The sequence below is a fragment of the Coregonus clupeaformis genome, chromosome 28, assembly GCF_020615455.1.
Source record: "Coregonus clupeaformis isolate EN_2021a chromosome 28, ASM2061545v1, whole genome shotgun sequence".
Classification (NCBI taxonomy): Eukaryota; Metazoa; Chordata; class Actinopteri; order Salmoniformes; family Salmonidae; genus Coregonus; species Coregonus clupeaformis.
The window spans coordinates 29,294,159-29,438,337 of record NC_059219.1 but is presented as its reverse complement, the minus strand read 5'-3'; the positions used below and the strand labels follow the sequence as shown (position 1 = coordinate 29,438,337).

At 43.9% G+C, this 144,179-nt stretch overlaps 4 protein-coding genes and 1 pseudogene across 7 annotated transcripts; 3 read left to right on the top strand and 2 right to left on the bottom strand.

Annotated features, from left to right (window-relative positions):
• The first annotated feature begins 34,634 nt into the window (after positions 1-34,634).
• On the top strand, positions 34,635-48,853 carry LOC121543947 (CTP synthase 1-like). 3 transcript variants are annotated; one of them, XM_045208833.1, is made up of 18 exons: positions 34,636-34,819; positions 40,136-40,316; positions 40,423-40,593; positions 40,784-40,884; positions 41,148-41,264; positions 41,546-41,629; positions 41,737-41,817; positions 42,035-42,186; positions 45,260-45,392; positions 46,103-46,191; positions 46,509-46,603; positions 46,807-46,869; positions 46,970-47,013; positions 47,108-47,204; positions 47,290-47,345; positions 47,537-47,633; positions 47,874-48,018; positions 48,247-48,853. In XM_045208833.1, the coding sequence occupies exons 2-18, from the start codon at positions 40,151-40,153 to the stop codon at positions 48,323-48,325; spliced, it is 1,770 nt and encodes a 589-aa protein (XP_045064768.1). In that variant the 5' UTR covers positions 34,636-34,819; positions 40,136-40,150; the 3' UTR covers positions 48,326-48,853. The 3 variants fall into 3 exon arrangements, with proteins under 3 accessions (XP_045064770.1, XP_045064768.1, XP_045064769.1); XM_045208834.1 differs by lacking the exon at positions 34,636-34,819 and adding an exon at positions 35,222-35,319; XM_045208835.1 differs by lacking the exons at positions 41,148-41,264; positions 41,546-41,629 and having other exon boundaries at positions 34,635-34,819.
• A 694-nt stretch (positions 48,854-49,547) lies between these two features.
• Positions 49,548-68,658, top strand: LOC121543512 (ras-related protein Rab-39B-like). Its single transcript, XM_041853423.2, has 2 exons — positions 49,548-50,172; positions 67,844-68,658. The coding sequence occupies exons 1-2, from the start codon at positions 49,955-49,957 to the stop codon at positions 68,274-68,276; spliced, it is 651 nt and encodes a 216-aa protein (XP_041709357.1). The 5' UTR covers positions 49,548-49,954; the 3' UTR covers positions 68,277-68,658.
• Positions 68,659-68,699: 41 nt separating this feature from the next.
• On the bottom strand, positions 68,700-74,592 carry LOC121543513 (transcription initiation factor TFIID subunit 12). 2 transcript variants are annotated; one of them, XM_041853425.2, is made up of 6 exons: positions 74,477-74,592; positions 72,521-72,771; positions 72,004-72,081; positions 71,759-71,873; positions 71,207-71,295; positions 68,700-69,567 (listed from the first exon to the last, which is right to left on the bottom strand). In XM_041853425.2, exons 2-6 carry the CDS (start codon positions 72,689-72,691, stop codon positions 69,532-69,534), a joined length of 489 nt encoding a protein of 162 aa, XP_041709359.1. In that variant the 5' UTR covers positions 72,692-72,771; positions 74,477-74,592; the 3' UTR covers positions 68,700-69,531. The 2 variants fall into 2 exon arrangements, with proteins under 2 accessions (XP_041709359.1, XP_041709358.1); XM_041853424.2 differs by lacking the exon at positions 74,477-74,592 and adding an exon at positions 74,114-74,374.
• Positions 74,593-77,178: 2,586 nt separating this feature from the next.
• LOC121543946 lies at positions 77,179-109,039 on the bottom strand (annotated as a pseudogene).
• Positions 108,784-143,860, top strand: LOC121543945 (glucocorticoid modulatory element-binding protein 1-like). The gene is made up of 10 exons (XM_041854068.1): positions 108,784-108,876; positions 136,363-136,507; positions 136,886-136,944; positions 137,188-137,309; positions 137,587-137,690; positions 138,300-138,475; positions 138,980-139,123; positions 139,507-139,644; positions 141,722-141,844; positions 142,705-143,860. Exons 2-10 carry the CDS (start codon positions 136,380-136,382, stop codon positions 143,244-143,246), a joined length of 1,536 nt encoding a protein of 511 aa, XP_041710002.1. The 5' UTR covers positions 108,784-108,876; positions 136,363-136,379; the 3' UTR covers positions 143,247-143,860.
• The last annotated feature ends 319 nt before the right edge of the window (positions 143,861-144,179 follow it).

The window sequence follows — 144,179 nt, the reverse complement described above, 5'->3', positions numbered from 1 at the left end:
GCTAAATGACTAAAATGTAAAATGTAAAATATAAGAATAGTAAATTCCTACTTTGATGAGATGAGAGCTATGTTGCTGGTGCTGTCTGGCCATCCAGGCAAAGAGATCTGAATTCAGTTAAATTGTGGGCACAATAGTTATACCTCATCACCTCTCAGGCCATTTCAGTTGCTGAATAAAACAAAGGAGAAAACACCACAGCTCCAATGAACTGGTCTTGGGCACGGCTGTGTGCCAGATGTGTCCAAGGTCGTTAAAAGATCAACAGCAACCTCCCATGGCACAAACTATGCAGTCAACTCACCTACAATATTTCTACAACCCAGCGCACAGACAAGAATAACTCAGCATACAATAAACATTCCTCAATAATGCATGATAAGACACAAAGTCAACACAGTAAATCTAGCGCACATTTTGAGAGAGGAAAGCCAAGCCAATAGTATTTTTACTGCAACGCACAGCAATTGCAAAAGCACACTAGCACAGGAAGTGATATCCGTGATATCAATATACTGTAGCCTGAAGCTGAGAGAGCGAGAGGGATAATTGCTGACACCCCTAGCTGCCCGTGTTGGCTGCTGCTGTGAAGGGAACCCTCTGTTTGTGGTAGCTGTTTAAGACACAGCACACACAGTACACTAGGCATGTAAACACAGGATTTACCCATGCCCTCATTGTTCTCAGCTTATCTGGTGGACCTGGCTGACACCATGGCAATGACAGCACACAGCCTGCCCACAGTGGCCAGGGCAGCACAGGTTGCCCCAATTTTGCCTGTCTATTGTTTACAGGGTATATTTGTTTTGAACAGGGTGTTTATTCAGACTACTACCCTTTTGAACATTGTCGTCTCACCTGCTGTCTACAACAGCATCTATAAAAAATGCGGTGGGAGAAATCACTCACTGTGTTGATGCATGGGACACAGTGAATTATGAGAAACAACAAATAAACACACACTTATTATATTTGGACACTTTCCAATTGCTTATATGAACTCTGCTTCTTTTCACATTATTTTCATTAATTGGTGGATAATACTTGTTATTTTCTAAGGTCTGCAAAGACGCATAGTATTGTAATTGAATTGATTAATCTTTGCAGTGATGTGATTCAAACCTCCATGAATTTACCGTCTGATTACCATCACCTGGAATTACAGAAAGAAAATGGGGAGAGAACAGAGAGAGAACAGAAAGGCTCCACAGCAAATAATAACCTAATCTTCCATCTGTGGGCTGCTGCAGGGAGGAGACACCTTCAACCTGGCCATGGCAATCTGTCGTCCTGGTGACATCTGCTTCTGGGTGACTAAGAGATTAATGCACCACCAGCAGAATGGGCACCATACACTGACAACACGCAGGCCACAACACGAGCACAGATGGCCTAGTCCAGTCACATTATTAGTCAAGTGAAAATGCAAACTAACCTATCCCTAATTCCAGTTATAGTGGATACAATTTGATTTAATGATACCTTGATGATAATGGTTATGCTTATAGCAGATCTTCCGACTGAGGGAAAGTAATGTTTTATATTCTACTAACTGCGTGACTATGGTACGTCATTGTTTGTTTAATTGAATAGTGTCCACTACCCTGGTAACCCTAAGTACACAAACCTGAGCAGATGTGTTTACCTCTGTAAGTGTAGAAGCTGACAGACAGGTGGAGAATGTAAACATCACAACCCTGTGTCATGGTTTATTTCCCTAGAATGTAGTGTCATTGTCCTGCATATCACTTACTTACATAATTACTGAGGAAACAGGCATAAAGATTCCTGTTTTCAGTGTGCTGTCCAGTGAGTGGAGGGATGGAAGGCAGAAAGAGAAATTCAGGTCAGAAAACAGGACATGAACATGAGAGAAGAACCAAAAGGTTGAGGCTGTGGCAACCTTCAATGTTTACCTGAATGCTGCTGAGATGTTTTGGTTCTTAGAAACAAGGCTCTCCCCTCCCAAGGAATTGTATTGATGTAGAATAGATAGTCACTGTCCTGTGTCTGGGTTCCTTTAATCCTCAGATTTAACACAGCCTCCTAAAATTCCACGGACAACCCCCAAGCATGCAAACAGACACACACACATGCACACACTTGTGCACTGCACACACGCACACCCAAATAAATTCACCCACACACACACCCACCCAAGCACCCTAACACGCCTTGTATGTCTGTGAAATGTGGAATCAGCACAACTCTGAAATTCCTCTGACTAACACCTCCCACCTCATGCACACACACACACACACACTCGCTCTTGCCAACCCCCTGTAATTAATGTGAAATCACATCCATGAAATAAGTACTTTATTAATCCCCCAGCCACTACATATTTTACCAATAAATACACCATTAAAACACAACAAGGACACACATACACTAAAAACAGCACATCATCAATAAATATAAAAATCTAAGTGTTTGTGTTAAAAAGCCTCATAGCATATGGTAAAAAGGATCTGCGGAAACATCATACCCATTTCTCTTACGCACCTATCTCCATTACAAATAGCTGAGTGCATTCTCTCACTGTTGCCCTGTTATTGTTTTTACATGTCTTATGTGCAAACGCACTCTTATGTAAGAGCCAATTAACCAACAACTTAACTGCTATCCTCAGAGGAGAGTGATCACACAAGTGCATTCCAAGCTAGTCTTGCAGCAAAAATGAGAGTTAGAGAGAGTGAGGAAAGATGAGTTGGAGTCAACAGTCCAAGAGGTGGTGTCTGCTCAGATTATAGAAAGAATGCAAAGGAGCACACTTTATACCAGGGAAGGGCAACTTTGATGGGGTGGGGGCAGTGGCGACCCATCATTCAGGACAGGTGGTTAAGAGCTTTATTAACTCAATGATTTTATGTGTTTTTTACATTGTTTGCAAACTGATATGTGACATGTATTAATGCCAAAATGACATGCAAAACAGGCACACACACAAAAAGTATTTATATATTTTTGCATGTTATTTTGGCATTAATACGTGTCACATATCAGTTTGCATAAAATGAAAAAAATATATATATATCATTTAGTTAGTAAAGCCGCATACAAACATGGTCTCTTTTTTGCTTTCTTGAGTAAGGCAGCTCCAAAATGCAGGTGTTTCAGCCTAGCTCAGTACTTTCTGCGGTTGTGGGGCAGCCAGCGGAAAAAAAGGAAGTGTAGGGGTTGGTAATGTTCTCTAGTTGCACCGTGATTGGTTCAATGTTCTGTCACTCATGGGGACACTACATTGCTACAAAATCTACAGGGAGAGCGCAAATTCAAGCCCCTTGGGTGCTGCCATAGATTTCCATTAGAAGTGCCCATAGATTTACAGTGGGGAAACAAAGTATTTAGTCAGCCACCAATTGTGCAAGTTCTCCCACTTAAAAAGATGAGAGAGGCCTGTAATTTTCCTCATAGGTACACGTCAACTATGACAGACAAAATGAGAAAAAGAAATCCAGAAAATCACGTTGTAGGATTTTTAATGAATTTATTTGCAAATTATGGTGGAAAATAAGTATTTGGTCAATAACAAAAGTTTCTCAATACTTTGTTATATACCCTTTGTTGGCAATGACACAGGTCAAACGTTTTCTGTAAGTCTTCACAAGGTTTTCACACACTGTTGCTGGTATTTTGGTCCATTCCTCCATGCAGATCTCCTCTAGAGCAGTGATGTTTTGGGGCTGTCGCTGGGCAACACAGACTTTCAACTCCCTCCAAAGATTTTCTATGGGGTTGAGATCTGGAGACTGGCTAGGCCACTCCAGGAGCTTGAAATGCTTCTTACGAAGCCACTCCTTCGTTGCCCGGGCGGTGTGTTTGGGATCATTGTCATGCTGAAAGACCCAGCCACGTTTCATCTTCAATGCCCTTGCTGATGGAAGGAGTTTTCACTCAAAATCTCACGATACATGGCCCCATTCATTCTTTCCTTTACACGGATCAGTCGTCCTGGTCCCTTTGCAGAAAAACAGCCCCAAAGCATGATGTTTCCACCCCCATGCTTCACAGTAGGTATGGTGTTCTTTGGATGCAACTCAGCATTCTTTGTCCTCCAAACACGACGAGTTGAGTTTTTACCAAAAAGTTATATTTTGGTTTCATCTGACCATATGACATTCTCCCAATCCTCTTCTGGATCATCCAAATGCACTCTAGCAATCTTCAGACGGGCCTGGACATGTACTGGCTTAAGCAGGGGGACACGTCTGGCACTGCAGGATTTGAGTCCCTGGCTGCGTAGTGTGTTACTTATGGTAGGCTTTGTTACTTTGGTCCCAGCTCTCTGCAGGTCATTCACTAGGTCCCCCCGTGTGGTTCTGGGATTTTTGCTCACCGTTCTTGTGATCATTTTGACCCCACAGGGTGAGATCTTGCGTGGAGCCCCAGATCGAGGGAGATTATCAGTGGTCTTGTATGTCTTCCATTTCCTAATAATTGCTGCCACAGTTGATTTATTCAAACCAAGCTGCTTACCTATTGCAGATTCAGTCTTCCCGGCCTGGTGCAGGTCTACAATTTTGTTTCTGGTGTCCTTTGACAGCTCTTTGGTCTTGGCCATAGTGGAGTTTGGAGTGTGACTGTTTGAGGTTGTGGACAGGTGTCTTTTATACTGATAACAAGTTCAAACAGGTGCCATTAATACAGGTAACTAGTGGAGGACAGAGGAGCCTCTTAAAGAAGAAGTTACAGGTCTGTGAGAGCCAGAAATCTTGCTTGTTTGTAGGTGACCAAATACTTATTTTCCACCATAATTTGCAAATAAATTCATTAAAAATCCTACAATGTGATTTTCTGGATTTTTTCCCCTCAATTTGTCTGTCATAGTTGACGTGTACCTATGATGAAAATTACAGGCCTCTCTCATATTTTTAAGTGGGAGAACTTGCACAATTGGTGGCTGACTAAATACTTTTTTTCCCCACTGTACATTAGAAGTGCTTAAGGTCATTGGCCACAGATAAAATTGCATCAAATCACGTTATATCTACTGTAGCTTTGATTGGACTGATCATGTCAACATCATACTTTCAATCTTAGTAGCAGTCATCATCATGAATCAAGTCGACAATGTAATGGCAAATCCTTTTCAATCCTTGTTATATGAAGAGAAATTATAGATAAAATGTATTGGTGCTCATCGGCAATTGGACATAAACATTACACAACAAGTTGGAAATCGCAAATTAAACAATGAGTGGTTTAGAAGGACTCATTGGCTAACTGCAAGCATTGCAAAGCAGTCTGGGTATAAGGGTCTCTTTTCCCATCTTAAAAGGATAAACATTGACCATGCTGTCAATCCAGCATGACTTCTACCGCATTCAAAACAACTGGAAACTCGGAACTGGGAAATCTCAGACTTCAGTGAGTTCAATACAACTGGGAACTACAGTTGAAGTCGGACGTTTACATACACTTAGGTTGCAGTCATTAAAACTCGTTTTTCAACCACTCCACAAATTTCTTGTTAACAAACTATAGTTTTGGCAAGTCAGTTAGGAAATCTACTTTGTGCATGACACATGTAATTTTTCCAACAATTGCTTACAGACAGATTATTTCACTTATAATTCCCTGTATCACAATTCCAGTGGGTCAGAAGTTTACATACACTAAGATGTCTGTGCCTTTTTAAACAGCTTGGAAAATTCCATAAAATGATGTCATGGCTTTAGAAGCTTCTGATAGGCTGATTGCCATCATTTGAGTCACCTGTGGATGTATTTCAAGGCCTACCTTCAAACTCAGTGCCTCTTTGCTTGACATCATGGGAAAATCTAAAGAAATCAGCCAAGACCTCAGAAAACAAATTGTAGACCTCCACAAGTCTGGTTCATCCTTGGGAGCAATTTCCAAACGCCTGAAGGTACCACATTCATCTGTACAAACAATAGTACGCAAGTATAAACACCATGGGACCACGCAGCCATCATACCGCTCAGGAAGGAGACGCATTCTGTCTCCTAGAGATGAACGTACTTTGGTGCGAAAAGTGCAAATCAATCCCAGAACAACAGCAAAGGACCTTGTGAAGATGCTGGAGGAAACTGGTACAAAAGTATCTACACTACTCAAAAAAATTAAGGGAACACTTAAACAACACAATGTAACTTCAAGTCAATCACACTTCTGTGAAATCAAACTGTCCACTTAGGAAGCAACACTGATTGATAATAAATTTCACATGCTGTTGTGCAAATGGAATAGACAACAGGTGGAAATTATAGGCAATTAACAAGACACCCCCAATAAAGAAGTGGTTCTGCAGGTGGTGACCACAGACCAGTTCCTATGCTTCCTGGCTGATGTTTTGGTCACTTTTGAATGCTGGCGGTGCTTTCACTCTAGTGGTAGCATGAGACTGAGTCTACAACCCACACAAGTGGCTCAGGTAGTGCAGCTCATCCAGGATGGCACATCAATGCGAGCTGTGGCAAGAAGGTTTGCTGTGTCTGTCAGCGTAGTGTCCAGAGCATGGAGGCGCTATCAGGAGACAGGCCAGTACATCAGGAGACGTGGAGGAGGTCGTAGGAGGGCAACAACCCAGCAGCAGGACTGCTACCTCCGCCTTTGTGCAAGGAGGAGCAGGAGGAGCACTGCCAGAGCCCTGCAAAATGACCTCCAGCAGGCCACAAATGTGCATGTGTCTGCTCAAACGGTCAGAAACAGACTCCATGAGGGTGGTATGAGGGCCCGACGTCCACAGGTGGGGGTTGTGCTTACAGCCCAACACCATGCAGGACGTTTGGCATTTGCCAGAGAACACCAAGATTGGCAAATTCGCCACTGGCGCCCTGTGCTCTTCACAGATGAAAGCAGGTTCACACTGAGCACATGTGACAGTCTGGAGACGGCGTGGAGAACGTTCTGCTGCCTGCAACATCCTCCAGCATGACCGGTTTGGCGGTGGGTTAGTCATGGTGTGGGGTGGCATTTCTTTGGGGGGCCGCACAGCCCTCCATGTGCTCGCCAGAGGTAGCCTGACTGCCATTAGGTACCGAGATGAGATCCTCAGACCCCTTGTGAGACCATATGCTGGTGCGGTTGGCCCTGGGTTCCTCCAAATGCAAGACAATGCTAGACCTCATGTGGCTGGAGTGTGTCAGCAGTTCCTGCAAGAGGAAGGAATTGATGCTATGGACTGGCCCACCCGTTCCCCAGACCTGAATCCAATTGAGCACATCTGGGACATCATGTCTCGCTCCATCCACCAACGCCACGTTGCACCACAGACTGTCCAGGAGTTGGCAGATGCTTTAGTCCAGGTCTGGGATGAGATCCCTCAGGAGACCATCCGCCACCTCATCAGGAGCATGCCCAGGCGTTGTAGGGAGGTCATACAGGCACGTGGAGGCCACACACACTACTGAGCCTCATTTTGACTTGTTTTAAGGACATTACATCAAAGTTGGATCAGCCTGTAGTGTGGTTTTCCACTTTAATTTTGAGGGTGACTCCAAATCCAGACCACCTTGGGTTGATATGTGATTTCCATTGATAATTTTTGTGTGATTTTGTTGTCAGCACATTCAACTATGTAAAGAAAAAAGTATTTTAATAAGATTGAGCAGTGTATATCCACAGTAAAACGAGTCCTATATCGACATAACCTGAAAGGCCACTCAGCAAGGAAGAAGCCACTGCTCCAAAACCGCCATAATAAAGCCAGACTACGGTTTGCAACTGCACATGGGGACAAAGATCGTACTTTTTGGAGAAATGTCCTCTGGTCTGATTAAACAAAAATAGAACTGTTTGGCCATAATGACCATTGTTATGTTTGGAGGAAAAAGGGGGTTGCTTGCAAGCCGAAGAACACCATCCCAACCGTGAAGCACAGGGGTGGCAGCATCATGCTGTGGGGGTGCTTTGCTGCAGGAGGGACTGGTGCACTTCACAAAATAGATGGCATCATGAGGAAGGAAAACTATGTGGATATATTGAAGCAACATCTCAAGACATCAGTCAGGAAGTTCAAGCTTGGTCGCAAAAGTGTCTTCCAAATGGACAATGACCCCAAGCATACTTCCAAAGTTGTGGCAAAATGACTTAAGGACAACAAAGTCAAGGTATTGGAGTGGCCATCACAAAGCCCTGACCTCAATCCTGTAGAAAATGTGTTGGCAGAACTGAAAAAGCGTGTGCGAGCAAGGAGGCCTACAAACCTGACTCGGTTACACCAGCTCTGTCAGGAGGAATGGGCCAAAATTCACCCAACTTATTGTGGGAAGCTTGTGGAAGGCTACCCAAAACGTTTGACCTAAGTTCAACAATTTAAAGGCAACGCTACCAAATACTAATTGAGTGTATGTAAACTTCTGACCCACTGGGAATGTGATGAAATAAATAAAGTGGTGATCCTAACTGACCTAAGACAGGGGATTTTTACTAGGATTAAATGTCAGGAATTGTGAAAAACTGAGTTTAAATGTATTTGGCTAAGGTGTATGTAAACTTCCGACTTCAACTGTAGCTCCGAATGGGAAAATACATTTTGAACGGTCAACCAACTCTGAATTAGAAGTCGGGAACTCGGGCCTCTTTCTAGAGCTCCGACCTGAAGATCACTGACGTCATGATTTGACCTGGTTTTTTTCAGAGTTCCCAGTTGTCTTGAAAGCACCATAAATCCAGAGATTGTCAGACTTTGATGACAAAGTTCGCCCACGAAAGACCACCGCGCCACCTTCCTATTCAAGTGAGCACAGCACAACAAGGTGAGTCCAAAAATGTATTGTATGCTGCTGCATAAATGATGTAATATGCCAGGGAGATACGTGTACTGTAGCTAAGAAAGTAAAACGACATGTATGTTGTGTAGTAAGCTGTTAGTAGCCCATGTGCTTCACCCTAATAATTTGGTCCCTTTTTCCCTCATAACTTTGGCTACTGTTCTGACTTGGTGGTGCACATGTAGCCTATAGCCTGTTTTAGAGAAATGTCATCGAATGTTGTAAGAGCTTTCATTGTCTGCCCTTTTTTAAATCCTATGGTTCTGACTTGGTGTACAGGTTGAATACTGTAAGAAGGGCCCATGTTCTGGAGTCTGTCGCTGTACATTTCAAAAGTGCTGAACAAATAGTTATACTGACTACGTCCGTTCATTAATGTCTTAATCGAAATTACAGATTGCCTCTTATCCGATTGTTGTCCACTCATGCCATAGTTTGCACATCTCAATTGTCAGTAGAAACTACATTTGTTTTAAGCAAGTCAGCCATATCAGCTATGTTTTTAAAAAAGGCAGTAAATTATGCTGAATGAACTGTTTCGCTGCCAGACAAGGCTCCGTTGATACCGCTGATAGCCAGGTGTAGCAGTGGTAAGGTGATGGGACTGCTGTTGGGACTCTGCTGTTTGGACAGCTTTATGTAGGCCGTAACAGTTTGTGGGCACCGTTTGTCACGGTTATAGTGCAATTAATGTATTGTTTAGTGTTGTGTAGTGGCTTTGCTGGCATGCATCCCCAATTATAATTTTTTTGCCCCACCGGGATTTCCATGCTAAAATCGCCACTGGGTGGGGGCCACAAAAAAATTGGAACTCATCATTTGGGTGAGGAGCGGGTCTGCGTACTCACATCCATACCCCACACATTCAGAAACTGATTTGTGAAGTTAAGCATTGAAGGTCCCCAAGAACACAGTGGCCTCCATCATTCTTAAATGGAAGAAGTTTGGAACCACAAAGACTCTTCCTAGAGCTGCCCGCCCGGCCAAACTGAGCAATCGGGGGAGAAGGGCCTTGGTCAGGGAGGTGACCAAGAACCTGATGGTCACTCTGACAGAGCTCCAGAGTTCATTTGTAAAGATGGGAGAACCTTCCAGAAGGACAATCATCTCTGCAGCGCTCCACCAATCAGGCCTTTATGGTAGAGTGGCCAGATGGAAGCCACATGACAACCCGCTTGGAGTTTGCCAAAAGGCACCTAAAGGACTCAGACCATGAGAAACAAGATTCTCTGGTCTGATGAAACCAAGATTGAACTCTGGCGGAAACCTGGCACCATCCCTACAGCAGCATCATTCTGTGGGGATATTTTTCAGCGGCAGGGACTGGGAGACTAGTCAGGATTGAGGGAAAGATGAACGGAGCAAAGTACAGAGATCCTTGATGAAAACCTGTTCCAGAGCGCTCAGGACCTCAGACTCACCTTCCAACAGGACAACGACCCTAAGCACACAGCCAAGACAACGCAGGAGTGGCTTTGGGACAAGTCTCAATGTCCTTGAGTGGCCCAGCCAGAGCCCAGACTTGAACCCGATTGAACATCTCTGGAGAGACCTGGAAATAGCTGTGCAGCGACGCTCCCTATCCAACCTGACAGAGCTTGAGAGGATCTGCAGAAAATAATGGGAGAAACTCCCCAAATACAAGTGTGCCAAGCTTGTAGTGTCATACCCAAGAAGACTCGAGGCTGTAATTGCTGCCAAAGGTGCTTCAACAAAGTACTGAGTAAAGGGTCTGAATACTTATGTAAATGTGATATCAGTTTTTTATTTTTAATACATTTGCAAACATTTATAAAAACCTGTTTTTGCTTTGTCATTATGGGGTATTGTATGTAGATTGAATTCAATTTTAGAATAAGGCTGTAACGTAACAAAATGTGGAAAAAATCAAGGGGTCTGAATACTTTCCGAGTGCACTATTTAGCAGATGTTATTGCAGGTGTAGCGAAATGCTTCTGTTCCTAGCTCCAACAGTGCAGTAGTATCTAACAATTCACAACAATAAACACAAATCTAAAAGTAATAGAATGGAATTAAGAAATATATAAATATTAGGATGAGCAATGTCGGAATGGCATTGACTAAAATACAGTGTATCTACATATGAAATGAGTAAAGCAGTAATGTAAACATTGTTTAAGTGACCAGTGATTCCATGTCTATGTACATAGGGCAGCAGCCTCTAAGGTGCAGGCTAGTGATGGCTATTTAACAAATATAATATGATAATATGCCATTTAGCAGACGCTTTTATCCAAAGCGACTTACAGTCAAAGCGATGTAGTGTATTAGGATTATGCCTTTGTTAAATGTTTTTCATGAAGAAATGGAATGTTGTTTATGTTAGGTCAAAAGTAGCCAGTTGTGGGGTGACGCCCCAGGGGAGACTGGTGATTGGCCAGAAGAGGGAGCAACCCATCTGTTTGCATTGTTTATAAGTATATGCAGGACGAAGTAGAAGTCAGAGCAGCCATTAGAATTCGAGGACACTGCTCTCCAGACCCTGCAAGTCTGTAACTCATGCTGAAAGCTTGTGATATAAATAAAACTTATGATCCAGGTTCAGTATGAGCGGACTCCTTTGTTTGACAGCAATGAGCACCAGCATTCGACGCGACACGATAAATGGGGGCTCGTCCGGGATACTGATTGCATCGTTCTTGGTTCCCTTCCTGAGTCGCGAGTTGACTACTGCTCAAGCCGGCTTTAAAGGTGAGATTTCTCACACAATTTGGGCATTAGTTCTTTCGATGGCTCATTAAGGGGATGGGAAGGGTGTACCGTTAAAATTACTTGGGATTGTGCGGATGTGGTGCTCTTGCGGTCGACTAGGAGTCTGTAATAATTATTCTAAAATGTGGTTGCATTGGTAAACGGTAAATAATAGGAAGTCTAGAACAATGGATTGGCAGATGTACAATTAAGGCAGATATGCGTATACATTAGAGCACTGTACCGCGTAAGATCCCAGGGGGGCCATTTAGAATGGACCGACAAATCCGGTTGCGCGTTAGAATGTGCAGTCGGTGTGTTTTAAAGAAAACTCGGGTTGATGAAATTTATCTGATTGTGATTATTGCTCGACTTTCATCCGACGGGGGGTCCGCTTGGGTGTAATTTCTCGGTAGATTGTCATTAAATCCACGGTAGCACAAACGGTAGGAAAATAAGTCAAAAGAAAAGGGCAGTGCAGGATGCTTGTTGTGTGGGGTAGGCCACAGTTAGCTAAAGGCTAATGCTAATGCTAATGCTAAATGCTGGTTCAGGCCACATTGTACATAAAGGCTAATGCTAAATGCTAAGGCTAAATGCTAATTGTGTTGCGTGCTACATGCTAACGGGTGTCCTTAGAGGTCCCATTGTGATGGGATAACCCTCTTAAATGTGTTTGTGTGTGTGGAATTCAGAGTTCTATGCAAATGTGAGCTCTGTTAAGTGTTATTGTCTGACTATAAGTGTAAAATAGAGAATTGAGGTAGAATGCTGGCTATTGTTTGGCAATCGTATTGTTAAATGGATTTGCGCATGCGCTTGATTTTACGGCGCTAAAACTACAACACGAGGGGATTTGCTAAAACTACAACACGGGATTGTGGGTAAAGTGTCATATTTCTGTGGGGCTGCGCGCTGCAGGGGGAGACAGAGAAATAGCCACAGACCAGAGAGATTTGGACACGAATCTTCTAATCGTTAAAGTGACTGTTGTTCGAAAATGAAACTATTTGTTGAGATGTAGGGAATTTATAAATTAGATATATGTTGACGGATTATAATAAATTAAATTAAAAGACAATTAAAATAAATAAAAATTAAATAAAAATGTTTTTGAGCGATCTATTTAGTCCTGAGTTTAGTCTTAGAGCTAATGTGAACGAAGGAATATTGAATATGGTTGAAGTAACTCAGTATTGCATTAACTACTAAAATATTTTCCTGTGTCTCTGTTCTTTTGTCATATGAGAGGAACAATGGAGAGAGAAAGAGAGGGGGTGCTGACGTATACATCACGGTTTTGGTACTGGTCTGGTTACAAAATCTTCCCCTACAGGATATCTGATGTTATGACAATTTTACATAGGCTTGGCAAATACTGATTCATTAAAAATTGCATTTTGGAGGCTATGTTCATCACTTGGGTTGATTGGAGTTGTGTTGGGAATCAAGGACTGACATTATTCTGTAAAATTTAAATAATTAGGTGCTTATAGAGCAAGGGGGTTTATGGGAATTGTAGTGTTGTAAGGTTAGAAGGCTTTGTTTTTGGGATTGCTTTGAAGTTGACTAACTTACATTTACTTTCCTGATGGGTTGTGGTAAGATAGCCACCACTAATATTAGAACATATAAATTGGTAAGATAGGATATAGAAATAAAAATTGGTTTTAATTATTCATAATTTTTAATTGATTTTTTAATTGATTTTTTATTTTAATTAGAAATGGTTTTTGAATAAAAATGTTAATTGAATTTTTTCATATTCATATTTTGGTTGATTGATTTTTTTTTTTTTTGGGTTGTTTGGTTTATATTAATAAATAAAGGGGGGAAGCCATAGGCTATATAGTCTAAAATAAAATAATTCACGATAAAGGAATATAAAAGGGTTGTTACAATGGGGAAAAACGACATCAAGGCTATGAAAGTCATTACACCGGTTGATATAGTACAAAATAGTAATCCTTTAACTAAAGTAGTGTTAGGTTATCCGGCAAATGAAACAAAAGTTGCCCTTCATTCTCAAACAAAAACTGATAAAAGATTCCAGCGATAAGATAAACAGAGGTATAGAGAAAAGGCTAAAGGAAGAGAAGGCGACAGAAAAACTAATGGCAGAAGTTAGTACACCTTTCTCACATACGGATTCAGCAAAAAGACACCCACCTTACGAGAAGGAAGTAGAGCTTAGGGATGTTTATCCTCAGCTTCCAGTGATCATCCAGCAGGGTGATTGTTGCATCGGAGAGGAAGATGAACGAATAATAGATAGAGGACAAGCAGAAACGACAATGAAGATGAATCCAAAACTCCAGAAGGAAGAAAATGAGATGTCTGGAAGAGAAGAGTGAGGTTAAGGAAGATGGAACTTGAAGAAGATGATGAAGATGAAGATCAGAGTGATTGAGAAGAGATCATGGGTGGATATGACCCTGTGATCAGAAGGAAGTTAGCAAGAGAGGAAAGAAGCATACTAGAGATTCGAGTTCAGATGAAGACAGCGATAAAGAGGGGACTAAAGGTGCTGTGTATTCAAAAGGAGTTTATCCTACAAGGACTGGCACAGAAGAAATAAAAGGAGATATAGACCGATGCTTATCATGCCTGAATAAAGCGACTAGTTTAGAAGAAGTAACACAACTGGATGAACAACTCAAGAAGAGAAGACACAGAAGGAGAAAACCTGCTGAGAAAATAATCCCAAGAATTGGAGGAGAAGAATAATACATTGAGGTCAAGGAAAGGCCAATAGTAAGAAGATGATGGAAGATGATATTTCGAGGACAGAACTTAGAATATAAGCTTTTGAAGAAGCCTGATATGTCAACAGCAAGAAAGAACAGGATCAATAAACTCTCAGAAAACTCAATCATACAACTGGTGGAGAAGAGAAGCTTTGGTTAGGAAGAATCAGAGTGAACCAGATCAACAATCACTGTTACAGCTTCAACTGAACAATATCAAATGCAATTGTACCAGCCACCAAGGGCGGTACCAGGTGTTTCATATCCACAGCCAGTTTCTGGACAGACACAGAATTGGAGAGGAAGAGGACGAGAAGGCTTAGAAGGAGGAGGAAGATTTCAGCTACACTTCCAGCAACTTTCAGAAGACTGTTATAATTATGGACAGGTTGGTCACTTTACCTGTGAGTGCAATAAGTCAGGAGGAAACATCAAAGGGAATTTCAGAGGAAGATAAAGGAGCAAGTCAAAATCACCTGTTCTCCAGGTGAACCCCTACAGGGGTCCGGAGCAAGGATTCTAGAGGTGCCTAGAAGATACGAAGGGGGGTGTCAGCTGATAGCACCGATTAGAGAAGAAGAGAAAATATCTAACAATTGAAGTAAAAACAAAGGACTATGAGAAGTGATGGTGAATAGTGGAAAACTTGTATCTGTGTTCAGCCTAAAGAGGTTAAACATCTCACTATGTAAAATTAACTAATTAGGATAGGGATTTGAGGTAGTAAACCAGTTAATTACTCTTAAGGAACCAATTGAGCTCTGCTATAGAACTCAAAGAGAAATTAAAATAGACATACTAATATTAGAACATATACCTATTGCAGTGTTGGGAAGAGATGCATTGTTTAAATTGAATTGTACAATAAGATGTAGACTAGACGACTGTCTGGTAGAGGATTTTAAAAGAATAGGGTTTTTGGGAACCATATTTGCTTGAAAAGATAATATCATAGGAAGGATGATAATCTATTAGACTGCCTATTAGACAATCTGTCTGAAAAATAAAGTTAAAAGAGGTGACTGTTATTCTGGGTTACATTCTTACACCAAGAGATTTCAGGCTAGGCTAAAAGGTGTTTAGTCGTTTGCCAAGTCTGTGTGTAAAGAAGTCAGAAGCATGTGGGGACTTCCCAATCACACATTCTAAAAATTGGTGGTAAAGGATTTTGTGAATAAATCAGTGGAAAAGGTTTTTAAAGGTTAGGAGAAAAGATTAGATTAAAAAAGTTAGGAGAACTAGGGTTGAAGGAATTCTAAGACAGTAAGCTAAGTTTCAAAGTTAGTAGTAAGAGAGAGAACAGTGGTGAAGGACATTTTAGAGTAGGAAGATCAAGGTAATTGTAGGTGTATTTTTTATAATCAAAAGTTTGAAAGTGAGGGTTTAGAGTAGGAAGAGAGAGAGTGAATGTAAGTTACATTTACGTCATTTGACACTAGTGGTGATAGATGGAAGTACAAGCAAAGAGTTCAAAGCTTTGGGGAAACTAGATGAAGTAACAATAAGGACATCAACACTTCAGTCTATTAAAACAGTGAGAAGCAATTTAACTCTTTCAACATTGATAGTTATTAAAGCCATAAATATATCGCATTTGATTATAAGGGAACCAATAGCTCCAGCACCAATTTTAGAGGAAAAGACTGTTATTAGGGTTAGGATGAGTGATCCAGCTCATCTTCATTGTAGATGTGAGAGATGGAGTGGAGAGGGGACGTTCCTCCCACATGGAGAGATAATTATGGAGAAGAAGTATTGTTATCAGGATCAGATGTAGAAGCTGTTGCACCTAAGTCAAAGGAAGTATATTTTGTACAACAATATGAAGTGGAAGAGGGTTATGAGTGACTGTTCACTTATTTTGCGTAATGTTACAGAGAAAGATCAGGGAGAATATATGTGTACTTATCTAGTGCAAGCATTAAAATTTGTTCCGGTTAAGAATTATTGGTTAAAAGGCTATGTAATTCGTAAAGTGACGCTTAAAATGGAAGATGTGAAATCTGTTGAAGCTTCCACAGTCACCAAAGGAGTTCAGGAGGAGTAGATTACAGTAGTCACTCCAACAGTAGATAATACACAGAGGATATCGGTAACTTTCCCGCTAGAAGTAGTTAAGAGTGTTAATACATCAACTAAATCAACTACTTTAATGGTAACTTTGGAAAGGGATTAATGATACGACGGCGGTAACAGATGTAGGAAGTATGACACAGACACAAACAACAACTTAGTAAGGATAGGGTTAAAAAAGGAGAGCAGATAGTGGTAGAGAGAATATAGATTCATCTGAAATAGTGAAGGATACTATCATGGAGGTACAGGATGAGGTCTTTGATTTTAATGACAGACAAGGAGAGGTATCTGATCAGTACCGCTCGTTAGGGAAGAGAGAAACTAAATGGATGGGTTTGATTCTTCTGTTGTGAAAATTAGAGATAGCTGGGCAGGTAGGAATCTTTGGTTCCAGCAGCTCATTCTGTAATATCAGTGAGGAATCTTGAGGGTCCATGTCTGTTGAGAATTCCAGCACCAGAGACGTGGGGTTCGATCTCTATCAAGTATGTGTCAATCTTATGCTTTGTCATGACTGTTGTATCAACAACAACGATCAGTAACAGATAAAATAATGTCGTTGTCAAAACATTTGTTTAAGCCTAGGTTTAGGTGTTCTTGGTTAAATGAATTACCCTCTGGGAATTTGTTAAATGGGAAGAAAAATCAGGTAACAGCGAACCCTGAAGCATTGGAGGTGAAACCATTGAGGGCTAAAAGTTGTTTTGTTCTAATAAAACATATGATGTAAGGGGTATGTTTATGGGAATATCAGATTGTGATGATTATATGATAACTTTGGGTAAGCATGACCTTAAGGGTAGTAATGAGAAATATGTTACTTTTTATGTTCCAGTTAGTAAGAAGAGCAGGACTTTGATGGTTAAAAGATTAGCTTTTGCCTGACAATGTGACTATGGGGAATTTTAGAGATATTTGGAGGGTTTGTGGTGATGAAGCGTATATATTCTTACCCTATGGATGGACAGGATGTTGTTACATGTCAAAGCTTCCATATGAGGTTTCTACCATTATAAGAGGGGTAGCACCAGACACAGATAAATCTAGGGTTGAAAATAGGGTGAAAAGAGACATGGCGACATGTCATAGTCTTCAAGCCTATCATTGAAGGATGGATCTAGGGGAGAAGGGGGGACTTTTTCCATGGTATGGTGTAACATTTGGGAAGATCATATTGATAATGTTAGTTATACTTTGAGTCCAGATAGTTCAGATATTATCACTAGGGTTATATATGCATTGAAGAATATAAGGGATGCATTTGGTAGATCTGAAGGAGCTGGATAGTCAGCGAAGTCTTGGTTGCAAGATCAGTTAGGCCAGTAGGAGCAGTGATGGATTACATTTTAATAGCAGGTTTGATAACACTGTGTGTGATGTTTGTAATTTGTTACTGACCTTTGAGAAAGCTATGATATTAAGATAGGTTGGAATAGTGATGCCTGGAGACAACACTCAGATGCCGTTGTTGACTGGATGGAGTATTAATGGATAAATATCCTTTTTGATCATTTTTTTTTTTTTTTCAATATTAGGGTGATTTTAGTATGATTTTATGAATCAAAGGGGGGAAGTGTATGAATGAATAATTATCCTAGTTCATTATTCTATCATTACATTTACATTTACATTTTAGTCATTTAGCAGACGCTCTTATCCAGAGCGACTTACAGGAGCAATTAGGGTTAAGTGCCTTGCTCAAGGGCACATTAACGTCATTTAGCAGACGCTCTTAGCCAGAGCGACTCACAAATTGGTGCGTTCACCCTATAGCCAGTGGGATAACCACTTTACAATTTGGGGGGGTTAGAAGGAATACTTTATCCTATCCCAGGTATTCCTTAAAGAGGTGGGGGTTTCAAATGTCTCCGGAAGGTGGTGAGTGACTCCGCTGTCCTGGCGTCGTGAGGGGAGCTTGTTCCACCATTGGGGTGCCAGAGCAGCGAACAGTTTTGACTGGGCTGAGCGGGAGCTATGCTTCCGCAGAGGAAGGGAGCCAGCAGGCCAGAGGTGGATGAACGCAATGCCCTCGTTTGGGTGTAGGGACTGATCAGAGCCTGAAGGTACAGAGGTGCCGTTCCCCTCACTGCTCCATAGGCAAGCACCATGGTCTTGTAGCGGATGCGAGCTTCAACTGGAAGCCAGTGGAGTGTGCGGAGGAGGGGGGTGACGTGAGAGAACTTGGGAAGGTTGAACACCAGACGGGCTGCGGCATTCTGGATGAGTTGTAGGGGTTTAATGGCACAGGCAGGGAGCCCAGCCAACAGCGAGTTGCAGTAGTCCAGACGGGAGATGACAAGTGCCTGGACCAGGACCTGCGCCGCTTCCTGTGTAAGGCAGGGTCGCACTCTCCGAATGTTGTAGAGCATGAACCTGCAGGAGGCGGGTCACCGCCTTGATGTTGGCGGAGAACGACAGGGTGTTGTCCAGGGTCACGCCTAGGCTCTTCGCAACTCTGGGAGGAGGACACAGCGGAGTTGTCAACCGTGATGGCGAGATCATGGAACGGGCAGTCCTTCCCGGGAGGAAGAGCAGCTCCGTCTTGCCAGGGTTCAGCTTGAGGTGGTGATCCGTCATCCATACTGATATGTCTGCCAGACATGCAGAGATGCGATTCGCCACCTGGTTATCAGAAGGGGGAAAGGAGAAGATTAGTTGTGTATCGTCAGCGTAGCAATGATAGGAAAGGCCATGTGAGGATATGACAGAGCCAAGTGACTTGGTGTATAGGGAGAAAAGGAGAGGGCCTAGAACCGAGCCCTGGGGGACACCAGTGGTGAGAGCACGTGGTGCGGAGACAGCTTCCCGCCACGCCACTTGGTAGGAGCGACCGGTCAGGTAGGACGCAATCCAGGAGTGAGCCGCGCCGGAGATGCCCAGCTCGGAGAGGGTGGAGAGGAGGATCTGATGGTTCACAGTATCAAAGGCAGCAGACAGGTCTAGAAGGACAAGAGCAGAGGAGAGAGAGATTAGCTTTAGCAGTGCGGAGAGTCTCCGTGACACAGAGAAGAGCAGTCTCAGTTGAATGACCAGTCCTGAAACCTGATTGGTTTGGATCAAGAAGGTCGTTCTGAGAGAGATAGCAAGAGAGTTGGCTAAAGACGGCACGCTCAATAGTTTTGGAAAGAAAAGAAAGAAGGGATACTGGTCTGTAGTTGTTGACATCAGTGGGGTCGAGTGTTGGTTTTTTTGAGAAGGGGAGCAACTCTCGCTCTCTTGAAGACGGAAGGGACATGGCCAGCGGTCAAGGATGAGTTGATCAGCGAGGTGAGGTAGGGGGAGAAGGTCACCGGAGATGGTCTGGAGAAGGGAGGAGGGGATGGGGTCAAGCGGGCAGGTTGTTGGGCGGCCTGCAGTCACAAGTCGCAGGATTTTATCTGGAGAGAGAGGGGAGAAAGAAGTCAAAGCATAGGGTAGGGCAGTGTGAGCAGGACCAGCAGTGTCATTAGACTTAACAAACGAGGATCGGATGTCGTCAACCTTCTTTTCAAAGTGGTTGACGAAGTCATCCACAGAGAGAGAGGGGGGGAGGGGGGGGGGAGGATTCAGGAGGGAGGAAAATGTGGCAAAGAGCTTCCTAGGGTTAGAGGCAGATGCTTGGAATTTAGAGTGGTAGAAGGTGGCCTTAGCAGCAGAAACAGATGAAGAAAATGTAGAGAGGAGGGAGTGAAAAGATGCCAGGTCGGCAGGGAGTTTAGTTTTCTTCCATTTCCGCTCCGCTGCCCGGAGCTCTGTTCTGTGAGCTCGCAATGAGTCATCAAGCCACGGAGCTGGAGGGGAGGACCGAGCCGGCCGGGAGGATAGGGGACACAGAGAGTCAAAGGATGCAGAAAGGGAGGAGAGGAGGGTTGAGGAGGCAGAATCAGGAGATTGGAGGGAGAAGGATTGAGCAGAGGGAAGAGATGATAGGATGGAAGAGGAGAGAGTAGTGGGAGAGAGAGAGCGAAGGTTGCGGCGGCGCATTACCATCTGTGTAGGGGCAGAGTGAGTAGTGTGGGAGGAGAGTGAGAGAGAAAAGGAAACAAAGTAGTGGTCGGAGACATGGAGGGGAGTTGCAGTGAGATTAGTAGAGGAGCAGCATCTAGTGAAGATGAGGTCAAGCGTATTGCCTGCCTTGTGAGTAGGGGGGGACGGTGAGAGGGTGAGGTCAAAAGAGGAGAGAAGTGGAAAGAAGGAGGCAGAGAGAAATGAGTCAAATCAAATATCATGTATATTGATTCATAAATCATTTATATATAATTTTTATATTCTTAGTTGATATTGATGTTTAATTTGAAAGGGTTGTTTTGCAAAAGATACTGTTTGGTCTTTTCTTTTCTTCCAGAAGCATTTGGGGGAACATGTGGAGATTGAAATACTCAAACAAGGACAATATGAAGGGACAATATGAAAGGACAATGACTGGAGGAGATGAAACAAGGAGGGTGTGGAAAGATTCCGATTCCATCATCAACAATTCATTGGAAGTCGGGACTATGGGGGAGATGAAGTGTATAGGACTACATTCCAGTGTCTGCAATGAAATATGGACATATTTGCATGTGTAATACATAATTTGTGTCATATTCTTAGGTATTAATTTTTGTAGAATGATATTTGATGTTATTGGATACAGGTGGGGATCTTAGATGTTTTTGTTTATTTCGTTGATGCTTAGGGACAGGGAGTCTAGGCAGGGAGAGGTCCACCGTAGGGTCCAATGGGTTGACCAGCCTTAGAGTGGACATTTTGTGGATAGTATTTTGTTTGCAGGGGCTTACATGTGTATTTAATTGCATCATAGTTTCAAATGCAGTGATAGGGATTTATGAGTTTATCGGGAGTACCTAGGTGGTTGCCTGGGGCAGAGGGACCGTGAGAGAATTTTACTGTCTTGATTGATGGATGGATTTGGAACGAAGGTTGCCGGACAGTTTTTCGCTCTCACACTCCATAAAGATTTGTTCATATTTCATAATAATGTATTCACACTCCATAAAGATTTGTTCATATTTCATAGTAATGTATTAACACTTCATAAACATTTATTCATATTTCATAGAAAGGTATTTACACTCTAGAGGAGAATGTTTTTGGTTTAATGTTAAAGATACTCAATAAGATAAATTGTTACTGGTCATAATCCTATTCTGTTTGTTTTCGAGACTTTTAGTTAGGGAAATGTAGTGTATTAGGATTATGCCTTTGTTAAATGTTTTTCATGAAGAAATGGAATGTTGTTTATGTTAGGTCAAAAGTAGCCAGTTGTGGGGTGACGCCCCAGGGGAGACTGGTGATTGGCCAGAAGAGGGAGCAACCCATCTGTTTGCATTGTTTATAAGTATATGCAGGACGAAGTAGAAGTCAGAGCAGCCATTAGAATTCGAGGACACTGCTCTCCAGACCCTGCAAGTCTGTAACTCATGCTGAAAGCTTGTGATATAAATAAAACTTATGATCCAGGTTCAGTATGAGCGGACTCCTTTGTTTGACAGCAATGAGCACCAGCATTCGACGCGACACGATAGCGACTTACAGTCTGATGGCCTTGAGATAGAAGCTGTTTTTCAGTCTCTAGGTCCCAGCTTTGATGCACCTGTACTGACCTCGCCTTCTGGATGATAGCGGGGTGTACAGGCCATGGCTCGGGTGGTTGATGTCCTCTGATCTTTTTGGCCTTCCTGTGACATCTGGTGCTATAAGTGTCCTGGAGGGCAGGCAGTGTGCCCCCGGTGATGCGTTGGGCAGACCGCACCACCCTCTGGAGAGCCCTGCGGTTGCGGGCGGTGCAGTTGCCGTACCAGGCAGTGATACAGCCCGACAGTATGCTCTCAGTTGTGCATCTGTCAACATTTCTGAGGTATTAGGGGCGAAGCTGAATATCTTCAGCCTCCTGAGGTTGAAGAGGCGCTGTTGTACCTTCTTCACCACACTATCTGTGTGGGTGGACCATTTCAGATGTCAGTGATGTGTACTCAGAGGAACTTGAAGCTTTTCACCTTATCTACTGCGGTCCCATCGATGTGGATAGGGGCGTGCTCCCTCTGCTGTCTCCTGAAGTCCACGATCACCTCCTTCATATTGTTGACGTTGAGGGAGAGGTTATTTGCTGGCACCACTCTGCCAGGTCCCTCACCTCCTCCCTGTAGGCTGTCTCATCATTGTTGGTAATCAGGCCTACTACTGTTGTGTCGTCTACAAACTTGATGATTGAGATGGAGGCGTGCGTGGCCACGCAGTCATGGGTGAACATGGAGTACAGGATGGGGCTGAGCACGCACCCTTGTGGGGCCCCTGTGTTGAGGATCAGCGTAGTGGAAGTGTTGTTTCCTACCTTCACCACCTGGGGGCAAGCCGTAAGGAAGTCCAGGACCCAGTTGCATAGGGTGGGGTTCAGACCCAGGGCCCGAGCTTGATGATGAACTTGGAGGGTACTATGGTGTTGAAGGTTGAGCTATAGTCAATGTACAGCATTCTTACATAGGTATTCCTCTTGTCCAGATGGGATAGGGCAGTGTGCAGTGCGATGTCGATTGCATCGTCTGTGGATCTATTGGGGCGGTATGCAAATTGAAGTGGGTCTAGGGTGACAGGTAAGGTGGAGGTGATATGATACTTAACTAGCCTCTCAAAACACTTCATGATGACAGAAGTGAGTGCTACCGGGCAATAGTTAGTTCAGTTACCTTTGCTTTCTTTGGTACAGGAACAATGATGGACATCTTGAAGCAAGTGGGGACAGCAGACTGGGATAGGGAGAGATTGAATATGGCCGTAAACACTGCAACCAGCTGGTCTGCGCATGCTCTGAGGACACAGCTAGGGATGCCGTCTGGGCCGGCAGCCTTGCGAGGGTTAACACGCTTAAATATCTTACTCATGTCGGCCACGGAGAATTGAGCCCACAGTCCTTGGGAGCGGGCCGCGTTGGTGGCACTGTGTTATCCTCAAAGCAGGCGAAGAAGAAATAACACACAAAAATAATGAAAAGTTGCTTAGGAGCTAGAAGCAGAGCTTCCATGTCTGTCGGCACCATCTTCTTCAATGATTGACATAACAAGAGAAAAACAGTAAGTAACTTGATCCACAAGTTGCCCATTCCTACATAAACAGCATTGCTAAAGATGCTCAGCAGGTAGGGAGTCTAATATAATATACGATTAATAAGGTGAGAATATTTTGCAGTACGTGAGGTTAAGGTAGAACCAGAGAAAGTAAGGGAAAGGCAGGAGACACTTGACTTATTCAAGAAGGGATTCGGATAGGATAGTTTCCGTTGATCAATAGCTTTTTGTCTGTTGCTCCATGCGACAGAAGACAATTGACGTATTTAATAATTTCCTGGAAGTCTCTCACAGTTCGTCCTGTGTCATCCCATGCGTTTCTTTGACCTCTGCCTCTCTACTAGTCATCGTTACATTAGCGCTGTTATAGCCCTCCAGTGTCAGACTCGGACACTAGGGCTCAAACCAACCACATCCTTGGCTCTGTAGGGTCATGTTCCTAACATTCCTAGGTCCATGTGACCTGGAGTAGATACCGCCCAAGAAGTCAAGCCCTCCATTGTCCTACTCCTTCTCATGAACACTTCTCATGGAAGGAACAGGCCGAGACGAGGCTCAGACACTGGAGACAGATCCTCTATTGATAAGGCCTACCAAAATAGAAAACTCCCATTGTGTACTACTGTAGCTCCTTTGTGAGTGTAATGGAGTGGAAAAAGGCTCATGAGGTTCAGAGGAGCTGTGATGAATTAAACCATTTGACTGATGACCCAGCTAGCACATAACATTCTGAGAACTATATGTTTCTTAGGTAGGAAGTATAACTTTAAGTATAACGTTTCCAACAGGTTTCCTCATGGTTCTATTTAAAGTCACGTTCTCAGAACGTCCAGAGAACATTAAGAAACAATGTTCTTCTGTGGGAATTTCAGAACTTCAGCAAAACGTTTTCTGCAAGTTTCTTTATGGTTCTATTTAAAGTAATGTTCTCAGAACATTAAGGAAACTTTCCATTAAAAACAAAACTTTAACGTTAAAAAAACATTCTGAGAATGTTATTTAAAAGCATATACATTTCCTTCTCAGCATCAACAAAACTCTCAATCTCTATCTTGTTAAGTGTGTTCAGGTGTGTTGGCCATGCCCACTAATTGGCCACACCTGATCTTAATGAGTGCTTGTTTCCTTTGAAATGGGGTCTGTTTGAATACACTAAAATAAACCGCTTTCTATGAGTAAAATAAAACTTTGCATGCTAGCTCAATCCTGGTAGCGCAGTGGACTAATTCCATGGCTAGAGAACAGAAGATCATAGGTTAGAATCTCACTGACGCCGTTTCACAAAAAAATGAATGTGTTTGCATGATTAATGCCTAAGCAATTTGAATTTCCATGTGTTCTATCTGTGCTTAGAGTTCAAAACAGTTAACCCAAACTAAGCTAGCAGTGTTAAGTCTTATTGAAACATGTTCTCAGAACGCTATTTAATTACCTTTAAATAACCTATAACTTCCATTCTGAGAACAAACTTATGACTTTGTTTCCAGAACCAATGGGGAACCAAAAAGTTACATTGCCACTACTTTCAAGGAACCAAATGAGCTAGCTTGTGGACCGAAGCCATACGTTTCCTGACCGGTAAAACTGAAAGTTTATTTATTTTTTATTTTACCCCCTTTTTCGATCTTGTCTCATTGCTGCAATTCCCCAACGGGCTCGGGAGGCGAAGGTCGAGTCATGTGTCCTCCAAAACATGACCCGCCAAACCGCGCTTCTTAACACCCACCCGCACCAATGTGTCGGAGTAAATACTGGTAACCTTACGACGGAGGTCAGCCTGCAGGCGCCCGGCCAGCCACAAGGAGTCGCTAGAGCGCGATGAGCCAAGTAAAGCCCCCCAGGCCAAACCCTACCCTAACGACGCTGGGCCAATTGTGCACTGCCCCATGGGACTCCCGATCACAGCCGGTTGTGATACAGCTCAGGATCTAACCCAGGTCTGTGGTGACGATGCAGTGCCTTAGACCGCTGCGCCACTCGGGAGGCCCTACTGAAAGTTTTTTTTTTTTTTTTTACGTTCTAAGAAGGAGGTGAACATTTCACCTGTTCTGGGAACGTGCAGTACATTTTTAGGTTGCAGGGAGGTTCTTAGAATGTTTTACTATGGTTCCCTGAAAGCTTTCCTGGGAGGTTTTATTAACGTTCTGACTATGGAAATAACATTCGTAGAAAGTTATTTGAATGTTACTAATGTTTTCTTGTGTTTTTTATGGAAAGTTTTCTTAATGTTCTGAGAACATCCTTTAAATCGAACCATGAGCAAACCTACAGAAAACATTATGCTGAAGTACTGAAATTCCCACAGAAGAACGCTGTTTCATAACGTTCTGAGAACATTACTTCAAATCAAATGTTATTTGTCACATGCGCCGAATAAAACAGGTGTAGACCTTACAGTGAAATGCTTACTTACAAGCCCTTTACCAACAATGCAGTTTTTAAGAAAGAATACCAAAATAAATCACAAAAAAATACAATAAAAAATATTGCGAAATAAAAGTAACAAATAATTGAAGAGCAGCAGTAAAAATAACAATAATGAGGCTATATACAGGGGGTACCGGTACCGAGTCAATGTGCGGGGGCACCGGTTAGTCGCTTGCCGTGCGGTAGCAGAGAGAACAGTCTATGACTAGGGTGGCTGGAGTCTTTGAAAATGTTTAGGGCCTTCCTCTGACACCGCCTGGTATAGAGGTCCTAGATGGCAGGAAGCTTGGCCCCAGTGATGTACTGGGCCGTATGCACTACCCTCTGTAGTGCCTTGCGGTCGGAGGCCGAGCAGTTGCCATACCAGGCAGTGATGCAACCAGTCAGGATGCTCTCGATGGTGCAGCTGTAGAACCTTTTGAGGATCTGAAGACCCATGCCAAATCGTTTCAGTCTCCTTAGGGGGAATAGGTTTTGTCGTGCCCTCTTCACGACTGTCTTGGTGTGCTTCGACCATGTTAGTTTGTTGGTGATGTGGACACCAAGGAACTTGAAGCTCTCAACCTGCTCCACTACAGCCCCGTTGATGAGAATGGGGGCGTGCTCGGTCCTCTTCTTTTTCCTGTAGTCCACAATCATCTCCTTTGTCTTTAAGTAGAACCATGAGAAAACCTGCAGAAAACATTATGTACTGAAATTCCCACCGAAGAAACATGTGGTTCTCAGAATGTTATGTGCTAGCTGGGTATCCTGCACCATTCCCAGAACATTGTGGCAAAATAACCATAGGACAACCATGCTCTCACCAAGCTCTAAGAAACATATGGTTCTCAGAACGTTATGTGCTAGCTGGGGTTGCTCTTATTTGGAGAAACGGAGGGTTACTTTGGAACTCAATGGTCTCTCACAACACAATCAAATCATGTCAGATTGAAATGGAAGCAATGCCGATTAACTGTGAGTATGACAGAACACTCTGAAATGCATTTAGACACTGATCAGCTAAATGTATTTGTTTATGAACCATTAGAGCTCCATATTGCACTCAAAGTGCTGAACAAGTCACACATCTTTGGTTTGTCAGAGGCCACTGCTAGTATAGTTGTACAGTCTGTTCTAGTGCTTGAAGTGGACACAACAAAATGATTGAATAACCTAATTAGTGATGCTTGTTCAGTAGCCCACCATCTGAATACAGAATTATGTGTTCTATGAGATGTAACATGGCGTTGGGGTTCATCTAATATTTTCAGTGTCGTAGAATAACGTATAATACTGATTATGAGTGATCTACACAGCATTGAAAAGTAGTTGGCCTGACGTGTCATAGCATACTGTACATACCCCATAATAACCCCAAATATTCATAATTCTACGCACAGTACAGTCAAATGTTTTGTATGCACACATGGGTTGATAAATGAGGCCTCATGACCTTCACAAGTCTGCCGTCGAATAGGCGTGTCGTTTTTCGAGGGGGCAGACTGCAAAAAGGACATGAGCATGTGTTTTAAATGAATCTATCCTTCTAATTTCCCTCCTCTCCTCTAACCAGGCAGCCCTCGTGGAAGGGGGTCTGAGGCAGGAAGAAAAAAAACATTGTCATCTGTTTTCAGGGAGGTGCCAGAATCTGAGTCCCTGGTTGTGTCATGGCTCTGAGGAGCAGTGTTGAGGAGGGCACATGCTATTAGCTGAGCTAGGAAAACAGCAGTGGAGCCTGGGATATGTTGGCCTCTGTGTCCAGTGTCCACACGCCAGCTCACAGATAACAGAGCAGTGGCACACTGGGCTATAATCCAGCACAGAGGGTATTTTCGCTCTCTCTCCCCCCCCTCCCTCTCCTTTGGTGACCTTTTTAATTTCCCCCCTGTGTATCAACCATACCTTGCCTTCCAGTCCCACTCTCTCTTTTTCTCCCGTTATTTTCCCAGATAATGAAATTAGATTCATTCTAGACACAGGGAGGACTTGCGTAAAGCGCAGACCCACAACAGACAACGCCCTCCAACTGAAGTTTGTTTTCCTAGTAAATTGTGGCTTGGGCTGGAAGGACGCTGTGGTAGGATACTCAGACCCACACACAGTGTATTAACCGGGTTTAACATAATGACGACAAACTCATTGTTTGTAGCTCTCCCAAGAGGCAAAGCTGCATTTCTCAGAGGCATAATTTTTTCTATGACTTATTTACTGCAGTACCTAACAAAGTTGTCACATTATAGCCACTGTTAAGAATTACTGAACTCATATCTCAAGTTTGGTACAACACTGACCTTTCACACTCGCGTCTGATATTTGTTATAATAGTAGTTTGGTCCTGAGGTTGCTGATAGTTAAGTACGGCATTATGTCTAAATGACCATCTGTGTTCACTGAAATCAAATCTCACATTTTAAAACTAGGAGAAGGAGAAAGTGTATAATTCATATACAATGTGGATGGGGACCAGGGGATTCTAGGGTAATGTTTCTTTGTTAGTCCATGGTCTGCTTCAGCCACTTTCCTCACTCAATGAGCCCTCACTTTGCTCTGAAACAACCCCAAGGCCCCTGGAGGTCTGCTGGGAGAGTGAAACATGCATGGCATCTGACCCCAGCCCTGCTGCTGGCCCAAAGTGGAGGTACTTTTAAAACACCAGCACGAAAGTAAAGTCTGTGTGTTTTAGAATCAATATTTCAGAAAGTGGACGATATGACACAGATTTGTTATTATGGGGCACCATGTTGTCATCTTAGCTCCTCTCAAAGGATTGAGTTCTGATGTATTGTGCATGGATAAATCAGGTCAACCTTGAAGTCTAATAACTCCCCTCTGGTCAAGGGTTTTAGCCTGGAGTTATTTTGTGGCAAATTTGAATCTACAATTGACAAATTTCCCCGGGCCTTGTTGACCTCACTTCATTCATTCAGTCTCGTAGAGTCAGGGTTAGAGAGGGTCACAACAACATCAGTAGTTAAACATGTCCAGAATGATGACTGGTGGTATTTGACTGCCATCAATTTGAGAGTTTTTCTTAAAAATAACATGTATTTCCCAGATTTGGAACATATACCCGGACAATTGACACCACAACTTCTTGTTATCTACAAGAATCTGTCAGAGAAAAATGGGAAATAGATTATACAATAGCTAAACTCTCTCGTGGAATTCAAACAAAAGGTGGAATTATCTTGGAGTTGCCCTATGTATTATTTTAAGTGCGCAAGTAGATAAGTCGAGGGAAAGAGAGACACTTCACACTGGAGGTTAATATCTGAACGTGCTCGGTTGTTATATGTAATTGGAGGGAGCAGCTTATGAAAATGACATGGAAGGGACGAGGGCTTTAATTAGATCAAGATCATGAGCAGAAATGTATTAAAATCCCCACTCTCATTACGGAGAGCTAAACTGGAGCAGAGAGGGAGAGAGTATGTAGGTGAAACTGATTTTATTTCATTGTAGTGTTGTAATAGTTGTATTTTGAGAAAGGATACAATTTATATCGCTTTTCAACTCCCTCCTTAGGACTGTAAAGTATTATGTCACATGTAGGCATATGTATGTCTGCATACCTGTTCCAATTGATTAGATACGCCTACTGTGTCAATACTGTATTTTCAGGTCAGGCTGAGGTCTTTCCCTGCTTTTGTCATTTAGGGTTTTCTTTAAATATAAATTACTTACAGAAAGTAAAGTGTAAATTATACACTGAGGGTACAAAACATTAGGAACACCTGCTCTTTCCATGACAGGTGAATGCTATGTCTCAGTGTATATCATCAAGCAGGTAAACAAAAACAAAAAGAATGAGCGCTCACATGCCATCTGGTGGTCACAGAACTGACTGCCACAAGATGGGGCCACCTTCTGCCTCCCACAACAGTAGGCCTCCCGGCCTCTGTCTGTATCAAGATGTAAAACGATGAGTTTGAACGATAATAAAACATGAGAACCCCCCTCGACATTATTAACAATAAAATGACATTTGGGCCCCTAAAGTAAATGTAATTTAAGCTGTTTTGAAAACGTATTCGTTTATTTTTTTAACCTTTTATTTAACCAGGTAAGCCAGTTGAGAACAAGTTCTCATTTACAACTGCGACCTGGCCAAGATAAAGCAAAGCAGTGCGATTAAAAACTACAACACAGAGTTGCATATGGAATAAACAAATCATACAGTCAATAACACAATAGAAAATCTATATACAGTGTGTGCAAATGTAGTAAGTTATGGAGGTAAGGTAATAAATAGGCCATAGTGCAAAGTAATTACAATTTAGTATTAACACTGGAGTGATAGATGTGCAGAAGATGTGCAAATAGATATACTGGGGTGAACTTAAAGGGGCCACCACCAAGACACACCCATCTGTCAGAACCTTGCCCGCAGCTGTTTCCCCTCACTCAATCACAACAAACAAACCTCCTGCAGGTTGAGTTCAATAACTACAGGCAGATGTATGGTGAGATGCTGGAGGAAGCTTTGAATAGATCAGTAGCCTACACAGTAATATGAGAAGAATGCAATTGCTGAATTTATGTAGATATTCTAAACTAAGTGTTTTGATAACTTTCAAATGTAGTAACAGGTCCATGTAGAATAAACACCATTTACATAATACCATAGAAGCAGTGTTCTGCTAATATAACAATGTGCATCTTTCACCTTTCATTGTATTTCCCAGCCAATAAAGATACTGTGCCTATCGGCATTTTGTCTGGTGGTAATGGGGCTACCTTGGTAAACATGTCAGTGGTCATACCTTCCTATGTGGTGTCCTCTATACACCAGGAGTTACCTGATCCTGGTGCAGAATACACAGGGTTTCTCCCTCCCCATATTGACTGATACCATTCAATTCAATAATTTAAAAAAGACAATACAAGTAAAAACTGTCTAGTAAAATATTCATGCCGAGTACCAGGTCTCTCTCCATTTAGAGACATCAGTATGACGCCCGTCTATCAGTCTGGACATCACATCATCTTGCAAGTCTCCAAGTGCTGGGTCAATAGATGCATCTGTGAACAAATACACAGTCACTGTTCGATTACCAATGGCAGTTAGGATACGTGGTATACTATGTTAAAGTTTGAACAGGTCAGACTAAACCTACCTCTCCATCGACGACCGTTGGTAAGCTGGCAAGAGGTGAGGCTGGAGGTAAGGTCTTTGCCAGCGCCCCATTGATGGGCATGGCATCGTAGACCTGCTTCTGGCCCCTCAAAGATACTGGTCAGTCACACAAACAGAGCACTGATTACATTATCAATGGTGGTTATGATTAGCATGGTGGAAACAACCTGATCGCTGCATTCACCTTTCTATTTCACTTCAGATATCATATGTGAAGTGAAATATAATGGTAAACGCAATGATCAGGCTGGTTCCACCAGGCTAGGTTATGAAGGTGAATTGGGACAAAACTCGCAACTGTTTGACCTTTGACCAGGTCAAATGTCATCAACCTGATTCAAGTGTCCCCACTGTTCCATTTATAGGAATGCTCACAGCGAGGGCATGTCTGCGTGATTCTGAGGGTCCCCTTGCTGGTCTTCTCTATGTTTCATGTTTGGCTGCAAACTGGACATCTCTCGAACAACTGCAGCAGGCAATTTACTTCCTCATCTTATGAAGTGGTGTTGACTGGTAGGGCCTGTGACAGGGTGATACGATAGACAGCCAAGTAGCAAATTGCATTTTGTTATAAAGAAAGGACAAAGCTTTTTGATAATGTACTTCACAACCAAAATTACTCTACTACTTGTATCTGCTTGGCTGGGTAATTAAACTACTAGTTTATCAAACCGGGTATTTTGTTAAATACTATTTTTCACATAACCGTTGTCATCAGGGCAGTAACTCGGGTCAAGCTAATTCTAGGTTGTCACTAGTTGCCACAAAGTCATACAGGCCACCTATTTCTACAATTTATCTTCTTAAAGTGTGATTTTAAACCTAACCTTAACCACACAGATAACCTTATGCCTAACCCCAGTGGTGTAGCCAGAAATTCATTGGTGGGTGGGTGAAAAAAATTAGCTCCGACTGGGAAAAGTAATTTTGAACGGTCTTCCAACTTGAAATTCCAAGTTGCAAACTCAGGCATCTTTCTAGTGCTCCGACTTTCTGACCTGAAGATCACTGACTTCATGATTTGACCTAGTTTTTTTTTCTCCCAGTTCCCAGTTCTCTTGAAAGCACCAATAGTTCACTGTATTAGTCAGACTCAGACATGAGTTAGCCACCCCCATAGCTACATCCATTATTTAGTTTTGCCTTAGACAAAACAGAATACACTTCTATGAGCTACAAACTAACTTGCAAATACGACTTGTAGGCTAACATTAGCTAGCTAGTTAACTAACGTTAGCTAGCCTGTAGCCAGCTAGCTAGCTAGCCTGCCTTGCTAGCATTATCAAATGATAACGTTACATAACCATCAGTATCTAGACAATACACAATAAACTTGAATGAGCTACGACCTAACTAAGTTCTAATGAGGTAGCTAGCTAACTAGTTACATTAGCTAGCCTGCCTCGCTAGATCAAAAGATAGCTAGCTACCTACAATGTGTTCACAAAATATTCACACCCCTTTACTTTCTCCACATTTTGTTGTGTTACAGCCCGAATTTGAAATGTATTAAATTGAGATTTTTTGTCACTGGCCACAATACCTCACAATGTCAAAGTTTAATTATGTTAATTTTTTTTATGCTTACAAATTAATACAAAATGAAAAGCTGAAATGTCTTGAGTCAATAAGTGTTCAACCCCTTTTGTTATGGCAAGCCTAAATAAGTTCAGGATTTAAAATGTGCTTAATACGTCACATAATAAGTTGCATGGACTCACTCTGTGTGCAATAAGTGTTTAACATGTGTTCCCCACACACACAATTATATGTAAGGTCCCTCAGTCGAGCAGTGAATTTCAAACACAGATTTAACCACAAAACAACGGAGGTTTTCCAATGCCTCGCAAAGAAGGGCACCTTGAATATCCCTTTGAGCATGGTGAAGATATTAATTACATTTTGGATAGTGTATCAATACACCCAGTCACTACAAAGATACAGGTGTCCTTCCTAACTCAGTTGCCGGCGAGGAAGGAAACCGCTCAGGGATTTGACCATGAGGCCAATAGTGACTTTAAAACAGGTACAGCTGTGATAACTGAGGATGGATCAACAACCAGTGGTAGAAAAAGTACCCAATTGTCATACTTGAGTAAAAGTAAAGATACCTTAATAGAATATTACTCAAGTAAAAGTGAAATTCACCCAGTAAAATACTACTTGAGTAAAAGTTTAACAGTATTTGGTTTCAAATATACTTAAGTATCAAAAGTAAATGTAATTGCTCAAATATACTTAAGTATCAAAAGTAAAAGTATTAATAATTTAAAAATCCTTATATTAAGCATACCAGATGCCTCATATTATTATTATTTTTACAGATAGCCAGGGGCACACTCCAACACTCAGACATAATTTACAAACAAAGCATGTGTGTTTAGTGAGTCTGTCAGATCAGAGGCAGTAGGGATGACAAGGGATGTTCTCTTGATAAGTGTATGAATTTCACAACTTTCCTGTCCTGCTAAGCATTCAAAAAGTAATTTTGGGTGTCAGGGAAAATGTATGGAGTAAAAAGTACATTATTTTCTTTAAGAATGCAGTGAAGTAAAGGTAGTCAAATATAAATAAAGTACAGATACCCCAAAAAGCTACATAAGTAGTACTATTTTTATTTAAGTACCGCTGTCAACAACATTGTAGTTACTCCACAATACTAACCTAATTGACAGAGTGAAAAGAAGGAAGCCTGTACCGAAAACAAATATTCCAAAACATGCATCCTGTTTGCAACAGGGCACTTAGTAATAATACAAAAAATGTGACAAAGCAATTAACTTTTTGTCCCGAATACAAAGTGTAATGTTTGGGGCAAATCCAATACAACACATTACTGAGAACCACTCTCCATATTTTCAAGCATAGTGGTGGCTGCATCATGTTATGGGTATGCTTGTAATCATTAAGGCCTGTGGAGTTTTTCAGGATAAAAAATAAATGGAATGGAGCTAAGCACAGGCAAAATCCTAGAGGAAAACCTGCTTCTGTCTGCTTTCCACCAAACACTGGGATATGAATTCACATTTTCAGCAGGACAATAACCTAAAACACAAATCTTCACTGGAGTTGCTTACCAAGTAGACAGTGAATGTTCCTGAGAGGCTGAGTTACAGTTGTGATTTAAATCTGCTTGAAAATCTATGACACCTGAAAATAGTTGTCTAACAATGATCAACAACCAATTTGACAGAGCTTGAAGAATTTTGAAAATAATACATTGGCAAATGTTGCACAATCCAGGCGTGGAAAGCTCTTAGAGATATACCTAGAAAGACTCACAGCTGTAATCGCTGTCAAATATGATTCTAACATGTATTAACTTGGGGTTGAATACTTATATAATCAAGATGTATTCGTGTTTTATTTTTTTTGTTAGTATTTTCACACAAAAAATGACAATCAAATCCATAACACAACAACATGTGTAAAAAGTAAAGGGGTGTTATTGTACTTAACCAGCAATAACGTTATTAAACATCGTTAACTAAATTATACCAGAGACGTCATAATATTTCAGTATACCTGGTTATACACCACCACTGGTCGTTTCACACCAAACTAGCCTTACTGTTGCAGACTCCAACCAAGCACCTATTCCGACCGCAAACACAACAGTGACGTTGCTCAAGTCCTGCTCATGAGTGTTTACAGTGCAGTGCGCAGCAAATGCGCGCGACAGATTGTACATCATTTGGCTTGGCTGCATGCAAAGTCAATCCTTTTCACTTTGTCATATGTAAATCATTGCATTCAATTCTGCCTTGTTTATGCGGCCGCGAGGTCTTCTTTGTGTCAGTGTGCGTCACACGTGTACCAACACAGAATAACGTGCGTAGGCAAGTAGTAACAATATCGTGCATGACACAGAATACATGAAGAATTGACTTTCGACCATTTCATGTGTGATCATCCTGGGGCTTGTGCGGAAGATTTCATCTGTATTTGTATAATTCGGTGAGTTCAAGTCGAGTAGAAGCTAGCTACCAGCTTGCTGAGCTAACTACGCAAGAGAGCCACGGATTAGTATAGTAGTTTGATCAAGTGAGGGCTAATGTGCAATGATGCAACGGTAATGCACTGCCAGTGGTGATAAAGTCATGTTTTAAATCGCTAGCTAGCGAGATCATGTAAGAAGCAGCGAACCTGGCTGCCTATACTTGTCATATCATGTGATTTATATTTTAGTGTATAAACAAAATGATCTAAACAGAAACGATGTGATTACCATGAGGAAAAATACCTCGCAATTCCTTGCATCCTCTGTTTATATTCAACTGCAGTGCAGTGTGCCATTTTTATTCCCCGCCATTGGATTTCCGCAATTGTGAGAAGTTGAAACTGGGTGAACAACCAGACAAAAAAACTACAGCCACATAGAGCACTATAGTAGTTAGAAGTGAACAACATACAAACATGAACGGCTTTTATGTAATAGAAGAGATCCAAACACTAAGGTGAGTGTATGACAGCTACCATGGCATGATTGAATGTTATGGTGCTTTCAAGACAACTGGAAATTCGGGAATTTTTTGGTTAAATCTTTAAGTCAGTACTGTTCAGGTCGGAACGTATGAGCTCCAGAAAGATGGCCGAATTTCCGACTTGGATTTCCGAATTGGTTGAGTGTTAAACGGTTTTTCCCAGTCGAGGCGGATTTTATTTTCCCGAGTTCCCAGTTGTCTTGAACTGACGGAAGTCGGATATTTCCGAGTTCCCAGTTATTTTGAACGCGGCATTAGCCTAACGTTAAATTATTTAAATGAAGACTGAAATGTCTGGAAAAACGAATTGCCTCGAAATCCATCTAACATGTAGTGTATTACGACAAGTACTTTGCCATTTCTATCATTCAAAACATTTCTATCATTCATGACTCAATTGATTGTTTCTCCGGCCTTAAATTGATTTAGTCCAAAGGCCGGCAGATGGCGATATTGAGTCGTTTCGTTTTACCATCCAAACGCAATGTATGCAGCCGGCAATACATTTGTATCCCCTTGGATCGGTTCATAACCAAAACATTCCCAATTCAGCGATTTCCTACCTAACTATATTTAATGGCGAGAAGGTGGGGAACATATTAGGGATGGGCATGAGTACTCGAACGAACGTCAAAAGTCGATCCTTAAAGCTGCAATATGTAACTTTTTGGGCAACCCGACCAAATGTACATAGAAATGTGAGTTATAGGTCTGTCATTCTCATTGAAAGCAAGTCTAACACGCTGACTTGGCCGGGCACGCACGTGCGTCCGCCATCGCGAGCGTGGTGATTTTGGCCATCCACACCAGAAGCGATCAGGACATGCAGGTTGAAATATCAAAACAAACTCTGAACCAACTATATTAATTTGGGGACAGGTCGAAACGCATGAAATATTCATGGACATTTAGCTAGCTAACTTGCTGTTGCTAGCTAATTTGTCTTGTGATATAAACATTGGGTTGTTATTTTACCTGAAATGCACAAGGTCCTTAAAAAAAATCTTTGTATAATGTTGACCCATTTTGAGACACGTAACATCATGTGTTCTCTACTCTGACAATTAATCCACAGATAAAAGAGGCAACCTAGGTAGTTTCTAGTAATCTCTCCTCCTTCAGTCTTCTTCTGTGGACTTTATATGGTGAGTTTGGAACTCGGTAGTGAGTGTTGCAACCGAGGACAGACAATTTTTATGTGCTTCAGCGGTCCCGTTCTGTGAGGTTGTGTGGCCTACCACTTTGCGGCTGAGCGGTTGTTGCTCCTACACTTTCCACTTCACAATAACAGCACTTACAGTTGACCGGGGAAGCCCTAGCAGGGCAGGAATTTGACGAACTGACTTGTTGGAAAGGTGGCATCCTATGACGGTGCCATGTTAAGTCACTGAGCTCTTCAGTAAGGCCATTCTATTGACAATGTTTGTCTATAGAGATAGCATGGCTATGTGCTCAATTTTATACACCTGTCAGCAACGGTTGTGGCAGAAATAGCCGAATCCACTAATTTGAAGGGGTGTCCACATACCTTTGTATGTGTTCCAACAATGAGCTGCAGTTTTGGAATAATTTCATCCTGTCTATTTTCAGCTTAGGATACTTTGCGAATTGCTAGTGTCATTTAGAATTGATTAGCCTAGGCTATAACCCCCCTAAACATAGACGGGTTCCACACTGAAAATATGCAAAAGCATTACTTTGATAAAGACAGAGCGCATTTTCATCAGAATCATTAAGCCTAGACCTACTCACCAAACAGATGTTGGCTAAAACTGGTTAGACTAGTATAGTAAGAGGTAGGATAGTCAAACCTTTACCTATAGTAGTGCTGAGCGATAAATGCTTTTTGAGGTCTGTTCAGTTTCTGTTCTATTATTAAAAAATGATCACTATCCATTATGTGGGTTGAATGCTGTAACACAGAATAAAACAAATAATAAAAGGCCCGTGATGGTAGACTTCTCACTTATTAACAATAATTTATTCACATTACTTTTAACAAAATATTTCAGTTGTGTTTGTTACATTTGTTTTATTTGATTACTTTATTATTTCTTTCTGAGTCATCTCATCTCTATAGAGCTGCGGCCTCTGCTGTCTGACAAAATCACTATTTTAGTAGTTCAATGTAAATAAGGCTTCATTTTCTCAATGCTGAATACCAACAGCACCTTGTGCTGGGGACAATAAAAGGCCACTCTAAAATGTGCAGTTTTGTCACACAACACAATGCCAAGTTTTGAGGGAGCGTGCAATTGGCATGCTGACTGCAGGAATGTCTGTAACAACCACAGACCAGGTGTAACCACGCCAGCCCAGGACCTTCACATCCGGCTTCTTCACCAGCGGGATCGTCTGAGACCAGCCACTGTGACCGCTGATGAAATTGGGGGTTTGCACAACTGAAGAATTTCTGCACAAACTGTCAGAAACCATCTAAGGGAAGATCATCTGCGTGCTCGTCGTCCTCACCAGGTCGTAACCGACTTCAGTGGGCAAATGCTCACCTTCGATGGCCACTGGCGCTCTGGAGAAGTGTGCTCTTCACAGATGAATACCGGTTTCAACTGTACCGGGCAGATGGGGATTGGTTTGCATTTTATTGACGGCAAATTGAATGCACAGAGATACCATGACGAGATCCTGAGGCCCATTGTCGTGCCATTCATCCGCCGCCATCACCACGTTTCAGCGTGATAATGCACGGCCCCATGTCGCAAGGATCTGTAGACAATTCATGGAAGCTGAAAATGTCCCAGTTCTTCCATGACCTGCATACTCACCAGACATGTCACCCATTTGAGCATGTTTGGGATGCTCTGCATCGAAGTGTAAGACAGCGTGTTCCAGTTCCCGCCAATATCTAGCAACTTTGCACAGCCATTGAAGAGGAGTGGGACAACATTCCACAGGCCACAATCAACAGCCTGATCAACTCTATGCAAAGGAGATGTCGCGTTGCGTGAGGCAAATGGTGGTCACACCAGATACTGACTCGTTTTCTGATACCCTGAGCTCACAGAAAAAAACATAATGAAATGGAATTCAAATAATTGAACCAACATCTGTCAATTAGTTGTTTAAAAACCATAAAATAACAGACATTTCGGTTAATCGCTCAGCACTAACCTGTAGGTACAGTGGGGAAAAAAAGTATTTAGTCAGCCACCAATTGTGCAAGTTCTCCCACTTAAAAAGATGAGAGAGGCCTGTAATTTTCATCATAGGTACACGTCAACTATGACAGACAAAATGAGAAGAAAAAAATCCAGAAAATCACATTGTAGGATTTTTAATGAATTTATTTGCAAATTATGGTGGAAAATAAGTATTTGGTCACCTACAAACAAGCAAGATTTCTGGCTCTCACAGACCTGTAACTTCTTCTTTAAGAGGCTCCTCTGTCCTCCACTCGTTACCTGTATTAATGGCACCTGTTTGAACTTGTTATCAGTATAAAAGACACCTGTCCACAACCTCAGTCACACTCCAAACTCCACTATGGCCAAGACCAAAGAGCTGTCAAAGAACACCAGAAACAAAATTGTAGACCTGCACCAGGCTGGGAAGACTGAATCTGCAATAGGTAAGCAGCTTGGTTTGAAGAAATCAACTGTGGGAGCAATTATTAGGAAACGGAAGACATACAAGACCACTGATAATCTCCCTCAATCTGGGGCTCCACGCAAGATCTCACCCCGTGGGGTCAAAATGATCACAAGAACGGTGAGCAAAAATCCCAGAACCACACGGGGGGACCTAGTGAATGACCTGCAGAGAGCTGGGACCAAAGTAACAAAGCCTACCATCAGTAACACACTACGCCGCCAGGGACTCAAATCCTGCAGTGCCAGACGTGTCCCCCTGCTTAAGCCAGTACATGTCCAGGCCCGTCTGAAGTTTGCTAGAGTGCATTTGGATGATCCAGAAGAGGATTGGGAGAATGTCATATGGTCAGATGAAACCAAAATAACTTTTTGGTAAAAACTCAACTCGTCGTGTTTGGAGGACAAATAATGCTGAGTTGCATCCAAAGAACACCATACCTACTGTGAAGCATGGGGGTGGAAACATCATGCTTTGGGTCTGTCTTTCTGCAAAGGGACCAGGACGACTGATCCGTGTAAAGGAAAGAATGAATGGGGCCATGTATCGTGAGATTTTGAGTGAAAACCTCCTTCCATCAGCAAGGGCATTGAAGATGAAACGTGGCTGGGTCTTTCAGCATGACAATGATCCCAAACACACCACCCGGGCAATGAAGGAATGGCTTCGTAAGAAGCATTTCAAGGTCCTGGAGTGGCCTAGCCAGTCTCCAGATTTCAACCCCATAGAAAATCTTTGGAGGGAGTTGAAAGTCCGTGTTGCCCAGCGACAGCCCCAAAACATCACTGCTCTAGAGATCTGCGTGGAGGAATGGGCCAAAATACCAGCAACAGTGTGTGAAAACCTTGTGAAGACTTACAGAAAACGTTTGACCTGTGTCATTGCCAACAAAGGGTATATAACAAAGTATTGAGAAACTTTTGTTATTGACCAAATACTTATTTTCCACCATAATTTGCAAATAAATTCATTAAAAATCCTACAATGTGATTTTCTGGATTTTCTTTTCTCAATTTGTCTGTCATAGTTGACGTGTACCTATGATGAAAATTACAGGCCTCATCTTTTTAAGTGGGAAAACTTGCACAATTGGTGGCTGACTAAATACTTTTTTTCCCCACTGTATATGGCGAACATGTTTTCTGTTGTCTAACATTGATTGTCATCTTCTATTTGTTTCTAGGTTTCACATGCCACTATGAAGTACATCTTGGTCACTGGCGGTGTCATATCCGGAATTGGCAAGGGCATCATTGCCAGTAGTGTGGGCTTAATCCTGAAGTCCTGTGGTCTGCATGTGACTGCCATCAAAATCGACCCCTACATCAACATTGATGCTGGCACCTTCTCACCTTATGAACATGGTGAGTGCATTTGTGTGGTGAGTCCTCTCTGACTAAAGCATTTAATCTGTGAGGGCTAGGCCAATGCATGCCTATTTAATTGACTTGAGTTGCATCACCCATCCAGGTGAAGTGTTTGTGTTGGACGATGGAGGTGAGGTGGACCTGGATTTAGGAAACTACGAGCGCTTCCTGGACATCAGACTAACCAGGGACAACAACCTAACCACGGGCAAAATCTACCAGTCAGTCATCAACAAGGAGAGGAGGGGAGACTACCTGGGCAAAACTGTACAGGGTGAGGGAGAGAACAAGGGTTCTCCACTAGGCAAGGGGCATTAGGATTAGGGCAACTCCTGGAAACCAATGACATCACTCCTAGCTGTTGTGTTGATTTGTAAGGGTCTCTCCATAGTCCTTATTTCTATGCTGATCTCGAGTCTCTGGATGCTGATTCTATTTTGCTGATGTTTTCTCTCTTATCTCAGTGGTGCCACACATCACAGATGCCATTCAGGAGTGGGTGATGAAGCAGGCCAAGATCTCAGTGGATGACGATGGGGTGGAGCCACAAGTCTGCGTTATAGAGGTACGAGCCACAGCGTAGTCAAGTTTGTCTGATTATGGGTCATTCATTATAGGCCATTGTGATTGTCCCATGAAGTTGTTATTGGTGTCTGGTTTTAGCCAGGGATTGTTAAGCTGGGTCGTATTGATTAGGACACACTAGCAACACATTCAAAACGTGCAATGGAAAATGAGCTGTTCAGATAGTACCTCCCCATTTCAGACGGTTTCTTGCGTTTTTGCCTAGTGAATGTTGAGGTCTCAGGCTGTGTCCTGTGTTGACAGTTGGGAGGCACTGTGGGAGACATTGAGAGCATGCCATTTATCGAGGCCTTCAGACAGTTCCAGTTCAAAGTGAAGAGGGATAACTTCTGTAACATTCACGTCAGCTTAGTCCCACAGGTAAGCGCTTTAACACACACACACACATGCAGAGTAGGGCTTGTTTGAAAGCCGATTTCAGCGTTGCGACAAGGCACATCTGTATCAAAAGTGTCTAAACATTGCCTTTACTGCATTAATACACACACACAATTGAATCAAAACACAATCCCATACATAAGCATTGTAAAACATCATGAACGCTTTAACTTAGTCTCAAAAGCACATCAGTTGTGTTTCAAGTAAAAGGTCGTACAATGATGCTTAACTGAGAACTGAAATGTAACTTTGTCTGCCTTTAGCCCATTGCAACAGGAGAACAGAAGACTAAACCCACTCAGAACAGTGTCCGAGAGCTCCGTGGACTAGGACTCTCCCCAGACCTGGTGAGTTAGATACTCCCTCATCCTTTAGCCCTGGGACTCTTGGAATTGGCTAACTATGGCATAGAATGTTATCAATGTGCAATGTGCTTCTCTTCATGTATTTTCAGATCATGTGCCGCTGTGCGACACCTCTGGAGAATGCTGTCAAAGAGAAGATCTCCATGTTCTGTCACGTAGAGCCCACGCAGGTAAGGCCTTCTCTGTCTATGTTTTAACATGACTGGGTCGTGTTCATTAAAATGGACTGAAACAGGGAGGAACTATATGGTCTTGTCCAATAAGAAAAACAAATGTCAGTTTTCCGTTGCGTGCCTAAATGAACACAACCCAGGAAAAAGTTACTGTTTAAGTCAACCAGAACCATTTAAATCAGATTCTTATGCTTTTCTCTCTCCCTGTCCCCAGGTGATCTGTGTGGCAGACGTGTCGTCCATCTACAGAGTACCCCTCCTACTGGAGGACCAGGGGGTGGTGGGCTACATCTGCCAGCGGCTGGACCTGCCTATTGAGATGAGGGCCAGGAAGATGCTCACCAAGTGGAAGGAGATGTCCGACAGGTGAAGGGGACCCCTGGCTCACCCCCCATGGCCATGTGGGAGTTGTAGTCCAGTTGGACTGTTTATGGCAGAAATAGGCTTCTGAATGTAGCACTACTCTGCTGTAGTACAATAGTGATGTGGAAACTAAGCTTCCTGAAGAATTGAGACTTTCCAGCCAATTGTGTTGAAAATACTGTGGGTTCATTACTTGAGGCTTTGCTCAACGCAGCATACACTAGTGGCACCTGCTGGTCAAAAGAATGTAGGGCAGGCAAATTATTCTAGAAGACGTCCCACATGCCATAGCGCGCGCAGCGTAGCCTTTGTCTTCAACCGAAAGCAATAGCAAACCAGTCAGGTGGTTGTGCAACGAAACAAAGCTTAGAACATCATTTATCGCATGCCTCTGATAAAGTGATAGTCATCAGCACACTGCTTTCAAGTAAACTGCTCTGTTATTTCGACGCATGCCTCTGAGCTCCGGTATCAAACGTAACATCACTATAGTACAACATATGACAAGGTTACTGTAGAACTTTGGCATCAGGGCTCTTAGATTTTTACTACATGCTGACATAGGGCCCGATTCAGACTTAGGAAATGTACGCCTTTCTTGCGCACACCTTTCCTATGCACTTCTCAGTAGTTGGTATTCAGACTGACCTTATGCAGGTGTGGTTCCCTTGCGCACACTGAATAAATGTAATTTAACTGCTGAAAATCCTCCCACTTCCTGGCCAACAGATTTTCTAGTGGAGTTTTCATTCAATAGGGTTTTCAGTACAGTTATCTAAAGCCATCCCTTTAAATGTGGTGTACCTTACATTTGTAACTTTTCAGAATATTAGGGATCAATTAAAGAAAGCCATGTGGGCCTAAATATACACCATATTAGTCTCCTTTTCAGCACCAATTGGTAGATAAAAAAAAATACTTTGATCTTGTATAATATTTAGGGTTATGAAAGTATTTATGAATAATAATGTTAAAAAAAGGTTTTGGAGAGCCTTTGCACACAAAATATATTGGTGAATCAAAAATACAGTGGTTTGATTCATCCTGAAAGTTGCCACATTCAATTGTTCAATCCATGAAATATTGGAAGGTGAGAAAAATGTACATTAGTCCTATAAATCTACCCTAATAATCCTTACTAATCATGGAACTCTGATGACAACGGTCCAGTCGGTCCATTTCTGTATGGACCTCGCTTTGTGCACGGGAGCATTGTCATGCTGAAACAGGAAATGGCCTTCCCCAAACTGTTGCCACAAAGTTGGAAGTACAGAATAATCTAGAATGTCATTGTATGCTGTAGCATTAAGATTTCCCTTCACTGGAACTAAGGGGCCTAGCCCGAACCATTATTCCTCCTCCACCAAACTTTACTGTTGGCACTATGCATTGGGTCAGGTAGCGTTCTCCTGGCATCAGCCAAACCCAGATGAGTCCGTCGGACTGCCAGATGGTGAAGCGTGATTCATCACTCCAGAGAACGCATTTCCACTGCTCCATAGTCCAATGGCGGCGAGCTTTACACCACTCCAGCTGACGCTTGGCATTGCGCATGGTGATCTTAGGTTTGTGTGCGGCTACTCGGCCATGGAAACCCATTTCATGAAGCTCCCGACTAACAGATCTTGTGCTGACGTTGCTTCCAGAGGCAGTTTGGAACTCGGTAGTGAGTGTTGCAACTGAGGACATATGATTTTTATGCGCTACGCACTTCAGCACTAGGTGGTCCTGTTCTGTGAGCTTGTGTAGCCTACCACTTCGCGGCTGAGCCGTTGTTGCTCCTAGACATTTCCACTTCACAATGACAGCACTTACAGTTGAACGGGGCAGCTCTAGCAGGGCAGAAATCTTACTAACTGACTTGTTGGAAAGATGGCATCCTATGACGGTGCCACGTTTTAATCTCTGAGCTCTTCAGTAAGGCCATTATACTGCCAATGTTTGGCTGTGTGCTCAATTTTATACACCTGTCAGCAACGGTATTTATTATGGATCCCCATTTATTTTTATTTATTTTTATTTTACCTTTATTTAACTAGGCAAGTCGGTTAAGAACAAATTCTTATTTACAATGACGGCCTACACCGGCCAAACCCGGATGACGCTGGGCCAATTGTGCGCCGCCCTATGGGACTCCCAATCGCGGCCGGTTGTGATACAGCCTGGAATCGAACCAGGCGGTCTGTAGTGACGCCTCAAGCACTGAGATGCAGTGCTTTAGACCACCGCGCCACCATTGCTGCCAAGGCAGCAAATCAAATAACGTTTTATTGGTCGCATATACATATTTAGCAGCAGCTACTCTTCCTAGGGTCCAGCAAAATTAAGGCGGTTATACAATTAAAAAAACATTACAATATATTTCACAACAGATATCACACATGAAGTGTGTGTCCTTAGGCCACTATTCTACAACCACAATCTACAACACAAAATCCATGTGCGTGTATAGTGCGTATGTTATCGTGTGTCTGTGTGTGTGTGTGTCCATATGACTGGGTTCACGTCTCCAGCGATCATAAGGTAAAATAGATCTAAAACAATATTGTAATTTATATTTACAATCCCCTTATCCAAACAGCTTACACGTTTACCTAGCTCTTATCAGTAGCTCTTATCAATTTGTGAATTACAGTGCATGGAGAATGGTGTTATTTCTATTGGATAAAATAAAGTAGATGTTCTACTTGGAACTGACAGGTTGCTCGACCTTATTCATCATTTCATCGTGCCTAAAGGTGGTGAAATTATGAGGGAATCAAGTAAAGGTCAGAATACTGTAGACACACCTCCGCTACACCTTATTTCTTTGATCTCCACCCAAAATGAATAGTGGGTGAATAGCATGCTATTCTCATGCTTAAGTTCAAGGTCAGAATGTGCATAGAGAGAAAAGTGCATAAAAAGGAATTGTGTTCCATTTATGCACGATTAACTCAGGTTGGAATTCCCCCATACTGAATTGTGTCTCACCCCGGTTTGATTGAATATTTTACCATGTTTTGGTCTAAAATGTATATTGACTTGATACCCTAGGGTCCTCGGAACATGTTGGAACTGAACTGTCTCCTCTCAGGTCTGACCGACTCCTGGAACATGTGTCTGTCGCCCTGGTAGGGAAGTACACAAAGTTCTCTGACTCATATGCTTCTGTCATCAAGGCCCTGGAGCACTCAGCCCTCGCCATCAACCACAAACTAGAGATCAAGGTATGGAACCCAGTCACATTCACCCATGGTCCCTTTGGAGTGCCCCCCCCACCCACCTTGCGGGCTTAAGATTTTAGTGCCCTCCCTCTTGGCAGTGGATCATCATTTTTTTGTTGTGTTCATTTTGCCATGGGGCAGAGATACATTTTTGCAGTTTTAAAGCTAACTTCCTGCAATTCTACACATTTTGCCATCACTTGTTCAAATGATAGTGAGAGTGACTAACAAAGTGCCCTGTGTGCCCGGTCGGTAATTTGGTGATGATTACTACAAGGTTTAGATAGCTGGCTAGATTACCTTACCTAGCAATCTAAAACATTTTAGCTGACATGGGCTAATTGAGTGACTGTGGAAAACTGCTGATTCACTACCAAATTTCGAAATTGCACCTTATGTATTCTAAGTTTCTGTAAATTGAGACCCCGATTTGAGTTCCCGAATAAAAAATAATTGGGGAGGTGGGGTTGGAGGACCACTAGCGGCCGCAGGGCTCTACGCGCAGCGCGTCTGCTTCCATTGGTGGCATTGGTGTTGTCTTTTGTGCAAACCAAACCTTGCGTGTCCTTATAGACAAAGGATTATGAGAAGCTCTGTTCTAATGGACTGTGTTAAATATGGCCACCTTATATGTTATAATAAAAAAGACGATTACTGTATGTCATGTTCTTATGCCACCCACCTCCCACTGACCCTCAGTCTCCCTCTTGCAGTTCATAGACTCTGCAGACCTAGAGCCAAATACACTGCAGGAGGAGCCTGTGAAGTACCATGAGGCCTGGCAGAAACTCTGCAGTGCTGAGTGAGTGTCTACAGCAAAACATCTACACTGAGTATACAACACATTAAAAACACCTGCTCTTTCCATGACATAGACTGACCAGGTGAAAGCTATGATGCCTTATTGATGTCACTTGTTAAATCCACTTCAAACAGTGTAGATGGGGAGGAGACAGGTTAAAGAAGGACTCAATATAATGGCTGCTTGACACCATAAATCCCACAGAACTTATGCATGAGCATTGTGACTACAATTTCTTTTCTGTGTAATTGTAACCCTAAGCCAAGGGAGCTGTGTTCTCCTGTCAGTGAAGGATCAATATTGTCTCATACACACAGTGGTGTCTTGGTACCTGGAGGCTTCGGTGTACGGGGGACAGAGGGGAAAATCCAAGCTATCAGCTGGGCCAGGAAAAAGAAAAAGCCATTTTTAGGTAAGATGTATTTAAGCTTTAATGAAATGGAAATTAATCAAAAGTATTGTAATGTATCATATGTCAGTTTAGCATGTTTTGTTAAATGGAAATTATATTCTGTACGTCACTCTTTATCATTGAATCCATCAGAAATTCTGATCAGACTGGTTCAGCCTGACTTTTTTTATTGCACACATTTAATCCCAATTGTCTTTTTGTAGGGGTATGTTTGGGCATGCAGTTGGCAGTGTGTGAATTTGCCCGCAATGTTCTTGGCTGGCAAGGTGAGTAATCTTTGAATCACTAATCATTATATCCTTGGGGTGTATGTTGCATAATTCCAGAATGTGCATAAGTTAAATGTTCAACTCTCAAACCTGACAGATGCCAACTCTACTGAATTCCACCCAGAATCTAAACACCCTGTGGTAGGTATGCTATAGTAACCAAGTCCATCTCTCTGTCACTTCTCACTGAGTTTTGGCTCACGAACATTGTGGTATTCTGTTACTTTTTTGACAGGTGATTGACATGCCAGAACACAACCCTGGGCAGATGGGTGGGACTATGAGGTTGGGGAAGAGGCGGACCATCTTCAAATCCAACACCAGCATTTTGAGTGAGTGCTAATCTTGGCAAAACCACATAGCATTTGATTGTGTTTGAATATTATCAACCATTATAACACACCAGTGTTTTTTCAGGAAAGCTGTATGGCGATGCTGAATATGTTGACGAGAGGCATCGCCACCGCTTTGAGGTACAAGAGCTGAATCGAGTCATGATGTGTCTATTTGCATTACATTTTTACATTACATTTTACATTACATGTTACTTGAAGAGACTGCTATTATTAGAATGCAATTGACAAACCATTTGCATATGGAAGTGTTACATGTATTACATTATAAGTGTGGATGGGTTGAATTGATGGGAGCTCTGTCCTCTTAGGTGAATCCTGAGCTGAAGCACCACTTTGAGGAGAGGGGCTTCCATTTTGTCGGCCAGGACGTGGAGGGAGAGAGGATGGAGGTCATTGAGCTGGATGGTGAGTTAACCATGGAGACATTTCAATGTCTTGCACTGTCTGGCTCTTGGAAATGTTAATGTTAAATAGTGCGTTATCACTTCATAAAGTAGTTTCTTGACTGTATTGAAAAAAAATTTTTACACACTTTTTAGGGGTATCAATTTGAAATGTAACAACAGTTGTAGCTATGCCAACCGAAATGTATAGGTCCGTAGCATCCATCTCAAACCGATCATCTTCCCACCTGTGTTGTTTCAGATCATGCCTATTTTGTTGGAGTGCAGTACCACCCAGAGTTCACTTCTCGTCCTATCAAGCCCTCGCCCCCCTACTTTGGCCTCCTGCTGGCTGCAGCAGGGAAACTCCAGAGCTACCTACAGAAAGGTTGTCGCCTCTCACCACGGTAAGACCATGCAGATCATTGTATTTCTCATAATTTCCTTTTACTCCATCAGATGGAGGCAAGCAAGATGAGCAGCATTTGGGCTGCGAAAAGGGGAATGAAAAAAGTTACCCATAGACAGCCAGTATTGGATTTTTCTAATGCTATACCCTAGTTTATATCTATGACTTATCATATCATCCTGAGACAGTATTATGGATGTATATAACTCTGTCCCTTGTGTTACAGAGACGCATACAGTGACCTCAGCGACAGCAGCTCTCCAGAGTCTGAGATTGCTGAACTGAAATTCCCGTCTGTCCCCTAGGAGTTACCAGTTACATGCACCTGTTGCTCTGTTTATGCTGGTACTGCTGTTACAGGGACTATTTCATTGTGCCTGTTCACCTCACCTGTTTGAACTCAATACAGCAGCCTCCGCTCATCTACCTGAAAATAAATACCTTTCATATCACCCAACAGAAGGTCAAATTACTGAGAAAAGTAGCTCTCTGAAATGACGCAGGCAACCAAAATGGCAAGATTTTAGACTATTGTTAGGCATTTATCACTACAATTGAATGCAACATATCAGCATTACTATGCCCCCCCCCCTTTTTAAAAAAAAATGTTATTCTTCAAAGTGAAACTTTGGCTAAGAACACTATTGTTATTTGTTAGGCCAGAAGGAACAACGGTGTGAATACAGATTGATAATATATGTAAATGTAGTCAGATGTATGTGCTTGTCAATTTCCCTCAGAAAAAGCCACCCAGCCAGGTGTTATTGAATAAAACAGTGATGCACTAATGAATGAATGGAAGATGAAAATAAAGAATCTGTGAATTTTGTCCATCTGGACTATTTCAATATCATCCTTCCCATAAAAAAAAATATCAGAGAAAACCTCTTGAATTTATTTGCAATGCTTTTTTGATAAATGTTTCCTATTATGTTTGAGATCAACTTTGATGTAAGACTGGTGATATTCTGTGACCCTGAATAGACCACCCTTTTCAGTGTGCACCAGTCACTTGTTTCCAATGACAATCCTTGCACCTGAATTGCACGGCGTGAACATGCAAGTTCCTGTCTTGACTTGAGCTATTAAAATCCCAAGCAGCCCCTCCTAGTGAGTCCTAGGAGACTTTAGGTTGTTTTGTTCTCCACTTCCCTTTTTCAGAGGCTCAACTGTACCCATATAGTGGGCTATGGGGGAGACTACCCAATCAGAATCTATGATTCAATTAATGTTTCCTGACAACTTGATATACAGTCATTGAGTGCTTGCATCCTACATCATATACTTATTTAGTGAAACATATACTGTCAAATAGAGACTGACAACAGGAAATACAAGGTTTGCCATGATAAGGGCCAGAATGCACCCTTTCCCTTCAGAGAGCCACAACTCCCCTTTTCTCTCTTTCCATCTGCGCACCCCTCCCTTTTCCATTGGAGAGCCCTCCCTCCCTCTCACACTCTTGCACCTCTCCCTTTGTCAAGTATCAACAGGCACAGGCAAACTTTGGAAGTCCCCAACCCTACCAAACACTCATACACACATGCACATGCTTGCACAGTATCAGTCGAGATCTGCATGAAGGAGGACGGCAACATAACTTAAGAACTCTATGGGTTCTATGGGATGGACATTCTTCCACAGATGCTTTCTCTGAGGATTTGAGGAGCCAGCACACACACTGAACCAAACACACTTTCGCAGCAGGTGTTCAACAATGTGAGGGTGTTTCCTGGCTGCTGACACTACAGACAGACTGTTCTATGTGGGAGCCGTGAGAAGTGGCTCTCCCACTATTTCTCCTCAGAGAGAGCGTTGAGGAACCAGCTCCAGCTTGTCAAACCCCTATCTGCCTCTGGCTTCCTGAGGGGAATCCCTCTCTCCATATCTCCCTCCATCTGCACCATCCCTCTCTCCAGTCCTCAGCAGCTACTATGGACCTGACTCTGTGGCAGTACCAGTTCAGGATCATCATGTTAGGGGACTCGACAGTTGGTAAGTCGTCCCTGCTGAAGCGTTACACAGAGGAGATGTTTCTGGACTGCATCAACCAGACAGTAGGGGTGGACTTCTACGTGCACTTCCTGGAGGTGAAGCCTGGCGTTAGGGTCAAACTGCAGTTCTGGGACACAGCAGGCCAGGAGAGGTTCAGGTAAAGAACAGTACTGTGCTGTATTACCACAACAACACATTCATTCAGCCTACAACATCACTCCATTCTGTAATGTTAGCTGTTCGTTTACTAATCCACCACACCACTACTTTGCTGACTTGAGGGACCTGCTTTCTACTCCATGGCATAAATCATGTAAAGACATAATTACAAGACATAATGCTAGGATCTGCACAAACTGGGTATTCTACAGAGGCTCAGTGGGATAGGATTGTTCCCATAAAATGATAATTCTTACTAGTAAGATATGTAGCTAGGTTACTGTATTCAATGTGAATAAAAGACTCACATTTGCTCTATTTAGTATTTTCTAACTTTAATGCTATGAACATTCCAGCCAGTGTTGGGGTCAATTCCAATTTCATTTGAAATGTTTAATTAAATTTGATTCTTCACATTATGGAATTGGAATTGAATTGGAATTAGAATTCAGTTGGAATTGTATTTTGTTCTTCTTTTTTTAAAATTGGAATTTAATAGTATCTCTGAATTCAAAGACTGACCTGGAATTTTACTTTCATTTAATGACATTTACAGGGAGAGTGAATTCAATTAAATTTGAATTTGTGGAATTAACCCAAACTCTGATTCCAGCCACCCGAATAAGCCCAAGATTGTGCCCACATGTGTTCTGATCATCCATCTAATCCTCTGTGACTCACCACAGCCAAACAAAATATTCCCTGTGAATCAATGGTTATGAGTTTATTTTGATAACTGTTACTACACTCTTGGTAGTGTTTTAAGTAGTTAACTTTTGTTGTTGTTGCCATTCTAACTACACACTACTTTTTGGCTAAAATAAAATATGGGTGTAGTAGGTAAGAATTGTCTTTCTTTTTTGGCATCAGACCTGCCTAATTGTCACTCGAAACATAGTTTTTATGTTTAATAGGCCAAGTTACACATTCAGTTAAAGGACCAATCAGACGTTTTTATATCAATATCAAATACTTTGCCTACAGAGTAATATGAGAAGAATGCAACTGCTGAATTTATGTAGATATTCTATACTTAGTGTTTTGATAACTTTCAAATGTAGTAACAGGTCCATATAGAATAAACAACCCTTCACATAATACCATACAATCAATGTTCTGCTAAAATAACAATGTGCACCTTTCATCATTCATTGTCATTCCCAGCCGATACAGATACTGTGCCTATCAACATTTTGTCTGGTGGTAATGGGGGTACCTTGGCAAACATGTCAGAGTCGTCATACCTTCTTGTGTGGTGTCCCATATACACCAGGAGTTCCCTGATCCTGGTGCAGAATACACAGGGTTTCTCCCTCCCCATAAGTAAAAGTTGTCTAGTAAAATGTTAATGCCGTGTCAGGTTTCTCTCCATTCAGAGACATCAGTATCAAGTCTGTCTGTAATTCTGGACTTCATCACATCATTTTGCAAGACTCCATTAGCTGGCTCCATACATGTTTCTGTGAACACATACACACATAGTCACCAATGGCAGTTAGGATAGGTGATATCTGACAAACAGGTACTACAGTGCATTTGGAAAGTATTCAGACCCCTTGACTTTTTCCACATTTTGTTACGTTACAGCCTTATTCTAAAATGGACTAAATAAAACATGTTCATCATCAATCTGCACACAATACCCCATAATGACAAAGCAAAAACAGGTTTTTAGATTTCTTTAGCAAATGTATAAAAAATAAAAAACAGAAATACCTTATTTAAATAAGTATTCAGACCCTTTGCTATGAGACTCGAAATTGAGCTCAGGTGCATCCTGTTTCAATTGATAATTTGACCACCGACCAAACTGAGCAATCGGGAGAGAAGGGCCTTGGTCAGGGAGGTGACCAAGAACCAGATGGTCACTCTAACAGAGCTCCAGAGTTCCTCTGTGGAAATGGGAGAACCTTCCAGAAGGACAACCATCTCTGCAGCACCACCAATCAGGCCTTTATGGTAGAGTGGCCAGATGGAAGCCACTCCTCAGTAAAAGGCACAGAGACTGGGAGACTAGTCAACATAGAGGGAAAGATGAACGGAGCAAAGTACAGAGAGATCCTTGATGAAAACCTGCTCCAGAGCGCTCAGGACCTCAGACTGGGGCGAAGGTTCACCTTCCAACAGGACAACGACCCTAAGCACACCGCCAAGACAACGCAGGAGTGGCTTCGGGACAAGTCTCTGAATGTCCTTGAGTGGCCCAGCCAGAGCCCGGACTTGAACCCGATCGAACATCTCTGGAGAGACCTGAAAATAGCCGTGCAGCGAAGCTCCCCATCCAACCTGCCAGAACTTCAGAGGATCTGCAGAGAAAAATGGGAGAAACTCCCCAAATACAGGTGTGCGTTATACACAAGAAGACTTGAGGCTGTAATTACTGCCAAAGGTGCTTCAACAAAGTACTGAGTAAAGGGTCTGAGTAGTTATGTAAATGTGATATTTCCTTTTCTTTTTTTGTATACATTTGCAAACATTTCTAAAAAACAGTTTTTGCTTCGTCATTATGGGGTATTGTGTGTAGATTGATGAGGGACAAAAACAATTTAATCCGTTTTAGAATAAGTCTGTAATGGCCTCCTGAGCGGCGCAGTGGTCTAAGGCACTGCATCGCAGTGCCAGAGGTGTCACTACAGACCCGGGTTCAATCCTAGGCTGTGTCACAACCGGCCGTGATCGGGAGTCCCATAGGGCGGCGCACAATTGGCCCAGTGTCGTCTGGGTTAGGGGAGGGTTTGGCCGGGGGGGCTTTACTTGGCTCATCGCGCTCTAGCGACTCGTTGTGGCGGGCCGGGCACCTGCAGGCTGACCTTGGTCATCAGTTGAACGGTGTTTCCTCTGACATATTGGTGCAGCTGGCTTCTGGGTTTACATAACAAAATGTGGAAAAAGTCAAGGGGTCTGAATACTTTCCGAATGCACTGTATAAGTTTCCTTCCTAACTTTTTATGCGAGTAAAATACATGTCAGACAAAAAATGCCATAACAGGCCTGATTCAAACAGCAAATTTGTAAACTTTCCAAATGTCGACAAAACATAATACGTTAGACAAGGTGGGATCTTTTTGAGTTGGTAAAATTAATTATGCGAGAGATGGCGATGGAAATGCCTTTATGTGCAAACATTAATATAATAACCATCATATCAAAGTAAATTTGGAGTCACGCGATGATATGGTTTGTGGTCCTCCCACTACAACTCAGGAAAGCATGTAGTTTATTAGGCTACATATGAAATAAGTTATGATAAACTTCACAGGGTTAGGGTTAGGGTTAGGGTTAGGGTTAGGGTTAGGGTGGTGAAAGTGCATGGTAATGAGCTTGATGCTCCTTTCCAATAAATATTGAGGGTCTTATTCTGGTGACATGATGATAGATGCTTGGCTGCCTTTTGACAAATAAAAATAATTGTCCATAGAAATCTCATCATGTAGTAGGCTATACCCACACTATCTGCGAGCTGTTGGCTAGAGCACACGTACCAAGACCGGAGTGGGCACATTCGCTATATAACAAAAAATGTTTGGTGCCAAAACCATCAGTAGTGTTGAAAATGCGATGGAAACTCATTTACATTTTAGTTTTTATTCGGTACATGGGAATTTAACCGAAAAAGTAATTTTTATGTGCACTACGTCATCACGCACAGCCTTTTATCCGCAACAAGTCAATTTGATGGAAACACATCTCTGGTGGGAAAAGGTGCAGATGCGGATTTTAGAATATTTGCATGAAAATCTGTCGCCAATTGGATGGAAGCTTATTTTGAAGTTTGAACAGGTCAGATAAAACCTACCCAAATGATGGTCTCCTCATCAAACGACTGACGTTGCCATCTGGCAAAAGCATCTACAGTCCATCTGTAGAAATAAGCAGAGTTGAGGCAGAGTTCATCAGTGACACAAAAGGTGTTGCTATTACTGAACATTTGTGCTGTACTGTATTATAAGTAATCACCTCTTTTGTATTTGTGTTTATTATGGATCCCCATTAGCTGCTGCCAAGACAGCAGCTACTCTTCTTGGGTCCAGCAAAATTAAGGCAGTTACATACAATTAAAAACATGACATTACATTTCACAATAGATTTCACAACGCATTAAGTGTGTGCCCTCAGGTCACTCCATGTGTACGTGTGTGTAGTGCATATGTTATCGTGTGTGTGTATGCGTGTGTCTGTGCCTGTGTGTGTGTCTCTTCACATTGTGGATGTGTTGAGTGGATGTGTTGAGTGCCAGGTCTCTCTGCATCTCATGCATCTGTGAACACATACACACAGTCACTGTTCTATTACCAATGGTGGTATCTGACAAACAAACATATACTATGTTGAAGTCTGAACAGGTCAGACTAAACCTACCTAATTCTATTCTCCCCATCGACGACCGTTGGTGAGCAGGCAAGAGCTGAGGTCTTTGCCAGAGCCACATTGTTGGGCATAGCAATGTAGATCAGCTCCTGGCCCCTCATCAAAGATACTGGTTGGACACACACACACACACACAGAGAGAGAGAGAGAGAGAGCATTGATTACATTATCAATGGTGGTTATGATTAGCCTGGTGGAACCAACCTGATCACTGCGTTCACCTTTCTATTTCACTTCAGATATCATAAAATGTGAAGTGAAATAGAATGGTGAACACACACACACACACACACACACAGAGAGAGAGAGAGAGAGAGAGAGCACTGATTACATTATGAATGGTGGTTATGATTAGACTGGTGGAACCAACCTGATTACTGCATTCACCTTTCTATTTCACTTCAGATATCAGGCTAGCAATGATAGTGATAATGCTAGTGATGAAAGTGATAATTATTATCAAAATATACATAACCAGATACATAACCAGCAGTCTATGGTCTAGCTACTGGTATACTCACCACCTATTCCGCATGATAGGGTCCTTCGGCAAGGCATGCCGGCACTTCGGCAGGCCATGCATAGTTGGTCAATCCATTGTCATGACTCTCCCTGGGTGAGGATCAAAGGTCTCACATCAGCTTGGCAAATGGCCGACAACAACCAGACCCTCTTACCCACGGGGAGGGGGGAGTGGGGGTTGCTGTGCCAGTCTTGACACCTTAACACTGCCATAAATTAGAGAGGAGGAGAATCTACCTCTGGTCCTCTAGTATGGTGAAAGGAATGCCTTTGTTTTAGATACTTTTTGCCACCCAAAAACTTCAACATCCAACAATGAACATTGGGACAATATATTTCAACATCCAAACGTTGGGAATGATGAGAAATGGAATCTGGAAAATTAATGTATATTTTGTGATGTCATAAAAAATGGTATAAAGGCGTGATAATGAAAACATTGTGACTTGAAGAGCTTTTACACTGTGTATATCAGGTTTACATCCTTTACATTGTGTAGAACATATCAAGGAGGAAGACAATGTTTTCATGAAGATAGGAATGTGATTTAAGCTTTCTAACAAGATCATAGTAATGATAATATTTTTGCCTCGTAACTAGCCACGCCCGACAGAGCTCAGAGAGCATGTCAGTATGACGGAAATGCCTCTCTTTACCAGAGTGCATAAAAGATTGAGTTAAGAATGATCAGATCAGACTAGACGGACCTCAAGCTGCAGCTTTTATCCATATTGGTCCCAACCTTGAAAATCAACACGAGGTGAAGACGACAAAGTTGCCTCCACTAACAATCAATGTTACGGCTGAGTAGCTGTTCTAAGTACTGTATCTAAGAAGGTGAATTTAAGTGGGACCATCCTGTTACTCTCTTCAAATCATTGTCTACTACACTGCTCTCATCACCCCACAGGGGATCATCGACACGGCTGATTAGCCGTCCTCAGAAGACCACTTCCAGAACGAGTGAAAGTAAACAGACAAATAAGAAGAAGGACATTGTGACCTCTTGTGGACAATCTGAGCCTTACATCTAAAAGGCCATCCGAAAGAGAAGGCCCAATCGACCCCTTCCCACGAAGGCCTGGGTCCAACAAAGATACACGATGAAGACCTCCAACACGTAAATACATGCAGTTCGGGGCAAAGTATTAGGATTACTGTGAGCGTAGGCCCATGTGTATCCAAGTGTTTTCTCTCTCTCTCATCTTTAACTCGCCATCTTTTGTAACAAGTGTCATATTGTGTTAGTCCGCTAGGGACCCGTTTTCATTGTATTAAGTTTATAATCCCTACCTATACCGTGTATGTGTTTGTATTTTGCGTTATAATTTTAAATTTGTTAGTAAATAAATAATTACATCAATTTGTGTGGTACGGAATGATAAGTATTGTCAAGGTAGATGTAGGTGGGTGTGGTGGTGGAATCAGGCGCAGGACGCAGAACGTTAGTCCAACAGACTTTAGTTGATGCACACGAAAAACAATCACAAACAAACGCCCTGAGGCGAAACTCCGCACGTAGGCGAAAATAACGTGCGCACTAACAGGTGCGACAAAAACACTCCAAACAATGGAGATATAGCTCAACCGAGCAAACAGTAGAAATCCAGCCTACCGGCACGACAGTAAAACAATCACACACAACACTAGACAAACACAACGAGAACTTATAGGACACTAATTACACTAAACGATAACAGGTGTAACAACAATCAGACAAAAGCAAACGAACATAGAAACATGCAACGGTGGCAGCTATTATTCCGGCGACGACGAACGCCGAAGCCTGCCCGAGCAAAGAAGAGAGGCAGCCTCGGCAGAAACCGTGACAGTACCCCCCCCTTGACGCGCGGCTCCAGACGTGCGCCGACTCCGGCCTCGGGGACGACCAGGAGGACGCGGAGCAGGGTGCGTCGGGTGCCCACGATGGAATTCCGTCAGGAGAGACGGGTCCAAAATGTCTCTCCTCGGCACCCAGCACCGTTCCTCCGGGCCGTACCCCTCCCACTCCACTAGATATTGGAGACCCCCATCCGACGTCTCGAATCCAAGATGGACCGCACAGAGTACGCCGGTGTCCCCCTCGATGTCCAATGGGGGCGGAGGAGTCTCCCTGATCTCACTTTCTTGGAGTGGGCCAGCTACCACCGGCCTGAGAAGAGACACATGGAACGAGGGGTTAATACTTTTATACTCAACAGGTAGTTGTAATTTGTAACACACCTCGTTCAACCTTCTCAGGACTTTAAATGGCCCTACAAACCGCCGACCCAGTTTCCGACAGGGCAGGCGGAGGGGCAGGTTTCTGGTAGAGAGCCAGACTCGATCACCAGGTGCGTACACCGGTCCCTCACTGCGGTGGAGATCGGCGCTCGCCTTATGACGACGGAGGGCCCGCTGCAGGTGGACGTGTGCAGCGTTCCATGTCTCCTCCGAGCGCCGCGCCCACTCATCCACCGCAGGAGCCTCGATCTGGCTCTGCTGCCAAGGTGCCAGAACCGGCTGGTAACCTAACACACATTGGAAAGGGGTTAGGTTAGTGGAGGAATGGCGTAGGGGAATTCTGGGCCATTTCGGCCCAGGGAACGTACCTTGCCCACTCCTCCAGCCGGTCCTGGCAGTATGTTCTAAGAAACCTACCCACATCCTGGTTCACGCGTTCCACCTGCCCATTACTCTCCGGGTGGTAACCCGAGGTGAGGCTCACCGAGACCCCCAACCGCTCCATAAACGCTCTCCAGACTCTGGAGGTAAATTGGGGACCTCGATCAGACACAATATCCTCGGGTACCCCGTAGTGCCGGAACACATGGGTGAATAGTGCTTCGGCGGTTTGCAGGGCAGTAGGAAGGCCCGGCATAGGGAGCAAACGACAGGCCTTAGAAAACCGGTCCACAACGACCAGTATAGTGGTATTCCACTGTGAGGGAGGAAGGTCAGTGAGGAAATCCACCGAGAGGTGAGACCATGGTCGTTGTGGAACGGGCAGGGGTAGTAACTTACCCCTAGGCAGATGTCTAGGCGCCTTACACTGGGCGCACACCGAGTAGGAGGAAACATAAACCCTCACATCCCTCGCCAACGTGGGCCACCAGTACTTGGCACTAAGACAGTGCACTGTCCGGCCGATACCAGGGTGTCCAGAGGAGGGTGACGTGTGAGCCCAATAGATCAATCGATCCCGAACCTCGAGCGGAACGTACTTCCGACCCTCCGGGCATTGAGGTGGACTAGGGTCGGTGCGTAACGCCCGCTCGAGTTCAGCATCGACCTCCCACACTACCGGTGCCACCAGACACGACTCCGGCAGTATGGGAGTGGGCTCCACGGACCTCTCCTCCGTGTCATACCGCCGAGACAGTGCGTCTGCCTTACCGTTCTGTGACCCAGGGATGTACGTGATCTTAAATGTGAACCGGGTCAAAAACATATTCCACCTCGCCTGGCGAGGGTTCAGCCTCCTCGCTGCCCGGATGTACTCCAGGTTACGGTGGTCCGTCAAAATGAGGAAAGGGTGTTGAGCCCCCTCAAGCCAGTGCCTCCACACCTTTAGGGCCTGTACCACGGCTAACAGCTCCCTGTCCCCCACGTCATAGTTTCGCTCCGCCGGACTGAGCTTCTTGGAATAAAAAGCACAGGGGCGGAGTTTAGGTGGCGCGCCGGACCGTTGCGACAGCACGGCTCCTATACCGGCCTCTGACGCGTCCACCTCTACCTGAAATGGCAAAGAGGGATCCGGATGCGCCAGCACCGGAGCCGAGGTAAACAGGTCCTTCAGCCTCCCAAACGCCCTGTCCGCCTCGGCTGACCACTGCAGACGCACCGGACCCCCCTTCAAAAGAGACATTATGGGAGCTGCCACCTGTCCAAAACCCCGGATAAACCTCCGGTAATAATTCGCAAACCCCAAAAACTGCTGCACCTCCTTCACAGTGGTTGGCGTTTGCCAATTACGCACGGCTGACACCCGGTCTACCTCCATCTTCACCCCTGACGCAGACAACTGATAACCCAAAAAGGAGACCGACTCCTGGAAGAACATACACTTCTCTGCATTGACATACAGGTCGTGCTCCAACAGTCTCCGCAACACTCGGCGCACCAGGGCCACATGCTCGACTCGGGTAGGCGAGTACACGAGAATGTCATCGATGTACACGACCACCCCCTGCCCCTGCATGTCCCTGAAGATCTCATCCGCGAAGGATTGGAAAACTGAAGGAGCGTTCATCAACCCGTATGGCATGACAAGATACTCGTAATGGCCCGAGGTGGTACTAAAGGCTGTCTTCCATTCATCGCCCCCCCTAATGCGCACCAAGTTGTGCCGCGCTCCTGAGATCTAATTTAGTGAAGAAACGCGCCCCGTGCAATGACTCCGTCATGGTCGCAATCAGCGGGAGTGGATAACTGTACTTCACCGTGATCTGATTGAGACCACGGTAATCAATGCACGGGCGTAATCCTCCATCCTTTTTCTTCACAAAAAGAAACTCGAGGACGCAGGGGAAGTGGAGGGCCGTATGTATCCTTGTCTCAGAGATTCGTCTATGTACGTCTCCATAGCTCTCTTCTCCTCCTGAGACAGAGGATACACATGGCTCCGTGGGAGCGCAGCTCCTGCCTGGAGGTCTATCGCACAATCTCCCTGCCTATGGGGAGGCAACTGCGTCGCCCTCGACTTACTGAACACAATAGCCAAATCCCCATACTCAGGGGGAACGTGCAATGCGGGCACCTGGTTTGGACTCTCCACCGAGGTAGCCCCTACGGAAACACCTAAACATCGACCCACACACTGGGCAGACCACTCCATCAGAGCCCTCTCCTGCCACGAAATAGATGGGTTATGGGTACTCAACCAGGGCATGCCCAGCACCACCGGATACGCAGGCGAGTCGATCAGAAATAGCTGGATCATCTCCTGATGACCCCCTGCGCACACATCCTAAGTGGCGCAGTGACCTCCCTGATCAAGCCCGCCCCCAACGGACGGCTATCTAGGGCATGAACGGGGAAGGGAACGTCAACTGGGAGAAGGGGAATCCCTAAGGCTAAGCAAAACTTCTTATCAACAAAATTCCCAGCCGCGCCTGAATCTACCAGCGCCTTATGCTGGGAATGAGGTGCTACCTGTGGAAAACGCACAGGTATACAGAAATGTGCAACAGAGAGCTCTGGGTGAGTGGGGCGCCTACTCACCTGGAAGGACTCCCCAGTGCGGGACCTGTCGTCCTCTCCCCTAGGAGGCCATCCCCAGCACCTAGCCGCGGTGTGTCCTCCCCAACCACAGTTGGTGAAGGAGATGGACCCCCTCGTAAGCCGACCCCTCCTCTCTCTAGCGCCAGCGCCCCCGAGCTCCATGGGGCACGGCTCGGAGCGCTGGAGGGTGAAATGGACGGACCCCCTCGGGCGTCCGCGGGTAGCTAGCAGGGTATCCAGCCTGATGGACATGTCGACCAACTGGTCGAACGAGAGGCTGGTGTCCCTACAGGCCAGCTCCCTACGGACGTCCTCGCTTAGACTACATCGGTAGTGATCGATGAGAGCCCGCTCATTCCACCCTGCATCCGCCGCTAGAGTACGGAATTCCAAGGCGAACTCCTGGGCACTCCTCTTCCCCTGCCGGAGGCAGACCAGACGCTCCCCGCCGCTTTCCCCTCCGGGGATGGTCAAACACCGCCCTGAAGCGGCGGGAGAACTCGTCGTAGGTGATGGTGTTCGCATCGATTCTCCTCCACTCTGCGTTGGCCCATTCCAACGCCTTCCCGGAAAGGCAGGAGATCAGGGCGGACACGCTCTCGTGTCCCGAGGGCGCCGGGTGCACGGTGGCCAGGTAAAGCTCCACCTGGAGAAGGAATCCCTGACACCCGGCCGCGGTCCCATCGTAGGCCCTCGGGAGCGAGAGCCGAACTCCTCTGGGTTCCGGAGCGGGAATGGGCTGACCTGCCGATGGTGCGGGCAGGGAGGATGGCGGTGGAGGAGTCCCTCGGGTCTCCCAGCCTCGGATGGTGGTGATCACCTCCTGCGTGTGCATCAACTAAAGTCTGTTGGACTAACGTTCTGCGTCCTGCGCCTGATTCCACCACCACACCCACCTACATCTACCTTGACAGAATCACACACCATACTCGATGGAGTCAGCAGGAGCCGCAGCAGCACAGGCGACGTTGGAGGACAGGATCCGCGAACAAAATGACCAGATCCTGCGGATATATTGCGTTATTTTATGGCTGGTTTTGACACCTACATAAGAGTGTCAAAACCCACAAAACCTACACGGTAGTTATTTTATGGCTGGTTATGACACCTACATAAGAGTGTCACAACCCACAAAACCTACCACACATTACACCATAGCCTACTTGTTTATGTTATATAACATTTTCTGAAATTGAACTTATTAAATTATCATTGTAATTGCGCACACATTGATGTCAGACATGTACCTACCCAATGCTCTATATCTGAGGACTGGGATGAATGCAGGAGCAAATTTCAGGAGCAGGACAAGACACCCTATTTTTGACTGATGACTAACATAAAGGCATGTACGTGATAGGCCTATCTGGCTTATATGATTATGATGGCCATAATGCTTCTTGACAGTGTCATAGTGTATTTTCTTAGTCCAAGTAAAGTGACACAAGATGGTCATAATGCTTCTTTAAAGTGTCATAAAGTGTATTTTCTTAGTCCAGGAAAGTGACACAGGATGGTCATAATGCTTCTTGACAGTGTCATAAAGTGTATTTTCTTAGTCCAAGTAAAGTGACACAGGATGGTCATAATGCTTCTTGAAAGTGTTATAAAGTGTATTTTCTTAGTCCAAGTAAAGTGACACAGGATGGTCATAATGCTTCTTGACAGTGTCATAAAGTGTATTTTCTTAGTCCAAGTAAAGTGACACAGGATGGTCATAATGCTTCTTGAAAGTGTCATAAAGTGTATTTTCTTAGTCCAAGTAAAGTGACACAGGATGATCATAATGCTTCTTGACAGTGTCATAAAGTGTATTTTCTTAGTCCAAGTAAAGTGACATAGGATGGTCATAATGCTTTATGATGGTGTCATAAAGTGTATTTTCTACAAGTTATTTAAAATATGATGAAAAAAATAACATGACTGTAAAGAATTCATTACAACAACAACGGACTTAAGAAACAAACTTTCAAACGAAAGGAAACTTCTTGGCAGGGAAAAAACATTTGAATAAATTTGGGTTTTTGGGTTTTATAACCAGCCATAAAATAACGCAATATATGTCACAACAGGTGTAAATATATGGGTCATGACAGTGTTATGTCAGCTGTTTTGACATATTATGATATGGTTATGATTGTGACATAACATGTTATGAAGTTGGGTTTCAAGTAAAGTGTTACCAAAATGCTTTATCTGCCTTCCCAATGAAAACTAGTTTGAAATTCAAACATTTATTTGATGGAAAAGAGATGTTGTATGTTTCTGGACGATGCACCTAGCTGCCTTGTTGACAACATGACCAAGCAGCGCAGATTACTGTTTGATTTGAGAAGGGCACTCCTCCTCCGCTTTCGCCCAATGACATGATGGGCCATTGCCCAGTTCAACCAGAAAACATTAATGGAAGCCTCTCTAATGCAAATTTGGTTGAGTGTGGTGTACTGCAGGGCAGCCGGCATGGACCATTATTGTTTTCTGTGTTTACTAATGACCTTCCACTGACCTTGAATAATATCCCCCTAGAGTCTGTTGACGCAACGGTGCGCCAATCTAAGGAACATATCTTTTTTAAATCCCATCAAACTCCGTCAGTTTAACCTAGAGATATCTGTTTTTTGCATGGGCTGCGTCTCAATCCACCACATCCGCCTATGGCGGCCTTCCGCATCAGCCGAGCTACAGCGATGTTTGTCAGACCATGAGACATCCCGAAATTCGGTCATCTCACGAAGACGTCTGTGGTGTCCGAAACTAATTTGACCATGATATGGTAAGATGAGACTCTCACGAACACAATGGTGGTTTCCGTTTTGCTCTACGACCCCCACAAGTGTCACGGGACTCGTCTGAAGGTAACCGGTACCGGTTTTTAAAAAATTATGGAAGTAGTTTTGTGCCTACCCCAAAAAAGGGGTTAAAATATGTGTCAAAAAAACAAAAATGTTCCTGACCTTTCTTATAGCTCCTAGATATAGGACAGACAGTTCAAAACCTATTATTGGACTGTCTTTTTTGCCATTTATGAATGTGTTATTCAACGCATTTCTATAGGCTATAGTAGTAAAGGCCAAATTCAATATTTGATCAAATAATATTTATATATATATTTCGGGGATACCTAAAGGGGTCCTACATTTCTAAATCAAATAGATAAATGATCCATGGTATGACCATCTTAAAACAATTCCATATGTCAGCTTAGAACTGCTGGCTGTCACCCTAGGCAAGCTATCATGGTCAAAACATATAGACTCAATGGTTACTAAAATGGGAAGAGGTCTGTCCATGATAAGGCATTGCTCTGCTTTCTTGATATCTCAGTCAACCAGACAGGTCCTACAGGCTCTAGTTTGTTGCACCTGGACTACTGTCCAGTTGTGTGGTCAGGTGCAGCAAAGAAAGACATAAGCAAATTGCAGTTGGTCCAAATCAGAGCAGCGGTTATTGACTGAGGTAAAGACAGATTCAGGTTGGATATTCAACGGATATTCGCCTTTAGTTTTCCTTACGTCCACCAACAGCAGTTAGGGACCGTCAACATACTGACAAATCAAATGTTTCACATTTCAATAGCTCTTTAACCATTACTCCTAAAACTTTCAAAACTGGTTCTAGCTAACCCGATGGCAGAAACACATATTGCACACACTTTTTTTGTCGATTTACATCTCGCACTATTTTAAATTATTTATTTTAATTTTTGAAATTCTATAGCGCCTTGGTCATGTGACCCACACACCTCAAACAAGGTTCATAATGTATACTCAGTGGGCTTACACATTGCACACCCTTTTGTTTGTCCATTTGCATCTCATGAGATTTTACAATAATTTTTAAACGTTTAAAATGTCAATAGCTCCTTAGTCATATGACCTACAACCCTCAAACTACTTTCAGAATATCCACTGAGTACCCTTATATGTAGCACAACCTTTTGTTTGTCCATTTTCATCTCACACGATTTTACATTAACTTTCAATGTTTTTCAATGTTTCTAATTTCAATAGCTCCTTGGTCATGTGACCTACAACGCTCAAGCTACTTTCAGAACATCCACTCACTAGCCTTGTATATTGCACACCCTTTTGTTCGTCCATTGTCATCTTAGGTGATTTTATATGAATTTGTCAATGTTTTTCATTGTTTCGAATTTCAATAGCTCTCTGGTCATGTGACCTACCAACCTCAAATAAGGTTCAGAATGTCCACTCACTAGCCTTCTATATTGCACACACTTTAGTTTGTCCATTGTCATCTCACACGATTTTACATACATTTTTTTTTTTTTGAATTTCAATAGCTCCTTGGTCATGTGACCTACTGGACTCAAACAAGGTTCAGAATGTCCACTGACTACCCTTCTATATTGCACACTCTTTTTTTTGTCCATTTTCATCTCATGCGATTTTACGTAAATTTTTCAAAATGTACCATTTCAATAGCTCCTTGGTCATGTGACCTACTGACCTCAAACAAACTTCAGAATGTCCATGGACTAGCCTTATTTATTGCACACTCTTGTTTGTGTACTGTAATGTTTATCTATAATAATTGGTAGTTCTGAGTACTTATTTTTGCCACAGTATTTAACATCGGTACACAATAGCAGAGAGAAAGAGAATATTTCCTTTCATCGTTAATATCAACCATAAAGGAAAAGGGCAAAGTACGAGAGTCATATTATTAATTGTCCAAAACAGGGATGGAGAGTGAACTGCACAGCCAGTAAGGTAGGCTGCAGTGGGTTTGCTGGTCAATACATATTCTGAACATGTAACCACAATAATGGTGGACAGATAATCAATGAATTAAAATGGAATATTGACAAAATTAAACAGAAATTGTAGACCTTTAATCTTTTCCAACATGTCAACAGACACTTTACTTCAAATAAGTACAAAAATATTTCCCAGTGTTAACTTTCTTGAAGCAGTTGTTGGCTTTGTTGAACTCTGAAATCATAGGCATGAACTGAACATATGATTGTCCCACACAACTACATAAAAATAAAGAATTTACATTTACTTTGAATGAAATTTCATTACATACCAGACATTTTTAGTATATCCTCAGCCATTTCTTTTCGTAGTTGCTCCATTTGTTTTTGTGAAGGTTCTAAATCCATTTGGGAGGGGATGTTGGGGAAGTTATGTGCAACTTACTTGGCAATCTACACCAAAAAAGAAAATACAGTTTTTGACCTAATTGTCACATAACACTGTTTATTAACTTTGGAAAGCGAATGAATATCCAAATTGTGAAAATAAGACCTGTGCAATGTCGTGCGCAATTTTTCCAACATCATGACACTTATTTGGAGTCTGTGGCTCAAGTGGTTTGAAAGCTATTGAGGTTTGAAAGCGCGAATAGCTGCCAAATATCCAACCTGAAACTGTCTTTACCTCGGTCACAATCACACATGCATGTTATTGTGGTCCTTTATGGCTCAGTTGGTAGAGTACGGCGCTTGCACCGCCAGCGTTGTGGGTTCGAATTCTCGGGGCCCCCATACGGAAAATGTATGTACGCATGACTGTAAGTTGTGTCTGCTAAATGGCACATGTATTATTATATATTATATACACTAGATTACCAAAAGTATGTGGACACCTGCTCGTTGAACATCTCATTCCAAAATCCTGGGCATTAATATGGAGTTGGTCCCCCCTTTGCTGCTATAACAGCCCCCACTCTTCTGGGAAGGCTTTCCACTAGATGTTGGAACATTGCTGCAGGGACTTGCCACAAGAGCATTAGTGAGGTCGGGCACTGATGTTGCGAGATTAGGCCTGGCTCACAGTCGGCGTTCCAATTCATCCCAAAGGCTTTTCGATGGGGTTGAGGTCTGGGCTCTGTGCAGGAAGTTCTTCCACACTGATCTCGACAAACCATTTCTTTATTGACCTCGCTTTATACACGGGGGCATTGTCATGCTGAAACAGGAAAGGGCCTTCCCCAAACTGTTGCCACAAAGTTGGAAGCGGAAGCACAGAATGGTCTAGAATGTATGCTGTAGCGTTAAGATTTCCCTTCACTGAAACTAAGGGGCCTAGCCCGAACCATGAAAAACAGCCCCAGACCATTATTCCTTCTCCACCAAACTTTACCGTTGGCACTATGCATTGGGGCAGGTAGCGTTCTCCTGGCATCCGCCAAACCCAGAAATGTCAGTCAGACTGCCAGATGGTGAAGTGTGATTCATCACTCCAGAGAACGCGTTTCCAATGCCAGCCAACACTTGGCATTGGGTATGGTAATCTTAGGCTTGTGTGCGGCTGCTCGGCCATGGAAACCCATTTCATGAAGCTCCAGATTAAAAGTTATTGTGCTGATGTTGCTTCCAGAGGTAGTTTGGAACTCGGTAGTGAGTGTTGCAACTGAGGATAGACGATCTTTATGCTCTACACGCTTCAGCACTTGGCGGTCCCATTCTGTGAGCTTGTGTGGCCTACCACTTCGCGGCTGAGCCGTTATTGCTCCTAGACGTTTCCACTTCACAATAACAGCACTTACAGTTGACCGGGGCAGACATTTCACGAACTGAGTTCTTGGAAAGGTGGCATCCTATGACGGTGCCACGTTGAACGTCACTGAGCTCTTCAGTAAGGCCATTCTACTGCCAATGTTTGTCAATGGAGATTGCATGGCTGTGTGCTCGATTTTATACACCTGTCAGCAACGGGTGTGGCTGAAATAGCCGAATCCACTAATTTGAAGGGGTGTCCACATACTTTTGTATATATGGTGTATATATGGTGTATATGGTCTTCTGTAGCTCAATTAGTAGAGCATGGAGCTTGTAACGCCAGGGTAGTGGGTTCGATCCCCGGGACCACCCATACGTAAAAATGTATGCACACATGACTGTAAGTCGTTTTGGATAAAAGCATCTGCTAAATGGCATATTATTTTATATTATGTCAATCTCTCCTGGCTCAAAGTTGAGGAGATAATGACTATTGGTCATAGTTCGGACACTCATTGATATCACACAAGACATGCAATCAGAGGTCTCTTCACAGTCTCCAGGTCCAGAACAGAGGCCGGGAAACACACAGTATAAAAAAGAGCCATGACTAAATGGAACTCTCTGCCACCCCAGGTAACTCAAGCTAGCAATAAAACGATTTCACAGCTATTCTTTCAAAATAATACAGTATTTATTTATTGTAAGACACATATTGATGCAATCAGTCAATGGTGCCACCTGTCAATGATTTTAGACAGTGGAATAATAATGGTTTCTCTGTCCAGATCTGTCTACACTGCGTCTGACTACCTCTACTGAAAAACTACTAGGGGTTGTTCAAAGATGATGCCTATTCTGGTGAAACCTCCCTTCAATTAATACCACATCCTATTTTGTAGATGCAATAGACAGAGGTCAACTAAGTTCCTCCATACATAGTCAACATTAGCCTAATTTAGGTTAACATTTACCAATGTGTATGAGTTCATAGTAAATATCACAACATATCTGCTGATCATTGATTCACATCCATAAATTCATTATTTTTTTTACAATTTACACAATTCCTTTAACTTTTTGATTATTTGTTTTTATTTTCTCTCAGGTCAGTGACTCGGTCCTACTACCGTAACTCAGTGGGGGGCCTGCTGGTGTTTGACCTGACTAACCGCGCCTCCTTTGAGCATGTGCAGGAGTGGCACGCAGAGGTGTGTGAACATGTGCAGCCCCATACTGTGCTGTTTGTGCTTGTGGGCCACAAGAATGACCGGGTGGCCCAGGGAGAGCGGGTGGTAGGCCATAACGAGGCAGAGAAACTGGTAGGCCAGCTGGGGATGCCCTATATCGAGGCGTCGGCTAAGACGGGTCAGTGTGTGACGGAGGCCTTCGAGCTGCTGACCCGCCGGGTGTACCAGGGCCTGTTGAGTGGGGAGGTGCAGCTACAAGAGGGCTGGGACGGGGTGAAGTGCTTGGCTCCACGTGCTTCACTAGTACAGCTACAGAAGACCAGGATCAATAGACAGAAGTGCTGTTCCTGAGTTGGGTCTTTGGACTCGTGATATGGACTTGTGCTGTATTATCATGTATGCCAAGTCACAATGCTGCCCTTGAAAAACTTGACTTGAGGCTCTTCACCGGATGTGAAGAAATGTTACAAGATAGGCATGACCTATTGTGCCAATTTGCCAGAACATGGAAATAGACTTAACACATGTAAAATACTTGCAAGTGCGTGTACAGGGACTTACTGAAGGAGGTAATTAGTTTGTTCTCCAGAATCAAGAAACTCTATACCAGTGGTATTACAGTTATGTAAATCTAGTCAAATCTCTTTACCCTGAATAGTGATATACTGATGTAATCCATTCATGTAGAAAGTGAACTCAGAAAAACTCAAGGTTCCAACAAATGAGAAAGAACATGACTGAACAGTGAAATAAACACACAAATCAAATACCAAGTGAAATATGAATCTTGTTTTATTTATGGAATAAAAATAAACTAAAACACTGCCATATAAAGTAAAATAAATGTTACTGCTTCCCCACACATCCCCAAATAAGGACCATTACCCAACGCCATCTCACTGCAGTCTGGCGATACAAGCCATATTTCACATCCTTATTGTTTTGGAATAATAAATCAGTCATTTGTTGTTAATTGGTGACATCTTATGAAAAACAATGTCCTGGGTAATTTTCTAATGAACTATGGAGATGACATCAGATCCCTACAGCAAACAAAAACATAGTGCCATGACAGTATTCTGGAAACGAACTAAATGCAAATGGTGTACATTTCTGATGTTAGATGAAGGGGGTTTGTTTATGTGACAAAAACTAAACACAAAACCTAAACACACAACAGCAAATGCATGCCAGACAAAAGAAAGGGAAAAAAGTGGGAAAGAGTATGGTAGCCACCACCATATTGAAAGTGTGTGTTTGGTGGTTACCCCTTGAACAAAAAAGTAAAGTTGAACAGATAATTCCAAAAACAAAACACTGTCCCAAAACAACACTCTATACCTGAGTGTACATTTCCACAGAATGAAGAGTGTTTGATTTTGGCCAGTCTGTGGTGAAAAGTATTAAAAATAACTAAAGATCAAAATACTTGTGTGATGATGGCACTGACAAATCACACACAAAACCTGGGGGAGATGAAGACGTGGGTGAAAGAATGTCCCCCATTATTATAAATATACACAGTTTTCCCCCTTTGATAGCCTGATGCAAAACCCACACTTTCATTATCTTCAGAGGGTTTGTGCGAGGCTGGTTCCAGGTCTTGCTACTTTTTGGTTGTTTTGCGGATCAATGCCATTCTCTGGATGAGACAAATGAAAAACATGCTCAATCACTATTGCATTTATGTCATTTAGTACAGTGTTTCCCAACCCTGGTCCTCAAGTACCCCCAACAGTACACAGTTTTGTTGTTGCCTTCGACAAACACAACTCATTCAAGTCATTGAGGGCTTGATGATTAGTTGACAAGTTGAAACTGGTGTGCTTGACCAGGGTCAACTCTTTCTTGAACTGCATTGCTGGTTAAGGGCTTGTAAGTAAGCATTTCACGGTAAGGTCTACACCTGTTGTATTCGGCGCATGTGACAAAGTTTGATTTGATTTTTGGATTTGATACACTGATTTAGTAGACATTCTTATTAAGAGCGCCTTACCGTCAGTGCATTCAACTAAGGTAGGTAAGACAACCACATATCACAGTCGCATATTGCATTATTGAAATTATTTTAAATACTTCCTAAACAAACACAATACACCAAAAATAATAATTATATAATACATGTACAGTGCTGTGAAAAAGTATTTGCCCCCTTTCTAATTTTCTCTACTTTTGCATATTTTTTTATACTGAATGTTATCATATCTTCAACAAAAACATAGTATTAGACAAAGGGAACCTGAGTGAACAAACAGCACAACAATTACACACATTTCATAAACAAAGTTATGCAACACCCAATGCCCCTGTGTGAAAAAGTAATTGCCCCCTTACACTCAATAACTGGTTGTGCCACCTCTAGCTGCAACCAAATGCTTCCTGTAGTTGTTGATCAGTCTCACATCGCTGTGGAGGAATTTTGGCCCACTCTTCCATGCAGAACTGCTTTAACTCAGCAACATTTGTGGGTTTTCAAGCATGAACTGCTAATTTCAAGTCCTGCCAAAACATCTCAATTGGGATTAGGTTGAGACTTTGACTAGGCCATTCCAAAACTTCAAATGTGTTGCTTTTTAGTTATTTTCATGTAGACTTGATTGTGTGTTTTGGATCATTGTCTTGCTGCATGACTCAGCTGCGCTTCAGCTCAAAGACGGATGGCCTGACATATAATTATCTGATACAGAGCAGAATTCATGGTTCCTTCTATTAAGGCAAGTCGTCCAGGTCCCGAGGCAGCAAAGCATCCTGAAACTATCACACTACCACCCACCACCATGCTTGACAAGTTCTTACTGTGGAATGCAGGCATAATGGGACCCATGTCATCCAAAAGTTTTGACTCATCTGTCCATAGATCATCCTTCCAATAGTCTTGATGATCTTCCAGGTGCTTTTTGGCAAACTTGAGTAAACCTTTTAGATGAGATTTGGTTGCAGTCATTGCAGCTAAAGGTGGCACAACCAGTTATTGAGTGTAAGGGGGCAATTACTTTTTCACACAGGGGCATTGGGTGTTGCATAACTTTTTTCATTAAATAAATAAAATAAGTATATCTTTTTTTGTTATTTGTAAACTCAGGTTCCCTTTATCTAATATTAGGTTTGGTTGAAGATCTGATAACATGCAGTATCAAAAATATGCAAAAATAAAGAAATTCAGAAAGCGGGAAAATATTTTTTCATGACACTGTACATTTCAATTATTGAAAGTTTACCACAATTCATTAGTATAAATGTGAACCCTGGGTGTGATCAAGATGAAAGAGTGACAAACAAACCTGTTTGTGGGCCTCTGTGGTACAAGCCTTCTTATACGGCCGAATCTCATCTGAACCATAGCCAGGAATCCACATGTTCCATTGGCGCTCTGTTGAGGAGTGGCACACAACACAGGGAGTGAGAATAAAAATCAAAGAGAAAATACACTCAACAGGAAATGTTCCATTAAATTCATCCACCTTTTTATATACATATCTTTAAAACTCTAAGCTGCTACACCCATGGCTCTCAGACGCTGTTCATTTTTGCCATAGTAAATTAATCATTCCAGTAATGGAGACAAACACAGGGCTCTACAGTGCGACCATTTTACTTGCATATGCACCAAAATATTTTGCAGTGCGACCTGGAATTTCTATTTAGAAGCACCAGTGACCTAGAAATATTAAGGATTCTACCTTTATTACCTCTAATATTGTGCTCCTAAATTTCTTTGTGTGCGCCAACATTTTTCAACTTAGTGCTCCTTGTAAAAAAGGTCAGTGTAGAGCCCTGACTGCAGCGGCTGCTGCGCCAACCATCAGCCCGTATCAGCCTATACTTTTACTCACCCAGGTGTAGCTGGACGTCCTTCACTTCTAAGGTGTTGGACTTGCGATGGCGGGCCAGCTGACAGGCAGCCGTCACCACACTGTCAATGAAGTCATCTGCAATCTGCAGCAGCATCTGAGAGGAAGACAGATGGGGAACCTCAGGTCACAAGTGGTGAGGCTCCAAAACATTGCATGCACTAATCTTGCATTGTGTTTTTTTTTGCAAGCTTCAGTGAAAGACACTTCTGAGCTAGGAAACATACCTCCTCCACATCCTCATCGAGCTGCTCATTGGGATCAATCTCTCTTACTAGGTCCTGCAGCTTCTTTTTACTCAACACCTGAGTGGAGGGGAAACAGGTTGTTAGTCATAGTCAATGGTGCACTAGAAGCAGGTCAGTGCAGTCAAGCAGAGTGGCTACATACTCATTGTACACCCTGAAACTTGGCATCTGGCTAGGGAGATGAACATAGAAAACATGTTTTGACAGAACCAACCAGCACATGAAACTGAAGGATTGGTGTCAATGTATGCAAAGCCAAGTAGGAACTGGACCTTACAGTTTTAGTGAATTCTTTGATTTCTGTTGTGAACAATTCTATTGAAAAACATTACCCAGCTGGAGTATACCAGGGTCGTGTTTATTAGCCACCAAATGGTAGAATCTGAAATGAAACAGGGAGGGCCTTCCTGTCTAATAAGAAACATTCATTTTCTGTCACAAAACTTTTTCCAACATGACCCAGGTTGGTGATGAGGAGATGGATAGGAGGACTCACCTGACTTCCTTCTGGGCTGATTCTGCCGGCAGGGCCAGGTGTGCCCATCACCTTCCCTGGGGCGGCGGCGCTGCTATTGGCCATGCTGGTGGCGAGAGGTGGTGTTGAGGAGGCCTCTGTTTTCACAGTGAAGAAGTTGGAGCGGTTGGACTGTGGTTGGTACTGGGTCATAATCTGCCAGACCTAGGATGTCAGATGGTGGGGCCTCTCTCTGGGTCTGCACTGTCGTCGTAAGGACCAGGTCCGTGAAACTGGAATCAGAAGGGAAAAGTGTGAGAGAAAAAAGCTCCTTGTGCCCTCAATCAACAAGCACACAGAATGCCAGGGTGATGGTAGACTGGAACATGGGATATGACTAGGTCCCTATAAAATAATCACAGAATCCAGACATTAAAACGGAATTTAACAATATTCAAAAATGTATTGAACTTAGTAGGAATGTACTAAATGTATGGAACATATTAGAACATGCAATAATTTGCCCAAGTTAATCATAAGACATGAGCAATATGCATCAGTGATTAGTTTTCCTGCAACTTTTGGAAACGGCACAGGAATGCCCCTGTGTGTGTGCGGTGCTCGCGTATGTCTACACTTTGTGTAGCGGTTACCCTTCTTCTGGTAGAGCTGGAAAGGCTTTCTCAAAAACCTTCTCAATTAAAATGTTAACTACAAAATAGCCTATGCCTGCCTCGCAGAATGATATCATGATTATTTGCATCAATGCAATCACATGAGCGCTACAGAAACATAGCCAACCAAACAATGGTCTCTTGCTGGTGCACACTTGCATTAAAGGATAACATTTACATTTTAGTCATTTAGCAGACGCTCTTATCCAGAGCGACTTACAGTTAGTTTATTTTTCATACTGGCCCCCCTTGGGAATCAAACCCACAACCCTGGCGTTGCAAACGCCATGCTCTACCAACTGAGCTACATCCCTGCCGGCCATTCCCTCCCCTACTCTCCTGATGTAGTTTAAGCATTGTTGTGGACTACAATATTAAAAGTGCAATTTTTGAGCTTGAAACCCTGGAAAACCTTGGAAAAACAGAAACCTGGAAAAACAAAAGAGAAAACATAATTTGGGAAAAATGTCAACAGATCTTATAGGGCCTTAGTCATATCATGACATCTAGGTAGTTAGCTATTTAAATGTCAGACTAGCTAACAAAACCTGGCATGATATTTCTATGGATATTTACTGGCTAGTTAAAAAACAAAAATCACACATTGCAGCTTGCAAACCAATAACATTACACCGTCTGTCTGTTAAACATTATTGCGTATGGGCATATCAACACTCACGTGACAGCTAGCTAGCTGGCTATGTTTGTTGACTAGCTAGCCGGCCGACTCTGGATAAAAATTGATTGAGCACATTGATTGAATGGAATCCGTTATCATGTTGAAAAACTAGTAACAAATGCATCACAACCACAGCTAATTTCATTTAACATCAGTTAGTTAGCAGGCTAACATGGTTTAGCTAGGTAACGTTAGTTAGCTGGCCAATGTTACAGATTTAGCAAAGATTCAGCTTGAAGACACAACAGTCACATTTTCCTTCTACATATAGCAAATAAATACCTTTATATTTCACTCGAAAGTTACATTTGAATGGCAAACCATAAATGCAGCTAGCTTAACCTTAGCCGTCTTGCTAGCTAGTTATTAGCCAGCTAGATACATGCTAACGCAACAACATGGGCAGAATCTCATATACGTCCTCGCTTTGCCTCCTTCTAAAAAACCCATTGGAGGAGAGGGTCAGAAGGGCGGGACCTTAGGCTTTCTCATCCAATTGTTTTTGAGAAGGAGAGAGGACGCGAGGAACAATTGAGATCTTCCCATAATCATTACGCTGTGCAAGCTAGCTGGCAAAATGTACATGTAATCTCCCAAAGATATATATATATATATATATATATATATATATATTTAAATACTTACCTGACAAAACAAACACTATCTCCCCATGTTTTGTACTAGCTATTTTAAGTCCACACAACACAAACCCGTCTCTGGCTAGAAAGTCTTGATTTTTTTCTGATCTTCCTTTTTTGAATTACTGTATTTCCGGTCCACCCAAATACGTACTCCTGCCCCCAGTGTCTGATGAGGGAAATGTTCCACAATATGAACGCAATCCCAAAAAAAGTATGTCACGTGTAGCCTAGTCAATAACCCCACAACTGGTCAATGTGATTGTGTATGGGTACTTTTGGGCATAACCTGTAATTTAATACAAAATAAAAATGATTGGTCTTACGTTTTCTTCACACATCATTTTCTTTACTTTGTGTGTCTGTTTTTTTCAACCACAACACACACTTTTATATCTGTACACAAACATTTGAGCCCCAGATAAAATAGTGTTAAATATAATAGAAATAACTCTATTCTTCACTGAATATTTCCTTCACTTTCCAGTACAAAAATATTCACATTTCAGTGTCATTCAGTTCACTCTGAAAATTCTTTACAAAAATATCATAGTAAAAAATGAAAAATAGTAAGCATTATCTAAACAGATGAGTCAAATGGTGTCACAACTTGATACAAGATAATACACTGTAATCAGTAATTTTGCTGTTTCCAATACATGCTCTTTTTTGTACAGCTCCCGTAAGACAAATATTTAAACTGTATAACAAGTTCATATGACACTTCAATGAGCATTTCAGCTTTCAAATATGTTCAACTTTGATTTGTAATTTATATTGTACTTTTTGTGCCATTTTATTTACGAAATACAGTGGGGGAAAAAAGTATTTAGTCAGCCACCAATTGTGCATGTTTTCCCACTTAAAAAGATGAGAGAGGCCTGTAATTTTCATCATAGGTACACGTCAACTATGACAGACAAATTGAGGAAAAAAAATCCAGAAAATCACATTGTAGGATTTTTAATGAATTTATTTGCAAATTATGGTGGAAAATAAGTATTTGGTCACCTACAAACAAGCAAGATTTCTGGCTCTCACAGACCTGTAACTTCTTCTTTAAGAGGCTCCTCTGTCCTCCACTCGTTACCTGTATTAATGGCATCTGTTTGAACTTGTTATCAGTATAAAAGACACCTGTCCACAACCTCAAACAGTCACACTCCAAACTCCACTATGGCCAAGACCAAAGAGCTGTCAAAGGACACCAGAAACAAAATTGTAGACCTGCACCAGGCTGGAAAGACTGAATCTGCAATAGGTAAGCAGCTTGGTTTGAAGAAATCAACTGTGGGAGCAATTATTAGGAAATGGAAGACATACAAGACCACTGATAATCTCCCTCGATCTGGGGCTCCATGCAAGATCTCACCCCGTGGGGTCAAAATGATCACAAGAACGGTGAGCAAAAATCCCAGAACCATACGGGGGACCTAGTGAATGACCTGCAGAGAGCTGGGACCAAAGTAACAAAGCCTACCATCAGTAGCACACTACGCCGCCAAGGACTCAAATCCTGCAGTACAAGACGTGTCCCCCTGCTTAAGCCAGTACATGTCCAGGCCCATCTGAAGTTTGCTAGAGTGCATTTGGATGATCCAGAAGAGGATTGGGAGAATGTCATATGGTCAGATGAAAACAAAATATAACTTTTTGGTAAAAACTCAACTCGTCGTGTTTGGAGGACAAAGAATGCTTAGTTGCATCCAAAGAACACCATACCTACTGTGAAGCATGGGGGTGGAAACATCATGCTTTGTGGCTGTTTTTCTGCAAAGGGACCAGGACGACTGATCCGTGTAAAGGAAAGAATGAATGGGGCCATGTATCGTGAGATTTTGAGTGAAAACCTCCTTCCGTCAGCAAGGGCATTGAAGATGAAACATGGCTGGGTCTTTCAGCATGACAATGATCCCAAACACACCGCCCGGCAACGAAGGAGTGGCTTCGTAAGAAGCATTTCAAGGTCCTGGAGTGGCCTAGCCAGTCTCCAGATCTCAACCCCATAGAAAATCTTTGGAGGGAGTTGAAAGTCCGTGTTGCCCAGCGACAGCCCCAAAACATCACTGCTCTAGAGGGGATCTGCATGGAGGAATGGGCCAAAATACCAGCAACAGTGTGTGAAAACCTTGTGAAGACTTACAGAAAACGTTTGACCTGTGTCATTGCCAACAAAGGGTATATAACAAAGTATTGAGAAACTTTTGTTATTGACCAAATACTTATTTTCCACCATAATTTGCAAATAAATTCATTAAAAAACCTACAATGTGATTTTCTGGAATTTTTTTTCTCATTTTGTCTGGCAATAATGACGTGTACCTATGATGAAAATTACAGGCCTCTCTCATCTTTTTAAGTGGGAGAACTTGCACAATTGGTGGCTGACTAAATACTTTTTTTCCCCACTGTATATTAGTTAATTGGAATCAATATATAGCCTATTGATGCTAAGCCATTAGACACATTTTCTTGTAAATAACAGGTCATCAATGTTGCACGGTACTGGTCATGAATGGTCCCTGCATTGCCCAATAGGGTGGCCCAAGGAGTGGGAGTGCCAAGCAGAGAGCAGCCAATGGTGCCACCAAGTGCAACCTGGTACACACAGCCAATGAGAAGAGTAAGGCTGTGTGTACCAGGTTGGGCTCTATTCAATCCGTAATGCGAAATTCAGAGTTACAGCGTGATTTAAATTTAAAGGCAATGTTCCTGTGTTAGCGGAGACTGCATTCACAGTAAACGCTGCACGTGTCGACTCAATCGGAAATTACCTTTACATTTATAGTGCGCAATATGTAACGCTTCCGTGATACAGGTTGAATAGAGACCTAAGTCTGTTCCGTCCCTGGTTGAGCTTGCTGTATTCTGAAAGGCTCCTCATATGTGTGCTGTAGTAGAGAGTTAGAAGACAGGGGCTCAGGCTCAGTGTAGACCACACTGGCCGGGCATGGGCCATTGGCATGGAGAGACGTAGTGCAATAGCCATTGGGCAACTCTCTGTGAGAGGGGCAGTCATACTGGGCCTGGGTTATTGTGGTCCTTGTCCTTGTAGAAACCATAGGCAGCACATGTTTGTTGTTGTGTAGTGTCCCCTGTGGAGTTGCCAGATTGAGATCTGGGGGTTGGTCACTGAATGGGGTGGCATACTCGGGCTCCAGGGGCAGGGGCTCAGTGTGCTCTAGGAGCTTTCCAGGGGTGTCATAGTGGTTGAAAGTGAAGGGGACGGTGTAGCCCACCTCCACTGTGGGCCGGAAGGTGGAGCCAAGCTTCTCTCCCCCAGCCATCACATCTGGCTCTGCATAGTCTAGGCAAGCAGAAACACAACAAACATGAATAGAGCTCACATATTATTTTTAGTTCAATGAAGCACCAGAAACATATAGCTGAAGTACAGTTTAAATGTAACATCCTTAATTTCAGAAAGCGTAACAGGGGTTACGGACTTGTCATGACATCATACCCTAGTACTGTACAAGCCCCTTCAAATAAGGGGAAAAATACATTCGAATTCAAGTGTTGCTCTGTACTCTCTCCAGCCATGTCTTGAAATGGCCTCCCTCATACTCAGTAGAGCACATATCATGGGCATTGTTGAGCCCCTACAAGAGCTCTGTGGCCACCAACAATGGCCTCTCTCTAGTGACTGCGATGAGGGCTGACAGGGGAGGCCTCAGACCCTTATCCCTCTCCCAACCTCCAAGGGGGAGCTATTTTAATTAGAGAGGCCTATAATTGTCTTAGCGACTGACCCTCTGTCCTGTTTATCACTGGCCTTCTCAGAGTAGGGCCCCCTCATCTGTGGGAGGGAGGGGGAGGCTGTGCTTCCCTGGCATGAGTGCCCTTTATCCAGCTCCAATGAAATGTTCTCTTTCAGAGCGGGCTCCGTCGACCAAAGAAAGGAATGTTTATACTGCAACTGGGAGACGGACCTAGCCAAGGGGAAGAATGGGGAGCCTATGGAGAAAGCTGTTTGCTTGTCAAGTCTGGTCTGAGCTCTGCAAACTGGCCAGCGAAGTCAGAGGACGTGAGTGTAAGTGTGAGTGTGTGAGTGTGTGAGAGTGAGAGTGTGTGAGAGTGAGAGTTAGAAAAATAAAGAGAGTGGGAGGGAGGGAACAGAGGAGTTTGGATGAGGTGGGACTGAAAGATGGTGATGGACTCAGAGTCATGGATGGCTGGAGGGAGGGAGTTCCAGAGCCTAGGAGCAACCCTGGAGAAGGCCGTGTCGCCAAAGCTCTGGAGCTTGGACCTGGGGATGTCAAAGTGGCCTGCTGTGGTGGAGCGGAGTGAGCGTGTAGGTTGGTGCGGCAGGTAGCCTAGCGGTTAGAGGCGAGCCAGCAACCGAAGGGTTGCCAGTTCACATCCCAGGTCTGATGGGAAAAATCTGGTGGGAAGTGAGCTGGCAACCAGAGGGTTGCTGGTATCAAATCCTAGAGGCCATTGTCTGCCCTTGTGCCCTTGAGCAAGGCACTTAACCCCCCACAATGACAGCTCACCGGGCACCCAATGTGGCAGCCCCCTGCACCTCTCCAAAACCTGTTTATGTATGTGTGTCTTTCGGAGGGGTTGGGTTAAAAGCGGAAGTCAAATTTCGGTTGGACCTTGTGTGCAATTGATCAATAAAGTGATCTTAATCTAGTAGAGGAGAAGAAGGTCTGAGAGATAAGGTGGTGGAGGGCTTTGTAGGTCAGAAGGAGGATCTTGTAATCAATGTGTTGGGAGACAGGGAGCCAGTGGAGCTCATGGAGGACAGGGGGGATGTGCTGCCAGAACTTAGTGTGTGTGAGAACGGCTGCAGCGTTTTGAACCATTTGGAGCTTAAGGAGGGAGCTTAAGTTGATGCCGGAGAGTAGTGAGTTGCAATAGTCAAGACGGAAGGAGATTAATGCATGTATGAGGGTTTCAGCAACAGGACGGGAGAGGGAGGACTTGACTTTGGCAATGTTGCGCAGGTGGAAGAGGGTGGAGTCCAAGATGACGCCAAGGTTACATGCGTGGGGGGAGGGAGAGACAGTGGTGTCGTCAATGGGGAGGTTGCCAGCTTTGGTGAGGGTGGATTTGGTGCCTATGATGAGGAGTTCCGTTTTATCACTGTTGAACTTGAGGAAGTTTTGTTGCATCCATGTTTTTATTGCAGAGAGGCAGGATTCAATGTGGGTCAGATGTGGGTTGAGGAAGGATTTGGTGCTGAGGTAGATCTGGGTGGCGTCGGCATAGCAGTGGAAGTCAAGGTTGAAGTGACGGAGGATCTGACCAAGAGGGAGGATGTAGATGATGAAGAGTAAGGGGCCCAGCACAGAGCCCTGGAGGACACCCTGTTTAACTTCCGCTGAGTCTGAGGTGTGGCCACTGAGGGTCCGGTTTGTGAGGTATGATTGTAGCCATGAGTGCGGTGCCCTCAACACCCAGACCCTGAAGCCTGGTGAGGAGGATCTGATGACTCACTGTGTCAAAAGCGGCACTTAGGTCAAGAAGAATCAGGATGTTGAGGGCACCAGCATCAGCAGAGGTGAGGGGGTCATTGACAACTTTGAGGAGTGCAGTTTCAGTACTGCGGAGGTGGCGGAAACCAGATTGGAAGGGCTCGATTAGCAGGAGGGTTTGTAATTGGGAAGCAGCAATCCATTCCAGAGTCTTAGCAAGGAAGGGGAGCAGGGCATAAAAGTAACTTTTTGGTCCACCAGCCACTGTGGCAGGTAGATAAAAAAATATACCAGCCACTCAGATTTTTTACCACCCAAAATATGATTTATTTTGCTAAAATTACACTGACAAAACACAAAAAAATGGATGAGCATGCTTTGTATTGTTTCTAAAACAATAAATGTATTACTAGTAAGACGTAATGTGGTATATTGTTTAATTTCGTTTTTTGTGACCCAAGTCTTTTAACCAAATATCACAGATGAGACATCATTTTTCCCCTGCCCCTTTAAGGGCGGGAGGTTACATGGTAGCGGACTCCAGTCATGTTTGTGTCTGTGAGATTGAGTCTGACTAGTAGAAGCGTTGTCTTCTCTTCCCTAACAGTTGAAACTCAAACATAGAAAAACCACCTAACTTGTGAACAAAACAATGTAAATAGCCAAGAAACACAAGGACAAAGTCTCACTTCAATAGACTTTCGTTTAAAATAAATTAAACCAACTTTTATGCCTGTGCGCAGCTCTTCTAAAAATGAATATTTCACTCAGCTTTTCACGTGTGCACAGCCCCCAGCCAGGCAGTTTTTCAGCGCGAGGTGGAATAGCCTATATAGGATTCTTAGTTCTTTGACCTTGTGCGATTAATTTACCAGCTATGAAACAAAATGGCAGAAATACTTTGAAAACAGATACTGCTGCATTTATTTTACTTTAAATGTGATCATACTTGACTATTTTTATACACAAATGCAAGTGAAATGCTTGCACTGTTGAACCCTGACCACCCTCCAACGTGGCTGGTGAAATAAACCTCTTACCCACCAATGCCAAAAGATACCTGCATTTGGCAGGTGGCGGGTGTTAATTTTAGGCCCTGAAGGGAGGTTGGAAATGGGCCGGAAGTTATTGAGAATGGTGGTGTCCAGTTGGGGCTTTTTAAAGATTGGGGTGACCGCAGCTGTTTTGTAGATGGAGAGGACAGTTCCGTGGACGAGGGAGAGGTAGACGATGTGTGTGATATATGGACAGAGAGCAGGCAGGCAGGCTTTGATGAGAACAGTGGGGAGGGGATCCCGGGAGCAGGTTGTAGTCTTGGATGACATGATGAGTTTTGAGATATAGGGAGAGTCAATGGGGGATGAATTCGGAGAGCCGGGTTTCAGGGTTGACAGTTGGGAGGTTGACAGGGGTAGGGGCGGCTGAGTGAGATTGATCAGTCAGTGATGAGTTTATTTTGGTGATCTTGTCCTTGCAAAACTGAAGGAAGGAGTTGCAGAGTTCAGTAGTAGTTTGCTGACAGTGGAGAACAGAGTCCGGGAGTTCTTATTGGAGCTGTTGATGATGTTGGAGAAGTAGGCGGACCTGGCAGCACTGAGGGTATCTCTGTAGGTGGAGAGGTGGAGTTTGTAGGCTTTAGCGTGGACAGTGAGCCCAGATTTCCTGCTCAGGCACTTCAGGCGGCCAGTTTGCTTCAGGGCACGGAGCTTAGGGGTAAACCAGGGGGAGGAGGAGGGGAAGGAGGGGCCAGAGAGTTGAGGGAGGCGGATACAGCAGTGTTGAATTAGACAGCTAGTTCATCAGGTGAGTTGGGGGCGTGGTCAAGGGGCAGGGCAGAACAGATGGCATCAGAGAGTTGGAAGGGGTTAACAGCTTTGATGTTGCAGAAGGAGATGAGACTTTTGTCAGTGTTGTGGGGTGTGTATGAGGGAAGAGAGAAATTAAGGATCTTGTGGTCAAACAGTGGGAACTGAGAAGGTGAAATATGAGTTAGGTTGAGGCCAACAGAGCAGACGAGATCAAATATGTGTCCCTTGATGTGAGTGGGAAAATTGACATGTTGAGTAATATTGAAACAGTCCAGAACAGCAATGAGATGAGTCCACGTGAATATTCATTGGCCTAGCAATTGTAAGCGGGAGGAGATGTGTATGTGTAGTCCTGTTGCCCTGGCAGGATAGCCTGGTCCCGGATCTGTTTGTGCTGTATAGGGTAGGAGTTGGCTTACAGCACAAACAGACATGGGACCAGGCTAGGCTTGACAAGGTTCTCTAATTTCAGGATTATGAAGAAGGAACTCCTATCTTTCTGGCTCCTGGTCTACAGTGAATACATCATCTGACAAATAGCAAAAGATAACATCTGACAACTGCATGTTTTTCTATTTTATTTTTTATTTAACGTTTATTTAAGCAGGGAATCTGTCTTCGCAGATGAGCCCTGAATGAACACATCAATAAACAACAATTACACTATACATATCTACAGTTGAAGTTGGAAGTTTACATACACCTTAGCCAAATACATTTAAACTCAGTTTTCACAATTCCTGACATTTAATCCTAGTAAAAATTCCCTGTCTTAGGTCAGTTAGGCTCACCACTTTATTTTAAGAATGTGAAATGTCAGAATAATAGTAGAGAGAATGATTTATTTCAGCTTTTATTTCTTTCATCACATTCCCAGTGGGTCAGAAGTTTACATACACTCAATTAGTATTTGGTAGCATTGCCTTTAAATTGTTTAACTTGGGTCAAACGTTTTGGGTAGCCTTCCACAAGCTTCCCACAGTAAGTTGGCCCATTCCTCCTGGTGTAACTGAGTCAGGTTTGTAGGCCTCCTTGAACGCACACGCTTTTTCAGTTCTGCCCACATATTTTCTATAGGATTGAGGTCAGGGCTTTGTGATGGCCACTCCAATACCTTGACTTTGTTGTCCTTAAGCCATTTTGCCACAACTTTGGAAGTATGCTTGAGGTCATTGTCCATTTGGAAGACCCATTTGCGACCAAGCTTGAACTTCCTGACTGATGTCTTGAGATGTTGCTTCAATATATCCACATAATTTTCCTTCCTCATGATGCCATCTATTTTGTGCACCAGTCCCTCCTGCAGCAAAGCACCCCCACAGCATGATGCTGCCACCCCCGTGCTTCACGGTTGGGATGGTGTTCTTCGGCTTGCAAGCTACCACCTTTTTTCTCCAAACACAACGATGGTCATTATGTCCAAACAGTTCTATTTTTGTTTCATCAGACCAGAGGAAATTTCTCCAAAAAGTACGTCCCCATGTGCAGTTTCAAACCGTAGTCTGTCTTTTTTATGGCTGTTTTGGAGCAGTGGCTTCTTCCTTACTGAGCGGCCTTTCAGGTTATGTCGATATAGGACTCGTTTTACTAAGGATATAGATACTTTTGTACATGTTTCCTCCAGTATCTTCACAAGGTCCTTTGCTGTTGTTCTGGAATTGATTTGCACTTTTCGCACCAAAGTACGTTCATTTCTAGGAGACAGAACGCGTCTCTTTCCTGAGCGGTATGATGGCTGCGTGGTCCCATGGTGTTTATACTTGTGTACTATTGTTTGTACAGATGAACGTGGTACCTTCAGGTGTTTGGAAATTGCTCCCAAGGATGAACCATACTTGTGGAGGTCTACTTTTTTTTCTGAGGTCTTGGCTGATTTATTTTGATTTTCCCATGATGTCAAGCAAAGAGGCACTGAGTTTGAAGGTAGGCCTTGAAATATATCCACAGGTACACCTCCGATTGACTCAAATGATGTTATTAGCCTATCAGAAGCTTCAAAAGCCATGACATCATTTTCTGGAATTTTCCAAGCTGTTTAAAGCACAGTCAATTTAGTGTATGTAAACTTCTGACCCACTGGAATTGTGATACAGTGAATTATAAGTGAAATAATCTCTGTAAACAATTGTTGGAAAAATTACTTGTGTCATGCACAAAGTAGATGTCCTAACCGACTTGCCAAAACTATAGTTTGTTAACAAGAAATTTGTGGAGTTTTAATGACTCCAACCTAAGTGTATGTAAACTTCCGACTTCAACTGTATATACACATCAATTACACAATACATTAAAAGCAAACACAAAACACGAAAAGCAAAACACAATCATATGCAACACACACATTCTTCAGTAAAAAGGCCCTCTAACGCTTAACGACTTTAAGGACTTTAAGGACTTATGGAGATCATTCCACACGCAAAAAGACTAAAAGCAGATTTACCTAACTCGGTGGAGATTGAAGGGAACTCCAGGGTTGACTCCTGAGTGGTGCAGTGGTCTAAGGCACTGCATCACAGTGCTAGCTGTGCCACTAGAGATCCTGGTTCGAATCCAGGCTCTCTCGCAGCCGGCCGCGACCGGGAGACTCATGGGCGGCGCACAATTGGCCTAGCGTTGTCCAGGGTAGGGGAGGGAATGGCCGGCAGGGATGTAGCTCAGTTGATAGAGCATGGCGTTTGCAACGCCAGGGTTGTGGGTTCGATTCCCACGGGGGGCCAGTATAAAAAATATGTATTCACTAACTGTAAGTCGCTCTGGATAAGAGCGTCTGCTAAATGACTTAAATGTAAATGTTGACCATCCCTGAGTCCGGGTCTGGTAACTTATGTGTCTGAAGGTTAACAATGGGGTAAGGTATGGCAGAAGTTTAACAAAGAGGGCTTCATAGACTAAAAGAGTGCAATGCATCGATCTACGAGACTTTGTGTACTGAACCTATCGCCCGTAATAAAGCACAATGCGCTATGATAAACTGCATCCAAAGGCTTCAATACAGTGGCAGCTGCCATAGTCAATAACCGGAATGAATGTTGACTGAATTATTTGTTTTCTGCTATCTAACGAAAGGACCTGCTCCTATAGAAGAAGCCTATTTTGAATTCTTAATTTCTTAACTAACTCATCAACATCCTTTTTGAAAGATAGCTTTTCGTCAATCCAGATACCCAGATATTTATAAATGGGGACACCATCAACAAGGGCACCATTCAAAGTACGTATGCATAAATCATCAGATACATTTTTACTTTATTTGGAAAATAACATATACTTGGATTTACCAGCATTAAGTTCCAATTTCAGTTCAACAAAGGCTTTCTGCAGGACAATAAAGGCCGACTGAAGATTCACTAGAAGTTGACGGCACTTCCTTCGAGCCAACTAGAGGCTGGGAGAGGAGCAGGCAGTAAACTGGCTGACCAGGGTCAATTAAACCACCATTTTGTTCAAATAAAAAGCCTGCTGAGATAAAATGCTGACACAACTTGCTTAGGCAGGGAAGGAGAGGAATTTCCACGCTTCAGTGCATTAACCGTTCTACCTCATTTCTACCAGCATGTTAAATGTGCAACCAGAAGGAAAAAAACTCTAGACCACCTTTACTCCACACACAGAGACATGTACAAAGCTCTCCCTCGCCCTCCATTTGGCAAATCTGACCATAACTCTATCCTCCTGATTCCTGCTTATAAGCAAAAACTAACGCAGGAAGCACCAGTGACTCAGTCAATAAGGAAGTGGTCAGATGACGCAGATGCTAAGCTACAGGACTGTTTTGCTAGCACAGACTGGAATATGTTCCGGGATTCTTCCGATAACATTGAGGAGTACACCACATCAGTCTCTGGCTTCATCAATAAGTGCATCGATGACGTCGTCCCCACAGTGACCGTACATACATACCCCAACCTGAAGCCATGGATTACAGGCAAAATCCGCACTGAGCTAAAGGGTAGAGCTGCCACCTTCAAGGAGCGGGACTCGCACGCTTATAAGAAATCCCGCTATGCCCTCCGACGAGCCATCAAACAGGCAAAGAGTCAATACAGGAATCGTAGTACACCGGCTCTGACGCTAGTCGGTGTGGCAGGGCTTGAAAACTATTACAGACTACAATGGGAAGCACAGCCGCGAGATGCCCAGTGACACAAGCCCACCAGAAGAGCTAAATCACTTCTATGCTCGCTTCGAGGCAAGCAACACTGAAGCATGCATGAGAGCATCAGCTGTTCCGGATGACTATGTGATCAAGCTCTCTGTAGCCGATGTGAGTAAGACCTTTAAACAGGTCAACATTCACAAGGCCGCAGGGCCAGACGGATTACCGGGACGTGTACTCCGAGCATGTGCTGACCAACTGGCAAGTGTCTTCACTGACATTTTCAACATGTCCCTAACTGAGTCTGTAATACCAACATGTTTCAAGCAGACCACCATAGTCCCTGTGCCCAAGAACACTAAGATAACCTGCATAAATGACTACTGACCCGTAGCACTCACGTCTGTAGCCATGAAGTGCTTTGAAAGGCTGGTCATGGCTCACATCAACACCATTATCCCAGAAACCCTAGACCCAGTATAAGTTGCATACCGACCCAACAGATCCACAGATGATGCAATCTCTATTGCACCCCACACTGCCCTTTCCTACCTGGAGAAGAGGAACACCTATGTGAGAATGCTATTCATTGACTACAGCTCAGCGTTCAACACCATAGTGCCCTCAAAGCACATCACTAAGCTAAGGACCCTGGGACTAAACACCTCCCTCTGCAACTGGATCCTGGACTTCCTGACGGGCCGCCCCCAGGTGATAAGGGTAGGTAACAACACATCTGCCACGCTGATCCTCAACATGGGCGCCTCAAGGGTGCGTGCTCAGTCCCCTCCTGTACTCTCTGTTCACTCATGACTGCATGGCCTGGCACGACTCCAACACCATCATTAAGTTTGCCGATGACACAATAGTGGTAGGCCTGATCACAGACAATGATGAGACAGCCTATAGGGAGGAGGTCAGAGACCTGGCCGTGTGGTGCCAGGATAACAACCTCTCCCTCAACGTGCTCAAGACAAAGGAGATGATTGTGGACTACAGAAAAAAGAAGAGGACTGAGCACGCCCCCATTCTCATTGAGGTGGCTGTAGTGGAACAGGTTGAGAGCTTCAAGTTCCTTGGTGTCCACATCACCAACAAACTATCATGGTCCAAACACACCAAGACAGTCGTGAAGAGGGCATGACAAAGCCTATTCCCCCTCAGGAGACTGAAACGATTTGGCATGGGACCTCAGATCCTCAAAAAGTTCTACACCTGCACCATCGAGAGCATCCTGACTGGTTGCATCACTGCCTGGTATGGCAACTGCTCGGCATCTGACCGCAAGGCACTACAGAGGGTAGTGCGTACGGCCCAGTACATCACTGGGGCCAAGCTTCCTGCCATCCAGGACCTCTATACCAGGCGGTGTCAGAGGAAGGCCCTAAAAAAATATCAAAGACTCCAGCCACCCTAGTCATAGACTGTTCTCTCTGCTACCACATGGCAAGCGGTACCGGAGCACCAAGTCTAGGTCCAAAAGGCTTCTTAACAGCTTCTACCCCCAAGCCATAAGACTCCTGAACAGCTAATCATGGCTAACCGGACTATTTGCATTGCCCCCCCCCCCACCCCAACCCCCTATTTTATGCTGCTGCTACTCTGTTTATTATCTATGCATAGTCACTTTAACTCTACCCACATGTACATATTACCTCAATTACCTCGACTAACAGGTGCCCCCGCACATTGACTCTGTACCGGTACCCCCTGTATATAACCTCCCTACTGTTATTTTATTTTACTGCTGCTCTTTAATTATTTGCTATTTTTATTTTTTTCTTAAACTGCATTGTTGGTTATGGGCTTGTAAGTAAGCATTTCACTGTAATGTCTACACCTGTTGTATTCGGCGCATGTGGCAAATAAAATGTTATTTTATTTTATTTGAGAACTTAGAAAGTACCTAGATTTAGCTTTCTTGATTGAGGAATTGCATCTATTTATCAATTGCCTTGAAAAGCTATCGATCAGCTATAGTCAGTTTTTCTAGCCTTGGCCCCTGATTTATCATCATAACAAGATCTGAAAGTTCTATAGAGAACCAAGGATTTGTTCTATTTTTTACTCTAAGGCATTTAAAGGGAGAGTGTTTGTCTGCCAGAGAGATAAAAATAGATGAGAACAATTCTAGAGCTAATTCAGGGTCAGGCATGCAGCTGATAGAGGAAAGGTCAGAGTAATACATATCATGAAGAAAAGCTTGAGGTTATATACCCAGCCTCACTGGCATGCTCTGTTGAAAAGGCTGGGTTGTTTGTGCATTCTTACCATTGAGAGGAGGGTTGGGTAAAGCGTCATGGACACCCCGCTCTAGAGGGTAGGAGATAAGCTCAGAGTCGGAGCAGGGGGGGGCTCTTCCCCTGGAAGCTCTGAGAGGCTACTGGACAGACAGAGACAAAAACACTCTCAGAGAGGTCCTGGAAAAGTAGTAAGAGTAAAACAACAGTGAGCAATGCGCAAGAATACCTTTGGGTAAGGAATACTTCTTCATGTGTGCAGCTTTTTTCCTTTAAAAGACAACAAGACAACACATTTAATTAATCAAACTACAGCATAATTATATATCATAACATTGCCATATTGTGTCAGAATAACATTGTAAAGTATGTGGACACTTTTGTGTTATCTGCGTGTTTGTTGGCAGCTAAGGGCTAGATTATCTGAGATCCGCGCGAGGTGGTCAACTTTCTTGTTCTGAATTTAACACGAGTGGGATGGGTATGGCTTTGTAACAATGACCACACTAGCAGCCGCTCACCATTTTGACAGCTCTAACGCAGTTACACCTTCGACACTGCCAAAACACCAGCTATGCGGGTGTGAGCTATCGCATGTTAACACTTGATCTGATTGAATCTAGGCCTAAATTAAAATATCAAGCATTGGGAGGATAGCCAGTGAGGGGGTGTTGGACTGCTACCTACATATGGTATAGTGTTACAATACCTTCTATTGTACCAGACTCCAGCCAACAGACAACTAACACACAGGATCAGTCCGAGGATCACGCCCACCACCACTATCACTGGCTGATTGGAGCCTGCAGGGCACAGGAGGACCAATCAGCATGCTAGGCTGAATGGTCAATACAACAAACAGCCGCTGCTGAAGAAAGGCCAGCTTTAAACTATTAATTAGCTATGTGCTTTATAACAATGTGAAGGAAGTCCAGTGTCAAGCATATAAGCACTCTAACATCAAAATCGATATTGTTGTACAACAATTTTTACAGGTGTTATAAAAGGCATGGTGGCCCCAAGGCTTATTCCGATCAATAAAATACAAATTAAATTCCACAAAAACTGCTGCAGTTCAAATTGAAAAACACGAAGTACTTTAAAAAACCCTAGAGTCAATGCCTGCATCCGTGTGTAAATCTAATTAACATAATACAAAAATCCCCATCAAAATCCATCTGTTTAAGCTAGAGATATCAGTTTTGCATGGGCTGCATCTCAATCCACCACATCCACCGATGTCAGCCTTTCACATCTGCGATGGAAGTTGGCAGAGCTACAGCAGTGTTTGTCAGACCAGGAGACATCCCGAAAATCGGTCTTTTCACGAAAATGTCTGTTTGGGCTACAAACTAATATATGGAAAGATGAGACTCACACGAACACGATGGTGTTCTGCATTTTGCTCTACGACCCCCACAAGCGTCATGAGACTCGTCTGAAGTCAGTACCGCCGATCTGCCAACTTCTGTCTGTAGCGTCCGGACAGTTTGGGCTACACACTAATATGACCACACCATCGAGGATGCCCACAAGCCTCACAAGACTCGTCTAAAGGTAGCCTGGTACCAGTTTTAAAAAATGAATGGAAGTACTGTATATATGGAAGTAGTTTAGTGCCAAAAAAGGGGTTAAATATGAGAGAGAAAAAATAGAGAGATAAAAGAACGATCAGGATAGTACTTCCATTCATTTACTTCTGTCACGCCCTGGCTCTGGGGACTCTTAAATGTTGAGCCAGGGTGTGGATTTTTCTATGTTTTTTGTTCTAGATCGTTTAGATCTATGTTGACCAGGGTGGTTCCCAATCAGAGGCAGCTGTAGCTCGTTGTCTCTGATTGGGGACCATACTTAGGCAGCCTGTTGGCACCAGTTAGTTTGTGGGATCTTGATCCGTAAAGGTTTGGTGTGTGTAACCTCAGGACTTCACGTATCGTTTCGTTTTGTTGTTTTGTTCGTGTGTTGTGTATCAATAAATATGTACGCTTATCACGCTGCGCCTTGGTTCCACGAGTCATCAGTCAACGTGCGTGACAACTTCAAAACAAACTTCCTTTAGATTATTTTTATTACTATCTGTTTTGCCATGTATGAATACGTTATTCTATGTGTTTCTATTAAATGTTTAATCAAATAATAATAATAAAATAAAAAATGGATACCTAATCTCCTAAAATTCAAACTCAAATAGCAAAATGATCCCCGAAAGGCTTAGACTTTTAGGGGTTTGAACAAATTAGGTACATACTCAGGCTTGAGTCCTTTATGATAACAGGGCCCTCTGTGGGGACTGGATTGGGGAGAGGTGTTGTGCTAACATCAACTTTTAAGGATGGATATCCTATAGAGAGAGTTGGAGGATATGATATGAATGGCATCCAGCATACAAGCTACATTCTCTCTTGCTGATGCCACAATTGCAATTTGCCGTACAATAAAATGGAAAGTTTATTCTAGTGGCTCAGTTGCAAAGAGCATGTAGTATTCACATTTTCTAGACTGTTTTTATCTGGAATGTATGGTTGAGCCTTACCCCCAGCGGAGCGAGGCCTGGGGTGGATCTTGGGGAGAGGGCAGCCCAGGACTTGGACGTGTGCTGAGGCCCTACCTTGCCAGCTCTGGGGCTGCAGCCGGAGGTACCGGACCACCAAACTCAATAGTTTTGAAATCAGCAAAATAGTATTGTGAGTTCAATGAAAAAGCAGTGGTTTCTATCTTCATATTTTCATTTTAATAACCACTCAAAGCTAATTATATTTTGGCCATGAGAGGAGAACAACATCACCTCATAACCTTTCACTGACCTGTGACACTGTTCTTGTCTGTAATCTCTAGCTCCAGCCAGGGCTCCCGGTCACTACCGTCTGATGCCCAGGGTAGTATCTGTCCCTCGGCATCCATGTTCTTAGGGGACCATAATACAAGCTGCCCCAGTCTGTTCACTTCTCTCCAGATGGAAGATGCATTGAAACCAGAAACAGTCAGTTCATCATTACACTCTGTTGGAGTGAAATTCTGCACAGTTTGCTATGGGGCGTAGAGAAAACGTTGCAGTTTTAAAGCACATTTCCTGCAATTCTACATATTTTTTAATGACTTATGCCATGTTAATATGATATCTGAGTGAGAATGACTAACACAATAAATGGGGGACCCCTGCGTGCCTGGTCGGTATTCGGACATGATTACTACAAGTTTAGTTAGCTGGCTAGACTAACTGCCAATTGAAAAAATTACACTAATTGAGTGACTGTCTGACTGACATAACAAAATAAAAACTGCCGATACACAACCAAATTTCGAAATTGCACCGCTTATGCCGCTTATACCTGGAACTGCAGAGGAAGATGCAGAGGAAGATAACTTGCAATAATGACTTGAACAGCTAATTCAGTCTGGCATTATATCTCCTGGTTCCGTTTACCTTTGCTGAAGACCAGCTTCTATTCAGACAGTGATCCCCTGTCAAAACAACAATGTTCATGAATGGCATCCCTATATACCATAAGCAAGAGCGGATCCATTTACAGTAAGTGGCCCACATTTCATCTCCCCAATAACCCCTACAGAGGTCCTGGAGTGCTAACAGATTACATTAAATGTTACCTTTCTGAATACAGCAAATATTAACACAGTATGCCATCATGAATAATGAATATGCATCCCTTCCTCCCAAACCCCTTTCAATATGATGTGGATGGAAACATACATCTTGGACAGAATGCCGTTGGCAAAGCTGGACTCATCCCACGGGTCACAGTGATCTGTCCTCCTACGTTGTCTGACACCACCCCGGCATGGACCGCAGCTTTGCACAACACTGACGTCTGGGTGAGGTGAGGGAATGTGTGTGTGTGTTTGTGAGAGAAAGAGAGAGAGAGAGAGAGATTGAGAGAGAGAATGAGAGAAAGAGAGAGAGAACAAATAGTTTCAATAAACGTTTGCATCTCTCCACTGTTAAGCCTTCCTCAAGTGACCAGTGCAACCGATGTCATTATCACAAGGCTGAGTTGATGAGGGAGTGAAACTGGAGCTGAGGCAGTATACTCACATCTCTGTAACCCTGCTCAGAGTGACCACAGATGTCCCCTGTCACATCCTTACACCCAGCAGTACAGTACACACTGGAGAAGAGGAGTCACATATCTCAGAGGTCCACCATTTCACACACAGTTTCTCTATATCCATACCTTAATAATTCCTCAACAAGCCTGTATCAAATGTTATTTGCCACATGCGCCGAATACAACAGGTGTAGACCTTATAGTGAAATGCTTACAAGCCCTTAACCAACAATGCAGTTTTAAGAAAAATAAGTGTTAAGTAAAAAATAGATAAGTAAAAAATAATTAAAGAGCAGCAGTAAAATAAAATAACAGTAGGGAGGCTATATACAGGGGGTGCAGGTACAGAGTCAATGTGCGGGGGCACCGGTTAGTTGAGGTGATTGAGGTAATATGTACATGTGGGTAGAGTTATTGTGACATAATAATGGCGTAGCAGTGCGGTCGTGTTTTTTTTCCATTTTTTTTCTGTGTCCTAGTGTAAATAGCCAGTTTCTAGTTTTTTTGTCTATTTTGTATATATTTCTCAATTTTACTTTTCATTCTTTAACTAAATATACTTTCCTGCAACCCGCCTCACCCATCGTGGAAAGGATTCTATTATTTCTTTATAACTTTTATCAAGAACCTTGAAGAATGGTGAAGAAGCTGAAACTAGTCTAGCTGCAACTGAATGGCTACTTGCTATTAGCCACCGTTAGCGTCTTCACCATTGTCCGTGGCACTACCCACCAGCCAGCTCTAGCTCTAGCCTGGACAATTCGTCGGCCAGTCTGCACAGCGTGCTATCGACCCAGAGCATATCGGACTTTCTGCCGGAATCACTGGACCCTAGCGCCGGATCATCGCAACCAGCTAGCTGCAACCTGTTGTTGGCTAATTACTATTGCCCCTTAGCAGCACCAGTTAGCCTTGAGCTAGCCTCGAGCCAGGCCCATCTCCCGGCTATCTACCTCTCTTTCAACCGGACGGGACCTCCTAGTGTTGACACTGAGCCCCGCCGATCCAACACGACTGGTTTGCCGACAAAATCGTCTGATGTGGTTTCAACAGGCTTCCCGTTACGACGTCGACCACGAAGATCCATCTGCTAGCCCCGGCCCGCTAGCACACGCAAACTACAACTGTGCTTCCTACCCAATTTGAACTGCTCTCGGACTCACATATTGCTGTTCACTGGACCTTATGATCACTCAGCTGCACAGCTGATGCCTGCTGGACTGTTCCTTTACACGGTACCCTGTCCTGTTTATTCTGTTTAGCCTCAGCCCAAAGTTTACCAGTTGTTGTCTTAGCTCTCTCTAATAACACCTGTGATTGCTTTATGCCTCTCTCCCATGTCAATATGCCTTGTCTATTGCTGTTTGGGTTAGTTCTTATTATACAATTTCACTGTAGAACCCCAAGTCCCTCTCAAACTGCCTCAAATAGTTCCTTTGTTCCACCCCCCATACACGCCGAGACCGGCTCAATCGGTGCCTCCAGTGATGCTATCTCTTTCATTGTTACCCAACGCTTAGGTTTACCTCAACTGTACTCATATCCTTCCATATCCTTTTCTGTACATAATGCCCTGAATCTTTTCTACAACGCCCGGAAATCTGCCCCCTTTATTCTCTGTACCCAATGCACTAGAAAACCAGTTCTTAAAGCCTTTAGTGGTATCATTATTCTACTCCTCCTCTGTTCCTCTGGTGATGTAGAGGCTAACCCAGGCCCTGCAGCCCCCAGTATCACTCCTACTCCCCAGGAGCTATCATTTGTTGACTTCTGTAACCGTAAAAGCCTTGGTTTTCTGCACGTAAATATCAGAAGCCTCCTTCCTACGTTTGAGTTATTCACTGCGTTAGCACACTCCACCAACCCTGATGTTCTAGCAGTGTCTGAATCCTGGCTTAGGAAGGCCACCAAAAATTCTGAAATTTCCATCCCCAACTATAAAATGTTCTGTCTAGATAGAACTGCCAAAGGGGGTGGAGTTGCAATCTACTGTAGAGATAGCCCGCAGAGCTCTATCATACTATCCAGGTCTGTGCCCAAACAGTTTGAGCTTCTACTTCTAAAAATCCACCTTTCCAGAAATAAGTCTCTCACTGTTGCCGCTTGCTACAGACCCCCCTCAGCCCCCAGCTGTGCCCTGGACACCATATGTGAACTGATTGCCCCCCATTTATCCTCAGAGTTCGTACTGCTTGGTGACCTAAATTGGGAGATGCTTAACACCCCGGCCATCCTACAATCCAAACTAGATGCCCTCAATCTCACACAAATTATCAACGAACCTACCAGGTACAACCCTAAATCCGTAAACATGGGTACCCTCATAGATATCATCCTGACTAACTTACCCTCTAAATACACCTCCGCTGTCTTCAACCAGGATCTCAGCGATCACTGCCTTATTGCCTGCGTCTGTAACAGGTCCGCGGTCAAACAACCACCCCTCATCACTGTCAAACGCTCCCTAAAACACTTCAGCGAGCAGGCCTTCCTAATTGACCTGGCCCAGGTATCCTGGATGGATATAGATCTCATTCCGTCAGTAGAGGATGCCTGGTTGTTCTTTAAAAGTAATTTCCTCTCAATCTTAAATAAACATGCCCCATTCAAAAAATACAGAACTAAGAACAGATATAGCCCCTGGTTCTCCTCGGACTTGACTGCCCTTGACCAGCACAAAAACATCCTGTGGCGTACTGCATTAGCATCAAATAGCCCCTGCGATATGCAACTTTTCAGGGAAGTTAGGAACCAATATACACAAGCAGTTAGGAAAGCAAAGGCTAACTTTTTCAAACAGAAATTTGCATCCTGTAGCACTAACTCCAAAAAGTTTTGGGACACTGTAAAGTCCATGGAGAATAAGAGCACTTCCTCCCAGCTGCCCACTGCACTGAGGCTAGGAAACACTATCACCACCGATAAATCTACAATAATCGAGAATTTCAACAAGCATTTTGCTACGGCTGGCCATGCTTTCCACCTGGCTACCACTACCCCGGCCACCAGCTCTGCACCCTCCGCTTCAACTTGCCCATGCCCCCCCTGCTTCTCCTTCACACAAATTCAGACAGCTGATGTTCTGAAAGAGCTGCAAAATCTGGACCCCTACAAATCATCTGGGCTAGACAATCTGGACCCTTTCTTTCTAAAACTAGCCGCCGAAATTGTCGCAACCCCTATTACTAGCCTGTTCAACCTCTCTTTCGTAACGTCTGAGATCCCCAGAGATTGGAAAGCTGCCGCGGTCATCCCCCTCTTCAAAGGGGGTGACACTCTAGATCCAAACTGTTACAGACCTATATCCATCCTGCCCTGCCTTTCGAAAGTTTTAGAAAGCCAAGTTAACAAACAGATCACCGACCATTTCGAATCCCACCGTACCTTCTCCGCTATGCAATTCGGTTTCCGAGCTGGTCATGGGTGCACTTCAGCCACGCTCAAGGTCCTAAACGATATTATAACCGCGATCGATAATAGACAGTACTGTGCAGCCGTCTTCATCGACCTGGCCAAGGCTTTCGACTCTGTCAACCACCGCATTCTTATTGGCAGACTAAATAGCCTTGGTTTCTCAAATGACTGCCTCGCCTGGTTCACCAACTACTTCTCAGATAGAGTTCAATGTGTCAAATCGGAGGGCCTGTTGTCTGGACCTATGGCAGTCTCTATGGGGGTACCACAGGGTTAAATTCTTGGGCCGACTCTTTTCTCTGTGTATATCAATGATGTCGCTCTTGCTGCTGGTGACTCTCAGATCCACCTCTACGCAGACGACACCATTTTGTATACATCTGGCCCTTCATTGGACACTGTGTTAACAAACCTCCAAACGAGCTTCAATGCCATACAACACTCCTTCAGTAGCCTCCAACTGCTCTTTAACACTAGTAAAACTAAATGAATGCTCTTCAATCGAACGCTGCTGGCACCCGCCCACCCGACTAGAATCACTACTCTCGACGGGTCTGACCTAGAGTATGTGGACAACTACAAATACCTAGGTGTCTGGTTAGACTGTAACTCTCCTTCCAGACCCACATTAAGAATCTCCAATCCAAAGTTAAATATAGAATCGGTTTGCTATTTCACAACAAAGCCTCCTTCACTCATGCTGCCAAACATGCCCTCGTAAAACGGACTATCCTACCGATCCTTGACTTCGGCGATGTCATCTACAAAATAGCCTCCAACACTCTACTCAGCAAATTGGATGTAGTCTATCACAGTGCCATCCGTTTTGTCTCCAAAGCCCCATATACTACCCACCACTGTGACCTGTACGCTCTTGTTGGCTGGTCCTCACTACATATTCGTCGCCAACCCACTGGCTCCAGGCCATCTATAAATCACTGCTAGGCAAATCCCCGCCTTATCTTAGCTCATTGATCACCATAGCAACACCCACCCGTAGTATGCGCTCCAGCAGGTATATCTCACTGGTCATCCCCAAAGCCAACACCTCCTTTGGCCGCCATTCCTTCCAGTTCTCTGCTGCCAATGACTGGAACAAATTGCAAAAATCTCTGAAGCTGGAGACTCTTATCTCCCTCACTAACTTTAAGCATCAGTTGTCAGAGCACCTTACCGATCACTGCACCTATACACAGCCCATCTGAAATTAGCCCACCCAACTACCTCATCCCCATATTGTTATTTATTTTGCTCATTTGCACCCCAGTATCTCTATTTGCACATCATCTCTTGCACATCTATCACTCCAGTGTTAATACTAATTGTAATTATTTTGTACTATAGCCTATTTATTGCCTTACCTCCATAACTTGCTACATTTGCACACACTGTATATATATTTTCTGTTGTATTTTTTTACTTTATGTTTTGTTTTACCCCATATGTAACTCTGTGTTGTTGTTTTTATCACACTGCTTTGCTTTATCTTGGCCAGGTCGCAGTTGTAAATGAGAACTTGTTCTCAACTGGCTTACCTGGTTAAATAAAGGTGAAATAAAAATAAAAATAAAAATAATAAACAGAGTAGCAGCAGCGTAAAAGAGGGGGTGGGGTGGGGGGTGGGGGGGACAATGCAAATAGTCCGGGTAGCCATGATTAGCTGTTCAGGAGTCTTATGGCTTGGGGGTAGAAGCTGTTAAGAAGCCTTTTGGACCTAGACTTGGCACTCCTGTACTGCTTGCCGTGCGGTAGCAGAGAGAACAGTCTATGACTAAATTTGGTTCACAGCAAAAACAACGCTGAGAAGTGACTACTGAAATAGCCAGAGTTGTCCACTTACCTAAACTGCTGAGAGATAAAATGTGTTCCTCTCTGTTGACACGAAATGAGACCTGGGATTGAATTCAAATGGAATATGGGTTTGTAAACAAACAAAACTAAAAACATCTGTCCACTCTTGAGGATAATTCTAAGGAACTTCGCAATGGACGGGTGTGTAACACAAACAGACAGGCACACACATACACACACATATACAGATACGTATACAGAAGCACATACAGTATACACACACACATGCACGCACACACGCATGAACGTACAGGGGACTTGTGATTGTTACTGCAGGTGTGACTAAGTCTTTTGTCATCTGTGACTTAACTCACAGAGCAGAGAGAATGCCTCTGTCTGGAGCCAGTGCAATTTGTGGCACTGGCTCCAGACATAGCTGCATTTCATAAACAACTGAGTAAATAACAGGAAAGAGGGATATACAAACCACTTTAGCTCGAATTGGAGAAAAAAACTCTTTACAAGTACATTATTTGTGGCTGTAAATTAGGTAAAAGGTCCATTTATGACCCCAAAAAAGATCAGTGCACACATTGGTTCTATCGCTAATTCTACTTTCAATGAGGCAACAATGTCCAGTCAAAACATCTCCTTCTTTTGGGAATGATTTTCACAAGTATGTCGTACATCTTTACAATTTGAAGCACAAAAATCTAAAAAGATAATCAAAAAGGCTTGTGTTTCAAAACTCTAAGCACATTTTCAATTGACTGAGTACAACAGATACATTCACAAAGTCACTTGTTTACTGCACCAAATCACTCATTTAGTTTGGATACATATTCAATCTAAGTACTGCATCTGCTTTTCAAAATGCAATATTCACTTTACATTTATTTTGCAGGTTTTCCTACTTACAAAGCATGTAGAGGTCTGTAATTTTTATCATAGGTACACTTCAACTGCGAGAGACGGAATCTAAAACAAAAATCCAGAAAATCACATTGTATGATTTTTAAGTAATTAACATTTGACATTTACATTTTAGTCATTTAGCAGACACTCTTATCCAGAGCGACTTACAGTTAGTGAGTGCATACATAATTTTTTTATTTTTCATACTGGCCCCCTGTGGGAATCGAACCCACAATCCTGGCGTTGCAAACGCCATGCTCTACCAACTGAGCTACATCCCTGCCGGCCATTCCCTCCCCTACCCTGGACGACGCTGGGCCAATTGTGCGCCGCCCCATGGGTCTCCCGGTCGCGGCCGGCTACGACAGAGCCTGGATTCAAACCAGGATCTCTAGTGGCACAGCTAGCACTGCGATGCAGTGCCTTAGACCACTGCGCCACTTGCATGACATAAGTATTTGATACATCAGAAAAGCAGAACTTAATATTTGGTACAGAAACCTTTGTTTGCAATTACAGAGATCATATGTTTCCTGTAGGTCTTGACCAGGTTTGCACACACTGCAGCAGGGATTTTGGCCCACTCCTCCATACAGACCTTCTCCAGATCCTTCAGGTTTCGTGGCTGTCGCTGGGCAATACGGACTTTCAGCTCCCTCCAAAGATTTTCTATTGGGTTCAGGTCTGGAGACTGGCTAGGCCACTCCAGGACCTTGAGATGCTTCTTACGGAGCCACTCCTTAGTTGCCCTGGCTGTGTGTTTCGGGTCGTTGTCATGCTGGAAGACCTAGCCACGACCCATCTTCAATGCTCTTACTGAGGGAAGGAGGTTGTTGGCCAAGATCTCGCGATAAATGGCCCCATCCATCCTTTCCTCAATACGGTGCAGTCGTCCTGTCCCCTTTGCAGAAAAGCATCCCCAAAGAATGATGTTTCCACCTCCATGCTTCACGGTTGGGATGGTGTTCTTGGGGTTGTACTCATCCTTCTTCTTCCTCCAAACACGGCGAGTGGAGTTTAGACCAAAAAGCTTTATTTTTGTCTCATCAGACAACATGACCTTCTCCCATTCCTCCTCATTGGCAAACTTCAGACGGGCCTGGACATGCGCTGGCTTGAGCAGGGGGACCTTGCGTGCGCTGCAGGATTTTAATCCATGACGGCGTAGTGTGTTACTAATGGTTTTCTTTGAGACTGTGGTCCCAGCTCTCTTCAGGTCATTGACCAGGTCCTGCCGTGTAGTTCTGGGCTGATCCCTCACCTTCCTCATGATCATTGATGCCCCACGAGGTGAGATCTTGCATGGAGCCCCAGACCGAGGGGTGATTGACCGTCATCTTGAACTTCTTCCATTTTCTAATAATTGCGCCAACAGTTGTTGCCTTCTCACCAAGCTGCTTGCCTATTGTCCTGTAGCCCATCCCAGCCTTGTGCAGGTCTACAATTTTATCCCTGATGTCCTTACACAGCTCTCTGGTCTTGGCCATTGTGGAGAGGTTGGAGTCTGTTTGATTGAGTGTGTGGACAGGTGTCTTTTATACAGGTAACGAGTTCAAACAGGTGCAGTTAATACAGGTAATGAGTGGAGAACAGGAGGGCTTCTTAAAGAAAAACTAACAGGTCTGTGAAAGCCGGAATTCTTACTGGTTGGTAGGTGATCAAATACTTATGTCATGCAATAAAATGCAAATTAATTACTTAAAAATCATACAATGTGATTTTCTGGATTTTTGTTTTAGATTCCGTCTCTCACAGTTGAAGTGTACATATGATAAAAATGACAGACCTCTACATTCTTTGTAAGTAGGAAAACCTGCAAAATCGGCAGTGTATCAAATACTTGTTCTCCCCACTGTATGGCAAATAGGAGTGGTAATATCGTCCGCTATTATCCTCAGTAATTTTACATACAAGTTGACAGATCCCGGTGGCTTGTCATTGTTGATAGACAACAATATTTTTTTCACCTCTTCCACACTCACTTTACGGAATTCAAAGTTACAATGCTTGTCTTTCATAATTTGGTCAGATATACTTGGATGTGTAGTGTCAACATTTGTTGCTGGCATGTCATGCCTAATTATGCTAATCTTGCCAATGAAAAAAATCATTAAAGTTGTTGGCAATATCAGTCGGTTTTTGTGATGATTCAATGAATGATGGAGCTGAGTCTGCCTTTTTGCCCAAAACTTCATTTAACAATCACTAATCAAAACTGATAACTACTGAACCAAAATGATGTATTGTCTTGTTAACGTATATAGTTTGATAACTGCTGAACACTGAAAAATATATATTTGTACCTCATAAATATATACATTTTACATCAATTTATGTTGGAAGGTAAAACCAAATCATATATGGATGTGGCTGTAAATACTACATTATCATTCTCCATCAGCCAGTGTGCTTCAATACGTAGGACAAAGTGCAAATAGTCACACTATGTGCTACCATTTGGAATTATACTGTAGTGTACAATGCACTGCTGAAATACCTGGGTTGTATATAACAATATATTATACTCATTTTCTGAATTTCATTGATAAGCTGATGAATTTCAAGCAGAGTGATCTTGTACAATGTTGCATGGGGCAGAAATGACATACAACACATTTTTAAAGTAGCCAACTGCTTTACAATACCTCTATTTCTGATGATTTGTCCTAAGTATGTGTCACACCAGCCTTCGCTTTGGCTCCCCCTCCTGTCCAGCTCAGGCGTTCGGCGTCGCCGGCCTTCTAGCTGCTGCCGAACCTGCTGCTGGCAAACGCTCTTCACTCATCAACCCCGGACTTGTCTCATCATCATTACACACACTTGGTTCCAATCCCCACTCTATCACTGTATATATACTCCCTCTGTCATTTGTCTTTGTCGGTCATTGTATATGTTGCTTGTTTTCCTGAGAGGGATCTCTCCTACTATTTCCTGAGTACTTTATATCTTGCACTGTGGGTTTCGTCCCGCTTTAATAAATTCAGTAGTTCTAAACCTGCGACTGCCACCTGCCTACTCCTCTCTACACTTGTGACAGAATGACCGACCCAAGAAAACAGGAGGCAGCAGGACATCTCCACCTCTCCTCTGTAGGAGTGAACGACTTGTGCCTGGAGCACCTTGGGACTGCCATGGACAATGTGATCTGGACCGTACGCCAACTGCAGGCTACACCTCCACCTTCCCAGCTCCTCACGGTCGTTCCAGCCACGCCACCACCATCTACATCACCCGGTCCGATCAGCAACGTCCACCTGCCCCTCCTGGAGCGGTTTTATGGCACCCCAGCTCTCTGTAGGAGGTTTCTCCTGCAGTGTGACCTCCACCTTGCACATCATGGCCTTGGTGATTTCAGTGCTGACAGGCCGGGCTCTGGAGTGGGCGCACGCCATCTGGGAGAGGGACGGTCCAGAAGTACAGTCCTATGAGCGCTTCACTAAACTCTTCCATGCCGTTTTCGACCACCCAACAGAGGGCCGAGAGGGAGGTGAGCGTCTCCTCCATCTGCGCCAGGGGTCCAGGACAGCATCTGAGTACGCTCTGGATTTCTGGACAGTGGCTGCTTCTACTGGCTGGAACGACCAGGCCCTGTTGATGGTTTTCCGCAGCGGGCTACAGGCGGACGTCCAGACCGAGCTGGCCTGTCGCGATGAGGACCTCACGCTGGACCAGCTCATCGTCATGGCCATCCGCCTGGATAATCTCCGCCCGTCGTCGCCCATCGCAGGGGTTCGGGTCTCTCCCAGGAACCTCCAGCGAGACTGAGCCCATGGAGGTGTGCACGGTGCACCTTCCCCCAGAGGAACATCAACGCCGCCGTCAACAGGGTCTCTGCTCCTACTGCGGGGAGTCGGACCACCCCTGGAACACCTGTCACAGAAGGAGAACCAGGTGAGGAAGCGACAGGCCGGGGAGCGCTCCTGCACCTTCCCAGGTAGGCGTGGATGTGCCTTGCTCCTCTCTGTCCACTCAGCTCATTCCCAGACTATCCTGGTTCCCCACTGAGTCCTGCCCTAGTGGACTCAGGTGCTGCGGGTAATTTCCTAGACCGGTCAGTGGCCTTATCATTACGCATTCCTCTAGTCCCTTTACAACCCCCTATCCCAGTCCATGCCCTAGACAACTAGGAACAGGACTGGTGAGCCAGACCACGATTCCCATTTCACTCACAGTTGATTACAACCTCCATGAACGCATCACGTTCCTCATCTTAGACTCTCCTGCACACCCCTGGTTACAGTTGCATAACCCCAGCATATCGTGGACAGAGAGGTGGTTGTTGGGTTGGTCACAGGAGTGTCAGAGGAGGTCTCTCTGTGTCTATCTGTGCCACCTTCGTGGAAAGTCCGGACCAGGCCACCCACGTCCCTATCCCGGAGAAATACCGGGACCTACAGGTGGATTTTCCAAAGGCTCGTGCCACATTCCTGCCCATTCATCACCCATGGGACTGCACTATCGACCTACTGCCTGGTTCTACCCTCCTGCGGGGGCACATCTACCCTCTCTTACATGCAGAGACTGAAGCCATGGAGGTCTACATCCAGGAGGCCCAAGGATTCCTTTTTCGTGAAGAAGAGCTCCCTGTCAATTACCGTATCTCACCCTCATATAATGTATCTCTCCTCAGGCCGGTGGCAGCTGGTCCCCTGGCTACTGCTGGACCCCACGACGCACCTCCCCCTCCCTTGGACGTTGAGGGAGCCCCGGCGTACTCCGTCCGCAGCCTGGTGGACTCAAGGCATCGTGGGGGGTCTCTCCAGTACCTGGTCGACTGGGAGGGGTACGGTCACGAAGAGCGGTGCTGGGTTCCGGCGCGGGACGTCCTGGACCGTTATCTAATTCGGGATTTCCACAGGCGTCGTCCCGCCCGACCCGCACCGCGTCTCCGGGGTCGTCCCCAAGGTCGGTGGCGCCCTGCCTCCGGGGGGTGGGGGTACTGTCACACCAGCCTTCGCTTTGGCACCCCCTCCTGTCCAGCTCAGTCGTTCGGCGTCACCAGCCTATTAGCTGCTACCGAACCTGCTGCTAACGCCCTTCACTCATCAACCCCGGACTTGTCTCGTCATCATTACACACACCTGGTTCCAATCCCCACTCTATCACTGTATATATACAGTGCTATGAAAAAGTATTTGCCCCCTTCCTAATTTTCTCTACTTTTGCATATTTGTGATACTGAATGTTATCAGATCTTCAACCAAAACCTAATATTAGATAAAGGGAACATAAGTGAACAAATAACACAACAATTACATATTTATTTCATTTATTTCATAAACAAAGTTATGCAACACCCAATTCCCCTGTGTGAAAAAGTAATTGCCCCCTTACACTCAATAACTGGTTGTGCCACCTTTAGCTGCAATGACTCCAACCAAATGCTTCCTGTAGTTGTTGATCAGTCTCTCACGTCACTGTGGAGGAATTTTGGCCCACTCTTCCATGCAAAACTGCTTTAACTCAGTGACGTGTGGGTTTTCAAGCATGAACTGCTCGTTTCAAGTCCTGCCACAACATCTCAATCGGGATTAGGTCTGGATTTTGACTAGGCCATTCCAAAACGTCCAATTTGTTGCTTTTTAGCCATTTTCATGTAGACTTGATTGTGTGTTTTGGATCATTGTCTTGCTGCATGACCCAGCTGTGCTTCAGCTTCAGCTCACAGACGGATGGTCTGACATTCTCCTGTAGAATTCTCTGATACAGAGCAGAATTCATGGTTCCTTCTATTAAGGCAAGTCGTCCAGGTCCTGAGGCAGCAAAGCATCCCCAAACCATCACACCACCACCACCATGCTTGACCTTTGGTATGATGTTCTTACTGTGGAATGCAGAGTTTGGTTTTCACCAGGCATAATGGGACCCATCTCGTCCAAAAAGTTGACTCAAGTTTGCCAAAAAGCACCTGGATGATCATCAAGACTCTTGGAAGAACGTTCTATGGACAGATGATTCAAAAGTATAACTTTTTGGACGACATGGTTCCAGTAATGCCTGGCGAAAACCAAATGGCCTAGTCAAAGTCCAGACCTAATCCCAATTGAGATGTTGTGGCAGGACTTGAAACGAGCAGTTCATGCTTGAAAACCCACACGTCACTCAGTTAAAGCAGTTCTGCATGGAAGAGTGGGCCACAATTCCTCCACAGCGACGTGAGAGACTGATCAACATCTACAGGAAGCATTTGGTTGGAGTCATTGCAGCTAAAGGTGGCACAACCAGTTATTGAGTGTAAGGGGGCAATTACTTTTTCACACAGGGGAATTGGGTGTTGCATAACTTTGTTTATGAAATAAATATGTAATTGTTGTGTTATTTGTCCACTTATGTTCACTTTATCTAATATTAGGTTTTGGTTGAAGATCTGATAACATTCAGTATCACAAATATGCAAAAGTAGAGAAAATTAGAGAGGGGGCAAATACTTTTTCATAGCACTGTATATACTCCCTCTGTCATTTGTCTTTGTCGGTCATTGTATATGTTGCTTGTTTTCCTGAGAGGGATCTCTCCTACTATTTCCTGAGTACTTTATATTTTGCACTGTGGGTTTCGTCCCACTTTAAGCTATGGTGCGTTAATAAATTCAGTTGTTCTAAACCTGCGACTGCCTACTCCTCTCTACACTTGTGACAGTATGTACTGTATAAGGATAATTAAACTGTAAGACTGTTTCTCAAGATGCTCACAACCTGCCATTGGATATAAATTATATACAAAAATGCATGTCAAGTTGTAGTGAAATACTGTATGGAAAATTATATTTACCATCTACTATTGTTTCTATTCGGCACTTCAAAAAGAACAGTTTTGAAATGTGTAATTTGTATTTTTGCTATTGGATTAAATGGTAGTTAAAATGACTAAATTATTAGTCTATCATTATCTGATGTATTGGTGACTAAACTTAAATGTTCTCATGGTATTTCATGGAAAACCTTGATTTAGCATGAATCACTCAGGGGTGAAAGATGTGTAAAACCCCAATGAATGCACAATCAAAGGTTCTAAACATAAGATAGGGGGCATTACAAGTGTTATCAGTTTAGAGTTTTGTTCTTAAGAGTTTTGAAAATATGCCACTTACATCTGAAAAATGTGCCAAAGAGATTGAAAAAAACTGCAATAATAACCTATTGTAGTACTGTAGTATCACAAACAATGATATCTCGTTTTGCTAAACAACACATTTCACCAGATGTCCAGTCCAGTGCATCTGTTTGTGAGATCCTCTCAACGGCCACCACCAGCCATGGGTTTGAGAGTGGGTTGGCAACCGTTACCGTGTTGCTGCTTTGACTAAGCTGGCCTGAGGAGGAGGAGTGAACACCCACTCAGAGTGGCAGTCTAAAGCCTTGAGGCCTCTTCATTCAGCCCAGGAGAAGGGTCCTTACTCTCCTGCCTACTGAGCAATCACCCTGGATGCTTAGATAGGGAAAGGAGCTGCATTCCAATAAACACACACACCAATACACACTCACAAGGCACTCCAACACACATACAAACATTAGCGTACAAATTTCATTGCAGTAAACGTGTGTGCACACATACATTAAACTGACTTCATGCCTGTGACTCCATCAACTCTAATGCTGGACTTGAATGCAGTTGGGTATGAAATTAGAGAGGGGGCAAACGTGGTCCTCTGTAGCTCAGCTGGTAGAGCACGGCGCTTGTAACGCCAAGGTAGTGGGTTTGATCCCCGGGACCACCCATACACCAAAAAAAATGTATGCACGCATGACTGTAAGTCGCTTTGGATAAAAGCGTCTGCTAAATGGCATATTATATTATTTATATTATAAATTACAGCATGTTTCCAGTCTCTTTGACACCTCAGTAATGCCTGTTTATGCCTTTCAACTTGCTTAGCAGCACTTTGGGGTTACCAGTGATGTAGGTGATGAGCAGAAAAACAACAATTATGATCACAGTGGGTGCTCTTCAGCACTGTTTACATCAATGTTCCTGACTCAGGGGCACTGTAAAAAAGACATATTAACCAATTGCTTAGTCAGCGTCAAATGGACAAGAATTTGAGCTAATGTGTAAAAATGTGTTCACTCAAACTCTGCTCAAAGTGAGTGAATTTGAAAAAGCTTGTTGAGTAAAATTACAAATTCATGTTTGCCTTTGGAAGGCAACACTGTATGTTGGTTCAGCTACTGTATATGCCCAAATGTTGAGAAAACTCACAATTCTATTGCAGCTGGTTGCCTTACAATTATATTATAAAATATGCCATTTAGCAGATGCTTTTATCCAAAGCGACTTACAGTCATGTGTGCATAAATTTTTACGTATGGGTGGTCCCGGGGATCGAAGCCAATACCTTGGCGAACAAACAAAACCAAACCTGGGCCCACCTGCGAAACAAACACACCACATTCATCCCCTCTGCCTAAAATATCAGCACACACATGACTAGAGCTGGAAGCCTGGAGGCAGGGCAGCCTGGCTTTACACGCTAGGCTAGTGTGTGGTCTCCTAGTCATGTTTGTGTAGTGCTGCAGACCATCCATGCTTGTGTGAACAAATGACATGGAGTGAGCTCCAGAACAGCATGAAGTTGCCCCTGTGGAATCCGCTAATAAAAACAATATAATAAGCAGGGTAACTGAATAGTTACATACAGCCTCTGGAACTGTCCTCTAATATCTAGGAATGACGTCATACCCTTGTGCCCGCAAGTTATGGCTGGATGCACCATTGTGGTGTAGAATTGGCAGAGATTCATTGGCAGTGAAATTGTGTTCATGTGCTCTCTGCCTTTGCAATGGAATTGAGGCTACACTGTATGGCTTTTACTAGTAACAAAGAGTGGTTTTGAATTTACATTTACATTTTAGTCATTTAGCAGACGCTCTTATCCACAGCGACTTACAGTTAGTGAGTGCATACAATTTTTTTTTTTCATACTAAATGAACTACATAACAAAGGAGACAGATCAAGAGGTCCATCAGAAGTGGGTGGATTTGTCTTAATGACAAGCATTCATTCAGTCAGTCAGAACTTGAGTGAGAATTCTAAATCTCACTATGAAAATAGTTTGTCAATAGCAGATACAGTAAATTCCTTGTAAAAGTAGAGACAAGCCAGTCAGGTCAGTGGCCCAGTGTGCACTGGAGAGTCTTACCCAGGCTGGGAGCTCCGTTGTTGGATGTGATGGTGAGGGAGCCATTCCTGCAGCCCGGACTCCTTTCCACGTCAAAGTCCCCAAAGAGGAGGTGTAGTGTACGTCCCTTTGGCACTCGCAGTCTCCACTTACACCAGGAATCAACAGGGTGTGTGTAGCCCTCAGCCAACAAAAAAGAGATTACATAGAAAGTGATGATAATATCTTCAATAAAGTAAGCACCACACAACATTAAAATGACATGAAGATAATCTGTGAATATGCTCATGTATGTAGGCAATTCATGTCAGTTTACAGTCCCAACTAAATTCCATAACTTTTATTATATTTATATAATAGCCTACAATTTATAGTTATTTGAAAATTATCCAGTCAAGCCTCAGTAATTATCTCAATAAAAATATAATAATCGATTCATAAAAAATATAGCTAGTCTAATATAGTATATTTGGTTGTCTATTGCTCTTATACTATTCTATACATTGACGAGGACATATACAAGGGAATAAATAGCTTACCCTCCTGTCCGTTCACAATTATAAACACGACACTAAAGATGATCCAAAAACTGCCAAAATAATTCACAGCATCTCTAATCTGTCCAGGCTTCAAGAACATGATTTCCACAGATAAAAGCAAGGAGCAATCCCTCAAACTCCGGGATAACACTTCTCAGTACTCTTCTGCAGAAATTACTAAATTACGAGGCATTGAATACTTACGATTGGGCACAGGGAGATGAAGTGAGATCTCATTGGCTTCCAGATGTGTCAATTAAATCACTTTAAGAATCGCTTTCCCAAATAAGGGTGGATTGGGTCTTGCTAGATGTGGACCCATAAATGCTGATCTAAGGTCAATATAACTTGTTATTTCTTGTCGATTGAGAGGGGTCCACAGGTCCTAGATCTGTGCTTAGTGACAACCACCCCCTATGGCTGGAAATGACTGGAGTTGTGCAAAATTCATTAGAGCAGGTGAGAATACATTCCCTACATTTTCTGAGTTTAATTGAGTGCTAATATAAATAGATGGTTGAGCCCATAGCCTAATAAAACTATGTGCGCTCTATGCCTACTGTACACAATTGTTAAAGTTTGCCACCCTTTGGGACAACCAAACTTGGAGCATTGATTTCTACCTATTTATTATGGTAAATAATTTTACACGCTCAACAAACATCACTTATTGCATGCAACAACACTCCTTTAGTGGCCTAATGATGATCCGTGCTGTCAAATAAATAATTTGTCATTGTTGTGAGCTATTCTAATAATTTAGCCTTAACCTTTTCTAAACCATGCCATTATGTTGTGCTGAAGCAAGCCGTGCACTCCTAGTAGAGCAGTTTGACCGATTTACACATCGCGTGCGAACAAACCGCTTCTCGTGACAGTAGGACAGACGCTTCTCAGGCTAATGCTGGCTTCATTGCAGGAAGTGTAGCGAAGCAGCAGTACAGCGCATTCTCTGAGAACTCTCTGCAAGCAAAGGATGAATTCTCTGCAGTAAAACGGTAAGAAAAACACCGACTATTGAGTTAAAATAATATTTTATATTTTCTGGTGTGTTGTGTTTTCGATTGCCTACTCTGGAATGGTGTGTACTGTGTACACAATGGTTGGGTTGGACGCGTCGTCGCACTGTTGTTGGTGGTGTGCGTGCCGCCGCGCCAACATACGTCAGTTTGAGTGGATGAAGGAGGTAGAGAGGCACGCAAGTGCCCAAGTGGTTTATGTGCTTAAAATACTGGCTATAATATCTCTGAAACCTTCATTGGTATTTTATAGTGGATCTACTTCAGATTTTCCTCATTTTTAAATAACTTGCTGTCTTTTTCTGATAGGGTTTAATTCCTTTTACCACTTCACATAAACCACGTTTCCATCCATAGTTTTTATCCCATATTAAAGACTCAATTAAAGGACTGTTTCTAATACTTTTCAGCAAACTCAATGGATTAATGTAGTACAACTACTCCACTATCTATGTTATGGATTGGAAGCATCTTTACTGTACCATTTTAATAATGCACCCCTCCAAACCTACCTACATCGCATACGTGATAATGCCATTTATCTTATATTGGAGACTCAATTAAAGGACTGTTTCAAATACTTTGTCAGCAAACTCAATGGATTAATGTTTTACAACTACTCCACTATCTATGTTATGTCACGACCCGGTGCGAGAAACAGTCACTAATAATTGTCAGAACCCAGAAGATGAGGCAGACACAGCTGTACTAGAGATGGTGGTTTAATTAAAGAACAAAATCTTCAGGCAAAGAAACTAAATCCACAATGTCCAAAAATAAAGCCAAGAGGCACAAAGAGGAAAACCTCCAAAAAACAAAAGAAACTCCACAAAGTGGTAAAAAACAGCAGGGAAAAACAAACCTCAAAAGACTACTCAAACAAAACACAAGAACTAAACCAGAGAACCTCTGGAAAATCCCACCAGAGAAATATCTATATAAAACAAGGCTGGGGCTGGGTGCTAACTTACAAACACTGAGCAAGGAACTGAGGAACACACAGGGTATAAATACTAACAAGGGAATGACCTACAGGTGCAAACAATAATTAGAGCAAGAAAAACAAAAGGTACAAAAAAGGTGCAATGGGGACATCTAGTGACCAAAACCCGAACAGTCATGGCCAAAACCTGACAGAATCCCCCTCCTAGGAACGGCTCCTGACGTTCCTACCAGCCTTCTCAGGGTGGAGGGCCCTGAACTGACGAATGAGGTCAGGGTCCAGTATGTCCTTGGCAGGAACCCAGGAGCGCTCCTCGGGACCGTAGCCTTCCCAGTCCACCAGATACTGCCAGGACCGCTGCACCCGGCGGGAATCCAGTATCCGGTGGACGGTATAAGCCGACTGGCCACCGATGACACGGGGCGGAGGGGGGAGGTCTGCCTGCCGGGATAAGGGGAGAAAAAACAACAGGTTTTAATAAAGAAATGTGAAATGTTGGATTGATCTTAAGTGATCTGGGTAAGTGCAGGCGAAAAGTAGCGGGATTGACTCTCCTGGCAATCTTAAAGGGACCGATGAACCTCTGGGACAGCTTGCGAGACTCCACCCGTAGTGGTAGGTTCTTAGTTGAGAGCCATACTCTCTGGCCGGGGTACAGGGTAGGACCGGGACGGCGACCTCTGTTGGCTTGTCGTTGGTACTGCTGAGAGGAACGCAGAAGATTAAGACGTGCCTTCTTCCACGTAAGCCGACAGCGTCTGATGAACCTCGAGGCTGAAGGCACTCTGACTTCTGCCTCCTGGTCCGGGAACAATAGAGGCGCATAGCCAAACTGACACTCATGCGGGGACATACCAGTGGAGGAGGAGCACAAGGTGTTGTGCACCTACTCGGCCAAAACAATGAAGGATGACCAAGTGGACGGGTTGTTGGAAACCATGCATCTGAGGGTGGTTTCCAGCTCCTGATTCATCCTCTGTTTGGCCATTGGACTCCGGATGGTACCCTGAAGATAAACTGGCCGTGGCCCCTATGAGTTGGCAGAAGGCCTTCCAAAACCTTGAGGCGAACTGGGGACCTCTGTCGGAAACCATATCTTGCGGAATCCCAAAGACTCGGAACACATGGTTAATCACCAACTCAGCTGTTTCCTTGGCAGAAGGTAATTTGGTCAAAGGAACAAACCTGGCCGCCTTAGAAAACCTGTCGATGATGACTAGGATCGTAGTATTACCATGGGACGGAGGAAGGCCAGTAATAAAGTCCAACGAGATATGGGACCAGGGTCGGTGGGGAATAGATAGAGGGTGAAGGAGTCCTTGAGGGCGGAGGTGAGAAGATTTGCCCTGGCAGCACACGGAACAGGCCTTGATGAAAGTGGCAACGTCTTCTTTTATGGTGGGCCACCAGAACTTACGCTGGATGAACTCCAAGGTGCGGCCTACGCCCGGGTGACAGGTGAGGCGAGAGGAGTGCCCCCACCGAAGGACTTGGGACCTTGCTGCCTTGGGAACAAACAACCGATTAGCAGGACCTCCTCCAGGGCCCGGTTCGATGGCTTGAGCTTGTTTCACGGTATCCTCCACTTGCCACGAGATCGGAGCCACGATCTTAGCGGCCGGAAGGACAGTCATGTCAGTATCTTCTCGAATGGCAGGAGAGTAGATTCGTGACAAGGCGTCCGGTTTGAGATTCTTCGACCCGGGTCTATAGGTGAGGATAAACTGAAATCGGCTGAAGAAAAGAGACCATCGAGCTTGTCTGGCGTTCAACCGCTTCGCCTGCTGGATATACTCCAGATTCTTGTGGTCCGTAAGCACTTGAAACGGTTGAGAAGCCCCCTCGAGCCAGTGTCTCCATTCCTTCAATGCCATCTTAACCGCTAGGAGTTCACGATCCCCCACATCGTAATTCCTCTCGGCCGGGGTAAGCCGGTGAGAGAAGAAGGCGCAAGGATGAAGCTTCTTGTCTTCACCCCTCTGAGACAGGACAGCTCCAACCCCAACCTCTGATGCGTCTACCTCCACCACAAAAGGTTCATCCGCCGTTGGTAGTGTCAGGATGGGAGCAGAGAGGATGCGCTGCTTGAGTCCTTGGAAGGCCGTCTCAGCTTCTCTACCCCACAGAAACCTTGTGTTGCCACCCTTGGTTACCGCCGAGAGAGGGGCTGCCACCGAGCTGAAGTTCTTGATGAACTTGCGGTAAAAATTGGTGAAGCCCAGGAAACGCTGAACTTCCTTAACGGACTTGGGGGTGGGCCAATCCGCTACCGCCTCTACCTTCTTGGGGTCCATCTGGACTTGTCCGGGTTCCACTATAAATCCCAGGAATTGTACTCGAGAGGAATGGAATTCACACTTCTCCGGCTTAACGTACAAATGGCTGTCTAGGAGGCGTTTGAGCACTTGTCTGACATGCTTAGTGTGTTCTTGAAGGGAGCTCGAAAAGATGAGGATGTCATCCAAGTAAACAAACACAAAGATGTTAAGCATATCCCTAAGCACATCGTTTATGAGCGCTTGGAACACAGCCGGAGCGTTGGTCAGGCCGAAGGGCATCACCGAGTATTCGTAGTGACCAGTAGGCGTGTTGAAAGCGGTCTTCCACTCGTCCCCGGGTTTGATCCGCACAAGATGGTATGCGTTCCGCAGGTCAAGCTTAGTGAAGACAACTGCTTCCTGGAGCAGCTCAAAGGCTGTGGCCATAAGGGGTAGCGGGTAGCGGTTACGGACGGTTATGGCATTGAGTCCCCGGTAGTCGATGCAAGGTCGTAATCCACCGTCTTTCTTGGCCACAAAGAAAAACCCTGCTCCCGCCGGCGAGGTAGATGGACGCATGAGGCCTGCTGTCAGAGCGTCCTTGATGTAGGTATCCATAGCAGCTTGTTCGGGAGGAGAAAGGGAAAAGATCCGACCCCTGGGAGGGCAGGTCCCCGGCAACAGGTCGATGGTGCAATCGTAAGGTCTATGGGGTGGTAGTTTGGTGGCCCTCTGTTTGCTAAATACCAGTTTGAGGTCATGGTAACACTCGGGAACTCGGGACAAGTCGATGGATTCTAGAGACTCGGAAGGAGAACTCTGGGAACTCGGGAAGATACAAGTGGCTTGGCACGTAGGACCCCACTGCTTGATAGTGCCCACAGACCAGTCGATGTGAGGGTTATGGCTGTGAAGCCAGGGATAACCAAGGACGAGCGGAAACTCGGAACAGGAGATCAGATGAAAGTTCATCACTTCCTGGTGTTGGGAAACCGAAAGTCGTAAGGGGGTAGTGGCACGAGTGACAAGTCCAGATCCCAAAGGACTTCTATCCAACGTAGTAACCCTTATGGGGTCACTTAGAGGTTCAGAAGGAACGCCATTCTCCTTCGCCCAGATCCCATCCATGAAGTTACCTGCGGCTCCAGAGTCTACCAAGGCTTGAAGAGAAAACTCGTGGTCGTCCCAGGAAAGGGTAACTGGAATGAGCAGGCGGGAGTTGGATGGATGGGAGGAGGTTATGTTTCCCGTTACAGTCCTCCCAGGCCTGCACGGGAGAGTGCGTTTCCCTGGAGCCCGGGGACACGTGGAGCGGAAATGGCCCGGTTTGCCGCAATATAGACAGCATCGCTCCCTCATCCGGCGGTCTCTCTCAGCCTGGGAGATGCGTCCAACCTGCATGGGTTCTGGTGGAGCCAGCGAGGATAAAGGTGGAGACTCGGAGCTGGAACCGATAGGAGCTAGGGTGAGCGGTCTATGGTTTTGTTCTCTCTCTCTCAGACGCTGGTCTATGCGTGAAGCCAACTTGATAAGGGACTCGAGGTTGTCCGGTGGTTCCCGAGTGGCCAGTTCATCTTGGATGGTGTCAGAAAGACCCTTCAAAAAACACACTGTGAGCGCCTCGTCGTTCCAGCCACTTGCTGCTGCCACAGTGCGGAACTGGATGGCATAGTCCGTCACGCTGCGCCGACCTTGGCGGAGAGTCAGGAGCTGTTTGGCTGAGTCAGGGCCGTTGGTAGGACCTTGAAACACTCGCTTGAATTCTTCAGCAAAGGTAGAGTAGCTGGCACAGCAGGGACTTTGGGCATCCCACACAGCAGTAGCCCAGGCTAGGGCCTTTTCCGACAGCAGGGTGATGATATATGCTATCTTGGACCGGTCGGTGGGAAACGACGATGGTTGCAGCTCAAAGGAGAGAGAACATTGGGTGAAAAACCCCTTACAAACACTCGGATCCCCTGAGAACCGTTGGGGAGGCGGCAGACGAGGTTCAGCCAGGGGATTAACTGCCAGGGGCCCTTGAATCGGATGAACTGGAGCAGAAGCGGTTGCCGGGGAAAGTCGATCCGAAATCTGCTTTATGGAAGTCAGCATCTCTGACAGAAGTTGAGAATGTCTAGCCATTAAGGCCTCTTGCTGAACCAGAGCAGCTTCGTGGCGTTGGACAGTCCCCTCATGGTGGGACAGCATGGAAAAAAGATCCTGGGTACTGGCTGCCTCTGGGTTCATAATAATGGCTCAGTGTTTCTGTCACGACCCGGTGCGAGAAACAGTCACTAATAATTGTCAGAACCCAGAAGATGAGGCAGACACAGCTGTACTAGAGATGGTGGTTTAATTAAAGAACAAAATCTTCAGGCAAAGAAACTAAATCCACAATGTCCAAAAATAAAGCCAAGAGGCACAAAGAGGAAAACCTCCAAAAAACAAAAGAAACTCCACAAAGTGGTAAAAAACAGCAGGGAAAAACAAACCTCAAAAGACTACTCAAACAAAACACAAGAACTAAACCAGAGAACCTCTGGAAAATCCCACCAGAGAAATATCTATATAAAACAAGGCTTGGGCTGGGGCTGGGTGCTAACTTACAAACACTGAGCAAGGAACTGAGGAACACACAGGGTATAAATACTAACAAGGGAATGACCTACAGGTGCAAACAATAATTAGAGCAAGAAAAACAAAAGGTACAAAAAAGGTGCAATGGGGACATCTAGTGACCAAAACCCGAACAGTCATGGCCAAAACCTGACATGTTATGGATTGGAAGCATCTTTACTGTACCATTTTGAAAATGCACCCCTCCAAACCTACTTACATCACATATGTATGTGATAATGGCATTTACTGTATCCAATCAATTTTCAATCAATTTTATTTTATATAGCCCTTCTTACATCAGCTAATATCTCGAAGTGCTGTACAGAAACCCAGCCTAAAACCCCAAACAGCTAGTAATGCAGGTGTAGAAGCACGGTGGCTAGGAAAAACTCCCTAGAAAGGCGAAAACCTAGGAAGAAACCTAGAGAGGAACCAGGCTATGAGGGGTGGCCAGTCCTCTTCTGGCTGTGCCGGGTGAAGATTATAACAGAACCATGCCAAGATGTTCAAAAATGTTCATAAGTGACAAGCATGGTCAAATAATAATCAGGAATAAATCTCAGTTGGCTTTTCATAGCCGATCATTAAGAGTTGAAAACAGCAGGTCTGGGACAGGTAGGGGTTCCATAACCGCAGGCAGAACAGTTGAAACTGGAATAGCAGCAAGGCCAGGCGGACTGGGGACAGCAAGGAGTCACCACGGCCGGTAGTCCCGACGTATGGTCCTAGGGCTCAGGTCTCTCAGTTGGCTTTTCATAGCCGATCATTAAGAGTTGAAAACAGCAGGTCTGGGACAGGTAGGGGTTTCGTAACCGCAGGCAGAACAGTTGAAACTGGAATAGCAGCAAGGCCAGGCGGACTGGGGACAGCAAGGTGTCATCATGCCCGGTAGTCCTGACGTATGGTCCTAGGGCTCAGGTTCTCAGAGAGAAAGAGAGAACGAGAGAATTAGAGAGAGCATACTTAAATTCACACAGGACACTGGATAAGACAGGAGAAGTACTCCAGGTATAACCAACTAACCCCAGCCCCCCGACACATAAACTACTGCAGCATAAATACTGGAGGCTGAGACAGGAGCGGTCCGGAGACACTGTGGCCCCATCCGAAGAAACCCCCGGACAGGGCCAAACAGGAAGGATATAACCCCACCCACTCTGCCAAAGCACAGCCCCCGCACCACTAGAGGGATATCCTCAACCACCAACTTACAATCCTGAGACAAGGCCGAGTATAGCCCACAGAGGTCTCCACCACAGCACAAACCAAGGGGGCGCCAACCCATATTAAAGACTCAATTAAAGGACTGTTTCTAATACTTTGTCAGCAAACTCACTGAATTAATGTAGTACAACTAATCTTCTATCAAGTTATGTTTTAGAAGCATTTTTACTGTACCATTTAGAAAATCCACTCCTCCAAATCTAATTACATCACATACACAATAATGGAATTTATCCCATATTAAATAATTAATTAAAGGACCTTTTCAAATACTTTGTCATCAAACTCAATGGATTAATGTAGTACAACTACTCCACTATCTATGTTATGATATAGAGTAATTTTTACTGTACCATTTTGAAAATGCACCCCTCCAAACTACCCATACACGATAATGGCATTTACAGTGCCTTCAGAAAGTTTTCATACACCTTGACTTATTCCACATTTTGTTGTTACAGCCTGAATTCAAAATGGATTAAATCAATTAAAAATCTCACCCATCTATACACAAGACCCCATAATGAAATAGTGAAAATATGTTTTTTTAGAAATGTTTGCACATTTATTGAAAATGAAATACAGAAATATCTAATTTACATAAGTATTCACACCCCTGAGTCAGTACTTTGTAGAAGCACCTTTGGCAGCGATTACAGCTGTGAGTCTTTCTGGATAAGTCTCTAAGAGCTTTCCACACCTGGATTGTGCAACATTTACCCATTATTCTTTAAAACATTCTTCAAGGTATGTCAAATTGGTTGTTGGTCATTGCCAGACAACCATTTTCAGGTTTTGCGATAGATTTTCAAGTAGATTTAAGTCAAAACTGTAACTCGGCCACTCAGGAACATTTATTGACTTCTTGGTAAACAACTCCAGTGTAGATTTGGCCTTGTGTTTTAGGTTATTGTCCTGCTGAAAGGTGAATTCATCTCCCAGTGTCTAGTGGAAAACAGACTGAACCAAGTTTTCCTCTAGGATGTTGCCTGTGCTTAGCTCCATTCCGTTTCTTTTTTATCCTGAAAAACGACCCAATCCTTAACGATAACAAGCATACCCATAACATGATGCAGCCGCCACTATGCTTGAAAATATGGAGAGTGGTACTCAGTAATGTGTTTTATTGGATTTGCCCCAAACATAACACATTTTTTGCTGTATTACTTTAGTGCCTTGTTGCAAACAGGATTCATGTTTTGGAATAGTTTTATTCCGTACAGACTTTCTTTTTTTTACTCTGTCAATTAGGTTAGTATTGTGGAGTAACTACGATGTTGTGGATCCATCCTCAGTGTTCTGCTATCACAGCCATTAAACTCTGTAACTGTTTTAGTCACAATTGGCCTCATGTTGAAATCCCTGAGTGGTTTCCTTCCTCTCCGGCAACTGAGTTTGGAAGGACGCCTGTATCTTTGTCAATATTATGTATTAGAAGTATTTTTAATATACCATTTAGAAAATGTAGTCTTTGCTGAGATTAAATCAAAGATTAAATACTTTATATTCTATACCTTCACCATAAGCACTGACAGCTAACTTTGGACTGCTTGGATATGTGAATTGTTAACACACCAACAACCCACCATCATTATCCATCCTGTGCAACTCCTGTAACACCCTCCCCTGACTCCTGCTCAATGGCTTCCATGTTCCAAGTACTCTACTTCTCAAATACTCCTGAATCTAAGGCCCTCACTGCCATTGGAAGGAAGGATGTTTCTTGCCCTTTGACAGTTCTTTTTTTTATGTTCACGATGCTGGTGTGGCAGGATTATTCTTTGTATTGTGAAGTTCATTAGAAAAAAAAGAGTTTTGGACGGACTGATGGACCTTAATAATATGTTGACATTCTCATTCTCATAGTTACCGTTAAATTTGACCCTTATTAATAATGGAGGGGATGGCTGCTGTTTTACGGGCTCCTAAGCAACTGTGCTATTTTGTTAGTTTTTTTCGCATTGTATGTTGTACTACCGTCTCTTGTGACCGAAAAGAGCTTCTGGACATCAGAACAGCGATTACTCACCTCGAACTAGACAAAGGTTTTTTCTTTAATGAGTCCGACGCAAAGGATATACTGCTTTGTCAAGACAAGGCCCAAATCCCCGTCATCAGCGTGAAGAAAAGACGGAGGAAAAGGGGGAGGAGGGGGGAGGAGGGCGGGGTGCCTTGTAAGAACTCGCCGACGAGTAGGTAAACCACCACTTCCCTCCGTATTATTGGCCAACGTGCAATCATTGGAAAACAAACTGGACGATCTACGATTAAGACTATCCTACCAACGGGACATTAAAAACTGTAATATCTTATGTTTCACAGAGACGTGGCTGAACGATGACACAGATAATATAGAGCTGGCTGGCTTCTCCGTGTTTCGGCAGGACAGAGCAGCTACGTCTGGTAAGACGAGGGGCGGGGGTGTGTGTCTATTTGTCAATAACTGCTGGTGTGCGATGTCTAATATTAAAGAAATCTCTAGGTATTGCTCGCCTGAGGTAGAATACCTCATGATAAGCTGTAGACCACACTATCTACCAAGAGAGTTCTCATCTATATTATTCATAGCTATATTATTATTTACCACCACAAACCGATGCTGGCACCAAGACCGCACTCAACGAGCTGTATAAGGCCATAAGCAAACAAGAAAATGCTAATCCAGAAGTGGTGCTCCTAGTGGCCGGGGACTTTAATGCAGGCAAACTTAAATCCATTTTACCTAATTTCTACCAGCATGTTACATGTGCAACCAGAAAAAAATTACTCTAGACCACCTTTACTCCACACACAGAGACACATACAAAGCTCTCCCTCGCCCTCCATTTGGCAAATCTGACCATAATTCTATCCTCCTGATTCCAGCTTACAATCAAAAACAAAAGTAGGAGGTACCAGTGACTCATTCAATACGGAAGTGGTCAGATGACGCGGATGCTACGCTACAGGAATGATGCTCGTTGGATGTGGCAGGGTTTGAAAAATATTACGGACCACAAAGGGAAACCCAACCGCGAGCTTCCCAGTGACGCGAGCCTACCAGAGGAGCTAAATGCCTTTTATGCTCACTTCGAGGCAAGCAACACTGAACACTGAAGCATGCATGAGAGCTGTTCCGGACGACTATGTGATCACGCTCTCCATAGCCGATGTGAGCAAGACCTTTAAACAGGTCAAAATTCACAAAGCCGCGGGCCCAGACGGATTACCAGGACTTGTACTCAAAGCATGCGTGGACCAACTGGCAAGTGTCTTCACTGACATTTTAAACCTCTCCCTGACCGAGTCTGTAATATACCTACATGTTTCAAAAAGACCACCATAGTCCCTGTGCCCAAGAAAGCTAAGGTAACCTGCCTAAATGATTACCGCCCCGTAGCCCTCACGTTGGTAGCCATGAAGTGCTTTGAAAGGCTGGTCATGGCTCACATCAACATCATCATGCCGGAAACCCTAGACCCACTCCAATTCACATAGCGCCCCAACAGATCCACAGATGACTCAATCTCAATCACACTCTACACTGCCCTTTCCCACCTGGACAAAAGGAACACCTATGTGAGAATGCTGTTCATTGACTACAGCTCAGCGTTCAACACCATAGTTCCCACAAAGCTCATCACTAAGCTAAGGGCCCTGGGACTAAACACCTCCCTCTGCAACTGGATCCTGGACTTCCTGACGGGCCGCTCCCAGGTGGTGAGGGTAGGCAAGAACACATCTGCCATGCTGATCCTCAACACTGGGGCCCCTCAGGGGTGCATGCTTAGTCCCCTCCTGTACTCCCTGTTCACCCACGACTGCGTGGCCAAGCACGACTCCAACACCATCATCAAGTTTGGTATCTGACACAACAGCCTATAAGGAGGAGGTCAGAGACCTGGCAGTGTCAGAGACCTGGCAAAACCTCTCCCTCAATGTGAGCAAGACAAAGGACCTGATCATGGACTATAGGAAAAGGAGGGCCGAACAGGCCCCTATTAACATCGACGGGGCTGAAGTGGAGCGGGTCGAGAGTTTGAAGTTCCTTGGTGTCCACATCACCAACAAACTATCATGGTCCAAACACACCAAGACAGTTGTGAAGAGGGCACGACAACACCTTTTCCCCCTCAGGAGATATTTGGCATGGGTCCCCAGATTCTCAAAAAGTGCTACAGCTGCACCATTGAGAGCATCCTGACCAGTTGCATCACTGCCTGGTATGGCAACTGCTCGGCATCTACAGAGAGTAGTGGGTACGGCCCAGTTGGTTAAGGGCTTGTAAGTAAGCATTTCGCGGTAAGGTCTACACCTGTTGTATTTGGCGCATGTGACAAATACAATTTGATTTGATTTGATTTGAGTCTTTCAGAGAACAATCTGTGTCAATGCACCAGTGTGACCACCAGGGAGTTTAATTCAAGTCTCATGAGTGGCAGACATGCATGTGACATTTACATAGTTTGTGAATAACTTTCATACCAAATGAAGGGCATCTACTGACACTGTAGCTCTAAACAAAAAAAATAACATATACAGAAATAAATGACAGATTATAGCATAGATTATTAAACAATTTCTGATTCCCCTTCACCCTGGAATGCTTTCTCAGCAGTTTCTAACTCCTCCCCCTCTGTTAGTGGGTTGACACTACATTATAACTCTAACACCGTTCACACATTTATACTGTATTTGGGGTGAAATCCTTTAGTCATTATTCTTAAAATACAAATTAATCTATCAATCCACCTCTTTGACTAAATGTTTTCACATTCAGGATAAATGTATTTACAAGCATGATTAATCTCAGAGATTACGTCAGAACTAATAAACATTTCATCCAATTGCGGTCTTTCAGGGTCAAAATCCTCGTCATCCACCAAGCCTGGAGGATTGTTTTTCACATTCCCCTGGTCAGAGTCCGGAGTCGGTCCATCTCTCATCATTTGTTGACTGCATTCACCAACGCCTTACTCACCAATCCTCGGAGACAGGGAACAAGACAACAACCACATAATACAAGAATACCCATACAAACGCTGACCGCCCCTAAGATGGTGGCTGCTATGGTTTTCCATTTACCAAACATTTCATCAATCCACCCTATCCACGATGTACTAACTTCTGAGTTCTCAGCTCATTCTTCACTTAGTGCAGTTAATTCTGCAAGAGCTCTGGTGACTGTCCCATCCGGTGTGGTGTTGTTAGGGATAAATGTGCAACAATGGCTTATCATTCTATAGACACCGCCTCTTTCTGCCTGATCTAGAGCCAACCTCTTTTACTAAGTCATGAGTGAGATGGCGGATAATTGTTCAGAGATCACTTTTACTGCATCCCTAGTCTGGCCAATAAATCGTTGTTGGTCGTAATAGATATAATTAATCCAATCCACAATTTTGTTTATTGTCACCCACCAAAAGAACGTGGTAGTAAACCCTTCCCCTGATTCTTTCATAGCTTGTTATCCATCCGATACCCCCCTTGGTATCCCAATCGTATCCATCTAAATAGGGCTATTCTCCTTCTTGTTAAAACTCCTCCTACGTTTGTTTAACCCTTTCCTTGGTTCCTGGTGACTAATTCTAACTAGCTGAATCAGTAGAACCAGGGCGCACGTATCTAGCCACCCTTTTGGTATTCTCTGCCTTATACTGCCTTTGCTGGCACATGCCCACCACACATCGGTTACAGGGGCTGTAAGGTTCAGAATTCTCTCCTGTGCTTCTGAACTTAAGTCAATCACATTACCACTATCTTCAATTGATAATTGGTGATGTCTTTTGTTTTTCTTTACCCCCCATCTGGATGTTCAGTCCCGCCCGGTCTCATATCCCCGTCCCCAAGTGTGTTTAAACACTTGAGTCTAGGAACAATCCGCCGTGGGGGCCGAACACGAATATAATGGGATTTTATAATCCCAAGTTGCTTATTGACATGTATCCCACCCGTTGGCTACGTCCCTAACCCTTATTTTGAATCCTACAGTCTGCCCTTCTCTGACTCCCATTTTGTAGGCCACTCGTCCTTGACGGTCAGTATGTCGGGTCGCTTCTCTTCTCTTTTGCTTCTTAACAATGGTAAGGGCATAGCGTAATTGGTGGTGGATCTTGACATATCAAGACCATTGCCGAGACTATGATGCAGCTCAAGTCACCCCTATTCCCAAAAACCGCCAACCCTCTCCTGTCCTCAGTCTTTCTGCTTGGTATTACCCCATACTCACACCCTGAGAACACACTACAGTGATGATAGGTCGGGGTAGGAGATCTTCGTTAACAGAGGTGATCCCCAGACCCTATTGGTCCAGTTCTTCTCTCTAACTCTGCGTGTGTTCAGTGGTATTGGATGTGTTCTTACCTTTTTGCAGTGGGTAACGTGGACCCAGGTTGCTCTTTCTGCTATTCTAATGGCAAAGGCAGTGACCAATATAACCTGATAGGGCCCTTCCCAACAGGCCTGCTTCCAGTCTTTCTTCTTTAGGGACTGGATGCTCACCAGTCACCTGGTTAGATAGAGTGGGTCACCTTCTCCTTTAGTTCACCTGTGGGGCACAAAACCTCTGACATACCGGTGTGGTTAATAACTACCTTCTCACGTTGTACCCCATTCCTTCCTGCTCTCCTGTGTGTTTTCCTTAACCCCTCTCTAATCATACCGTTCACATCAGTATTCTCTTTCTAGACTGTATCTAAAAAAAAAACTATTTTTTTAAAAGTATTTTGTCCTCTCCTTCGTATATTATTTAATCCTACCACTATTCTCTTCCCCCCTCTTGACACATGGTTCTGCTCATGTGTCAATATTACCACCTACCTAAACAATCATTTAGGTAATATTGGTAATTTATCATCCAATTGCCATCCCTTATTTATTTTTTAGACTGTCCCTTGCTTCTTTATGCTCCTCCCACTTCCTTTGTCTTTTATCGCGGCTGAATTCGACTTTTATTCAGTTCAGAATCAATAGTAATCCAATCAATCAATCCCTTATCTAAAAACACTAATGTTTAGTTCAAACTCTGTTCTACCCCGGCTCTCCCGGGCTTGACCTGAAGACTGATGGTTGGACATGACAGGTCCATACTTAAATCTTTCAAACCTAACACAAACCCCCCTTCATGCTGCAATCAATCAAGACGATAGCAAAGGAGAGACAGGTTTTAGCCTGAACTCTGCTTAACCCTGGCCGCTTTTTCCTCTCTGTTTGAGGAGAGAAGCAAAAGGCTCCCTTCTGCTTTCATTCACTGATAACGTAGGACAGCCTTAGGACTTAAGTAAGAGAGCAATTCGACCCTAGGTCACCTAAGTCTTCTGCCTAGCAACAAAGAATTAAAAAACTCTATGTTCGTGATTAACCCAGTTATATCTAATAGTCCACTAAAAAAACTCCCTCATTCCCATCTTTAAATCACAACCAATGTCATATATCCCTCTTTACTCTCTACCATTTGGGTAAAATCCCTGTTATATGTAGGAAAAGCTAAGACTGTTTGGGAAGTGAGCAACTTTTTTATCTTCACATTGTTCCTCCTCCTCAGAGTTCCAAATGATTTTACCATGGGCTGCCATTGCCTTCCCATAGATAAGATCACTTAATTTACCAGTATGCAGTACATAATGGAGTACCCAAGCTCTACAGTAGTCTATCATTCCCAAAAAGCTCATCATTCTTCAACTATTTCTTCTATTTCTTGACAGCTAGTCCCTATTTTAAATTATCCTATCCAGCTTCCTATTATTACTATCTTCCTGATCTTATTACTAAATCAATGATCTAGGCAATAGCTGTTTCACATTAGATTGTGCCTTCCTCTGATTACTGCAGCTCATTGCATTAATTTAGTTTCAAATACCAATTTGAGATAAAATACCAACTAATATCTCAACTTACTTCTATCCCGTAAAAGTAATCCAAGATTAGTACAATTGACTAGCAACAGGTATCCCTCATTCAGGGAAAGCTCTCTTCCTCTTCTGTTATTTTATGGTTCAAATCCTATTATTACCTAATTATAATCTTCGTCACACTTTTCACAGCACTATAAATTACCCTCAATTTGATAAAATAAACCATCCCAAAGTCCTCCTCTCATGCCCCCAGAACCACCAGTGTGGATGACCAATCAACACCAGAAAGTCAAAACAGAGCCCAGAAGCCATTCAAATCACCCAACAAACCGTTCCATCCCACAGCATAGTAAACACCAAGTCCTCATGACATCCAAAAACCATTTCCGTTCAAAGGTTGAACGGAAATGGAGGAAACTTCAAAAACATTATATACAGTCAGATGTTCTCTCAAAATATCATAATGTATCTGAAGTTTCCTCCAATTCCGTTCTACCTTTCAACAATTCCTCTACATAGGGGTTTTGTTGTATGTAGGTGTGTGTGTGTGTGGGGGGGGCATCCTTGGGACAGACCTGGAACTAGACAAAACCTCCAGGGGACCATGACACAACGTCCCAAGAACATCCTAAAAACGTCCCCGAGAACATTCCCCTGGGACCATCACACAATGTCCTAAGGCCTAGTAAAATTAGCATCCTGAGAAAATCCTAAAAAGGTCCTGGCACGGTCCTCAGTGATGTCCTGGGAACTTACAGGGAACTAGACAAAGGTCCCCAAGAGAAAGTTCCCTTGGAACCATCATCAGGGGCAGATTTTGTGATTTGGAGGCCCCAGGCCTCCAAATACGTAATTTAACTGTAAAAATGTATTACCTTTTAATGTGCCATGAACACAACTAGTCATGATGTTTGCATCTGATTGTCAAACAAATCACTTCAAAAAGTAGTTTACCTTCACACATTCATCCAAAAATAATTCCTAAATCTGAACAGTGCACTGTGCACCTGCCAACTTTCCTTTAAATTGCAAGTGTCTGAAACTATCTCACCGGAGAAAGCATCCGAGCGAGCGAAACAGCGCCACTCTGTCTTACTATATGTAGCCCATGTACTGATGCTGTCTTGCCAAAAAAAGTGTATGACATTCCATACTCTTTTTGGCCAGACAGCATCAGAGACATGGTCTACACATACATGTCCTCTGCCTCGACGACGATGGCAGTATTATCAGCAGCACCTGTCTTTTTACTGAAGAAATACGTATTGTATACCCCTAGAGTCTAAGGGCCCGGGGCTGGGTTTCTACTTAGCTAGCCTCGTCGAGAACCAGGCTTCCCTTATATGGATAAGCCTGGGGAAGTTCATGGCAGAAAAATTGCTAAATAAGGGTGAAGACCCGGTGTATATCAGTGACGCCTCGCTACACGTCAAATCTGTCCTTTGGTCTGATGAGTCCATATTTGTGATTTTTGGTTCCAACCGCCGTGTCTTTGTGAGATGCAGAGTAGGTGAACGGATGATCTCGGCATGTGTGGTTCCCACTGTGAAGCATGGAGGAGGAGGTGTGATGGTGTGGGGCTGCTTTATTTATAATTCATGGCACACTTAACCAGCATGGCTACCACAGCATTCTGCAGCGATACGCCATCCCATCTGGTTTGCGCTTAATAGGACTATAATTTTCAATTTCAACAGGACAATTACCAAAAACACACCTCTAGGCTGTGTAAGGGCTATTTGACCAAGAAGGAGAGTGATGGAGTGCTGCATCAGATGACCTGGCCTCCACAATCACCCGACCTCAACCCAATTGAGATGGTTTGGGATGAGTTGGACCGCAGAGTGAAGGAAAAGCAGCCAACAAGTGCTCAGCATATGTGGGAACTCCTTCAAGACTGTTGGAAAAGCATTCCAGGTGAAGCTGGTTGAGAGAATGCCAAGAGTGTGCAAAGCTGTCATCAAGGAAAAGGGTGGCTACTTTGAAGAATCTCAAATATACAATATATTTTGATTTGTTTAACAATTTTTGGGTTACTGCATGATTCCATATGTGTTATTTCATAGTTGTGATGTCTTCATTATTATTCTACAATGTAGAAAATAGTAAAAATAAAGAAAACCCCTTGAATGAGTAGGTGTGTCCAAACTTTTGACTGGTACTGTACAGTGGGGAAAAAAAGTATTTAGTCAGCCACCAATTGTGCAAGTTCTCCCACTTAAAAAGATGAGAGAGGCCTGTAATTTTCATCATAGGTACACGTCAACTATGACAGACAAAATCAGGAAAAAAAATCCAGAAAATCACATTGTAGGATTTTTTATGAATTTATTTGCAAATTATGGTGGAAAATAAGTATTTGGTCAATACCAAAAGTTTCTCAATACTTTGTTATATACCCTTTGTTGGCAATGACACAGGTCAAACATTTTCTGTAAGTCTTCACAAGGTTTTCACACACTGTTGCTGGTATTTTGGCCCATTCCTCCATGCAGATCTCCTCTAGAGCAGTGATGTTTTGGGGCTGTGGCTGGGCAACACTGACTTTCAACTCCCTCCAAAGATTTTCTATGGGGTTGAGATCTGGAGACTGGCTAGGCCACTCCAGGACCTTGAAATGCTTCTTACGAAGCCACTCCTTCGTTGCCCGGGCGGTGTGTTTGGGATCATTGTCATGCTGAAAGCCCCAGCCACGTTTCATCTTCAATGCCCTTGCTGATGGAATGAGGTTTTCACTCAAAATCTCACGATACATGGCCTCATTCATTATTTTCTTTACACGGATCAGTCGTCCTGGTCCCTTTGCAGAAAAACAGCCCGAAAGCATGATGTTTCCACTCCCATGCTTCACAGTAGGTATTGTGTTCTTTGGATGCAACTCAGCATTCTTTGTCCTCCAAACACGACGAGTTGAGTTTTTACCAAAAAGTTATATTTTGGTTTCAACTGACCATATGACATTCTCCCAATCCTCTTCTGGATCATCCAAATGCACTCTAGCAAACTTCAGACAGGCCTGGACATGTACTGGCTTAAGCAGGGGGACACGTCTAGCACTGCAGGATTTGAGTCCCTGGTGGCGTAGTGTGTTACTGATGGTAGGCTTTGTTACTTTGGTCCCAGCTCTCTGCAGGTCATTCACTAGGTCCCCCGTGTGGTTCTGGGATTTTTGCTCACCGTTCTTGTGATCATTTTGACCCCACGGGGTGAGATCTTGCGTGGAGCCCCAGATCGAGGGAGATTATCAGTGGTCTTGTATGTCTTCCATTTCCTAATAATTGCTCCCACAGTTGATTTCTTCAAACCAAGCTGCTTACCTATTGCAGATTCAGTCTTCCCAGCCTGGTGCAGGTCTACAATTTTGTTTCTGGTGTCCTTTGACAGCTCTTTGGTCTTGGCCATAGTGGAGTTTGGAGTGTGACTGTTTGAGGTTGTGAACAGGTGTCTTTTATACTAATAACAAGTTCAAACAGTTGCCATTAATACAGGTAACGAGTTGAGGACAAAGGAGCCTCTTAAAGAAGAAGTTACAGGTCTGTGAGAGCCAGAAATCTTGCTTGTTTGTAGGTGACCAAATACTTATTTTCCACCATAATTTGCAAATAAATTCATTAAAAATCCTACAATGTAATTTTCTGGATTTTTTTCTTCTCAATTTGTCTGTCATAGTTGACGTGTACCTATGATGAATATTACAGGCCTCTCTCATCTTTTTAAGTGGGAGAACTTGCACAATTGGTGGCTGACTAAATACTTTTTTTCCCCACTGTATATATTTGATGAAACATTGAATTTGGCCTTACAGCTTTTAGCCCATAGAAATGCATTGAATAACAGAGTCATACATGGAAAAACAGAATGTAATCAAAAGGAAGTATGTTTTGAAGTGTCTGTCCTATATCTAAAATCTAAGAAAGCTCAGAAAAAAAAAATATATATTTTACCATGGTATTACCTGTATACCTTTGATGTGGAAATGCCTTATTCACTTCCATAAATTATTCGGCCTGGTACCAGGTTACCTTCATACGAGTACCGTGACACTCGTAGAGCAAAACACCATTGTGTTCGTCAGAGTCATCTTTACATTGAGAGGTCATATTAATTTGTAGGCCAAACCATTCGGACGCTACAGACGTTTTTGTTAGAAGACCGATTTTCGAGATGTCTCCTGGCCTGACAAACACCGCTGTAGCTCTGCCACCTTCCACCGCAGATGCAGAAAGTCGAAATTGGCATTTGAGACGCAGCCATGCAAAACAACAGATATCTCTAGCTTAAACAGACAGATTTTGATGGGGATTTTTTATTTTATTTTATTCATTATGCCTCGAACAGAGCATGGGGGGGCCTGAAGCGTAGAAATGCACTATGCAGAAATCGCTCTGCCGTTTCCTGGTTGCTAGAATTCGAATAGTTCGCCTAATTACAGTTTATGTGACAAAACAAGCAAGTATAGTGTAGAGAATCATTGTACCATCGCAGTGGAATATCTTTTCCATTACCAAAAATATTTTACTTTCAGCTGTTTTAAGCTGGTGTACAAAACCGACTCAAGACACAAAAACGAAACAAACCTAAGAACAGGAAGCATAGAAATAACACACATAGAACAGATCTACAGCTTCTTAGACTTGCTTTCAATGACATTGATATATCTACAGTATAAGCCACATTTCTATGTGAATTTGGTCTGGTCGCCCAAAAAGTTACATATTGCAGCTTTAAATGCCATTATTGCGTATGCGATGTAGGTAGGTTTGGAGGGGTGCATTTTCAAAATGGTACAGTAAAATAGCTTCCAGTCCATAACATACAGTGGGGAGAACAAGTATTTGATACACTGCCGATTTTGCAGGTTTTCCTACTTACAAAGCATGTAGAGGTCTGTAATTTTTTATCAGAGGTACACTTCAACTGTGAGAGACGGAATCTAAAACAAAAATCCAGAAAATCACATTGTATGATTTTTAAGTAATTAATTTGCATTTTATTGCATGACATAAGTATTTGATCACCTACCAACCAGTAAGAATTCCGGCTCTCACAGACCTGTTAGTTTTTCTTTAAGAAGCCCTCCTGTTCTCCACTCATTACCTGTATTAACTGCACCTGTTTGAACTCGTTACCTGTATAAAAGACACCTGTCCACACACTCAATCAAACAGACTCCAACCTCTCCACAATGGCCAAGACCAGAGAGCTGTGTAAGGACATCAGGGATAAAATTGTAGACCTGCACAAGGCTGGGATGGGCTACAGGACAATAGGCAAGCAGCTTGGTGAGAAGGCAACATCTGTTGGCACAATTATTAGAAAATGGAAGAAGTTCAAGATGACGGTCAATCACCCTCGGTCTGGGGCTCCATGCAAGATCTCACCTCGTGGGGCATCAATGATCATGAGGAAGGTGAAGGATCAGCCCAGAACTACACGGCAGGACCTGGTCAATGACCTGAAGAGAGCTGGGACCACAGTCTCAAAGAAAACCATTAGTAACACATTACGCTGTCATGGATTAAAATCCTGCAGTGCACGCAAGGTCCCCCTGCTCAAGCCAGCGCATGTCCAGGCCCGTCTGATGTTTGCCAATGACCATCTGGATGATCCAGAGGAGGAATGGGAGAAGGTCATGTGGTCTAGAAGAAGAAGAAGGATGAGTACAACCCCAAGAACACCATCCCAACCGTGAAGCATGGAGGTGGAAACATCATTCTTTGGGGATGCTTTTCTGCAAAGGGGACAGGACGACTGCACCGTATTGAGGGGAGGATGGATGGGGCCTTGTATCGCGAGATCTTGGCCAACAACCTCCTTCCCTCAGTAAGAGCATTGAAGATGGGTCGTGGCTGGGTCTTCCAGCATGACAATGACCCGAAACACACAGCCAGGGCAACTAAGGAGTGGCTCCATAAGAAGCATCTCAAGGTCCTGGAGTGGCCTAGCCAGTCTCCAGACCTGAACCCAATAGAACATCTTTGGAGGGAGCTGAAAGTCCGTATTGCCCAGCGACAGCCCCGAAACCTGAAGGATCTCGAGTTGGTCTGTATGGAGGAGTGGGCCAAAATCCCTGCTGCGGTGTGTGCAAATCTGGTCAAGACCTACAGGAAACGTATGATCTCTGTAATTGCAAACAAAGGTTTCTGTACCAAATATTAAGTTCTGCTTTTCTGATTTATCAAATACTTATGTCATGCAATAAAATGCAAATTAATTACTTAAAAATCATACAATGTGATTTTCTGGATTTTTGTTTTAGATTCCGTCTCTCACAGTTGAAGTGTACCTATGATAAAAATTACAGACCTCTACATGCTTTGTAAGTAGGAAAACCTGCAAAATCGGCAGTGTATCAAATACTTGTTCTCTCCACTGTATATTGCAACCATGATAACAGGTAATATCAACAGTAAAAGCGTTTCTTCACTACAAGTGAAAATATTGTATGTAGGCCGATCAATGCAGTGTAAACATTGTTTATTATGTAGCCTCCATTACTTCAAATCAATTGTGGAAGAATATTGCCCTTCACCTGCAGCTGGAAAGTTTTATTTTGATGTTTTTATTATCTGTAATTAAGTTGTCATCTGAATGTACACTGAACAAAAATATAAACGCAACATGCAACTATTTCAAAGATTTTACTTGCGAAAGTATTCACCCCCTTGGCATTTTTTCTATTTTGTTGCCTTACAACCTGGAATTTAAATGGATGTTTGGGAGGTTCGTATCATTTGATTTACACAACATGCCTACCACTTTGAAGATGCAAAATATATATTTTTGTGAAACAAACAAGAAATAAGAAAAAAAACAGAACTTGAGCATGCATAACTATTCACCCTCCCCAAAGTCAATACTTTGTAGAGCCACCTTTTGCAGCAATTACAGCTGCAAGTCTCTTGGGGTATGTTTCTATAAGCTTGGAACATCTAGCCACTGGGATATTTGCCCATTCTTCAAGGCAAAACTGCTCCAGCTCCTTCAAGTTGGATGGGTTCCGCTGGTGTACAGCAATCTTTATGTCATTCCACATATTCTCAATTGGATTGAGGTCTGGGCTTTGACTAGGCCATTCCAAGACATTTAAATGTTTCCCCTTAAACCACTCGAGTGTTGCTTTAGCAGTATGCTTAGGGTCATTGTCCTGCTGGAAGGTGAACCTCCGTCCCAGTCTCAAATCTCTGGAAGACTGAAACAGGTTTCCCTCAAGAATCATTCCTTCAATTCTGACCAGTTTCCCAGTCCCTGCCGATGAAAAACATCCCCACAGCATGATGCTGCCACCACCATGCTTCACTGTGTGGATGGTGTTCTCGTGGTGATGAGAGGTGTTGGGTTTGCGCCAGACATAACGTTTTCCTTGATGGCCAAAAGCTCCACTTTAGTCTCATCTGACCAGAGTACCTTCTTCCATATGTTTGGGGAGTCTCCCACATGCCTTTTGGCGAGCACCAAATGTGTTTGCTTGTTTTTTTCTTTAAGCAATGGCTTTTTTCTGGCCACTCTTCCGTAAAGCCCAGCTCTGTGGAGTGTACGGCTTAAAGTGGTCCTATGGACAGATACTCCAATCTCTGCTGTGGAGCTTTGCAGCTCCTTCAGGGTTATCTTTGGTCTCTTTGTTGCCTCTCTGATTAATGCCCTCCTTGCCTGGTCCGTGAGTTTTGGTGGGTGGCCCTCTCTTGGCAGGTTTGTTGTGGTGCCATATTCTTTCCATTTTTTAATAATGGATTTAATGGTGCTCCGTGGGATGTTCAAAGTTTCAGATATTGTTTTATAACTCAACCCTGATCTGTACTTCTCCACAGCTTTGTCCCTGACCTGTTTGGAGAGCTCCTTGGTCTTCATGGTGCCGCTTGCTTGGTGGTGCCCCTTGCTTAGTGGTGTTGCTGACTCTGGTGCCTTTCAGAACAGGTGTATATATACTGAGATCATGTGACAGATCATGTGACACTTAGATTGCACACAGGTGGACTTTATTTAACTAATTATGTGACTTCTGAAGGTAATTGGTTGCACCATATCTTATTTAGGGGCTTCATAGCAAAGGGGGTGAATACATATGCACGCAACACTTTTCCGTTATTTATTTTTTAGCAAGTTTTTTTATTTTATTTCACTTCACCAATTTGGACTATTTTGTATATGTCCATTACATGAAATCCAAATAAAAATCCATTTAAATTACAGGTTGTAATGCTACAAAATAGGAAAAACGCCAAGGGGGATTGTCACGCCCTGGCTCTGGGGACTCTTAAATGTTGGGTGTGGATTTTCTATGTTTAGTTTTCTATGTTTTTTGTTCTAGATCGTTTAGTTCTATGTTGGCCAGGGTGGTTCCCAATCAGAGGCAGCTGTAGCTCGTTGTCTCTGATTGGGGACCATACTTAGGCAGCCAGTTGGCACCAGTTAGTTTGTGGGATCTTGTTCCGTAAAGGTTTGTGTTGTTGTAACCTCAGGACTTCACGTATCGTTCTTTTTGTTGTTTTGTTCGTGTGTTGTGTACTAAATAAAATGTACGCTTATCACGCTGCGCCTTGGTTCCACGAGTCATCAGTCATCGATCGTGACAGAAGATCCCACCTAAAGAGGACCAAGCAGCGTTTCCAGGAACAGACAGCCTGGACTTGGGAGGAGATCCTGGACGGGAAGGGATCCTGGACTTGGGAAGAGATTCAGGCCGGAATGGATTGCCGTCCTTGGGAGGAGACTGTGGAGGCGCGCTACAGAGAGGAGCAGCGGCAACGCAGAGGGTACCGGCCGAGTAGGAAGCCAGAGAGACAGCCCCAATATATTTTTTTGGGGGGGCTAAAAGGGTGGTTGGCGGAGCCTAGAGTTAGAGCAGAGCCAACTCCCCGTACTCAGGCTATGAAGCGTGAGACTGGGCAGGCTCCGTGTTATGCGGAGCCACATACTGTGCCGCGAGTGTTCCGGCACAGTCCTGTACGTCCGGTGCTAGCACCACGCACGTGTCGGGCTAAGATGGGCATGCAGCCAGGACGGGGTGTGCCGGCTCAACGCTCGTGGCCTCCAGTACGCCTCCTCGGTCCCGTATATCCTGCGCCAGTGCCACGAGCTGTAGCGCCAGTACGAGTGCACAGCCCTGTACGTCCTGTGCTGATGCCTCACACATATTGTGTTGAAATAGGCATTCAGCCAGGACGGGTTGTGTCAGCTCTCCGCTCCAGACCTCCAGTCCGCCTCCACAGTCCGGCCTGGCCCGTTCCGGCTCCCCGCACAAAGCCAGTGGTGCGTGTTCCCAGTCCAGCCCGGCCCGTTCCGGCTCCCCGCACCAACGAAGTGGTGCGTGTTCCCATTCCAGCCCGGCCCGTTCCTGCTCCCCGCACCAAGCCAGTGGTGCGTGTTCCCAGTCCAGCCCGGCCTGTTCCTGCTCCCCGCACCAAGCCAGTGGTGCGTGTTCCCAGTCCCACCCGGCCTGTTCCTGTCCCTCGCACCAAGCCAGTGGTGCGTGTCGCCAGCCCGGTCCGGCCTGTTCCTGTCCCTCGCACCAAGCCAGTGGTGTGGGTCGCCAGCCCGGTCCGGCCTGTTCCTGTCCCTCGCACCAAGCCAGTGGTGCGCGTCGCCAGCCCGGTCCGGCCTGTTCCTGCCCCTCGCACCAAGCCAGTGGTGCGCGTCGCCAGCCCGGTCTGGCCTGTTCCTGTCCCTCGCACCAAGCCAGTGGTGCGCGTCGCCAGCCCGGTCCGGCCTGTTCCTGTCCCTCGCACCAAGCCAGTGGTGCGCGTCGCCAGCCCGGTCCGGCCTGTTCCTGTCCCTCGCACCAAGGCAGTGGTGCGCGTCGTCAGCCCGGTCCGGCCCATTCCTGCTCCCCGCACCAAGCCAGTGGTGCGTGTGTTCAGTCCGGCACGGCCCGTGCCTGTTCCACCAGTGCCTGGTCCGGCACCGGTCAGCTGCTCCACTCCGGAGTCAGAGCAATCCGCTCCACCGGGTTCCGGTCCAACTCCAGTCAGCGGATCCACTCCGGAGCCAGAGTAATCCGCTCCACCGGTGTCCAGTCCAGCTCCGGCCAGCGGCTCCAGTCCGGAGCCGGTAAGGTCTGGTCCACCGTCGTCGGGTCCAGCTCCAGTCAGCGGGACCAGACCAGGGGCGCAACGGGGAGGTGGAGAAAAGGTGGTGGTCACGCCCGGAGCCGGATCCGCCTCCGAGGCGGAATGCCCACCCGGCCTCTACCCTCTTTTGTTTGTGTGGCGCGGTCGCAGTCCGCGCCTTTGGGGTGGGGTACTGTCATGCCCTGGCTCTGGGGACTCTTAAATGTTGAGCCAGGGTGTGGATTTTCTATGTTTAGTTTTCTATGTTTTTTGTTCTAGATCGTTTAGTTCTATGTTGGCCAGGGTGGTTCCCAATCAGAGGCAGCTGTAGCTCGTTGTCTCTAATTGGGGTCCATACTTAGGCAGCCAGTTGGCACCAGTTAGTTTGTGGGATCTTGTTCCGTAAAGGTTTGTGTTGTTGTAACCTCAGGACTTCACATATCGTTCTTTTTGTTGTTTTGTTCGTGTGTTGTGTACTAAATAAAATGTACGCTTATCACGCTGCGCCTTGGTTCCACGAGTCATCAGTCAATGATCGTGACAGGGATGAATACTTTTGCAAGGCACTGTACAGTTCATATAAGGAAATCTGTCAATTGAAATAAATGCATTACGCCCTAACCTATGGATTTCACATGACTGGGAATACAGATAACTTTAACAAAAAGGTAGGGGCGTGGATCAGAAAACCAGTCAGTATCTAGTGTGACCACCATTTGCCTCATGCAGCGCAACACATTTCCTTCACATAGTGTTGAGTTGATTGTGGTCTGTGGAATGTTGTCCCACTCCTCTTCAATGGCTCTGCGAAATTGCTGGATATTGGCAGGAACTGGAACACACTGTCGTACATGTCGATCCAGAGCATCCCAAACATGCTCAATGGGTGACATGTCTGGTGAGTATGCAGGCCATGGAACAACTTGGACATTTTCAGCTTCCAGGAATAGTGTACAGATCCTTGCGACATGCATTATTATGCTGAAACATGAGGTGATGGTGGCGGATGAATGGAACGACAATGGATCTCAGGATCTTGTCATGGTATCTCTGTGCATTCAAATTGCCATTGATAAAATGCAATTGTGTTCATTGTCCGTAGCTTATGCCTGCCTATACCATAACCCCACCGCCACCATGGGGCACTCTGTTCACAACATTGACATCAGCAAACCGCTCGCCCACACGATGCCATACACGCTGTCTGCCATCTGCCCGTTACAGTTGAAACCGGGATTCGTTCGTGAAGAGCACACTTCTCCAGCATGCCAGTGGCCATCGAAGTTGAGCATTTGCTCACTGAAGTCGGTTCTGACGCCGAACTGCAGTCAGGTCAACACCCTGGTGAGGACGAAGAGCACGCAGATGAGCTTCTCTGAGACAGTTTCTGACTGTTTGTGCAGATATTCTTTGGTTGTGCAAACCCACAGTTTCGTCAGTTGTCCGGGTGGTTGGTCTTAGACGATCCCGCAGGTGATGAAGCCGGATGTGGAGGTCCTGGGCTGGCATGGTTACACGTGGTCTGCAGTTGTGAGGCCGGTTGGACATACTGCCAAATTCTCCAAAACGACATTGGAAGCGGCTTATGGTAGATAAATTAACATTAAATGATCTAGCAACAGCTCTGGTGGACATTCCTGCAGTCAGCATGCCAATTGCACGCTCCCTCAAAACTTGAGACATCTGTGGCATTGTGTTGTGTGACAAAACTGCACATTTTAGAGTGGCCTTTTATTATCCCCAGCACAAGGTGAGTGGATTATCTTGGCAAAGGATAAATACTCACTAACAGGAATGTAAACAAATTTGTGCACAACATTTGAGAGAAATACACTTTTTGTGCATATGGAACGTTTCTGGGATCATTTCAGCTCATGAAACATGGGACCAATACTTTAGATGTTGCGTTTATATTTTTGTTCACTGTAATATGGGCTATTTTATGTACAGTATGTGTACTTACATTGTTAGTACACTGTAGGTAATCTCAGCACCCAGAATAACCAATGAGAGACTACACTGTTGGCTACTTATGTAGCTAACTAGAATGCATGATTTTAGCACCACTTGCAATAAAGTGGTAATCTTTATTTCTCTTTTTCTTCTTACAAACCATTCCAAAGTTAGGGAAAGAACAATTTAACTTGTTGAAGCCTGTCAGTCTGTTTTTGTTAACCCCTATTTAAAAAATATATATTTTAAAGGGTGTAACCCATACTAGTAATGGCTCATGACCTTCATGCAAAATACTTTTTGTCAGATGAGAAATTATTTGATTACATGAGAAGAATGCCCAGTCAGAACCATTTGTGCCATAAATTCAATATGGATCTATTCTCAATAGCTACAATTGCATGTCAGGACCTACAGTCCTATTTAGGACTAGCGTAGCATGGACCTCTATACAGTATGCTGCAAAGCACAGTGTGTGTGTGTGTGTGTGTGTGTGCATGCATGCGTGTGTGTGTGTGATTGTGTGGGAGTTTATGTGTGTGTGTTTGTTTGTGTGTGCATGTGTATGTGTGAACTAAAGTCTGATGTAAATATGCCTGTCCCTACAGCAGTCTAGGGAGTGGTCATGGCAGGTGCTGAGATCACAGTGTCCTCAAAGAATATAGTGATGGTGAAGGAAGAGGAGGAGGAAGGGGAGCCCTGTGAGAGCCATAAGACTCAGGTCATCCTCCACCAGCAGCCCATCATACAGGGGTAAGACTTTAAACCACAGCTACAATGCAAAGAGGGGGCACTGGACACAACAGGGTGGAGGGTTTGAGTTACCATTTGGACAAAATGCAAAAGTCAAAAAATTCAATTAGTAACTAATTTACTTTACGCAGTAACGATAATGTAATTACACTAAGAAATTACAAATGTAACAAAAAACGTTTTTTTTTTTATGTACAAAAGTGTGCTTTTCTAGACATCCAAGTTGTCAGTTATAAGATCAAGAGTAAGATAAAACTGTTGTTGAAGTGTAGAATTCTAACAGCAGGTTCTGTTATATACTGTATGTACATTGTAACAGCTGCCTCAGTGGGAGTGGTGAATATTGTGTGAAATAGTGGACTTTGTCGCCTCCTACAGGGCAAATGAGGACAACGCTAACACTGGTTCCACTGTCCTAGCCATAGAGACACACAATGGTAAGATTCCACAAGACGCTTTGTTTCTATTGCTTATTTATATGACCAGTATTTTAATTCATTACTACATTCAACGTAGAGATTAGATTTGTATTGTATACATCATCTAGTCATTTTTAAAAACTGGATAATCATTTGTATTCTTTTGTTTTGTTGTGTTTTTGATGTATGGATGCTTGCTTGTGATATTGTGTGTGTTATGTACTGTGTGTTTATATTGTATTTTACCATTATGAATGTTAGAAGACAATCTTGTGGAGGGTGAGGAGGTTGAGTATGGATACCCCATCACCTGTGGCGAAAGCAAAGCAGTCCTCCTGTTTAAGAAGTTTGTCTGTCCTGGTATCAACATCAGATGTGTCAAGGTACCAGGATGCCTTTATAGTCATCAAGTAACTTGTTCATAAGTACTGTATGTCACTAAGAAAGACGCTGGTGTGTGTATGTGTGTACGTGTGTGTGTGCTGTTTTTGTGGGGGGGGTTTGTGTGTGTGTGTGTGTGTGTGTGTGTGTGTGTTCGTGTTCGTGTTCATAGATCATTTTGCTTTCCACTGTCAATATGAAAGCATGTGAGATTTGTAATTCTTATTTAACTCTTTCTGTGCTTGTGATTCTCTGTGTTGCTTTCTCTCCTCCCTGCAGTTCAATGACCAGCTGATCAGCCCCAAGCAGTTTGTTCACATGGCAGGGAAAGCCACGCTGAAGGACTGGAAGAGGGCCATCCGACTGGGAGGGGTGATGCTCAGGTAGGCTGCGTCATACTGAGTGGAGGGCAGGGTTTACATTTACATTTTGGTCATTTAGCAGACACTCTTATCCAGAGATACTTACAGTCAGTGCATTCACCTAAAGTAGGTAAGACAACCACATATCACAAGTAAAAACTTTATTCAATAAAGCAGCTATCAGCAGAATCAGTGCTAGTACAAAAAAGACGTGCAGGTTGGGGTCAATATGTGTCTGGGATCTTCTTGTTTTGCCTGCATTGGGGCACCTGGAGTTTTTTTGCCAATACATTCCACTAGCAGTTAGTAAGCAGCGTTCTTGTGGTGGTAGGATCACATATCACGCTGTCAAATTGCTGAGTGATGCATTTCTCACCCCATCTTCGTGTTTGCACTTGTTCTCTGTCCAACTGTGGTTTAGTTGCCTTCATCCCTACATAACAGATCAGAAGCTTTTGTTACAAGCAAAACGTTGAAAAAACATTGAATACACATATTACACAACCAGAAGTGTTATCTATATTCTGACTGGATTAGATATAGTGATAACAATGTTTATTATTATATAACTAATCATTAAATAAATATACTGAACCATTCTACAACTCCTCTCTTATGTCCTCTATGCAGGAAAATGATGGACTCAGGTCAGATTGACTTCTACCAGCATGAAACAGTGTGCACCAACACCTGCCGCAGCACCAAGTTTGACGTGTTGATCAACAGCACCCGCTTCCTTCCGGGCAGCGCCATGCAGCCCCCCCCTTCCCTTCTGCCCAGTGAGCCTATCAGCCAATCAGCCAAGGGCTGACTACACACTGTCCAGTGTGCCTATCAGCCGAGGGCTTACCTAACTACAGTACACTTTTACTATGGGCATTTATCTCTCATATCCCGTGGCTGCTGCCATTTATTAAACTGCTGTTTTTATCCCTGCACAAACTACACTTCCCCTTCATAAACTGTACCACTCGTATTTTGAAATGGACTACATCAAAATGTCAATAAATAATTGCCCTCAGCATTCTTTGGTGTGGCACCTATTTTATCACTGCAGAGGGCAGTGATTGGAATCTAGAAGTAGGAAAACAATTAGATTTAGGGGCCTCAATGGTCTCCCCAGCAGCCCATAGAACTTGGATAGAAAACCCTGTGCTATGAAGGCACTTGCAGAGTCACACAGTTGTTACCACTGCTTACAACCAAATGTCTACAACAGAACTGTATCAGAATTTGAGCTAGTGATATGAGTGATGACATGAGATGTTGTTGGCATGATTTGATGTGTGTTGGTGGCTCTCTGTGTATAGTAGATGGAGGCCATGCTGCAGTGTCAGATGAGAGGCTAGAGGAGAAGGACTACATTACAGTGGAATGGAGCCCTGGGCCAGCCCCTCCCATCACCAGCACAGCCAATGGACATGTCAAGAGGAAAAGGGGTGATATCATCCCTGGTCAGCATAGCAGCTACAGGGAGTTATACATTTATAGTTATCTTAATGTAAACACACGCAAACAGGCATGCGCATACGCACACACATTCACACACACATACTGTATAAACACACACACTCAATCACGCATGGTGGCACGCACTCACACACACACACAAACACACACACACACACACACACACACACACACACACACACACACACACACACACACACACACACACACACATACACGTGTTTCTTAGGGACATACAGTACAATGAACAAGTCACTTTGATGACTAAAAAGGCATCCTGGTCACATCTGACGTCTTGACATACACACACATTCCCCCTACACCATTCCTCTTTCCTAATCATACCACGCCTCTTGCCTTTCTCTAGATGGCAGTCTAAGCTTTTGGAGAGGCATAGCAGACGTTGGCCTGATGGGGGAGGTGTTATCCAGTTTCCGCACAGAACTGGTGGCCATGTTGAGAGGAGTGGAGGTCCGCAGTGAGAAGGCCATTCTGCAAGAGGCCGGTGAGCTTACACACTGGGAGACAGCTTCCCACAAATACTTACATAATACTTACATACAGTGGGGGAAAAAAGTTTTTAGTCAGCCACCAATTGTGCAAGTTCTCCCACTTAAAAAGATGAGAGAGGCCTGTAATTTTCATCAAAGGTACATGTCAACTATGACAGACAAATTGAGATTTTCTTTCTCCAGAAAATCACATTGTAGGATTTTTTATGAATTTATTTGCAAATTATGGTGGAAAATAAGTATTTGGTCACCTACAAACAAGCATGATTTCTGGCTCTCACAGACCTGTAACTTCTTCTTTAAGAGGCTCCTCTGTCCTCCACTCGTTACCTGTATTAATGGCACCTGTTTGAACTTGTTATCAGTATAAAAGACACCTGTCCACAACCTCAAACAGTCACACTCCAAACTCCACTATGGCCAAGACCAAAGAGCTGTCAAAGGACACCAGAAACAAAATTGTAGACCTGCACCAGGCTGGGAAGACTGAATCTGCAATAGGTAAGCAGCTTGGTTTGAAGAAATCAACTGTGGGAGCAATTATTAGGAAATGGAAGACATACAAGACCACTGATAATCTCCCTCGATCTGGGGCTCCACGCAAGATCTCACCCCGTGGGGTCAAAATGATCACAAGAATGGTGAGCAAAAATCCCAGAACCACACGGGGGGACCTAGTGAATGACCTGCAGAGAGCTGGGACCAAAGTAACAAAGCCTACCATCAGTAACACACTACGCCGCCAGGGACTCAAATCCTGCAGTGCCAGACGTGTCCCCCTGCTTAAGCCAGTACATGTCCAGGCCCGTCTGAAGTTTGCTAGAGTCCATTTGGATGATCCAGAAGAGGATTGGGAGATGAAACCAAAATATAACTTTTTGGTAAAAACTCAACTCGTCGTGTTTGGAAGACAAAAAATGCTGAGTTTGCATCCAAAGAACACCATACCTACTGTGAAGCATAGGGGTGGAAACATCATGCTTTGGGGCTGTTTTTCTGCAAAGGGACCAGGACGACTGATCCGTGTAAAGGAAAGAATGAATGGGGCCATGTATCATGAGATTTTGAGTGAAAACCTCCTTCCATCAGCAAGGGCATTGAAGATGAAATGTGGCTGGGTCTTTCAGCATGACAATGATCCCAAACACACCGCCCGGGCAACGAAGGAGTGGCTTCGTGAGAAGCATTTCAAAGTCCTGGAGTGGCCTAGCCAGTCTCCAGATCTCAACCCCATAGAAAATCTTTGGAGGGAGTTGAAAGTCCGTGTTGCCCAGCGACAGCCCCAAAACATCACTGCTCTAGAGGAGATCTGCATGGAGGAATGGGCCAAAATACCAGCAACAGTGTGTGAAAACCTTGTGAAGACTTACAGAAAACGTTTGACCTGTGTCATTGCCAACAAAGGGTATATAACAAAGTATTGAGAAACTTTTGTTATTGACCAAATACTTATTTTCCACCATAATTTGCAAATAAATTCATTAAAAATTCTACAATGTGATTTTCTGGATTTATTTTTCTAATTTTGTCTGTCATAGTTGACGTGTACCTATGATGAAAATTACAGGCCTCTCTCATCTTTTTAAGTGGGAGAACTTGCACAATTGGTGGCTGACTAAATACTTTTTCCCCCCACTGTATATGAAATATCAGAGAGTGAAAAAATGTTCTATGGGTAACATTTACACTGAGTGTACAAAACATTAAGAACACCTTCCTAATATTGAGTTGCACCCCCCCTTTTGCCCTCAGACAGCCTCAATTTGTCGGGGCATGCACTCTACAAGGTGTCGAAAGCGTTCCACAGGGATGCTGGCCCATGTTGACTCCAATGCTTCCCACAGTTGTGTCAAGTTGGCTGGATGTCCTTTGGGTGGTGGACCATTCTTGATACACACGGGAAACTGTTGAGCGCCTGTACTCAGTGTATTTAGCAGGTTTATATAAAGGGAGGTGGATTGGCAAGAGTTTCGTAGATTTTTTTTGGGGGGGGATTGGTTAATTTGTTTGACTGATTTATTTTAATTGCCTGTCTATTTGTTGTAACTGTAATGTGTTTTGTTGTGTTAGATGCTGTTGTACTGAACTCCCTTTCTGAGATGTTTGGGCTGCTGGACTCAGTTAGGAGGGTTCTGGACCTGAGACGCAGTAAGACTGATGACAACCAGCAGCAGGTCCACAATGCTCTTAATGGTGAGAGAATGTAAGCTTGGATGTGAGCTTGGAATGGGCAAACATACAGTACACTCTTAGAAAAAAGGGTTCCAAAAGGGTTCTTTGGCTGTCCCCATATGATAACCCTTTTTGGATCCAGGTAGAACACTTTTTGGTTCCAGGTAGAACTCTTTTGGGTTCCATGTAGAACCCTCTGTAAAGGGTTCTACATGGAACTCAAATGGGTTCTAACTGGAACCAAAAGGGGTTCTTCAAAGGGTTCTCCTATGGGGACAGCCGAAGAACCCTTTTAGGTTCTAGATAGCATGTCACGATCGTTAGAAACAGCGGACCAAGGCGCAGCGGGATAAGCGTACATTCTTTTAATGAGTACACACACAAACAAAATAATAAACGATACGTGAAGTCCTAGAATAAACACAAACCTTACGGATCATGCTCCCAAAAAACAAAAGTGCCAACAGGCTGCCTAAGTATGGGTCCCAATCAGATACAACGAGAATCAGCTGCCTCTGATTGGGAACCACCCTGGCCAACATAGATATAAATGATCTAGAACAAAACATAGAAAACTATAACATAGAACCTACACACCCTGGCTCAACATAAAAGAGTCCCCAGAGCCAGGGCGTGACATAGCACCTTTTTTATTACAGTGTAACATAAACATTGTCATATACAGTACTCTATATCAGAGGCATCACCATTTGGACTGTACTTACAATAGCTAGGTTTGGCTCCTTTTACTAAAAGTAACACCATTGCTTAAGTTATTTTTCCTTACCTGATATGTAAACATACTATTACTATGTTAGGTTTCCTTATTTCACTGTTCATTACCCGATGTTATACCAGTACAACCATGTATCCTTCGTCAGTGCTGGAGGACCAGTTGGAGGACCAGAGAAAGCCGAGGCAGGATGAGCCCCCACCCAGCCCTGGTCACCTCTACATGGGCAGCTTCTCCAAGGCCATCCCCTCAAAGTGCCCGCGGCTGCATCGCTCCAGCTCTTCCACCACCCAGCCTCAGAACCAGACCACCCAATCGTCCATCGTCTTATCCCCCATCACCACATCCCCAGTGGGTCAGCCTCTCAATGTGGCCTGCCTGCCTGTGGGCACACTGGCCCAATTCCCCACCGGCTCCCAGCTCTTCACTTACTTCACCACTGGCAACACCTCTGCAGGAAAGAGAGGCAGGGCCGGGTCTGTGGCTATCCATGCAGCCTCCAGGGTGACTGTGCGTAACAATACCACAGAGTCAGGGGTGGGGACCCCTCTACAGGTGCTTCATCTAACCCAGGAGAGGGAGCAGGAGTCTGGGGACATGGAGAGCCAGAGGCTGGGGCTGGGAGAGGAGAGGATAGTACTTGTGCAGCACGGGCTACTAGTGGACACTCCAGGGATTCAGACACACTAGGCTGGGAACAGTGGGGGCTCAATCAGAGATGGAGGAAGAGGGGGAAGAGGAGGAGCAGGGGAGGGACAGGAGAGTGAAGGTACAGAAGGAAGTGTTGCAGAATGTAGAGCATGTCTTTGGCATGAAGAGGGCATTAAAAGAACAGAAAACCAAGTGAGAGAAGAGAGAACCGTAAGGAATACAGTTGAAAGAGAATAGAGTGAGCGAGCGAGAGAGTGTGTGTGTGACTGTGTGTCTGTGTGGAAGAGAGCAAGAAGGTGAACTTCACCATGTCATGTGTAACATAATTTTAACGTACAGTACTTTTTCACATGGTGTTTATTACTGCAGGACCCATAGTACTTTAATTACGCATGGTCTTCATCATCAAGGACATTCAAATGCTTAATGATAGGGGAGAGTGGGGTAAGTTGAGCCGTTTTTTACATTCAGCATCACTCCGTCAAGGGAAATATAGTATTCTTTCTAACAAAGATATCTACATATATTTCAGGATGTTGTGTATCCCTGGAAATAATCAGATTCATGTAAATATTACAGTTTTGCGGGACAGGGTAAGTTAAGCTGCCTATTACACATTTCTGTACTGAATGAAATATTACCACTACCATTTTAAAACCATGTCTATTTTTATTTCCCAAACACAAATCAACACAATCACAATCGCTTTTTTGGGTTTAAATCATTTAAAGCATATTTTAACACAGGCTTAATACCTAACAAACACTTGGTACTTTTTAAAAACAATTTTAACATAGGCCAGGCCCTGTTGTCACCTCTTATCCCAGCGATAATGCGAAGAAAACACTTACAAGGCAAACATTTTGACTATATTAGCCAACAAAGCTACAAGGATGCACTTTCATGCTAGGTTTAGGACCTCATATTGAAGCTTATAGAGACCCCCAACTGATGTATATAACAATCTTAAAA

Excerpts from the sequence above, each read along its gene's own strand:
- LOC121543947 (XM_045208833.1), top strand. The coding sequence starts at position 40,151 with ATGAAGTACATCTTGGTCACTGGCGGTGTCATATCCGGAATTGGCAAG. Across the intron at positions 46,604-46,806 it reads AAAGAAAAAGCCATTTTTAG|GGGTATGTTTGGGCATGCAG; the intron begins GTAAGATGTATT and ends GTCTTTTTGTAG. Across the intron at positions 47,205-47,289 it reads ATCCAACACCAGCATTTTGA|GAAAGCTGTATGGCGATGCT; the intron begins GTGAGTGCTAAT and ends GTGTTTTTTCAG.
- LOC121543512 (XM_041853423.2), top strand. The coding sequence starts at position 49,955 with ATGGACCTGACTCTGTGGCAGTACCAGTTCAGGATCATCATGTTAGGG. Across the intron at positions 50,173-67,843 it reads GCAGGCCAGGAGAGGTTCAG|GTCAGTGACTCGGTCCTACT; the intron begins GTAAAGAACAGT and ends ATTTTCTCTCAG.
- LOC121543513 (XM_041853425.2), bottom strand. The coding sequence starts at position 72,691 with ATGACCCAGTACCAACCACAGTCCAACCGCTCCAACTTCTTCACTGTG. Across the intron at positions 71,874-72,003 it reads TCGATGAGGATGTGGAGGAG|ATGCTGCTGCAGATTGCAGA; the intron begins GTATGTTTCCTA and ends TCTTCCTCTCAG. Across the intron at positions 71,296-71,758 it reads GGACGTCCAGCTACACCTGG|AGCGCCAATGGAACATGTGG; the intron begins GTGAGTAAAAGT and ends ACTCCTCAACAG.
- LOC121543945 (XM_041854068.1), top strand. The coding sequence starts at position 136,380 with ATGGCAGGTGCTGAGATCACAGTGTCCTCAAAGAATATAGTGATGGTG. Across the intron at positions 139,645-141,721 it reads GGCCATTCTGCAAGAGGCCG|ATGCTGTTGTACTGAACTCC; the intron begins GTGAGCTTACAC and ends TTGTTGTGTTAG. Across the intron at positions 141,845-142,704 it reads GGTCCACAATGCTCTTAATG|TGCTGGAGGACCAGTTGGAG; the intron begins GTGAGAGAATGT and ends ATCCTTCGTCAG.